We start from the raw sequence: 123,772 nt of genomic DNA, 5'->3' as shown, positions 1-123,772 counted from the left end.
CTATGGTGGTGTTGTGTTTTCTTTTTTAAATCTAATAAAATTTCCATGACTTTTAAGTATTTTTTAAAGGCTTGATTATTGTTATATTCTGAAGTTGATTTATTGCCCACTAGTTATAAACAATAGTCTTTAGCTGGACAATAGTTAATAGAAATCTTAGTGGGAGGTAAATGAATGAAATGAGTGGATCCAAAATACTCTCCTCATGTCTGTTGCTCCACTGCTCATATAAAAACACACACATACTTTTTTTTTTTTTTTTTTTTTTGGACTGGGGATGAACCTAGGGCCTCACACAAGCTAGGCAAGTGTTCTGCCACTAAGCTACACCCCAGCCTGCATATAGTAATAATCTTTTATCTGGAACACAGGCTCACATCCTGAATGACCAGCAAAGCTGTGCATGGAAACTAAGCACTTTATAAACTTGTGAACCCTTCCACAGGAGATATTTGCTAAATTTGGAATTGAATTGTGGGTTTACTAAACACCATTATCTTGTTTCCTTATTCCAAAAGTGTAGCGGATTGTAGATCAGAAGTTGGGGCAGTGGAGAAGTGTGAGGGAGTTGGAGGAAGGACTGCAGCTTTATTGTGGTGCTGACCAGAAATGCTTTTTTTCTGACAAGCAGCAACCTGCTTGGGCTTTGTTACATAGGGCAAAGGGTGTTGGGTTCAGCCTGGCCATTCAGCCAAGCAAAGGGGAGGAAACCAGGATTCGATACTTTTTTTTAAAGTCAGCATTTCAAGCAAAGGTTCATCTAATCCTCAAAAATAATAAATTGATGTACGATTTTAATTCATTTTTACTGAGTTCATCAGTTTGTTGGTGTTGGGAAATAAGTGTACTCTCTTCCTAGTCGTTATCACTATAGTTTTGACAAATGGATGACATGCAAATTAACATGTCTTATTTGAACTATACACATTCTAGCCTGTTCCAAATATTTGTCTATTGTTTTCCCAACTCTTAAAAAATTTTTGAATTAGAATAGTTGGAAGAAAACTAAAATAAAACCAAATACTTTTTACCTAGATTCAAATTGTCAATAATTTGCATATCTTTATGTGTATGTGTTTGTGTTTATACATATGTATCTAATTTTTTCCTTAACTTGTAATCATGACACTATCCCTAAATATTTTAACAAGAATATTTTCTTCTGAACTACAATTATCACATTTAAGACATTTGATAAAATAATATTTTCTAATAGTCTGTCCATATCAAAATTTTCTCAATTGATCAAAAAACATACTTTAGAACTTTTATTGGACCTAGGATCTGATCAAAAATTATACATTATAATCAGTCATTTTATTCTTAAACAGTTCCTTACCCTTTTGGTGGAGAAGGTGGTAAAATACTTCAGCAATTTTGAAAAAGCTTCCACACTTCTTTTGATTAGATTCAGGTTAAACATTTTCAGTAAGAATCCAACTGTATAGGTGATCTTATAACTGTGTCTTAAATACATCATATCAGAGCCCTGTGCATACCTATAGTCCCAGTGGCTCAGGAGGCTGAGGCAGGAAGATCGTGAGTTCAAAGCCAGCCTTAGCAAAAAAAAAAAAAAAAAAAAAAAAAAGATATCAGGAGATTCATAACAGACTCATTAAATCTGATCTCTTGGTCAAGATGGTGTTTAACACACATCTCCATTATACAGGTTATTTCTTTCCCGATGTAATAAGTAATCTGTGGGTGATAACTTTGAAAATTTAACAACCATTGTTTTAATTCGAGTATTTAAAAATTAGGTTCAATCATATAAATAATATAATCAATATAATAAGCATCAAGATACTTAGGCTTATGTCATACACCCAATTTATTACTCATTTTTTTTCCTCAGGTCTTGTTTTGTGAAAAGAAATATGGTAGATATCATTGAAGCCCCTGTGAAATCCCTGATCCCACTGTCCTACTTCCCTCTCAAGAACTCATCGTTGGGACTGGGGATGTGGCTCAAGTGGTAGTGTGCTCACCTGGCATGTGCGCAGTGCTGGGTTCGATCCTCAGCACCACATACAAATAACGATGTTGTGTCGACTGTAAAACTAAAGAATAAATATTGAAAAATTCTCTTTCTCTCTCAAAAAAAAAAAAAAAAAAGAACTCATCGTTAATCCTACCCATATGTTTTATACTTCCACTCCATATGGGTATATTCATAGGCATTAAATAGTATTGTTTTGCAAGTTGGTAATGTTTTTATGTGTGTCAATACCGTGTGGAGTAATTTGCAAATTTTTTTCATTCAACATTGTTTTTGATAATTTCTCATGTTTGTTTATTATGATTATTGAATAGTTACAGTATTCTATTGTACAAGTACACTACTTATGCCTTGTACTAACAGTGGATTTGCAGACATTTAGGTTTCCAAAATTTTGCAAACTACAATGACTATCATCATATGTGTCTCTCTGGATGAGTCAGACTCTTAAGAAGGCTTATATAGGGCTAGGAAGATACTGTGTCCACCTATAACTAAAAAATATATATTTTTTAAAAAGAAGGCTTATACAGAGTATATAATTAGAAGTGAAAATCCTGCATTAAAGGTTAATTGCTTTCCTTTCATCAGACAGTATAATTTTTTCTTGGTGGTTGTCTCATTGTACCCCTATCTGTGTGACTACACCATAGATAATACTTTCAGTTGTACATTTAATTTTAACGAATCTGATGAGTGTAAAACAGTTAAGTATCTCAACTGATTTGCATATTTGTGTATTATTCGCCATTTTTTTCCCTAATATGCTTCTCCCCACCCCCCATTTTCTGTGTAGGGAGTGATTATACATTGAGAATGGCTTTAATTTTTTTCAGTTTTCTGTGCAGATATTTGCTGTCAGTCTGTTGACTTATTTTATAGTGTACATTACTGTTTTCGTTTTATTTTTTCCTCCAATCTGAGGTCATAAAGATTTTTCTTCTGTTGGTTTGTCAGAAGCAATGAATGTATGGAGAAAAACAGAAATGTAGAGAAAATATTTAAATTCCTAATACTGCATTGTTGTCCATCAGATCTGTATAATGCATTCCTGTTTGTTCAAGCTTATATGACTTTGAGGCTTTTATTATTTATAATCAGTTCTACTTAATATAGTAGATTAGGTTGATTTGGAGTACTGAGAGCAGACAGAGAAGGATGGGTTCACTGTTTTTGTGTGTATGTGTTTTTTTTTTTTTTTTTAATATTTATTTTTTAGTTTTTGGCGGACACAACATCTTTGTATGTGGTGCTGAGGATCGAACCCAGGCCGCATGCATGCCAGGCGAGCGCGCTACAGCTTGAGCCACATCCCCAGCCCTTGTGTGCATGTTTTAAGGGGTATTTTTGGTCCATATTGATACCCTTTCTTGATCTCAGTTCTACCAGGTAGCTGATGTGAATTGCATTTATACAGGCGGAAACTGAACTTTAGAAGTGTTAGTTGCCCTTGGCTGCCAGATAGTGCAAAGAAATCAGGACTTGGACTCATTGCTGTGCTAGCACCCATATGTCTCCATCTTAACTACTTAAGCACCTAACCTCGATCATGAGTCCTCAAGTAGGTTGCACTAGTGGAGCTTTTGAAAATTCCTCCCTAATACCTCAGAATCCACGTGGGGTTTTGGTAAATGTTGGGAAGGGCTCCCAGGCCATTGAGCTGCGCATCCAGGGATGGGAGGGATGGGACGCGCTTCTTCATCCGGTCTTGTGAGCCACGGTGCCCTAAACCTGGCTGTGATTAGAATCTTTGGTGTGCTTGGATGAACAAGATACCTGGGCATCTGGGTAAGTTTACAGAAGCGGAAGTTCAAAGTGGTCCTGTTCTGGCGGCGAGCCTGGGATGCTCCGCTAGGGGGCGCCTCGAGACGCTTCCGGGGGCGTGGCGTGGCCCGGAAGTAGACGGTGGGTTCCGCCTTCGCGCCCGGGCAGGCAGGCTCGGACCAGCCCGTGGAGCTGTAGCCGCCCTTCTGTCCCTCCTTGTATTCTCGGCCGACAGCATGCTCCAGTTCCTGGTGAGTGGAGCTGCCGAGGAGCGGGACCCACAGCTCAGGGTCGCCTCGGGATCCGGCTGCGCCAGCGGTGACCCTTGGGCTTTGGGCGCGGGACCGTCCCCGTCGCCCCGTGCCTGTGGTCGCCTCTCGGGGAGGCCTGTGGGGTTTTTTTCCTGCCTCTCCCCAGATCCTTTGCCAGCGTTCATCTGCAGGCATCCCAGGTCTTAAAACTTGGAGGGGAGTTCAGGGTGCTCATTGTGTAATCCTCCCTTGCAAGCTTTGTCATTAGACGTCCTTAGTGACTTTTTTGTAGTCGTCCCCTCTCATGTGCTCCTGTCCCCCGACAAAGGCCCAGGCCCCATCCTGACTTAGAGCCTGATGGTTGGCCACCACCTCACGAGGTCAGTGAGAGCCTTTGGCAGCTTCACCCGATCTTTTTATAAGTTTCTGACTTTGAGGAGTGAGTCAGACACTGTTTTTCCCAGAATCCGTTTTTATTTTAGACGGGGTGGGGGTATGAGTATAACCATGAGTAAGCAGATTATTTCTCATGGCTGCTATTTGAGTTAAAAATGCATTTTCTGGCAAAGGCCCGTGAAGGTCGGTTCCAGGAGGACTTGCCAAAGTTCCAAGTGAAAGTTTTTGATCAAACTGTTGTGCGTCCAGTAATTCTTTTTTTTTTTTAAAGAGAGAGAGAGAGAGAGAATTTTTTAATATTTATTTTTTATTAGTTCTCAGCGGACACAACATCTTTGTTTGTATGTGGTGCTGAGGATCGAATCCGGCTGCACGCATGCCAGGCGAGCGCGCTACCGCTTGAGCCACATCCCCAGCCCCCTGTGCGTCCAAACTTGATGCTTTCAACCTGTTATTTTATTGTTGTTGTTGTTGTTGTTCTTGTTGTTATGTAGTGCTGGAGATTGAACCAAGGGCCTTGTGCATGCGAGGCAAGCCCTATACCAACTGAGCTATATCCCCAGTCCTCACTCTTATTTTATCATCATTAACATCATAATTTTGGTACTGGTGATTAAACTCAAGGGTGACCTACCACTGAGCTACATCCCCAGCCCTTTTTTTTTTTTTTTTTTTTTGAGACAAGATCTTGCTAGGTCGCCTGGCTGAGCTGGAATTTGCCATCTCCCTGCTTCAGCATCCCATGTAGCTGGAATTACAGGTGTGGTTGCCATTATGCCCAACTCAACCTCTACTTCTAATAAGGCAGATATTCTGTATCTTTTAGATGATCAGTGGAAACCCTGCTGCTCTGGGAATGAGTTGATTTCTCAAATGTACTTTGGAAAGATAGCGATTGGTTATTAAGTCCAGTTAATCAAGAGAGAATCCTAGATCTAAACTGCTAAACAGGGCTGCTCCTTTGCCTGTGGGAGTTTCTGTAGTGTCTTAAGTGTTAGCTTAGGAGTTAGGAGTAATTAGCAGCTGCTTGTAGGAAACACTTAGTTAAAAGCAGTATCAACCTCTAAGTGTATGATGACATAATTGATTGTCCCACTACATCAGTTGCTCATTGTTAAACTGAGAGGTCATTGGCCAGTTACAATTAACTTTTTAAGTGCTTTTGCAGCAGAATTGAGTTAATTTCTGCTGTGTATAAACATGGATTCTGATTTGAGAAGTCAAAATTCTCAGCATTGAAGGAGAGATGCTGAAGCCATTGATTGAATTCCTAGCTCTTAAGTAACTAGACTCTGTTGCCTCCTGGCCTCTCTCCTACCTGTTGCTTTTGTTGAAAACAGTAGATAGCATTGCTTTTCACACTGAGTCCTCCTCTTTTACATGATTTACTAACTTTATTAACTTGGGCAAGTCTTTCTCTTTGTTTTCAGTCATTTCAACTGTAACATGGCTGTCATGTCCTAGTGTTTAAAGAGGTTGGACTCCAGAATCAGACTGCTTGGGTTTGAATCCTACCTCTTATCATTCTCAAGCTGTGGGAGTTTGGGTGGGTTATTAAATTTTCTATGCTTCTGTTTCCTCATCATAGTTTTGTTATGAGGATTAAAAATAAGTTAATATAGTAAATACTTAGTGAAGTTCCAGTGCACTTGTGTTGCTTATATATTCCTTTCTCCTTAAAGTATTTGTCCATAATCCCTATTTCTATAAGCTGTTCCTAGTTTAGCTAAATTATTTTAAGGAAGCTGTTCTAAGGGAAAGCCTAATTTGTATCACTGCTGTGGCTCTCTGCATGCCACTGTGGTACTGTTACTGTTGTCATTTGTTTTTCTGCTTTTGGGCAGCAGCACTTTCAACTCAGATCACCTCATCTTTGATCTTCGTTGGCTTGTGGATCCCGTATCTTGGTACTTTCCAATATTCTTTCATGTTATAACATGCAAAAATTATTTTTTTCATGGAAAAACCCACAGAGTGAAGGTGACCATCTCTGGGCGCTGGCTCTTCCCAGGGCTGAGGTATCATATCTGCGTGCACCAGTTTGGGAAACTGCTCTCATTTCTCCTGTTTTTACTGGCTGCTTTTCCCTGCTCTTGGTTACTATGTGTTGTTCAAGGCTTAGTCCTTGACCCTCCTATATCCTCTACAGACTCACTTATAGGGAATGGGTTCCTTTTCATGCCATCACATCTCACCTGTTTGCAGGCAGCTTCCAAAACTACCTTGAGTCCATCCAGTTCCCTGATATCAAATCAGCTGACCTTCTCATGTCTGCCTCTATCTCAGACTCCACCAAATCAGCTGACCTTTTCACTCTGCCTCTATCTCAGACTCCACATGTCCAGACCCATTATCTCTTCCTTCCAATTCCTATCCCACCTAATTTCTTTTTCTATTCTCCTGCTCTCAAATATCTCCCATATTTGAAATGTTGACATAGTCTTTGATTTATTTCTTTTCTTCATTCTTGGGGGTGGTGTTATTGTTTGGTAATGGGTATTGAACCCACGGGCACTTAGATACTGAGCCACATCCCCAGTTCTTTTTATTTTTCATTTTGAGACAGTGTCTCACTAATTTGCTTAGGGACTCACTGAGTTGCTGAGACTAGTTTTGAACTTGTGATCCTCCTGTCTTGGCCTCCCTAGCAGCTGGAATTCCAGGTGTGTACCATGGCACCTGGCTTCTTCATGCTTCATATTATTTTCCTGCTATATAATCTTGGGCAAGTTCTTTAATTGCTCTCTGCCTCAGTGTTCCCAACATGAAACTGGACAATGCTGATATCTGCTTTGTAAGGTTATATCAGTTCTACCTGGTACACCCTTTTCCAGAGTGATACTAGTTTTTCATGAATGTCTCTATTTAATTTACTGGTGCAAATAAAGATGTGAGTTAACTCATGACAAAAAAAAAAGAATTAGAATGTTACCCTGCATGTAATAAGCTGTCAATAAAAAAAATTTTTTTTTTGAGCCATTTAGTCTCATTGCTTATTTACGAAAAGTTCTCTCTGTTCCCCCTGCTACTTTTGCAGAGTGGGTAGTTTTCATTCCACTCTCAGACTAGCTAGCTGATATAGAATTTATTATATTTTGAATTGGAAGGGTTATTTTAGGCTCTACATTTTAGCTAATATGCTGACGGTTAATCTCAGCTACTAAAGGCCCTAGGAAGGGTGTGTACAAGGCACTTGGTCAATACTTCGTGATTGATTTTGTTTAAAATTGACTCTCCAGATTAGTGGGCTGCTTCTGCAGATTCAACTGTGGATCAGAAATATTTGAAAAAAAAATTGCATTTATATTGAACATGTAAATTTTTTCCTTAACATTATTCCTAAATAATACAGCAAAATGACTATCTAAAAATATAGCCTTTTATATTGTGTTAGGACTTCCAAGTAATCTGGAGATGATTTAAAGTATACAGGAGAATATGTATAGGTTACCATACCATTTTATAGAGGGTCTTGGGCATTTGCATATTTGGTAGTTGAGGGGGTCCAGGAACCAGACCCCTGTGGATTGGGACAGCTGTATTTAATTGTAGGTCTTTGTCCTTTGCCTTATTACTACTCTCAGTCATAATACAATTGAATATTTGCCTCAGCTTCTTTGAGAACAGTCAAACCAATTCTACATGGTACACCTTTTTCCAGAGTTTTAATTGGTTTTTCATGAATGTCTCTATTTAATTTACTGGTGCAATTAAAGATTTAACAGTTTTTATCCCCTTATTCTTTCTTTTTTTTATTCTCTTGTAAGCAAAATTATTGAGTATAAAATATAGCTTACTCTTAAAAATGTGCTTCTCTGTGGCAATAATAGAAGGGATATAGATTATATCCTTAGATTTTCATTTTAATGTACAGAATGAGTTTTATTATTACTTGAAGTATTGTTAAACTCATTTGAAAATGTTCTCCACATCAGATTTAAAAACTAAGGCACAAAAAAAATGGTGACTTGTTTTTGAGCCTCTCTAGAATGTAGAAGTCTTTTGACTGCTTCTCTAGCTGAGTCTGAAATTGAGAAATAAAATTACCAACTTTATTAGTAATGTTTAATTTTGTTTTGTTTTTCTTCTTAGTGTAGACTTTCTTACCTTGGGCCATGAATCATTTTTAGGTACCCTTTTGAATGCTAGTTGTAGCTATATTTGCTAAGTAAAATGAGATTATTTTTAGATTTCTTAAATGGTGTGTCACTTTTGAAAATGTAATTGATGAGTCATAGTTCAGACTTGTCAGATACTTTGGGCTATTGTCAACCACTGTAAGTTGTTGCCAGGTGCCTACTCCAAAAACATATTGCTTTATTTGCTAACAACTTTTTGATTGGGGAAGGAATTGAGCAAGAGTCAGTTTACTTTGGATTTGGCTTTGTTCTTTTAAGAGTTTGTGCTTTTTTTACGTTACTAGGTAAAGTATTGTGACTGATCTGCTCCTGTATGTCCAAACAACAACAACAAAAATGGCTGAAAACATTTTTCATGGAGTGTGCATATGGAGCCAATTATCTGACTTTTTCATTCAGTTTATCTCCCTTTTTCATTTCTGACATTTCCATTCTTTTTAAACATTTGTCCATTCTGGAAGCCTCAAAATTGTCTTTGATTTCTTTAGGTTCATCCCAGTGACTTATGTTATTTTACCAAATTTTAATAACTTTTTCAGCTTTGAGATCCAATTCATCCATTTAAGATGCATAGTGTTTTGTTTGTTTGCTTATTTTTGTATCAGGGATTGAATCCAGGGAGCTTTACTACTGAGCCACATTCTCCAATCCCCATTCTGGGTTTGTTTTGTTTTGTTTTGTTTTTTTGAGACAGAGTCTCCCTAAGTTGCTAAGGCTGGCCTAGAAACTTGGGTTCCTCCCGCTTCAGCCTCCCAGTCACTTGGGATTACAGGAGCGTGCCACTGTCTCCATGCCTGGCAAATTCAGTGTTTTTTAATATGTTCACAAATTACACACATCAACACTATCTCATTTTATACCTAATGTCTCATAACCTTAGAAAGAAACCCCGTACATACTAATATTCATTTCTCATTTCCCTCTCCCCCCAACCCTGGGCAACCACCAATTTATTTTCTGTCTCTGTGAAATTGTCTATTCTGGGTATGTCCTTTAAATGGAATCATACAATATGTGGGGTTTTTTTGGATTGCCTTTCACAGTGTTTTCATGATTCATCTATATCATGGCATGAATCAGTGCTCCTTTCCTTTTCATGGCTAAATAATATTACATCCTATGGATATACCATATTTTTTAGTCACTTCACTTGTTTATGCACATTTTAAGTTTTTTTCTACCTTTTGGCTATTAATAATCTTGCTAGGAATACACAAGTTTCTTTGTGTGTGTGTATGTTTCACTTAAGACTCTTAGGTATACACTATTATTTATTTGTTTATTTTAGTTGTAGATGAACACACCACCTTTATTTTATTTATTTATTCTTATATGGTGCTGAGAATTGAACCCAGTGTGAGGTACTCCACCACTGAACCACAGCCCTAACCTCAAGATATATGCTCTTAAATGGAATTGCTGAATATATGTTAACTGTCTGCTGAGCTTTTTGAGGAACTGTTAGCCTGTTTTCCAGTGTCACTGTATCGTTTTACATCCCCAACAGCACTTTTTAAAAGTTCCAGTTTCTCCACATTTTCAGCAACATTTGTTCATTTTTTTTTTTTTTTTTTTTTGACTACAGCCATTCTAGTGAGTGACTTGGTGTCTCACAATAGTTTTGATTTGCATTCCTTCAGTGGTAATTGATGTTGAGTATCCTTTTATATGCTTATTGTCCTTTTTGTGTTTTCTTTGGAGAAGTCCTTTCAAAACTATTGCCTATTTTTAAATTGAGTTATTTGTCATTTTTACCATTTGATTGTAAGGGTTCTTTATTCTTTTTTTAAAATTTATTTATTTATTTTTTATTTGTTTTATATAGTTAAATATGACAGTACAATGATCTTGACATATCAGATGGGGTATAATTTCTCATTTTTATGAGTGTACAGGTTGCAGAATCACATTGGTCATGCAGTCACGTATATACATACAGCAATAATAATGTCTATTTTATTCTGCTGTCTTAATACAAGTATCCCAGATTTATGATTTGCAAATATTTTATCTTATTCTGTGGGTTTTCTCTCTCCTTCCTTCCTTTCTTTCTGATGTTCAAAGCTAATCATTTATCTATTGTATTATTTGTTTATGTATTTTGCAATGCTGGGGATCAAACCCAGGACCTTAAGCATGCTAGGCAAGCCCTTTACCATTGAACCCCAGCCTATCTTTTTTCTTTCTTAATGATATTCTTTGAAACATAAATATTTTTAATTTTGATGAAGCCTAATGTGTCTATTTTTTCTTTTGTCATTCTATGCTTTTAGTATTATAACTAAGAAAACCATTGCCTAGCGCCAAGTTGTGAAAGTTTACTTCATTTTTTTCCCCCGTTTTATAGTTTTAGCTCTTATATTAATTAGGTCTTTGAGTTAATTTTTGTGTATGATGTGAAGTAGGGATCCACTTTTATTCTGTTGTCTCAGCACCATTTCTTGAAAAGACTATTCTTTCCTCATTGATTGCCTTAATACCCTGTTGCAAATTACTTGACAATGAATGTAAATGTTTGTTTCTGGATTCTTCATTCATGCTTGCTTGTTTTCTCATGTTACCACATTAATCTGTACTTAGCTTTTTTGAGGTGAATGCTTCCATGCTGGTGGAGGATAGTCACTGGCTACCATATTATGGGAATGAAATTCCTTTGCTTGTTTTTTAAGGTCTGTCAACTAGCCCTGCTGAGCTCTACATGCATAATGTTCTCCATTCCTTACTCAATTCCTCTTTTCTAATCAGGCCTTTTTCTTTTGTGGGGAGCAGTGAGTGCCAGGGATTGAATTCAAGAGCATGAAACCACTGAGCCACATCCCCAGCCCTATTTTGTATTTTATTTAGAGACAGAGTCTCACTGAGTTGCTTACTGCCTTGCTGTTGCTGAGGCTGGCTTTGAACCTGATCCTCTTGCCTCAGCCTCCTCAGGCGCTGGGATTACAGGCGTGCACCACTGCACCCAGCTAGGCCTTTTTCTTTTATTCTAGTCATATCCTTATTCCCATCTTGTGTCTTGCTTCTCCACTGTCAGTTCGCCTTCCAGTTCTTTGGCCAATTTAAATTTTAACACTTCCTCAGCATATTTAGAGCCTTATTAAAGACACAACTTATAATACATCCTTTCCTTTCAGGTGGTTTCTTAACTATATCATTCATTTTCCCTCTTAATGCAGACCTTGTTCTAGTTGTTGGAGCATCTGTACCATTCAAGATCCTGTGCTGGGTGCTGCCTACTGTTGTTATATATCTGCCATTCAATTATGTAGTATTTCTTCCTGTGTATCATATAAATTCTCTTAGAGACAAAGTAAACCTTTTGCAGGGTTGACTATGATATTAATTTTAGTATATAGGAATCTGCAATCTCTTAAAATTTGGGGGGCCAGATGTATTTGGGAAATTAGGTTACTTTTTCATTATAGAAGAATAATAAGCTACATATAACTTGATACTTCAACAACTTAGAAGGGTCTGGGATAGCAGTTTGTAAGCAAATTCACTAAAAAATTTTGCTGTTAAACATATTTTTCAGTGGGGTTGAGGGCGGATCTTATAAAGATTTCTATTTCTATAGCAAAAAAAATTATTCACACTAAAATGTGATAAAGACTATAAATAGTCATATATCTGTTTAAGTCAGATGTGATTTTGCTGCCAAATAAGATGTAATGAAAATTAGTTTAGATAGGATTGTTTTAGAATTGTGATTGGTGGATTGTGGAGCTTCACTGATTCCAAGAATACTTTTCTAATTGCAGAGCTGGAAAATGCCATTCCTCTATTGTTCACTACTCTGAGCTGGTCTCCACTCCTCTTCCTGGGCTGTTAGCTCCAGCATCTTCTTTCTACCCATTCATCCCCTAAACCATTTCCCTCATCTCACTCCTCCTTCCCTGGGCCTCTAGTGTTCTACTGTTTATGGTTTCTGGTGTGTTTTTGAGAAGCAGATATTTTTTCAAATTTCTAAAATCTCAAAATCCTTGCAGAGAGGGTATGATAGTAACATTTACTGAAGAGCTTGGAAAGGAAGCATTTCACTTCTTTCTGTGATCTCATCTCTCAGGGAATGCTTATGCATAGTAAGGACCCAGGTGTATTCTGTTTCTCTGTATGCACTTCCAGTTTGAAGACAAGGTTTGACCATACCACATATGACTGATAATACATTAAGTGCCACACTTCGGTTTTCTGTTTTATCCTCTCTATTGTGATTGGACAAAAGCAACATCGATTAAAGAAAATGATGAAAAATGGATGCCAGTTTGAATTTATGAAATTAGAAATTAAGCTTTAGATGGAGGTTCTTAATTACTATGAGAAAAAAACAATTATCATTAAAATTTGAAGCTAAGGGACTCAGTTGATAGAGTGCTTGCCTTGCATGCATAAGGCCCTGGATTCATTCCCCAACACCACAAAAAATTTTTTTTTGAAGTTAAGGAACTTTGGCTCTTTTGGCATATAGGGAATACTCTAGATTTTCATGAAACAGCTTTTGTTAAGGAAGATAGTTACCCAAGGGGATAAACGTTTATAGTTCTCCAAAAATTGTGACTGTTTCTCTCGGCACTGAGTTGGACCCCTGTTGCCCACTTAGCCTAAGTGTTCTGCCCATCAGACTTCACCATGGCAGAGTGCTGATAAGCTCAGTGGTGTGTCAAAGTTTCCTAGTCATTACATATTGTACCTTTTGAGTGCTTATGTTTTTTTTTTTTGAGAGAGAGAATTTTTTTAATATTTATTTTTCGGTTTTTGGTGGACACAACATCTTTATTTTATTTTTATGAGGTGCTGAGGATCGAACCCAGCGCCTTGCGCATGCCAGGCAAGCACGTTACCGCTTGAGCCACATCCTCAGCCCGCTTATGTACTTTTGAGTGCTAGTGTCCTGTGCTCCTTATGAATGACCCTGGATAAGTTACTTTACTCTCTGGACCTTAACTTCCTCTTTTGGAATATGAAGAGATTGAAATGTGAGAGTCCCTTCATTCTCTAAGATCCTGTGATTCAACTGAATAATTTTTATTTGATGTAGAGAGGAATAGCAGTATCCACAACTGAAAAATTGCAGCATTCAACAACAAAATCTGCTTGGGCTTCTAGAGTTTATATTCTGGTATTTATGGGATTTGTGAGGGGACAAAGAGAATTTAGAGTGGATTTATTCATTGCTACCATTCTTTCTTTCATATGTTCTTTAACATTTTGAGGGAAGTTACATCTGTGTTTATTTTATAGAAGAAAAATGTGCATCTCATGCTAAACAATCCTAAGCTAGACATCTAGCTTCTTTACCTGTCCTGAGCTCCTGAGGAGGATCTTGTCTGTGTATTGTGGTTTGGTCTCAGTTGGCACAGGACTTGGTATGCAGTGTAACTCTTCCTGTTCTGTTTTTTCAGCTTGGATTTACTTTTGGCAACGTGGTTGGAATGTATCTGGCTCAGAACTATGACGTAAGTGGCTGTCTTCATGTTTCGTAGTGTCTTTTCTTTGTTGAGAAAGTGTGCACTTTTGGGTAAATGAAATCTTAAGTCTGAGGAGAAAGTCCTGAATTTTATAGAAAGCTTTTCTACTGTTTGAAAAAAAAATTCTTCTTTTTTTTTTTTTAATTTACAGAAACATCTGTCCTCCACATTACCACAAGAGGGCAAAATCCCATCAGTTTAGGTGGTCTCGGGATGATCCTAAGTAGTGCTCCCTAGCCCAAGTATTATTAATTTGTTCTTTGGAAAATCATGTGATAGGTGAGATTTTTAAAGATTGGTTGGATAATCTTTTCAGTCCTAACCCAGTAGTAGAGATGACTGAAAATTCTGGAGATGGAACAGGGCAGTGTAACATGTTTAAGGACAGAGTTTGGTGAAGTGGGAAGTCATATTAGCCTTGCTTTATAGATGGGTAAGTTGAAAACCAGAGGCATTTTAAAAAGACAAGCGAAAGAAAGATATTAACTTTTGATTTGTTTTGTAGTAAAGTTTTTCCCTTTGTCAACCTTTATTTGAGTCATCTGGCTTTCTAGACAGGGGCTTTACTGCTTTCTATCACATTTATTATTTACATATACAACTTTTACTTAGCATCAGATTGAGGGGACTAAGTGTGTGTTCAAAAGGAGAATCAGGGTCTGGCTTTCAGAAAGAGAACATTAACTTACAACCTCTGCTATTTTTTGTATGTAGTTATGAGACTAAGAAATACTGCTGTTGAGCAGATCTCCTTCATAGGAAAATAAAAACTTGTAAAACCACCTTTGGAGAAAGAGAAGTAAAAGAATATTGATTAGGTATATACAATAATCCTTACAATAACCATTTTTCTTTTTAAAGATACCAAACTTGGCTAAAAAACTTGAAGAGATTAAAAAGGATTTGGAAGCCAAGAAGAAACCCCCTAGTTCCTGATGCCCACTCCAGCCCTACCTTCTGGATACTCTGATTCTGCCGCCCCTGAGGGGCCTCCTGTACCATCTGATCCCAAAGCTTTTGTTTTCATCTTTTCATCTCCAGCCACAGCAGTTTTCTTCTTTGATAGATCCAGTGTTGCCTCAGAGCAAAAGTGGGGCCATAAGTTAAGAACTACCCTTTATGTGTCCAACAGCCTTGCCTCTTCCCCCGCCCTTCCTTCCAGCTGACTGGAATTATGGTGCTAGTTTAGCAAAGTCGCTTCTCCCCTGTTGTTTGGGATTTCTACTACCTTTTGTTGAAAGAAAAATTAGTGAGTTTTTTGTATAGCTGATCAGATACAAATAATGCTAATTTCATAGTTTTGCAGTTATAATGGGTGCTTGTTAAACATTTGTTATTAAATTTTGTTGTTTCAAAGTAATTAAAATTAATATCTAGAATCCAGTTTCTGTTGAATTATCCATTTATTTTTACTGTTGTCAGGCAGCTCCATAGTTGATAATTCAACTAATAAATCAATTTGTTATTCATGAACTGAGACACTCTATTCCAAGAATCTTATCAGTAACTGGGGAATTAAAAAATATGAAAAGCAATGGTTTTTGTTCTAATGGCATTCACAGTCTACTTAGCATGCATGTTTTTCCTTAATGATGTATTTGATCTGACTCTTTTTCCTCAAAAGAATCATTCTTGGGATTACAGGTACATTTGACATTTTATCATGGGTAAATGTGAAATTGTTGATAAAGGAAATGTTAAGACTTTTTATATTAAAAGATATATTTACCTTATAACTTCATAGTGCTTCTCCTAAGAAAAATGTAGTTCCACATATAATTTTTTTTTTTTTTTTTTAATTGAAGTCTTGTTGCCTAGGCTAGTCTTGAACTCCAGGGCTCAAGCAATCTCCCCACCTCAGCCTCCTGAATGCTGGGATAACAGGTACATCAATATGCCTGGCCAGTCTTTTTTTTTTTTTTTTTTTGTTAATTAATTTGTTTTCTAGTACTAGAGATCAAACACAGGACTTCACACATGCAGGGCCAACACACTACCAGTACATCTCCAGCCCTTTTTTATTCTTTCTTTTCTTCTTCTTCTTCTTCTTCTTCTTCCTTTTTTTTTTTTTTTTTTTTTTTTGGTGATACTGAAGATTGAACCCAGAAGCACTTTCCACTGAGCTATATCCCAGCCCTTTTAATTTAAGACAGATCTTGCTAAATAGCTGAGGCCAACCTTTAACTTATGAGCCTCCTGTTTCAACCTTCCAAATCACTAGGAATACAGATATGCATCACCATGTCCAGCTTTTATTTTGAGACAGGGTCTTGCTAATTTAATTTGCCCAGGCTGGCCTTGAATTTATGATCCTCCTGCCTCAACTTCTCAAGTAGCTGGGATCATAGGTGCCCCATAACTAGTTTGAATTTTTTTTAATTAAAAATATTTTAGTAGGTAACTTTTCCAATGGGTGAAGATACAGAAGTGATTTCATGTAAACACAGGATCTGTCTCATCCCTATCTTTATTTTTAGTTCTTCTTCCTTGGGCAGTCACTGTTACACATTCCCAGTTTACTTTTGAGGAAGAGTCTGTTCCTAAACATGTCTATATGCAAATGGTAACAAACTATACATAATTGTTTTTCTTAATGGAGCTCATTCTGTATCAACATGTAAGGAACAAGAAGCCTTACTTCTTTTTTGGCTGTATACAATTCTATTGAATGGATGAACCATAATTAATATGTTACTAAAGATTGTTTAAATTGTTCTTTTCTATTACAGTGATAACATAAAACCTAATGTTATTATGTATACCTCTGCAGGGTATAGCTGTAAGATATAAGTCCTAAAACTATATTTGCACTTACAGAGGTAAATACCCATTTCATATTCTGTTTCAGAGGGCTTGTTGGGTAGCTTTGTCAGTAATGCCTTTCTGAAGGCATTTTAGCAGAATCAAAACACTGGAAGGATTACTTAGAGACAACTTTTTTTAGTGATGACACCAACCCTATATGTGATTCCAAAATAAAGTGACTCTGATTTTCTTTGAAAACATACATGATGATAAATTTTATCCCTGTAAAGATCATCCTCCAGTGAGACAGATTAGGATCAAATTATGGTTTGGCTTCTCCCTTGCAGTGGAAGTGGACAAATGGCTTATTCTTTCTGAAACTCTGCATTAATCTGTAAGATTTGGATGTAATACCTACCTCATAGGATTTTCATGAGAAATAAATAATGTATATGGTGTGCTTTGCAAATTGTCCAATAAATAGTAGATATTAGTCCAAATATGTTGCTTTTGGTCAGGATATTTTTGTATTTCTGCAATCACTTTTGGAACCAGTGCATGAACATGCAGAATGTGGTGTTATTCTGTGGTGTTAGATATTGATGAAAGTGCACAGTATCCACCTTAATCATACTGCCTCACTCACAATTTGATCTTGAATAATCAGAATTAACTACAGCCTTGAAGAATGAAGGTCCACCATTATGAAATAGAAAACTTCAGGATTGATATTGGAAACTTAATAAGTACATTAAACTTGAAAGATTTAGAATGTAACCCTCCCAAACAAAACATAATCGAAGGCAGCAAAATAAAACCAAATTAATCATTTAAAATTGTCAAAAAAGGGTAGAATTCTATGAGTTGAACATACTACTTGACATCTGTAAGACTTTTCTTATTTGGTATTTTACAGAATTAAGCAGTTATCTGCTCAGTTAAAGGAGCAATTTTATTTTTCTAATTCAGTTTTCATCTGTATAACTACAGAGAAGCTGTGTGGCTTTCCTAGTTGTCTGTACATATTAGTTCATATGTGTATGTGTAATGTTTTCATTTCCAGTGAGCAGTTCACGCCCTAGATACTGTAATGGTGTTTGTTTTTCTGCTGAGGTCTCCCACATTTAAGTGCTTTTTCTGAGCCATTCCTCCTGAAGGAACACTGTATACTATACTGGAGCAAATGAGACTTCTGAAACTTCCAGTCTGCGTTTTGCACGTAGCATTGCCATTCCTTATGCAGATGAATGGATTCTTTTTCTCCACTTTAGGGCCTTGCCTTATGGAAAGAAACGGGGCAGTGAAAGGAAAATATTTTGAGGCTTGCCTATAGAGAGTATGTGACACTTAAAATTTTAAATGTTTGGCTTATACTTTTCCTAAATTTGGTTGCAACATTCAGTTAGGTACTAAAGTCCTAATGGGTGGGTGGCTTGTTCTACAAGGGACTGGATAAGAAAAAAGAACCGAGAAAAGGGAGATTTTGTGGAAAGTGCCCACCCAGGGTGGAGTGTTGCAAAACCTGGGTCCTGGGCCTGCTAGAATCACTGCCTCAGTGATAGAACTGTGTGAAAGTGGAGTCACACTGTCATACATGTACAGTTGTTCAGAACTGGGACAAAAGAAAGGTGCCATGTAAACAGTTGAGATGTGCTCAGCATTCCTTCAGTGAGGGCAGCCCCAGGGTAAGCTACCAGTGTACTCAGGGTCTCAGTTCCCTTTGTCTTCTAATGGTTTAAGCATCTTGGCAATATGGTGGGATGTTCTTAGAAATATTTTTTCAAACAATGTAGTCCCCACATGCAGATGGCCAGCTGTATTCATTTGGTATACACAGGGGATTTGTTCTAGCCCCCCTCCTCACTGCCATGGACACCAAAATCTGCAGATGCTCAAGTTCCTTATTGCAATGGTATAATATCCTCATATAACCCATAACATCCTCCTGTGTACTTGAGATTACTTATAACAATACAATGTAAATGCTGTGTAAATAATGACAGGGAACAAAGTCTATATGCTCAGTACGGATGCAATTTTTAAAAAATATTTTCAGTCCAGTATGATTGAAGCTACTAAGGCAAAACCTGTGGATACAGAGGGCAGCTATACTTCATTTGATGTTCAGCTAAAGAAATAGGGATCTATTCTGACATTGAAGGGAAAAGTAGCAATTTTTAAAAATTGAAACATGGTGGCATATGAGTCTTTGTGACATGTAAATGCCAGTGTAAGACTGTATACCATGTACTTTGGTGACTTAAAGGAATTTCAAAGGCAACCTTGACTGAGCAAATTTAATATGTAATTGACTTGAGAATAAGATGCAACTAAGTGGCTCTCTCAGTTTCATCATCAGGAAAATTACCTGGTATAAGATGATCATCTAAAGCTTTTTCATCCATGTACATTAAAAGATAAAAATCAAATAATATGAAGAGACAAGACTACTGAGAAGGGCTAGAAGTTATCCAAGAATGAGCAGACAAAGGAGTTTTTTTGTTTCTGTTTTTGTTTTGGTACTGGAGATTGAACCCAGGGGTGCTTAACCACTGAGCCACATTCCCAGCCCTTAAAATTTATTTAGAGACAGGGTCTCTATAAGTTGCTTAGGGTCTCAGTTAGTTGCTGAGGCTGACTTTGAACTCAGTCCTTCTGCCTTAGCCTTCTGAGTCACTGGGATTACAGTCATGAATCACTGCACCTTAATAACTCCTAGGTGTTATTAATTATATCTTCCATTTCCTGTCACTGGAATGGGCAATCTCATTTGACTTGGATCTGGATTTAGGAAAAAATGGTACTGCTCTTAAGAGCAGCCAGTAGAACAGATTGAACAAATGAGCTTTCTAAACCAGCGGGATGAATACACCTGCTAATGGAGCATTGGCTGCAGCTGCAGTGGGAAATTGGCACTGCTTCCCCTTTAGCAGTGACTCAGGGTCCCAAGTAGCTGAACAGTGCTGAACAGTGGCCAGTAATCCACTTAAGTTCTAAGTCATCTTATTCTCTTTATACTTTATACTTAATTCTGAGTCAACTTATTCTCTCTTTATACTTACACTCCTGGAATCTTACCGATTTTCTGTGCCTTTGTCTTGTTTTCTGACTTGGCGTAGGGTCTGTGTAGGGTTGAGAAATATGATGATTTGGCTGCCTTGACAATAGTAACAACACCCTGACCTTTGAAGCAGATTGATTGGAGGGATGCTGACTTGATCAAACCAGTTGTAGCATACCTAACAATGGGCATTTCATTTGATCCCTGAGATTTTTACTATTAAAATTGGCCAGATATCGACTAAGCTAATAAGCAGGACAAAAACAGTAACATTCCCAGTTAGACATGGCCAATCACATTTTGTATCCACAGGGGATTTGTTCTAGCCCCTCTGTGGTTAGAGTGTGTTAACTGGCACACACACACAAAAAAAAAAAACTTTATAACTCAGACACTTGATAAACTAAAGGAGTGATTTATAGATAAATTATTGTGGGAAAACTTCACATGATATTGACAGTATCTTAAAATTAGTTACTACAGTGCAAAACTATGGGGGACTATTTTTTCCTTAAGATGTATTAAGTAAGCAACTGATTGTTGAAATTGGAAATACTTAATGACAACAAACTTGGAGGGATAGAGAGCTATATCCAGCCATGCAACAAGGACATCTCATAAAAAAAATTGCTTGATCCACAGGAGGAATAAGGCTTGCCTTGCAGAGTGATTCTTATTGGGAGCATTTATTGAGCAGGTACAGCTTACTACATCATAGAAGTTGCCAGGGGAATTCAAGAGATGCAGGTATCTCCTTCCCCTCAGGGGGCTTACCAACAGGAAAGAAGTGATTGGCATGTTGGACCTTTGGGTTGTACTTATGTACTTTGTCTTCTCAGGAATGAACTACTCATTAAATCCAGAAGCAAGCCAGCATGATACCAATAAAAGTGATGTGGTCTTATTTATAGTTTTGATCTCCCTAACAAGACAGGTATGAATGTTTTCCCTCCCTTCCCACCTGTAGCCAAGGCAATGGTATTTCCAGTTAGTGAGTGGAGAAAGAAGCTAATTCAATGTGTCTTTTTTTCTACTTCCTTCTCCTTTGATAAACTGAATAATACCAGCTTTTCTTCTAAAGAGGAACACTATTTCTTTACAAAATTTGGTGTCAAAGGGGAGCCATTGGAAAGATGGAATCCATTTTTTAAAACTGAATCAAGATAGTAGTAAAAGAGGCTTTTTTTTGTGAAGAGAACGAACTTAGGATAGAAAACTTGAGATGGCTCAAGTTCTGGGTAAGGTTCCCCCAAAATAGAGTCGCTCTTTTCACCATCTGCATAGGATGTGCATATCTCCTTCAACTCCTAAGGAGGCACTACAAATAACAAAACCTAGTGAGCCAGTCAGTTTGAGAGGCTTCGCCCTTCAGGGGCAATTAAGACAGGTTTTCTTTTTTTCCTGTCTTAGGAAGAGTAGATTGGAAAGACTGGACCCAAGGAAGAGAGATCAGTTTTTGGTTTCTTGAGCTGTGATGCTAAGGCAGGTAGGCAGCCAGGGAAGAAGACATCAACCGCCCAGCCCATGCCTGTTGTGATTGCAGGGTCCCTGCACTTCAAGGTTTAGGTGGCAGGATCTTCTGGCACTGCTGCCTTCAGTGTGTTTCTGGGGCATGCTCCTGGTAATTTTCTTTGCCTGTGGTTCAGATTGTGCTCAGTGCAACTCCTTCAACTGAGCCAAGTTGTCCACTTGTGTTAGGCCTGATTGGTGATGTTATTGACCTTCGCCCAGGCTGGAAAAGTGTCCAGGTGGAAGAGGCTAACGCCCCAGGTGTTGATGGCCACCATCACTATCACCAGGCCAATGACATTGACTCCCAGGCCAGCTTTCACCTGCAGGACACAAGCCAGCACAGATCCCTAAGTGAGTGCTTCCTGGGCTCCCAGCTAAGCCTTGTTCCACCCAGGTGGCCCTGATTGTTCACTGACTGCCTGGGATGCTCAAGTGTTGCATTATGGGGTGGCACAGGACGGTGGAAGGACCAGAAAAACAGGAGGGATTAGGGCTGGGTGAGGACAATTAGAATAATCTCCACTTCTTGCCTGTAGTCTTCCCTCTAGGAAGTGGAATCCCAGGAAGTCTGTTAGTTATTTAGTATGTTGAGAGTTATTTTTGCAGTGAAATGTGTTAACAAAATTAAACAGCTCTTTAAAGCAGGAACTTCTCAGAGCTTTATGTGCTCATACACACAAGGAACTTGCAGGGGTTATATTATATGAAGGCTTTGCCACTGTTACCTTTTTCCCTCCAGGGAACAACTTAGGGAAGTAAAGTGTCTTGGGTCACCTGGGGCAGCAAGTCAGCTGCCTCTGCTCAGCCCTTTACTAACAGCATCGGGGCCTTTGCTTCTTCCCTTGGGAATTTTACCTTACTGAGTCCAACCTCTTTCATTTCTGAACTGTCATTGACACTGACAAGCTGAAGGGTGATGTGAGGGATGATGGGCGGCTAAGCCAGGGCCAGCTGGAAAAATGTGTACCGTGAGGACAGCTGGCATCCTTCCAGGGAGTAGCCAGGCACACAGCTTGTAGCTGAAACAGGTCCCCTAGCTGCCAGCAAGTTGGGGAAATTAAAGGGAAAAAACAGATGCTAGGAAATTATACCAAACAAATAAGTAGACATGACCTCTGTCCTGCCCTCTGGCTGGAGCCATGGACCCCTCAATCAGGCTGGCTCCCTGGGTCTTTTGGCATGGAGAACAGCCTGTGCTTCTCAACATGTTCTAAGGAGCTAAATTAAGGTCCTTTAGAGCTGAAAGGGACCACAGGGAGAATCTAGTTGGAACCTCCTTAGTTAGCAGATGAGGAAATTAAAGCCTGGAATTAACCCCGCTGGTACTAGAACCCAGGACTGGCTTGCTTCTTGTCATTCAGTGCCTTTGACAAGGACTGTCTCTGATCACTGGATTCCAGTGTAAATGGCTAGAGGTGAGCGGTGGGGGCACACAGCAGAGGAAGCAGAGGCAGAAGAGCTGGGCAGAGGTATGTGAGAAGACTAGGGAGCAGGAATGAGGGACAGCGGTGACTTCCTGTCCCTGAAATAGCACAGATGATATAGATAAGCAACTTGAATCTGCTTCCAGCCTGAAACACTTTCTTCTTTCTCTTCATTTGATATTTTATAGGTCTGCTGAGAACAAGTTGCAACAGTGAAAAATTTCTTTTTCACCTCAGGGTGACTGGCCTCTCTCTGTATCCGATCGATGGTCAGGCCTCAGTCATTTCTATCAGTTTGTTTATCCTTTCCCCAACCCCCATCAGCTGGATATTAAGAACAGCAGTGAGTATTGTTGATGAGTGGTTGAGTCAGTGGCAAAATAGCTCCTCAAAGTCATTTTTTATGAGCCCAACTGACAATTAGAAATAAAAAGTGATGCCTTATTTTTTTCATTGTTGCTTTAGTGCTTTCTTACTGGGGAAAGAGTCAAGCAGAAGGATCCTGCTCTTACAAAACATGTTCACCTTAGATTCATATTTCTTATACTCTATTTTCTGTGAATAAACCAGTGCCTTTTTCCTTCTTTCTTTTTTTTTTTTTTTTTTTTTTTTTGTGTGTGTGTGTGTGTGTGTGTGTGTGGTGCTGGGGATTTAACCCAGGGCCTTGTGCATGCAAAAGAAGCACTCTACCCCAAACCAGTGGCTTTTTGAATGAATGTCCCCAACAGTCCAATGAAATGGAGAAAGAAGAATGGAGAAATGGAAGCAGAGATTTGTGTAAGCTCATGGCTTCTGGAACTGGGCCACACACAGTGCCTGCACCAGCTTTTTCTATCCATCTGCCCACTTGTCTCCAGAACTGGGGAGAGCACATTATTGCTATTCTTAGAGCTTATGTACCATTCAAGAACCTTTTTACAGGTATCATTCTTTCTACCACAAAGGATAGGATGTTAACAGGTGATAGATACTGCTACAAAAAAAAAAGAAACCTTGGGAGAAGGCCTGCAGCCAGTCTTGCCCACCCTCATGGTGGCTGAACCTGGCGGAAGGAAGCAGGCACCTGCAACTCACCATGTCTTTGATCTGGCAGTGCCCATAGCTGAAGACGATGGCATTGGGGGGATTGCCCACAGGCAGCATCACTGCAAAGGAGATGCACATGGTGACTGGGATCAGGGTGTAGAGTGGGTTAATGTGCAGCGTTTCAGACTAGGAGAAGAGAGAATTCACAAAAATGTTAACTTGGACATTAGGCATGCATTTCCTGTGCATGAATTTGCTTTAAATGATGGCACAGGGCAGTCTAGCCTTCACTGGACAGGGCTAGTTGGTTCCCTCCCCTGCAGGGCATGCGGCTGCCCTTGGCAACCCAAATTGTTAAAGCTTTGAGGAACTTTCTAGAATGAGTATTTGATTTTTTTTTATTTATGCTATTCTAAGGAAGTGGTTCTTAAGCCTTATTATTTAGTTGAAAAATCCTTTCTTCAAACAAACAAAAAAAAATCTCATTAATAAGCTATTTTGATTAAGACAAGTATCCCTCACCCTTGGGGGTACAGAACTGAGGGCCTTTTTTCTGAGGAGGATAATTGTTTTATTTGGGATTCAAACCCATAGTACTGCTGTCACTGTTGTCAAGTTTTAAATGAGTGCCCTCCCAAGCTCACACACTCAAGGTGATAGAAGAAATTGGAGACATCTGACCAATGGGCAGAGAGAATTGACCAATGGGCAGAGGGGAGTTTGGGGTTAGAAGAGCAGGAAGAGGCTATTTTGCTAAGATGGGGAAAAGGCTTCCATTTCCTAGATTTCATCTCCCAATGTGGACATATGCTGCATTGGGTCAAGTTCATTACCTGGCGGTTGCCCTCTATCCCTGTTCCATTCATAACCATTGGTCTGAGGTCATGGAATAAAGGACCTTGCTCCCAATTCTCAGAACCTTCTGGAGGAGTTGGGCAGAGGTAGTAATGATCCTGAGAGCTGTGGGCTTGGTTTTTGCAGCTGTGTGTGCTTTGACTCCATTTTATGTGGTTACCTCTTTGGCCCTACTGCTAGTTTTTTATCTTAGCAGGGAAAGGTTGATGAGGATTGTGGGGAAAAGGAATTCTAAGGTTTTAAGATTGTTTTGTCTATTCTTTTTCTTTTCTTTTTCTCTTTCTTTTTTTTTGGGGGGGGGGCAGTCTGGGTAAAACCCAGAGCTTTGTGCATGCTAGGCAAGATTTCTACCACTGAGCTATGTGCCCAGCCCTTTATATTTTATTTTGAGACAGAGTTTTGCTAAACTTGCAATCCTCCTGCCTCAGCTCCCAAGAGCTGAGATGACAGGTGTGCACCACCACACCTGGCTATTTTGCCCATCCTCTTGTTTTCATTTTGGGCTGCCCCTAAGTTAATCTTTTGAAAAAGGATTTCCACAGCTCTTACTATGATTTATTAGAGTATCTTTTATTTATTAATTGCTATTTGAAAACTTTTTTTCAAATTTTGGTTTGAATACCAATCAGTGAAAGCTGTTGTGGGCAGTGACCAGAGAAGAAGGTATAGCCACAGAAGCTGCTTCCTGGAGCCTGGCTTGCCATTGCAGGACCATGACAACTGTTTATACACCTGGGAGCCCTGCTCTACTTACCAGGCTGCACAGGATGGGCAGGAAGATGGTGATGGTGGCTGGGTTGCTCACAAACTCTGTGACAATGGACACCAGGATACATGCCAGCAGGGTGACAGCCCATGGTGGCAGGCTGCTCAAGGATAACATCTGGTGCCCAATCCACGTGGAAAGACCAGAGCTCTGTAGGAAAAGGTGTTAGAGTAAAAAGGAAGGAGGAAAAGCACATTCCAAAGGGGTTCTTAGACTTCAGAGGGTCAGGAGAGCTGGCTGGAAGGAACCACCAGGAATCATCCAATTCTATTTTTAATCTGACTGGAGACAGATGCAGTCCTGATTTTATGTTTAGATCATTTCTGTAGCTCAGAAATTTATGATTGTACAGCATTCAGTCTCAATGTCCTGATCAGTCGGCTGTCAAGTGGTGTACACAGCCACATCTCATGCTGTGATCCTTCCTGGGACTTTTTCTCAGCAGGGGTTGGAGATCTTTACCCCTCATCTTTAGCCCCTCAACATCAGTCTCATCCTATCTCCAGCCTTTGGCACCTTCACACCTCAGTGATGCCCTTTATACAGAGTTCAGAGGTAATCCTTTCTTATGCCTTTGGTACTGGGGATTGAACCCATGTGTACTTTACCACTGAGCTACATTCCAAATCTTTAAGTTGCTGAGGCCCTAGAAGAGAATGAAATTATGTCACTTGAAGGAAAAATAGATGGAGCCAGAAACCATCTTGTTAAGTAAAATAAGTCAAACTCAGAAGATTAAGGGTCATATATTTTCTTTTATTATGGAAACTAGAGAGGAAAAAAGAAAAATGTATGGGGGTATCTCATGAAAACCAAAGGGAGATCAGTAGAGGAAAGGGACCAAGGGGTGGGAGGCAGGAAGAGCTGGGGGTGATATTGGCCAAATTATATTGTTCTCTTGTGTGCAAGTACAGATGTGTAACAAGAAATCCCATCACTACAACTATAATGCACCAATAAAAAATGTGAGAGAAAAAGTCTATTTAATGGGGAAGGAGCCTCCTCCCTGGCCTATAGCATAGTCATTAAGCCCCAACTGTTGGGTTCAGTTCCCATGATGGTTGACAAGTACTATCTTGTCGGTATTTTGTGCATACCACAAATATGAAGGCATATTGCTCTCTGAACCTTTCCCGTTAGCAATATTTGTACATATCCACTCAAATAAATGAATATTCCCACTGTGAATGATTCATTGGATTAGAAGATATTCATCTGCCAATGGTATGTTTCCTCTTCTAAAAAATGAAAGCCACCATTGAGCTTTTGAACTAAAAGTCCCCAGGTTGCCATATGTATTTGTTTCTCTTCTGCTCCCTCTTCCTCTCCCTTCTGTGATTGACATACTCAGGCTCTTGCTGTGGAACCCCAGACTGCCAAGGCAGGAGGGAAATGGAGAGTAGGGGCAGAAAGCAAGGTGAGTTGTTTTTATGATTCCTCAAGCTAAAGTCCTGCTACTCAAATGTTACTATGCCTTCACTACGCTGTCAGCAAGCCACATTTTCTCCTCTTTCCCAAATTCATCAAAAGCTCATCTAATCTCTATGCTCCCTTACCAGCTCCCTGCAAGCTCACAGACCACTGTGATGAAAGATCTCCAGAATTCTCTCTGTTGTAGCCATCTCACCTTGGAAACTTTTCTTCCTTTTTCTTCCAACTGACTGAGTTACAAACTGAATATGTGAAGACTGCATCAATCAATGGTTGGTACAGCACTTGCAGCTGCAGGAACTCTAATTATTCCCTCTCACAACATTAAACCTCACTCATTGGACAAAGGCAGGGGAGGAAGAGCAGTTAGTTGAGTGGAAATAGTACATTTTGTGAAAAAAAAAAAAATGGAGTTTTATTTACCAAATCATCCAAATAGTACTCATAAGTAAAGTGACATAATTTAATGGCAATTATTTTTCCAGCAGAACTCTTTCATGCTATAATTTGAAAGAAGTTGATAAATTAGTCTGCAAAGTTAGACAAAACAAAATGAAGGAAGTCTTAATTTTTTAAGCCCCTGGGTATGAGAACATTTCACATTGAATTTTCCTCACTAGTGTCAACTCTGAAATTATTTCAAACTCAGTAGGAGTCACATAGATTGTACCTGAATTACTAAAGTTTAGAAATTGGCAGAATCAAACCTATCCAAATAGGTTTTACAGGAACACCACCTATACTATCTGAAATACATATACAATTTTGATTTAAAAAGAAAGGTCTTGCTAGGCTAGACTCTGGCCAAAATTAACAACTGAAATTCAATAAAGATAAATATAATATCTTATACTTGGAATTAGAAATGTTGACAGCACATATGCAGGATGGGTTGAAGGAATTCCAGTTTAATAGTGGCTACCAATGGGAAGGATGAAGGGTTGTAGTTGACTGCTATTTCAATATAAACATTGACTTGAGAGCCCAGGAAGCCCTGTAAAAGCTTCTATAAAATTGTAGGCTGGTGCTTACATCAGAGGTGGGAGATGGGTTTGGTAATATAATAGTCCATTTTGTAGTAGACTGACCACCCCTGGCCATGTCTGAATAAGGCCAGGGTAGGTAACCACAGTGAGTCCTGAGGTGAGAGATCAGGATGGCAGTCTTTTCTGAGAATGGCTAAAAGAGTGAGGGAGTTCTAGTAGGAAAAACAGATTTAAAAACTATCATTTTACTAATTATTACCTAGGATAGGGTTCCAGAGAACAGAGCCAAAACCAACAGTGATGATACATGGAGAGTAAAGAACAAAGTGGGATTTAAATAACTGTTCTTCACATAGGGAGTGCCCTGTCATTAAGGGTGTCCAGGCCCTGGCATCCTGGAAAGGACTGTCACCTTGCATAGGAGATGGGGCTCAGTGTCCTCTGAGGATCCTTCTCAGTGTAGGATTCTGTGCCCTGGCAGTCACTGATAATCAGTATGCACAAGTGCAAGTGAAACATGTTTAGAATGGGCTCATTCATATGGGCAAGGGAGAAAGAGAAACAGTCTGAACCTTAACCCAATTCATTCTTTTTTTTTTTTTTTTTTTTTTTTTTTTTTTTTACATTGCTTTGTTTTGTTTTTGGCACTGGAAATTGAACTCAGGGGTGTTCAACCACTCAGCCACATCCTCAGCCCTTTTTAAAAATATATTTTATTTAGAGACAGGGTCTTGCTGAGTTGCTTAGGGCCTTGCTGAGTTGCTGAGGCTGGCTTTGATCTCTTGATCCTCCTGCTACAGCCTCCCAAGCTGCTGGGATTACAGGTATGTCCGGCTCCTACATTTTTTTATTGTTGCATTACAGTTGTACATAATGGTGTGATACGTTGTTATATATTTATACCTGCAAACAATATAACAATATAATTTGGCCAGTATTACTCCCCAGCATTTCCCCTCACTCTCTCCACCTCTCATCCATTGGTCCCTTTCCTCTATTGATCTTCCTTTAATTTTCATGAGACCCCCCCACCTCTTACCTTTTTATTTTTCTTCTCTAGTTTTTGCATATGAGAGATGACCCTTAACCTTCTGAGTTTAACTTATTTCACTTAACATGATGGTCTCTGGTTCTATTTTCCTACAAGTGACATAATTTCTTTTTTTCTCCATGGCTGAATAAAACTCTGTTGTGTATATATGCCACATTTTCTTTATCCATTCATCTGCTGATGGACACCTAGGCTGGTTCCATAGTTTGGCTATTGTGAATTGTGCTGCTATAGACATATATCACTGTATGAGTTGACTTTCATTCATTAGGATAAATACTGAGGAGTGGAGTATGGGTCATATGATGGTTCCATGTCTAGTCTTTTGAGGAGCCTCCACACTGATTTCCATAGCTAACCCAACTCATTCTTAGGACCATTTTTGTATTTCAGAGAAAGCACTTCAGCTCTTTCCCACCACCTCCATTAGAAGGCTCTTATTCCAGACGCTCCCAACTGGGAAACCAAGAAAACTTTACATCAGCTTCGGCAAAGCTTCTCTGAAACGTTCAGTCTATGCTATTGACCCACAGGGACAATCCACTGTATCACTTGGGCTTTTCTCAGCCCTTACAGACTCATCTCCTATATCACTGTCAGAGCCCGGGGAATGGCTACAAAATCCAACAAACCTTTTGCTTGTGGCAATGTGGGACCTGCAGAGGAGGTGGCAATACTGGTGTGCCGTGACCTGAATCACAGCTGATCTGTAACTGTATTCCCTGATGCACTGAGAAGGTCAAGGATGGACAGGACATCTATCCTGCTCTGTTGCTGTCCATGCCAGTGACTGATACCCACCATCCTCTCCCTCAGCTTCTTTAAGCCTCTTCCCAGGGCTATAATGCTAGATAAAGCTTCTGGACTCATACTTGACCCTGAAGAGCAGATTTGAGGACTTACCTTGCTGCCAGAAGCCAGGGCATAGCCTCCTCCTACCAGGATGACAATCTCCCAGGGCATGGTTTTCTGAAAGTCCTTCCATGTGATGATGGGCTCAGACTGTAGGGAGGACTCCCGGCTTGTACCTAGATCAAAGGTAGGGAGAGATGGACGTGATTTATGGAGATTTATGGACATGATTTATGAAGATTTAGGGATCTCATGGGTGAATTGGAGGATTTGGGAAATAGCTGTATCGCTTTGTGGGGAGTCTGAAGGGCCTTGGTAAGCCTCCTTTGAATCATTCTTACTTGGATGTTCTTTGACTAAAGCCATCCCCAGCTTCTCCCCCCGAACATTCTCTTACCGTCATTGTTTTTCCCAAAGCAGGGCTTCTTTGCTGGAATGAGGAAGAGGAGGAAGCCAAGGAAGACAGAGACTGTTGCATCAGTGCGGTAGCCTTTCCTAGCAAAGACACAAGCATGGCTGGAGGAGGGGTTGGGAATCCTCGGAAGTATTATGAATAAGAAAGTCTGTCTGAACACAGTGCCTCTTTTTAGGACAGTCTAGAGATGACAGCAACCTGACTTCTTGACAGTTGCTGGCAAGCTGTGCCACAGTGGATTGATAGTTCATGGTTACTGTCTGGAGGCAGTGCCTGGCTGGGCGAGATGTGTTAGTGTAAACTCATGGGCCCTTAGTTGGGGTGAGTCCTAGAAGTGATCAGGAGCCGTTGGATAAGGAAGAACAGAAAAGGCTGAGTCTTCTTTCCTGTGGGGCCGCAGCTCCACCATGGTCTACCTGTGACCCTCCCCAAATGAGAAGTTGGTACTTGGAGACCTTGGGGCCTGTGTCTGGTCTTGGCCCTCAGAGGTCCTGGCATGGGATCCTGTGTGATCCTTCCTCCCACAGGCTTCAGCCTCTCTGTAGCGCAGTCTCTTTACAGTTGGCACTTTTTAGACAGTGTCTAACACCTTGTGTGACAGCTGAAGGTCAGAGAGCCCATGTGAGAAGACGAAGGTCATCAGCTGGTGAGTAGTGGCTGCATCCCAAGCCCAGACTGGGATTCGAAATACTGTTTTCTTCCTGACTCCACATTGCTGCTTCCCTAGAGGGAGCAGATTTCTCAGGGAATGAAAAGCTCTCTGGTCTCATATCTCATGTCTGCCCCTAAGAGCTGTGATGGACCCCAGCGGTCACTGCCAGAGGAAACTGGGTGAAGAATTGGTTCTTCAGGAAGAAACATCACTACTTACTTTTCAAAGAAGGAGTCCCACCCAGGGACAAAACCAGGCTCCCGGGTAAACCACAGTACGGTCATCAGGATGAAGAAAAATCCAGTCACCATTTCAGGGTAGCTATAAAATCAAACAGAATGAGCCACTCCAGGAACTGGGGAGTTTGGTTTAGTTGTTGTTGTTGTTGTTTTGCTTTTGGAAACTCCTATTCAGAGTTGCAATACTCAAGGCATAAAACATAGTCACTGCTTGCCACTAGAATGGCTGGCAGTGAAGCAGGAAGAAGACCAATCAAGCAATGCCAAAAAATAAACAGGAAGTTCACCACGTGTCCTGGAGAAATTTAGGTGGGAAGGGAGAGACTTCAGCACTACCCATTTATGAAAATAATTTTACCTACACCCTACAAGGAGAGGGTATTGAAATGGGCATTGTACACTGTGCTAGCAGGAGTAGAAATGGGTACAACATTTTTGAGGTCATTTGACCTCAAAGTATAGACATCAGGAGCCTTAAGTTTCCTTCATCTCAGACAGTAACAAGAAATGCTCACTGAAATATTACCTATTAAAAAAGAGAAACAAGCATTTTGTTTATCCAATGATCTCCTGTGACACTGAATGCATTTTGGTACAACTGTTTGTTAAAATGAGATGCATCCGCTAATCATCATGTTTCCACAACAGAATTCATGATGTGGGGACATAGTCATAGTACAATGAAAAGTGAGATAAGGCAAGATATGCAGGTATGTTCAGTATGAATTTTACCAAAAATACATGTCTGTTGCACAAAAAAGTATGGAAAGAAATTTTTAAAAAAATTTTTTTTAGTTGATAGATCTTTATTTTTTAAATTTATTTATACATGGTGCTGAGAATTGAACCCAGTGCCTCACACATACCAGGCAAGTGTGCTACCACTAAGCCATAGCCCCAGCCCCTGGAAAGAAATATTAACAGTTGTTTATACTTCCTGTGTTTTATAAATGGTCCACTGTGAACATGTATTCCTTTTATAACTTAAAGCTTTAAAAATAGTTCTCCCTGAATTGTTTTCCCCAAAGTTGTACATGCCAATAGTTATAAGAGGAGAAATAGCATTAATTAGAATGCTGGGTCACTGTAGAAATGCTGATAGAAGTGGCTGAGCATTGGTTAGTGATTTCTTGAAACTCTGTCTTTAATGCTGCCTTATTCTCTAAAAGGCACCAAGTCTCCCAGTTCCCTAGGAGTGGTCATTGGCTCACTGCAGTGGCCCAATTGAGCAGTGTGAGGAGTCCCAGTTTGGGAGGGGATTTGGCATGTTCCAAGACTGCCCTGTGCCACAGTTCTGTTGCTCTTTCCCCAGCTGCCTCGTCTGCGACACTCCACTCCCACACCACAGCTATACCTTGGACTCCAAATATAGCCAAAGGGAAGGGTGGCAGTGCAGTCTGGGAAAGCTTGGCCTGGGCATTAAGTAGCATTTCAATGCCTGGATTCATAGATGTGGGAAACTCGCCCAGTGTCAGGGGCTGTCAGGAACAAGGCTGTTTTGTGCTTCACTTTACTCGCTGTGTTTCTGTCCTGGACAAGGAAACAAGGGCAGTGGCTGAGGTTTTACCTGATGTCTCCCAGCTTTTCATATTCCTCTTGGATTCTCTTTTCTGACAACTCTTCCCTTTTGGTCTTCTTCTTCTTGCTCAGAGAACAGGTCTCTTTAAAGCTGAGAGGGGAAAATGAGCAAAAGAGAAAACATACTTCTGAGACCTAGAGGAAATCAGATATCAAACAGATACCAAACCACCAGTTTGCTGGGATGGCCTTTGCTGCTCACGTGCACTGTCCTTCTGTTCATACAGCTTCTGTCTGCCTGGTTCCCCAGCCTTGCACCAGCCTCCCCTAGCCTCTTGGGTATGTCCATTTGGGCACAGCTCTGGTGTGTCTTATGCATCTGCACAGGAGCATTTACATGTGGTTGTTTCTACATACTCATACATAAGGAAAAGAATCAGTGTGATGTGGTATGTATGTCTGCATGTGTGTGTGTCCATGTGTCCTACATGCACAGGTGTGTGTGTATGTGTGTGTGTGTGTGTGCACGTGTGCATTTATTTGTCTAGAGACAAGGCTTGTCTGGGGGAAAAATGGATGTGAATTTTATATGATACTGTTGGAGTTACAGAAGTATACAGCCATCAGTGGTTTGACAACAGTCTCTGAGTAAAAAGAGAAGTCAGCTCTGAGAATATCCCTTGACCAGCGGAGTGTTGGGCTTTGTGGACTCTTAGCAAAACATCATATGTATCTTCCCTTTATGTGTTTGAAATTCATCAAACTTGGAAAAGATAATTATGAAGAAAAGGATTACTAAGCAGATTAATATTAGAAATAATACCATAAGAGACAAATCTAACTTGTTATTTTGAAGGATCTGTGCATGTTCCATATGACTCCTGCCTATAAAATCAAACCAAAGGAAACTTCTACTTGGAGTCATATTTCTTTTTTTAATATCTATTTTTTAGTTGTAGTTGGACACAATACCTTTATTTTTATTTATTTTTATGTGGTGCTGAGGATCGAACTCAGGGCCTCGCACGTGCTAGACGAGCGCTCTACTGCTGAGCCACAACCCCAGCCCTGGAATCATATTTCTAAAGAGTACTTGGAATAAATCTATATTCTTTGAGAGCAATGAAACTACATTAAACACTCTCCAATTCATACTTTTAATAATTAGTTGAAATTAAGGACATTTTACTTTAGAACAGAGAGTCACAGAAGTCTAGAGCTTCTAGAGGAGACAAGATCTGGCTCCCAATGTGGTCTACTGCCTTCTCCTCGGGCATCCTGTTGGTTACTCCCTGCTTTGAGCAGAGCCTTCCAGCAGTGCTTTGCTGGCAGGGCCTTGAGACTCACTTGCAGCCCAGGAACAGCCAATGCATCCAGAACCAGCTGACCACCAGCATGATGAGGGATATGGGAAAGCTGAAGAGGAACCAGGTGCCAAAGTTGACCACCTCTGCGGCTGGGTACTGGCTGGAGGGTAAAGACCATGTCAACAATTAGAAGAGCAAGGGTTTCCAAATGATATTGGGGGTTGACAGCTAAATACTGCCTAAGAACACACACAGCCGGGTAAAGGGAGAGTTAATGATTACAATATGATGACTCTACCTACAAGTCATTAATTTGTTTGTTGCAACTGTACAAGAAGAAAGACAAGAAGAAAGAAGTAAGCCTAAAATAAATAAATAAATACACACACACACACACACACACACACACATATTTAAGAAACTAAAATCAATACCACTGAAGTACATATCTTCTCCTGAGTACACTCAGAATTACTCAGGACCTGTTTGCCCTTAATTTACATAAAGGTTTTGAGAAGTTGAACTCCTCTGGTTTTCAAGACCACAGAATGGAGAGGAAAGGTGGTGCACTTTGTCATAAAGCCACTTGAGAATTGTAAGTGTTGACGGGGGAGCAGTGGGGTGATACACTGCAGCCAATTCTAGATCACTGTGGGCTCTGGGACCTCATAAGGGTTCCAGGTATGGATGGTGCCCATCAAAGAACCAGGACTTGGAACCTCTAAGCACATACATACATCAGCAAAATAAAAGGTGGGTGATCTGCTCACATGCAAGAAAAACGGCCTGGAAGAACTGGGCTTGGTTCCTGCAGGGTCAGGTCTCCCTCCCTCCTTCCACGCTTCCTCCCTCCCTCCTTCTCCCTCCCTCGCCCTCCTCTCCTTCTTTCCTTCCTCCTTCTTCCTGCCAGAAGGAAAGTCGGGCTCCTCCTGTGGTCCATGATCAGCTGCGCTCAGCTCTGGACCCCATCCCTGGTGGCATCACTGTCCACTACCCTTCTCCCCCATACTCCATTTCCCTCTCATCTGGATCGTCCTGACCAGAGTCCAGTGTCTTCCATCTTCAGACCTCTCCTTCTCTCTCCTTCCCTCTCTGCCGTCACCCACACCCCTCTTTCTCAGCCAGCTCTCCATTCCCTCGCTTCCTTCTTACTCCTCAAGGCACCAAGATCTGGCCTCTCTTCCCACCACTCGACCAAACCCCTCCCACGTGGGCTACCGGTAGCCAACAGGAAATATTGTAGCCACCCCTTGAAACACTTTCCTCCCGGGTAGAATGACACAGCTCTTCCTGGATTTCCCCTCTCCTGTCCCCTGCTCTCCCTGTCACAGTGTAAGTCCTATGGTTTCCATCACCAGGGGCAGATGAAAAGGTGGGCCTCTTGCTCAAAGAGTATCAAGATTTTCTAGAGGGACAGCCAGCATTAAACCAAGCATAAGGCCACCCGGAGCACAGTGGCTTGGGTCACCAAACAGGCTGCTCATGCATGGTGCCAGCCTGCAGGCCACAAACTCCAAATCTACTCAGCCAGAAAATTCTCTTGAGATTCAGAGTCATGCCCCCAACATCACACCTCAGGCTCTGCCAGCTTCTCCATTCTCATCTTTTCTCTCCAGTCCCCCCACTGCTGAAACCAGAGGGCTGAGAGTCAGGCGTGGCCCTCCCTCCCAGGCTCCTCCTGACGCTACCAACACCCGTCCAGTCATCTCTCTGTATCTCTAAGATCTGACTTTCTCCTACCTTCTGCCACTGTTATCCAAGGCTCCCAAAGCTATCTCTTGGACAACGGCAGCAGTGTCCTAAACTGTCCTGCTTTCTCCTTTCCAATCTGTTCTCCATTTTTCACACAGCATGAGTTCTCAACTATAAACTATAAACCTGGTCACCTCTCTCTCTGCTTAGCTCTCCTTAAAGGGTTCTCACACCCTTCCGGCTGATGTCCAAGCTCCTTCTTAGCCCTTTGTCTCTGCCCATCTTCCTGCCTGGTCTCCTTTGCTCCGTCATTTACTTTTTTTTTTTTTTTTTTTTACCATTTTAATTTTTTAATTTGCTTTAATTAGTTATGCATGACAGTAGAATTGATTTATGCACTTTGATATATCATACATAGAGGATATATAATTTCTCATTTTTCTTATTGTACATGTAGAATCATACTGGTCAAGTAGTCACGTATATACATACAGTAATAATGCCTGTTTCATTCTGCTATCTTTCCTATCCCCACATCCACTCCCCTCCCCTCCCTTCACTTCCCTCTACCTAATCTAAGGTAATGCTGTTTTCTCTAGTGCCCCCTGCCTTATTGTGAATAACATCCACATATTAGAGAAAACATTCAGCCTTTGGTTTTTATGTGTTCTTTTCTCCTGCCTCGGAGCCTCTTCCATGCTGTATTCTTTGTGGGAAATCGCCCTTCATCTGGAGTGCTACGGCTCAGCCTTCAGGTGGCCATTTGTTGTCACCTCTGTGGGGAGGCACTTCCTCCTTGCAGAGCTGGTGAGCTCTCCTAGCAGAATCCTCATACTCAATTGCAGCAACTTGACGGTCTCTTTCCCTCTTGACGCAGAAACGGTTCTCCTCTTTTCTTCTGCCAGCACCTGGTCCAGTTCCTGACACCCAGTGGGTGGTTAGTAAGTATTGGTTGACTGAGTGAATGACTTACTTGTTGAAGTGTTCCAGGAATATGAGGCTGGTGGAGGTGCCAATGATGGTGGTCAGGCCGCCAATGGTAGCAGCGTAGGAAATGCTCAGAGAGAGGCACTTGCAGATCATTTGGTCATGCTGGGACTTGTACTTTCTGTTCAACTTCTGATTCCTGGGGCTGGGGGTCAGGCCAAGTGGCTTTTCCTACCAAAGGAAAATCAGTGAGTATCTGCACCAGCTTGGGCTGTCTAGCACACAAAGCCTGATAGGCAGGAGGCACCTGGTATAGCAGAAAGGTTTTGAGCTTTGGAATCAGAAAATGAATCCCAGTTTCTATCATTTGCCAGCCTGGACATGCCTCTGGACTGCAGTTTCTTCTCCGGTACAATGGGGAAAATCATATTTTCTCTTCCACATTGTTGTGAGGAGTAAATGAACTAAATGAAAAATATATATAAGTGTGTGTGTGTGTGTGTGTGTGTGTGTGTATCACTTTGGATATATATATATATATCCAAGGAAAGTTAAGCAGGGAGTGAGGTGACCAGGTTTATAGTGATCTAAGTGACCACTTAGATCACTTCCTGATATTTAATGATCGGTAAGCTATTATGATTTTGTGTTTATTAATGTTATGAATACTGACAGCATGCTTGTGGTTTTGTTTTTGTTCGCTTGAACTCCAGTAAAGCTAGTTGCTCTCCACATTGTGTTGGAACCAACAGAAGATGGTTATTCTGTGTGGAGTGGAGTGATAGTCCTGATGAAAACCTAGCTTCCTGGGACGAGGGTTGAAGTGTGGGAATCCTCCCTGTCTGCCTCACTCTTCCCTCTCTACCTTCTCCTCCCCACCTTGCCTATAAGCCTCATCCTTGCCACGGTCCTCTCAGGCTCTGCTTGGTCCAGATAAGGGCTTTTCAGGTCACAGAGGTGAACTCTGATTTCAAGTGCACTAAAGAAGGAAGAGTCTCCTCCCTGCTCAACACTTGGTCACCCTCCCTGATTCTTCATGAGACTCGGAGAAGCCTGGTGAAGATGTCAGCAGGTCAGGTTATAAGAAAATCAGTGGGGAAGAGGCTGCCTTGCCATGTTTCTCATGGCCCTTAACCATTGCCCCCTCCTCCAAGGAGAGCCACAGGGAGGCTGGGCCCTTCCAAACCTCTGAAAGACTCACTGGTTATCAGAGCTGGAAGGCCTGCTTAGATTCTCCAGTTCAGGGAGTTTGCATGATGATATATTACACATAAACCCAATTTATCAAACATAAAAGTAGGATTTAATTGGCATAGATTGATTTGGTAACAGTCAGGGACACCTGGATTTGAATCAAGATGCTGCTCTCTCAAGCTCTCGGGCCTTGGGTTATGATTCCATCATTCTGTCTCATTTGCAAAAACATGGAGTTCAAAATCACTGCTTCACTGAGCCAAGACTGGGGAGAAAATGCTTGGTACATAATCAGTACATCATAAATGGTGGCAGTTATTTATGATGATGATAGATGTTAACTAATCAAGACTGTTTTGATGAACACAAAAATTTGAAATCAAGGTTGTGACAGTAGCCATTTTTTACTAGTTTTTACATTCATTTGGTCTCTACAATTCATTTGTGGTATAGAACCAGGAAAGCCCTCACTTGTGCAGAAAAGCAGTTGCTTTAGTATCTCAGGATACTAAAACAAAGTATTTGCAGTGTCCCTGAAGCACCTTTGAGGCATAGTTTGAGCACCTATGGTCTAGACCAACCATCAGCATTTGCAGTTGGAAAGCCTGGGCCCAGGTAGTGGGAGGCCTTCATGGAGCCATGTGGACCAGGCACTTCACTGTCATGGTGCACAAAGGTCAGACATTGGTGACAGCTCATGAGCCTGAAGCCTTCACAGTCCCAGGACAAGTGCCATTGGGGAGCTCCAGGCATTGTGGGTAGGAAATAGAAGGTGGGATTCTGTTACCTGGGATGGCTGCTTCTTGTCTTGGCGTTGGTTTGCTGTTCTGAGGGGGTTGGTGATTGTGGGCACACCATTCAGGTTCTGTTGGGACAAAAACCATTACACTATTAGGAAGAGGACGTGATGAGGCAAACGCCTGAAGAAGTATTCCTAGCCATCCCAGGGTCCCCCCACACCCCGGCACCATGGGAATTGGGGCCAGATGTCAGGGAGGACCTCACCAGGCCCATCTCCAGACCTGCACCTCACCAGGCCCATCTCCAGCCATCTTCACAGCTTCCCATCCCGCCAGCATCAGGCACCCCATGTGAAGAGGCTTTCACGACCTGGCAGACATGGCTGTGTCCTTCAGGAGAGCCTGCCTTTCTGGGACTTCATTAGCTAATGAAGAACTTCTTAGAATTTTATATATATATATATCTTCATACTTGCATCATTTGTTTTTTATTTTTATTTATTTATTTCTATTTTTAGTATTTTTTTAACAGAAAGAAAAAAATTTAAATCCCACCACAAGAAGTCCACAGTCTTATCAGCCATTTGTGCTCTTCATGAACATCCATAAAACTAGCTTTTGGGGGTGGGGGCTGAGTTTGAGCAGCAATGTGCAAGTAAGCATTGCTCTCCTCTATAAATGTACCCCTTTATGTAATAGGATGTTATAAATGAAAGCCCCTCAGAAAAATCCTAATGTTGAATTATTGGCTCTTGAAATCTGGATGGTTTTCATGGGTTTCCATGAAAATTTTAAACTAGGGCTGGGTTGTGGCTCAGTGGTAGCGTGCTGTCTAGCACTTGTGAGGCACTAGGTTTAATTCTCAGCGCCACATTAAAAAAAGAGGGTATTGTGTCCAAACTAAAAATAAAATTTTTTTAAATGGTTAAACTGTATTTTATGTGGCTAAATCCAGTACTCAGGGCTGGGGCTTGGAACTATCCAGGACATTGCCATAAGCTTGACTGGCTCTTATATCCAACCCGTGTGACAACCTTTTTGCCCTTATGTCCCTGGAGGCTGCTGGGATACAGGATAAGCTGACAGGTGTCTTGATGCCTAAGTTACCTTGAGGGACCTTCAAGTAATCTCAAAGCACAGAAAAAAACACAAGACCGTACCTTGTTTTGCATCAGGGAAGTGAAGCCTGCAGCTGACGTGCTAGAAAGAAGCAAAAGAAACGGAAACCATAGTGGGCCATATTTCATTCTACAGGAGTTCTCTTCCCCATGTCGGGGTTTGACGTGAGGGACTTGACTGTGGACTCCAGTTTTCTAGCTGAATCGTCCTTGCCTTCTGAGATGCTGCAGGGGGTACTGTAAGATTTGTGCAGCCAGAGCCTACTTCCCCTCGAGGGCAGAGGCAGTGTGCTTTCTTTGGAGTAACACTAACACTAGTAAAGTTATGAACATGCAGTGCTTGTCAGGTGCGAAGCACTTCACTGTAGACATTATTCCTTGTGACACCGTTAGTCCTTACAACAGATCCTTGGCACAGGTGTCACTACCTGCATTTGCATCACTACTTAGCAATGGGATGTGAGTGGTGTAAAGACAGCTCCTAATCCCCTGTCACCTAATTTTTCTCTCCTCTTAAGACAGAAGCCTCTCCCTGTCTCACAGGGAGCCTGCGCCCTGACCACGTCCTTACTGGCTGACTTGGGAAAGGCCACTATCTAAAAGGAGAGACTTGTGGTATGTTTATCTGAGGCAACAGGAGCTGGGAGGGCCTGGCTGTATCCAGGGGAAAGCAAGTGAGAATGAGAAGATGGGGGAAGATTTCTGATCACACTGCACATACTGAATCCCCCATGGGGACTGTGGATCGGCCAGCCTTTGCTGGAACACAGAGGAAGATGAGAACCATCAGAATTACTGACTCTCTGAGTCCTCGATGAGTGTTTCCAGTTTGTGAGGATAGCGGGTGCCACCAGCTCACCCACTGTGAAGCCAGATGAGAACACTGGGCACACACATGCAGGACATGATGTCCTGCGCCACCACCCATCTCAGGCTCTCACAGGGAAGGAGAGGAGGTGATGGAAGTTTAGAATGATGCGTTCTTTGAAAAACGTGCCATTGTGTTTCCCTCCCTTCTCCCTAAACTGGCTGATGAGGGCAGGCAAGGACTTCTTTAGACTACAGGAGAGGCGCTGCCATGTGAGAAGACTGCCAAACAGCCTTAGCATTCACAGCACAGAGCATGTTGGGAGAGGTCAAATTGAGCTTTCACTTTAGAATTTAGGGACACAATTGTACATGGAAAAAGCAAACAAGTCGGTGCAAAAGGGCAGAGAGGCCAGACTGAGGAGAAAAGACCCACCTTCACTAGAGCAGTCTGAGCTCTCAGTTCTACAGGGCAGCCTACTGCTGAATCCTTTAGGAGCAGGGACATATGGAAGGAAGCTGGGCAGGTGCCTGCTGGAAAAGGCAGAGGCAGCCCAAGAACCAAGGGGCTGCGGGGGAGTGAGTGAACCAAGGAGGGGAGCAGCAGTCATCCAGCAGCAGTCCAGGCTCAAGGGGATGAACTCCTGAAGGTGGGAGCCCCACAGTGAAAGAAGAAGGTGTGAATCTCAGAGAGGGCATCAACCCCAGGCTGCCCTGGCTCCAGCCCAGACCCTTTGTGTCTACACCCTTCAGCCTCTGCCCCAGCCCAGGAGAAGTCAGAAGCAGGAGAGTGACAGGGAGCAGGGGAGGAGTGGGGAGGAGAAGATCAACTCCCTCCCCAACTGGCTTTCAGCTCTTCTGCAGGCTGGCCCTGGACACAAGGGGCGGGGGGGGGGGGGGGGCTGTGGACCAGAGACTGCAGTTTGATAAGAATCTGACTAGACTGCTGAGCATCTGAAAATGAGATCACTGTATCTAAAAGCCAGAAGAGGGAAATGGTGGAGGAGGGAAAGCCAATGGGCTATGATTGAGGCAGTGGAAGAGAAAAATGAAACCATTTTCTGATGGTATCCTCTGTCATCTATCCCATCTATGTAAAATATGCTAATTTCACACAATGTGAGATTTTGATTTTTTTTATGAAAAGGGCAAATTACAAAGCCCAGCTCCCTTACAAATCCAGATTTTAAATGTGTAATATTTGTCACAGAATACCTTGAAGATGACATTTTCATACAGCATCTCCAAAAGAAATAAGTTGTTAATGGATCTATTTCCCATGAATGTTTGGCTAAACTTTTCCTTTCCCACATTTCCTTTTCTACCATTACAGGGCTGTGTCACCAACTGGCTCCTAATCCCCTGTCACCTAATTTTTTTCTGCCATATCTAAGATCAAATCTAGTAAGACTATATCTAATATTTATAAAATATTCTGTGATTCTCCAAGAACCTCTAGTAACATCTATTGTATGTTTTTCCATTAAAAAATATTCTTCTAAGAGGACATCAATTTAGATGAAATTGTACCTGGTGGCTGGATTGACAGTTCCTATATCCACTCAGATTCGGTATTGGTCTTTCTATTTCTTCTCCATCACTGCAGTATTCTGGGGTTAAGGGAATTGCCCTAAAGATCTTGGCGAGTGACTCTGAGGGATGGAGAGAAGATGGTGAACTTGGCCTAGACATCTAAAAGAGCTATTTATAGTCGCATCTTTCCTGACCTCTCCAATGGGAAACACAAGGCTCCGTCTGGGGAGAGGACAGTCATACTCACTCTTCATTGACAAAGATGAGTTCCAGAGATGGTTGGCTGTTTACATCGAGACCTACAGGGGCAAAGAAATGTGAGAAATGAGATGTGGGTGCTGAGCTGACACGTGGGTGGAAGAGCAGCCAAGGGATCAGGCTGGGCAGGGGGTGTTCTGGGTGACGATCCCCCGTCTCTCTGCTCTGATACAGTGGAGCTCATAGACAGAGACAAGGCCCTCGGCTTTGTAGTAACTCCTGAGCGTCTTGGGGGAAAGAGCAGACGGGGATGCCCATAAGTGAAGGAGGAAGGAAGAGCTGGGGGTGGGGATCAGGGAAGCTCCAGGTTATAAGAGCTGGTGTGGAAGAGAGGGAAAGTGGAAATGAGCGGGTTATGGAGACAGGCACCAAGCTGGGCAATATCACAAGAGAAGACCGGCAGGACACCCAGGGGGGAGGTTGGGGGAGCAGAGAGGAGATGAACTCCAGCAAACTGTACTGATGGGCTCGGCCTCTTCGGCGCTGGAGTTGCCCGCCACGAGCTGCTCCTCCTCGGCACTGACCAGCTCCTGCAGCACGGCCTCCACGATGGGCATCACCATGGCCGTGGTGGAGGTGTTGGAGAGCCACATGGACAGCAGCGTGGTGCAGCACATGAAGCAGAGCAGCAGCCTGGAAGGCAGGGTGGCCAGCAGGGCGTTAGCAGAGTGCCCATCTCCCCGGCCAATGGCAGATCCGGCAGAACCCCCCTGGGGCCTCCTCCCTACCTGACGGCGTTGGTCTAGAATCTGCAGCCGGCTTTTACCCACCGGGCCATTCAGCTTTGTACTACTAGTGCTTAGCACTGAATGAGCCTTAATTTCATTATTTGTCACATGAATGAATCACACTTCATGGGCTAGTGACCTTAGCCAGGAAAAAACCCTTACTTAAGCAAAGCAAGCTCACATAGCTTCGGTAGAAGGTCACAGGGTGTGGACCTACTGTTTGCTCTTCTCTCCGGGTGGATATTATGTGGAGCTTAGCAATGTGTTTCCTGTGTATAAGGGAATTCTTGTTCTGTTTCTGGTGGTGCTGGGGATTGAGCCCAGCGGTGCTTTACCATCGAGCTGCACCCCCAGCTCTTTATATATACAGGGTCTCAATAACTTGCCAAGGTTGTCCTTGAATTTAGAATTCTCCTCCTCAGCCTCCTGAGTTGCTGGGATTACAAGTGTGTACCGGGCAAGGGAAATCTTCTGCCCTTGTAGCCAGCAATTCTGAGTACCATTGTATTTCCTACTTTGCAGCCAAGTCACCATAGTTGTTACCAAATAGAGACTAAGGTTAGGGGCTCACAGTCTGCCCACTACACATCCCACTAACAACATGCTAAATGTGTGGCCCCAAAGTCACAGCAGTGTTCCATACCACTGTGTGAACTCTTTCATCTGGTATCTAAAAGAGTCAACACTTGGAGGAAAACTCTAACAAAGATAACCTTCAAATGCTTTCTCTTTGACTTTGAAACACTGTGCAATGTGCCTGCACAGACATGTTTCCATAAGATAAGCCACCCCCAATATCACCTGTGTTTGCGATTTTAGGTGGAATCATCAACTTCACACAATTTCGGGAAGTACACTTGTCAGGTGATTGTGACAAAGCAGGGGCCTGTCCTGGGGATGCGCTGTTTAGGCTGAAAGCAACGTGAGTTTTTTGGCCTGCACATGCCCTGGCAACTGGGTGGAGACTGAGCAGGGTGGGAATGTGCTAAATGATGAGGTATGAGGGAAGAGTGGAAACACAAGTGGACAAAAATTCTTTAAGACAGTACACAGAGGTTTCCCAAAGCCACAGAGTCCCACCATGATGTGGGGGAACAGTGCCATGGGCCTAGGAGATGGAATGTAGGGACAAGATAGCTGGGGAGGGGCAGTTAGCAGCCCCAGTTGATGATCTAGGAGACAGGAGCATATGCATAGGCAAAGTCTTTGTGTCTAAGGGACTGATTTTGAAAAGTAATGCTATAAATGATCTATTTCTATGCCCGCTCCCAAGAGTCAGTACACCTTCCATGACATGTACTAGTTGTAAACCAGAAGAAGCAAGAAGGGCTGACACAGGAAGGTGCCCAGGGCAGCAGGAGGGAGGCTTCCCCAAATCACCAACCACAACATTCCCATGCCTGCCCGCGGGGGCCAATCTCTCCCACGTGGCCTTCTTGACACAGTGGAAAGAGGAAGCAGCTGAGAGCTTCGTCAACGCAACATGTCTAACGTGTCTGCTCTGAAGCCATAACAAAAACTGGTGGGCAGATGGGAGAAAACACCCACAGTTCCTTCCTCCTCCAGCCTTTTCCCTGACAGACACGAGAAAGGTTGGCCCCTGTGTTACCTAATGAGCCCCTTGTATGTTTTAACCCGTTGCAGTCTGGGTTACCAGGTAAGTTCTCTGGGTTCTGCTGACGGTGACACCAGGGTCACTGATTTAAATCTATATTCCACAGCCACAAGGAGCTCTCATTGGTAGAGGATGGGAGCCCCACAACTCTAGTATTACCACATCCCCATGAAGAGAACGACAGGCTACCGCGAATGTCCCCATGACAGGCTGGATGTACTGGCTGTCCTGAGTGTGACTCACATGCCCGGCTTGGCTCCGGCCATCAAGACCATGCGCAGGGCGATTCTCTTGTGCAGGTTCCACTTCTCCACAGCGGCCGCCACGCAGATGACACCCACCAGCAGCAGAGTGGTGTTCTTGAAATACTCGGCTGCCACCTGCAGGGAGGCCCAGGCAGGTCAGCTACTCTCCCAGACCCAAGGCCTGGCCAGTGGGGAGAACAGGTAGTGCCCCAACTCCTTCATAGGCAGAGACTGGCAAAGAGCCAGCAGGAAGGGGAGTGTCATCAAAAAGCTTTTCTTGTGGTGCTGGGGGTTGAACCCAGGGCCTTGTGCAAGCTGGGCAAGTGCTCTACCACTGAGCTACACCACCAGCTGAGATAGCTGATTACTTTAGAACAATATCTGCCCAGCGCCTACCAGGCAGGCTCTGTGTGAGCACTTTACAAAGATGATTTCATTTAACCCATCCAATAAACCCACGGGTAGATATTGACCTCACGGGCACTTGGCCACAGAGCCACATCCCCAGCCCTATTTTGAATTTTATTTAGAGACAGGGCCTCACTGAGTTGCTTAGTGCCTCACTTTGCTGAGGCCTGCTGCCTCATTCTCCTGAGCCGCTGGGATTACAGGCATGTGCCACCACACCAGCTTCCCAACTTTTTAAAACATAATATTTGTATTTAAATTTGATGTGAATATAATTTTAAAGAATAAACACATGTATAATTTTATATTACTCTTTAAAATCATTAAAATAAACTTAGGTTTATATCCAAATCTCATGTTTAATGTTTTAAAAAATATTCAGAAAATTATTTCCTTATTTATAGGAAAATGAATACATGCTCAGTATGGAAAACCTCAAAATATAGAAAAATTATTCTACTTTTGTTAATAACTCAGTATTTTCTTTTTTTAAAAAACTTAGTATTTTCCCCTCAATTCTTTTTTTCCCCATGGCTATGTAGATATATAAATGGATTTTCACATTATGAGAGTTATATACATTGCCTTTTTTTCCCATTTAATATTATACCCTGATAATTTTCTTTATTTTTTTTCCTGATCATTTTCTTATAATATTTAAATTTATTGGGAAAGTTCATTTTAATGGCAACATAATTTACCACGGAATTTATTTGGTCATTCTCCTTTTGTTGAATATTTAGATTTCTCTTCATTTGTGCTACAATGGAGCAAAGAATGATCTTCTGACATTATTACCCCATGTACAAATATGACTACACAGTCAGTGGGATTTTACATCATGTACAACCAGAAGAATGAGAAATTATACTCCATTTATGTATGATGTGTCATAGTGCACTCTACTGTCATGTATAACTAATTAGAATTTAAAATATTTTAAAAAAAGAATGATCTTCTGCATAAAATATCCTTATGTAAATGTGATCGTTTCTCCTGGATAGACTTCCCCCTGCCCTTCAGTACTGGGGATTTTCCTCAGGGCTTTGGGCATGCTGGGCAAGTGCTCGACCATTGAGCTACATCTCCAGCACCCCCTTTTTTATATATATTTTTACTAGTTTTGATGAATTTTTAAATTTTATTTATTTATTTGTATGTGGTACTGAGAATTGAACCCAGTGCCTCACACATGCAAGGCAAGTGCTCTACTACTGAGCCACAACCCCAGCCCCTCCAGCTCTTTTTATTTCTTATTTTGAGACAGGGTCTTGCTGAGTTGCCAAGGCAGGCTTAGAACTTGTGATCCTCCTCCCTCAGCCTCCCAAGTTGTTGGGATTAGAGGCATGCACCACCACGCCCACTAGGAGTTATTGAAGGTGTTTTTATAAATTTTCTTAATTTTTTGTATATACATTTTAATGAATAAGAGAAAGCATTGCCAAATAAGGAAGAAAATTATAGATGATAAAAAGGGAAGAAAAGAAACATTGGATTATATGTAGTTGCCAGAATCTTGCTTCTAAAAGGGAGCACAAGGACACTCTCTGTCCAGTGTTTTGCTGAGACCTGAGAGATGGAACTAAGCCTGCCTGATGCACCCAGGAAAGGGCACCCTCGGGGAGGGAGAGGCAAGTCTAACAGCTCCCTATGGACACTAGTTCCACACTCTGTAGGGCACTTGGGGCAACATCTGAACTGGTGTTTTGTACTTGTTCTGTTGTTTGGTCACTTTTTTTTTTTTTTTTTTTTTTAATTTCTTACTTTTCAACTCAGTTTTGCACTGCTAATGCCTAAGGACCTTTCTCTCTCTCTCTCTCTCTCTCTCTCTCTCTCTCTCTCTCTCTCTCCCTCTCTCTCTCTCTCTCTCTTTCTCTCTGGTACTGGAGATTAAATCCAGGGGCACTTGACCACTGGGCCACATCCCAGCCCTATTTTGTATTTTATTTAGAGACAGGGTCTCTCTGAGTTGCTGATACCCTTTGCTGAGGCTGGCTTTGTATTCATGATCCTCCTGCCTCAGCCTCTGGAGCCTCTGGGATTATAGGCTTGAGTAACCACTGTGGGGCCTTTTTTTTTTGTCTCTTAACACCTTACATCCCAAAGTAGATACTCAGTAAATATTTCACGTACACGAGAATTGCTCCTAGCTGAAAGGAACATGACAGACATTGAAAGAAAAATATATAGAAAAATTAAACTTCTAATTTAAAATCGTTCTTAAAGGGAGAAAACAAAAAATTAATTGCGGGAAAGATAAAAATGGAACAAAAGAAGGAAACTAAACATAGTAAAATATGTGACCAATATTTGCATAATCATAACAGTATTACATTTTGATGACTGAATTTACAAAAACTGATATAACTATATTGGGGGGTGGAGGAGAGGCAGCAGAGGATGTAAAAGAACAAAATCGTCATCTGTCCTCACAGGAAGTCAACTGAAAATGTCTATAAATGATGATTCAAGAACTAGTGCAACAATATCATACAGGAATATGGAGCTTAATGCCAGAGAAGCAGGTAACAAAGTTGAAAGATCCTTAGTCTGAGGGCAGAGTGGGGCTTGAGGGGGGATCAAGAGGGGGAAGGGCAGAGACTTTATTATTCGGTTTTTACGCTTCGTGCATGTAACACTTTGATAACATCAAAGCCATAATAAAGTCAGGCTGCTCCACTTCTCCCTCTCTCTTTTGCCCCATGGACATTTCTTTTTCTTTTTCTTTTTTTTTATTTTAATTGGTTATTCAAAACATTACAAAGATTGCAGAATCACATCGGTTACACATCCACATTTTTACATAATACCATAATAGTAACTGTTGTATTCTGCTACCTTTCCTATCCTCTACTATCCCCCCTCCCCTCCCCTCCCATCTTCTCTCTCTACCCCATCTACTGTAATTCATTTCTCTCCTTGTTTTTTTCCCATTCCCCTCACAAACTCTTATATGTAATTTTGTATAACAATGAGGGTCTCCTTCCATTTCCAAGCAATTTCCCTTTTCTCTCCCTTTCCCTCCCACTTCATGACTCTGCTTAATGTTAATCTTTTCCTCCTGCTCTTCCTCCCTGCTCTGTTCTTGGTTGCTCTCATTATATCAAAGAAGACATTTGGCATTTGTTTTTTAGGGATTGGCTAGCTTCACTTAGCATAATCTGCTCTAGTGCCATCCATTTCCCTGCAAATTCCATGATTTTGTCATTTCTTAGTGCTGCGTAGTACTCCATTGTGTATAAATGCCACATTTTTTTTTATCCATTCATCTATTGAGGGGCATCGGGGTTGGTTCCACAGTCTAGCTATTGTGAATTGTGCTGCTATGAACATCGATGTGGCAGTATCCCTGTAGTACTCTCTTTTGAGGTCTTCAGGGAATAGTCCGAGAAGGGCAATAGCTGGGTCAAATGGTGGTTCCATTCCCAGCTTTCCCAGGAATCTCCATACTGCTTTCCATATTGGTCTCACCATTTTGCAGTCCCACCAGCAATGTATAAGAGTACCCTTTTCCCCACATCCTCGCCAGCACTTGTTATTGTTCGACTTCATAATGGCTGCCAATCTTACTGGAGTGAGATGGTATCTTAGGGTGGTTTTGATTTGCATTTCTCTGACTGCTAGAGATGGTGAGCATTTTTTCATGTACTTGTTGATTGATTGTATGTCCTCCTCTGAGAAGTGTCTGTTCAGGTCTTTGGCCCATTTGTTGATTGGGTTATTTGTTTTCTTATTGTTTAATTTTTTGAGTTCTTTGTATACTCTGGATATTAGGGCTCTATCTGAAGTGTGAGGAGTAAAAATTTGTTCCCATGATGTAGGCTCCTACAAAGAAACTACTAGAGCTAATAAATGAATTCAGCAAAGTGGCTGGATATAAAATCAACACACATAAATCAAAGGCATTCCTGTATATCAGCGACAAATCTTCTGAACTGGAAATGAGGACATCTACCCCATTCACAATATCCTCAAAAAAAATAAAATACTTGGGAATCAACCTAACAAAAGAGGTGAAAGATTTATACAATGAAAACTACAGAACCCTAAAGAGAGAAATAGAAGAAGATCTCAGAAGATGGAAAAATATACCCTGTTCATGGATAGGCAGAACTAACATCATCAAAATGGCAATATTACCAAAAGTTCTCTATAGGTTCAATGCAATGCCAATCAAAATCCCAACGGCATTTCTTGTAGAAATAGATAAAGCAATCATGAAATTCATATGGAAAAATAAAAGACCCAGAATAGCAAAAACAATTCTAAGCAGGAAGTGTGAATCAGGAGGTGTAGCGATACCAGATTTCAAACTGTACTACAAAGCAATAGTAACAAAAACAGCATGGTACTGGTACCAAAACAGGCGGGTGGACCAATGGTACAGAATAGAGGACACAGAAACCAATCCACAAAATTACAACTATCTTATATTCGATAAAGGGGCTAAAAGCATGCAATGGAGGAAGGATAGCATCTTCAACAAATGGTGCTGGGAAAACTGGAAATCCATATGCAATAAAATGAAACTGAATCCCCTCCTCTCGCCATGCACAAAAGTTAACTCAAAATGGATCAAGGACCTTGATATCAAATCAGAGACTATGCGTCTGATAGATGAAAAGGTTGGCTCCGATCTACATATTGTGGGGTCGGGCTCCAAATTCCTTAATAGGACACCCATAGCACAAGAGTTAAAAACAAGAATCAACAAATGGGACTTACTTAAACTAAAAAGTTTTTTCCCCATGGACATTTCATTGCATTTGGTTGATGAGATCTGTGCAATGGGAACATCTGTCCTGGGAGAGGAGTTCTCTGCGTCTGGCTAACCTAGATCTTGTCTCCAGGCTTACTCCTCAGCTGACTACGGTCGCTGAGGCTCCCCGAGAGCAGAGGGACGCCCTGTGACTCTGGGGTCCAGGGCTCTGGGTGAGGGGCAGTGTCATGAGGGAGATGCCGCCCCCTAGCTGGACGTGGGAGCTGCTGGGATGCCGCGGTGGTGGCTGGGAGCCCAGGACCCTCTCCTTGCCAGGTTTCCCTCTCAGGCTTGCAGGAGGCAGCTCTGCACCAAGAGGGCTTTACTGTCTGTCTGCAGAGGAGGGAACCCACAGCAGGAGCCAGACAACATAGTTCTTGGAGATGGCTCCTCCATCATGATGTGTGTCTGCTGTGAAGCTATTGAAGTCAATAAGACCAGAATTACTTTCTTAGGGGACTGATGACAAAATTTAGTTTCCTCTCTCCTTGGCACATATCATTCATTCCAGGACACCAGTTTGTCTGTGATGGCCTTTTAGGAGGCTCAGTACCTCACAGCAGGTGTGACTATTTCCTGTGGATTCTGCTCAAAGGGAAAGGAAGGCACCCACAGGTGGAGATCTGGGTGCCAGGCACCCTGCAGTTTGCATTCACTCTCTCCTTTGAGATCTACCACAGCCCTTTGAGGCTGGTGTCTGACTTACAGACAAGGAAGCTCAGAGAGGTGAAGGAACATTTCCAAGGTCACAGTGCAGGGGTGGAGGTAGGATATCAATCCAGGTCTGTTTGAATCCAAAGCCACCTAGACAATCTGGAAACTGGTTGGGACCTGAATTTTCTTGGTCAACAGACTGCATTGACACCTATTTCTTATCTTCCATAATTGCTGTCCTGAGGCTGGCCCTAAATGCCCAGGGCAGGGCTGAATAAGGCCCAATTTCAGTGAGATATTGGCTCTGTGCTGTTTTCTCTTTGGGCGTTTGTAGGGTGAGAGTCTATTCATATGCCCTTTTGTTCTCTGGTGTTACCATGTGCTTGGGAGATGCAGCCTGGCACTCAGGCTGCAGTTTGTGATTATAAAGTTAGCATAGTCCAGTGGGAAAAGCAAGGACTGCAGAGCCAGCCAAGTCTTGGCTGTGTAAGCCTAGGCCTGTTATTCAACCTCTCTGGGCTTCAATTTTCTTATTAAAAAAGAAAAAGGTTATGGGAGGCCCTACTTTGTAAGGTTGTCACAAACATTAAGAGACCCAGCTAACATGGCCCTGCCATGTAGACAGCCAGGATTTCTAGAGACTCTTCCTGTTATTAAATGCTCCATACAAAGGCTGATTTGGTCTGAGGCCATTAGCACACAGTGGGCTCAGAGCAAAACCACAGGGCTGCCTTTTCACTTTTATAAATTAAAATCCCGCTCAGTGGTGTTGTTTGTTAGTTTTCTAGCCCATTGATTTTTCTTTCACAATAAAACCTTGCTTATTTAGAACCCCCCAGGAACACCAGAGTCCCAGGATTGCTGAGGATTATCTTAATCATTTTCTGAAATGTTCTGCCTCCTTCCTGCCTTTATTAACAGAGCCCGGGCATTCTCCAGCCTCTTGCCAGCCCTCCGAAGTGGCACCCTCAGCCAGCAACTCCACCCTGCTGCGCTTTCGCTGAGCTACCCGTCCAGGCTGCTGCCGTGCCAAGCCCCACATCTGCATTTTATGCTTTTCTGTGTCCTATACTTAGGCTGCTGCAGCTGTTGCCAGGATCCTTGCCCTGAGCAGCCCTTTCCCCACTTCTAATATCCTATAATCGATATTCTGTGACTCAGAAGCCAGATAACAGAGGATGCTTGAGTTGTTTGTGAAGAGAAGTTGGGTTTTAAAGGGGCGCTCCTCCCGGGAGTCAAGTGCAGGGTTTTGTGACATTAGGGTTTGCACCTTGGTTGCTTTTTCTGCCTTTCTTCTCTGTGGTTTTCTCAATGTGCCACGTCACTGAACTTGGAGAGCACAGGTGTAGCTAGACTGTGTTTTATAAAAGATGGGTTCACGGAGGCCACCTTGGAAAGGTGTGCAGAGTACAGCAATGAGGAGCTCCAGCCCTGGGGCAGGAGGATGGCGACCCACCGGTGAGTTGTGGGCCACTGGACAAGCTAATGAACCTCTGGACCCTGTCACTGCAACCTTGTAAGTGCCAATGGCAATGCTACACAGTTCACTGGATCTGTAAGAAAGTGTCGGCGGGTTCTTAGAACAGTGCTTGGTGCATCTGAAGCGCTCGATAAATGTTACCATTACGGGAGTAAAAAGAGATCAAAGCTGGAGGCTGAGGGTGGGGTTAGGAATCAGCTCCAGCTCGTGAGCAAAGGAAGGGAACGAGAGAAGGACATGATGTCAGAGGGAACAGCAGACCTAAGAGACAAAGATTTCTCCAAATTTTCTTAAGCAAAGAGTGACAGTTTCGAAAGAACTTTCTGACTTAGCCTATAATCACAGGTAAGAAAGGATAGAAAGCTGCCAAACGTGGTCTGCTAACTATCTGGTCCTGTGTTAAGGAACTGCAAATGACATCAGTTAGTGATGAACTACTTTGGGCACAGTATTCTTTATTTCTTTCTAGATACAGAAATCTCCTTTCATCTACAGTTTTGTTTTCTGTGGTTGTAGTTACCCAAGGCCAATTCTGGACAGAAAATATTAAATGAAAAATTCCAGAAATAAATAATTCACAAGTTTTAAATTGAACGTTATTCTCCGTAGCACAATGAAATCTCAATCTTCTGGGGACATAGATGAATCATCCCCTCACCCAGCATATCCACTGTATATACACTACCCTCCCATTATCATTTAGTAGTCATCACAGTTATCAGATTCACTGTCATGGTATCATAGTGCTTGGGTTCATATAACCTTATTTTACTTCATAATGGCTCCAAAGCACAGAGTAGAGATGTGAAGGAGGCATCACGACATAAAATATGGATGTGAAGATACTGCAGAGCACATAAGAAGAAACTATATATAGAGGGTTCTGTACTACCAGTGGTTTCAAGTCTCCATCTTGAAACATCCCTCCCCATCGAAAAGGGGGGACTACAGATATTATGTTTTTTATCTTTCAAAAGAGTTTTGGAAATGGGAGGCAGGTTGGGCATAGTGGCAAATGCCTGTAATCCCAGTAGTTTGGGAGGCTGAGGCAGGAGGATCACCAGTTCGAAGTCAGTCTCCACAACTTAGTGAGGCCCTAAGCAACTCAGTAGACCCTGTTTCAAAAGAAAAAATAAAAAGGCCTGGGGATGTGGCTCACTGGTTCAGCACCTCTGGGTTCAATCCCTGATATCCCCCAAAATGAAAATAAAACAGGAATTTGTGGTTCTATTCCTAAAAGTTTGATAATGGAAATCTGGATGTTTACCTCAGCTCACTGTCTTGTTCACTGATTGTCTGATCATCCTTCTTGGGACTGTCCCACAGAGGTGTGACAGAGACAGACCAGTTCTTCCCAGTTGGCACTTTCGTACTCATAATAGTCTGAAATTGCCATCAATCCCCAGAGGGTAGGAATTTCTATTACTCTCGTTTTTCAGATGAGTAAACAGCAGTCAGTCGAGCTGCAGAACTTGCTCAAGACTGGTCGGGGACAATGCTAGATTTGAACTCAGTTCTATCTTGCTGCAAACTTGGGTCCTGACCCTCCCTGCATTTCCACCATACTTACTCACGGTGGAGGTGGAAATCTCTCCCCCTGCTCGGCGCCAGAGAGCAGCAGGTTGTGTATGTGACTGTATCCACTCTCCTGACACGGGTGTTTGATGGCACTGGGTGGGTCGCCTCAGCAATGCAGTGAATTGCCCACACCTGTAATCACAGTGGCTTGAGAGGCTGAGGCGAGTTCAAGGCCAGCCTCATCAACTCAGTGAGTCCCTAAGCAACTTAGTGAGACCCAAAATAAAAATAAAAAAAACAAAAAGGGCTGGGGATGTGGCTCAGTGATTAAGCACCTCTGGGTTCAATCTCTGGTTAAAACAAAAACAAAATAAAAACAGAAAAGAAAAGAAATCCAGTGAATTGTGGGCACCTTCTTCAAAAGGTGAGTGTCTCGCCCTCAGGAGCCTCGTGGTGAGGTGACACACACAGTTTTGGTTCATCTGAACAATTGTGTGATGGAACCCTCTGGATCTCAGCAGTGAGCAGCAATAATGTAAGCCTGGGCCAGCTCCCTCTTGGCCTTGTGAGGCCAGGGCCCCTACTGCTGCACTCTAGTTAGTGCCCAAGCAATGCCCCGAAGCCAGCCTTCTCTGTCTCTCTGCCTTTCCCTGGGGACAGGCAGGCAGGCCACTTCTGCTGGGGAAGTGCCAGCCTGGGCTCGGACACCCTTTCCATCCCCTCTCTTGCAAGTTCTGCCAAGAGGTTTAAGCCACACTCCCTGCCTCAGGAAACTTCAGGGGCTGCTGTGGAGAAGAAAGAGTAAGAGGGAAAGGTCCAAGTAGCTGGCTCTCTAGGCCCCCATTCCCAAATTGAGTAAAATTCTTATTCCATCTGTTTTATATATTGAGTTTCCTAAGATTTGGTTTAAAGAAAAGGTGTTGCTTTGCAACAAACATTCTTTGCAAACGCTGCTTTGAAGAATCGAAAGCAGAGAGATCCAGATGGGTGCCCACCTGAACCTGAAACCACTTAGCCTCAGCATGGCTGCAGACACTGGTTCACTCCTGCTACTCTGCCCCAGTTTCTGCTTTGGGACTGTGTGAACTGCCCAGATGTGCCCAGATGTGGGTAGGCTGAGGCAGGAGCTGGGCTCTGAGCCCAGGGGTGAAGGTCTGGTCTAGTCTGAGGAAGTTGTTTCTCCCATGGAAACATGAACTTGGTTTCAAAGGTGGCAAGGATGGTAGGTTCCTACTTAAGGCCCCAGGCATGCAGCTCAGCCGGGGGCTGTGTGCAGATGGCAGAGGATGATGGGCAGGCTGGGCTCAGGCAGGTGGTCGGCCTCATGCATAGCCTACATATCCAAGGGCCTGCATGCAAGAGGAGGATTAGCCTTCATGGGGAGCAGAGGCCAGAAAGGCAGGGTCAAGAATGGAGTAGGAAAAGCCTCCAAGTTTAAACAAATCGAGAAAAACCACAGTCTAGGCAATGGGTGGGCAGCTAGTGGGTCAGGAAGATCAGGGGCCAAAGGGAAAGAGATTCATGACACCAGACTCAAATGTCACTTGCTGCAGAGATGGTTTGCTATTCCAGTGGGAGCTGCCTCTGTTCCTCTCTTTCCCTGGCAGGAATTAGAAGCTGTCCCAGAGGCTTGCAGTGCAGGGCCACTGATGTGGCTGGTGGACCGAGGGTGACAGAGAGAGAGAGAGAGGGAGAGAGTGTCTAGAAGGGGCTAGAGAGAGACAGCACAAGGCGTTCCCGACCCTGATTTCCTGGACGGCGGTCCTGAGCCCCTGCCTACTTCTGGCCCCTACCCCCACCCGAGCCCCAGGGTGCCCACCTATGCACTCTTCTCCTATAGACTGTAAATATTAGCTAACTATATGGACATGGGTGTTATGCCCAGGTTTTCAACATTGGGAGCAACACATTTAGAGGACTTTGGAGGCAGATATAACGATAATAATGAGAGTCACAAAGGAGTCAAACAAAAAACCAAACAAACAAACCTAAAATCCAGGACCAAGCTCTGTATAGCAGCAGAGGGAAGTAGTGCCAGATGCCCACAGAATTCTAAAGTCAAAGAAACACAGAGTTCAACCTATCTGCCAGGGCTCAAAGTCCGCCTGTAGTGTGCCTGATGTAGTCATTTGGCTCCAGCTTCCAGGGTCAGGAACATGAGGATCAAACATGGTAACCCATTCCAGCATTTTTCCTTATCCAGAATGGAGAGCACTCTGTATGAGGCACTTTGACTTTGAGCCCAGGGATGAGTCATAGAAGCCACAAATCATGTTCCCCTAAATCTTCTCTTCATTCCTCAGGGACTCAGGTTCCAGATTTTTTACCTCCTGGCCAACCACCTCTAGATGAGCTCTTTGTCCAGAATTTGATGATCTGGTCACATCATTTGTTAATTCAACAGGAGATTTGGGTATTTATTGCCCAGGGGTCAATATTGCAAGTTTGGGAGTCAAACAATCTTGAATTTAGTAGCTGTGTAGCCTCAGTAAGATACTTGACCTCTCAGAACTTCAGTCTCCTCCTCCGTAAAATAAAGATAAAAATAATAACTCCTTCATAGAAGATTAAATGATACTGTGCATGTAAATGACAACCCATAGGGGCTGGCATATGGTAACTGCTCAAAGTTTTTGGCAGTGACATCGTACTGATAGATGACTCACAGTAAACCTGTACTCAGCTAAAAGCCAAGGACCTTTTCACATCGGCTGCTAACATGTATACTTATTAAACCTCATTTTGTCAGTTTCAGCCCATTGTATCATCCAGGCAACATCGACTCTGTCACCATACCTCAGCCACCCCCATCCTGCTTAGCCACCTGTCAATCCTCTAATGTGCCAAGTCAAATTTCCCCTGAGCTCTCTCTGCAGCCGATGCCAACACGTCACTCAAGATTCTCTAGGTCAGCTTCAGCACGCAGGCTCCTCAGCTCTGCTACCTTCTAGCCCACCCTGCCTCCTTTGAGTGAGGATCTGTGGCCACCCCCTCCAAGAAATCTTGAAGGCTCTAAGGAAAAAGGGAATTTATATTCAACTACTTCCTTTTAAAAGAAATTTAAAACCCTTTAAAAAGATTTCACTCAAAAAGTAGTCAATTCAAAGTATGGGCACTTGAGCGTGTAACTACTACAGAGCCTTCTGCATTTCCCACGTTTTCTAGGCTTTTTTCTCTACTCGAATAGAAACTTCTGAAAGTCAGGAGCCTTTTTTTTTTTTTTCTTCTTCATTTCATATCTCCTCTCAGCACCTTCTGTTGAAAGAAGGCACTTTAAGCTTTGCAAATGACTCTTAATTCCTGCTGGCTGACAAGCTAATACCATAAAAGGTAACCATTTTATGAACTGGTGATGGTTAAAGTTATGTGCCAAGTTGGATGGGCTAGGGGGTGCCCAGGTGAAAGGTGGTTTCTGGGTATAGCTGTAGGGGTGCTTCTGGGTGAGACTAGAATGTCTGTCCTCAATGTGGACGGCATCATCCAGTCCACTGAGGTGGGGGAGGAGGATTTGTCCCCTTTTCCCAGCTTCACTGCTTGAGCTGGGACATCTCATCTCATCTGCTCTTGGGCTGGGATTTACACCATCAGCTCCACAGGGTCTCAAGCCTTCAGTCCCACATTGATACCATGGGTTCCCCTGGGTGTCCAGCTTGCAGATGGCAGGTCATGGATCTCTCAACCTCCACAACTGACCAAGCCAATTCCTCCTGATGGATCTATCTTGAGCATTATCTACATCTGTATTTATCCTACTTCCCTGTTGGTTCTGTCTCTCTGAAGAACCCTACAGCCCATGTCTAGCTTCAGAGAGTGGGAACATCAGAAGGGCCAGAAATGAGGTTGGAAAGTGCAGAAATTATGTTTTTTCTTCATTTTTGTCATTCTTGGGTACCATCCCATCCCACTTCACACATGGCAGATACAGAACTCAGGAAGCACTTTTCAGAATGTCGAGTGAATAACACGAGGGACAATAGCCACAGTCCCAGAGCCACACTGATCCTGTTCCCATGGCTTCATGTAGAGATGACACTAGTTACACACAATCAACAAACGCTGTGCTCAAGAACCATGAGCACAAGGCCATGCGGGTTGGCTCTGGGCTGCGGACGGGCTGTCAGACATCATAAATCCTAGGGGTGTGTGGGAGGTGGTGAATCTTGGTGGAGAGAGCCCATGTCTATCAAAAGTTTATGTCTGAGTGTCTGATATGGACCATCTAAAAGTTAAAAACATCAAAAGGCTCAAAAGGAAGAGATCGATACTGAGGTCTTTGGAAAGTCTTTACCGAAGAGAATAATTGAGTAGGATTTTTAAAACTGAAGGAACTGGAGAAAAACTTGCCAAGGTGGATACATGGCCCAAGTCATGGCAGGGGGTGGTCAAGCATGAGCTGGACTCAGGGCATGACACACAGATGATGAGGGGACTCACAGTATTTCCCCAGGAGCCTTGGGGGCAGAGCAGGTATTTTCTGTCTGCTGTTAACTGGCCCACACAATACTCTAGCCCGCGTCCTCTAACTTCCTGGCTTTCCCCATTAATCTGAGCTAAGAAGGTCAGTTAAACAGACTATATTTGGACTAAGCTGGTCCCTGTAGCCCAACTGTTGAATATCATTGCTAGCCAAAGCCATCCGTATCAAATAGATGGATTAGGATTTTTTTAATCTCAAATGATAAAACAGGCCCTCTCACCCCTCCAGCACTCAGCGTAGCAACACCTAATCCCTCAAGACACTCTTTCTTTTCTCTGCAGAGTCCTGTTAACCCTGCCAACTGCTGCCCCCACGGACTCTGTCCTTTGGCCCTCTGACGGTGTAGAGGGGTGACCCTTGGATAGCTGTTGCCTAGCAACATCACTCTGCTGTAGGCTGACGGGGCTGCTGGAGGGGATTCCTACTGTGAGCAGCCCTTAGAGAAACAAAGACATCATCTACTTTAAGGCCAAGGCCAACCCTTGGCTTTGGGGCTGCCTGTAGAGAAAGACAAAGATTAATTCTCTTAATGAACAGTCATTCCATTAGAATGTTACTTAGGATTCCGTTCTTTCTAAACTTCATTTTTACCCCTCTGTCCTCTTCTTTCTCCCCTTACCCCCCTGAGATTTTGGTTTCCGTTTAAAGGGAAACCTGCAGCACAAGTTTGTATGCTTCTCTTAAGAAAAGTCATGGTCAAGGTCATATTTTCCTTTAGGCATGCACAAAAACCCATCTTCCCTATTCTTTATTCTAGATAAGAAAGAAAAATTGGAGTCACTGGTGATGCTGGTCACGGACTAGCTTTAGATGGGTCCCCAGGATGTTGGGGTTGTACACTCCAGAGACAAAGGTACTGCTGAGAGTTTGGGGATCCTATTCTTTTTAGAGAGCCTGATGCTCTGTTTACTCAATGCCACCAAAACAAAAAGGAAAAAAATGAAACCCAAGGTCAAAGCAAACAGAAACTGGTCACTTGAATTCACCTAGTAGAAATACAAAGCATTCATTTGCACTCCCTTAATTCTACCTTTGGGACTTTTGAGAAAGTTCTGTTAGCCAGGGTTCAGATATCCTCCCTCAAACCACAGAGACAGAGAGGCCCACGGTTCTAGGCAGTGATTCCATGGACTGATAACACCACGGAGTCCCCACAGTGCTTTATGGAATGTCTTTCTTACGATACAGTGAACTCTGCAATCTAATAGGTATAGGTTTGAATCCAATTCTGCTACTTCCTACTTTGTGATTTGAGGTAAGTTTCTCAGCTCCCTGAGCCTCATCCCTCACATGTAGATTGGAAATATTAACATCTACCTCGTAGAGGCCCTGGGAGGTCCATAATGAATGCAGCACTTCTAGAATGTCACCTAATTCTCTTAGCAATTCCAACCTTGGCTCCCTCTCCTCTCCCTTGTCTGCTTCTGACTCGCCCCATTCCCACCTCTTCATCAGGAACGCGAAGACGAGACCAGGGGCCCTAATGAGACAGCCCAAGTGGAACCAGATGTTCATGACTGAGGGCCAGCATCTGTTTTGCTCCTCTTCTGGCTGGTTCCCTTCTTCCTTGTTTGTGCTAGGCATAAACATTTGCCCTGACATTTGGCTACAGCCTGAGCTTAATGTTGATCACTTCTGCTTGAACTTCTGAGAATGCCACAGGAAGGGAACAGAGGGGCAGACTCTAGGCAGAGAGTGGGTAAAGAAAATCCACACAGTAATCTGGAGTTGGGGAGGAAGGAACAGAATTTTTTTTTCCTTTTTGGGGGCGGGGTAGATAAGAGCAGAGTTGGGACCCAGGGAATCATGGTAAGCCTCTCTGTCAACAAGCACTGATCAAACACCTACTTTCTATGGGCTCAGCTTTCTGAATGCGATATACAACAGGTGGGGGAGGGGCTGATTCCTGCTTTGTGTGTGGCTACTAAAAATGGACAGCAAGAGGCAGGAAAAGATGAGCCACAGATGATTCACAGGTCCCCATCATATAGTTCCTAGGAGGTTTCAAATTGAAGATGTAATTGGATGTGTCTAATCAAGGTATACTTCCTGAAAGAGGCAAGTTTTGAGCCAGTTTGAAAGACAAGGATGGGCTGGAAGGTGGGGAATTCCAGGTCTGGAGTTGCAGGTGCAAAGGCAGTGTTCAGGGTGGTCCCAGGGGGTGAGAAAGCCCCTCCTCAAGTGCTCTATGAATCTCCTTTTCCCTGGATCCCTCCCACACCAGCCCGGTAGGACCCAAGCCGAGGGCTGGATCACAAGTGGTCTAACCTCGCTGGATCGGAGAACTCCAAAGAATGGGTAGAGGAAGGCAGGCACTAGGGCTGCAGCTCCAAGAGGCACTGCCTCGGACACCCAGTACACAGCGGTCACGATCAAAACATAAGCACACGCAGCCTCCTGGAAGGGGAAGAAGAGGTGGTTAGTCACAGGGACAGTCACTGCCATCAAGCATCTGAATGAGACCAGGGCTAAAGTAGTAGGCACCTGGGCTCCCCCCTGGGCACGAGGATTCAGCTCTGGGAGATGCAGAGGTGGACTTGGCAGTGGGTGTGGTAGATCTGTGATGAGACCCATTCTTTATGGGTGAAGTGAAGGCTGCTTCTCGGGGGGACCCATGCCTCAGATGTGATAAGCACAACAGCCACAGGACTGTCGCGATCTCACCCAGCTCTGCTGGTTCATGAAGCCGTAGAGGGCAGGGGTTGATGTTAGGCTTAACATCCAGACCCAGGGGTCAAGGTAGAGTCTGATATTTTACTTGGACCGGGACCTGACCTCCTGGGGTCAATTAGTCAGATCCTGGAGCTTGTGGGGGGAGTTGAAGATGGGGGCGATATATGTTCCCATGTGAGCTCCGAGGTCAGCATCCTGAGTTCACAGGTGGAAGAGATTGGGGATCGGGGTGGGGGCACTCGGACTGTGCCTGACTGAAGAGAAGCAGACCAGGAAGAGGTGAGATTTATAAGTCTCCCGAGAGCTGACTTCTGTACTATGCTCGTGTAGCGCTGGAAACCTGAGTGTGTCTCAGAAATGTGCCAGGGGACCAGCAAGGACTTGAATCCAGACCCCTTCTCCAGCCTCACCCAACCACAGTGGCCCTGCTTTTATTTGATTTATGTGTTGGCATAACATGTAAAAATTTTAAAAATTACTAAAAAGCTTCATGGCTTTAAAAATGAATAAATGAACTTAAATTCCCCTACTTCGGTCTATTTGCCAAAACAAGTCAATTCAGTAGTAAACTTTTTTTTTTTTTTTTTAATGGATAGGTCTTGGTATGCTGCCCGGGCTGATCTCAAGCTCCTGTCCTCAAGACATCCTTTCACCTCAGCTTCTGAGTAGCGGGGACCACAAGCAGGCACCACCACACCCATCTCAGAGGCAAATTTTAATCCAATAAATTGTTAGGCAAGAGCTGGTTGGCCATTTTCCCTGTTTGATCTCAGGTTCTCTGATGGTGTACTAGTAGGGAGTGGGTGAACTCCTCCCTCAGGGGCTCTTTGAAGAGCTAAGGAGCTGAAGGTTGCAGGCAGGGAGGGCAGGGTGGGCCAAGGAGAATGGAGAACAGATTCTCATTTTGGACCAGGAAGAATGGAGAACTCCTAACTCAACCTTTCTCAACACTGGCTGTAATGACCTTTGGGACTGGATATTCTTTGTGTCCTGTGCAACATAAGATGTTGAACAGCATCTCTGGTTTCTACCCAGTACCCCCTAGTAGCATATTCCTAGCGTGACGACCAAAGATGGTGCTCATTGCTTTCAGAATGACCCCACCTCCCACAGAGGGGCCATCTAGCTGGAAGGGGAGGTGGGGACATTTATCAGCCTTTCCTCCATCTCACTCACTGTGCCACCACGGGGTGCACAGGGTAAATAAGTATCAAATCCCACTCCTCCTTAACCTTGGCCTCTAGTAATGCTGATTGACCCAGAGGCCCTGATGAGTGTGTGGAGGAAGGCTGTGGCTTACTCTGGTGGGAGGTCATGGCCCAAGATCTTAGTAATGATGACATCACCAGGCTGCAGGCCTCAGAGGGCCATTGTAGAGAAAATCCAAGTTGGTAGTACATTTCTCAATTTTCACACTGTCCTAATCCATCAGGAATCAAGTCTGACCTGCCCTGGGTCTGGCTGCTGTTTCAGGAACCTGACAAATCTTGCTCTATTTTAGAGCCCTTGAGTTTAGAGCAAGCTCTTCAAGCTTTTGCACGAAAGTTACAAAAGTTCTCTGTAATCAGTGAGGGGTGGGGGGGGGGGAGGGATTAAGTGGTTTGGCTGGGCAGGTTTGCTCCCTCCTGGGGTTGCCTTGGGAGATGGGAACTGGGCCCAGGGATTGTTGACTGGAGCTCCTACTGAGATTTCCTCTGGGGCCAAAAGATCAGAGAGAAGATAAAACTTTTGGAAGTGCTGATAAGACAACAGAATCCATTGTGGGGGGGAAATGGCTCCATTTGGTAAAGAATGTAAATTAGAGAAATATCCTCTTTACTGTAGACCTAAAACTACCTAAAGGAGCTCAATCCGGCTTATTCTCATCTCTTGTCTGGAAAAGAGACAAAGTGACAGGTCTTAATTCCAGGTGAAGATAGAGGAGCAGAATGTCTGTCCTTTACTGGGAAGTCTTGATCCTTATCCTTATAGGCCCTAAGTTAAGGGAGGGAGGTGAAAGAGAAAGGGAGAGGAAGACAGAGAGAGAGACTGAGGGGGAGAGGGGGGAGAGAGAGAAGAAGAGGAGGAGGAACAGCAGCAGCAGAAGGGCGGAGAGGAAGACTTTCTCAACTATGTGCCTTTTGATTTGAATTAGAGAATTTGGGCAAGCTGAGATAGACTCTCCAGCTTTCTACCCCCCCCCTCTTTATTTTTTGATACCAGAGATTAAACCCAACAGCACTTAACCACATACCCAGTCCTATTTTTACATTTTATCTAGAGACAGGGTCTCGCTGAGTTGCTTAGAGCCCCACTAAGTTGCTGAGGTTGGTTTTGAACTCGTGATCCAGCCCAGTCTAAGCAAATCCAGCCAGGAGTTTTAAGGATAAGATATCAGAATCTGAAAGTTTGATGGGTCTGAAACATAGTATTGCAAATATCATTAGGATTTGGAGCCAGAGGAAGCCACCTTTACCCATCAGGATTAAGAACATTTTTATCTGGATTTTCCTTAGATCAGAAGAATGGATAAAAAATACCTTTAGAGGGTCTTTTCAGATATTGCTCACTTAGGTCACCCACAGCATCTACATCCATGTCCTTTTTACCCCTGTCAGTCTTCTCAACAGGCCCTTGGTAAGCCTGGATTCACACAGCCCAAGACGCTCTGCAAAATTCCATTCTAGAAGTCTGATATCCCTGCACCTGGCCCATGTCTCACAGGTGGCTCAATTAATATTGGCTGGACTGGACTGCTCTATTAGCTTACAAGTCTCTTTTATCTTGCTAGGGAGAACACTCTGGACCCCCAGGCCCATTTTCAGAGCCAGCGGCTGGAAGGAATATGGGAGTTGGTAGGTTTTCAGGGAATGTCTTTAAGAAACAGTGTTGTCAATTCTATTTTGCTCCTTTTTTTTTTTTTTTAAAGAGTTCAAAATTGACATTTCTCCATGTAGAATGTTCCCTAACTTGCTACTTACTAACTCAGCCTTGGATCTGCCCCTTTTCCACCCCTATGGCATCCCACTTGAGGACGAGGCTTGAAACCTGTTCATTTGCTGTCCTAAATGACTGATGGGCCCTTTGTAAAATTTAGCTTGGGAAGTTGGGGTACAAGTTTTACCCTACTGGGGACATGGAAAAATGACTAAGTGATAGATGCCCCCTCTCGCTTCCTCCTCTCTTTTTTTCTGATATTGGGGATTGAACCCTGGGTCTTATGCATGCTGGGGAAGTATTCCACCTTTGAGCTATAACCCCAGCATTGCCCTCTTCTTCTGTAATATGATAAACAGTCTGGACTCCTGTGTTAGAGAGATGGGCAAGAAAAAGGGGAAAGTCATTTTGATTCCTCCTAATGTGTAATGGTGGCTTGTCACTCTGAAGAACCATCAAAACTGTAGGTCAGGTGCTCCTGCCCAGGTCCCAGCCACTTCTCTTAATGGCAGCCCAGTGCAAGCAAATTCATCCAGGAGTTTTAAGCATGAAATATCAGAATCTAAAAGTCTGATGCAACAGCTGAAGGATGGGTACAAGACGTAGTCAGTGCTGGGCCCCTAATTGGTCACTCCTGTGGGCACTGGTTAAGGTCCCCAAAGACAGGGGTTGACTTAAAGGAAAGCAGGCATCCTTAATAAGTGCTAGGGAGAAGAGGGTAATGTGTCTCTTGTTAGCATTCCCTGAAATCAACTTGACATTGAGTAAAAAATACCATGAAAAGAAAAGAAAAAAAAAAAAAAATCAGGTCCATTTGGACAAAGTAGCCCAGGAAAAATGTCAGCAGTAATCACCGGCTGCTAATCCCAGCCCAGTGTTACTCGGCGTCTGCCTGGCATGCTGGGGTATTTATTTTACTAAAGACATAAGCCAGCTTGTTTTTAAGAACCATCCTAATCCCCTCCATTTAACTTTTTAACTTAATCTTGGTTACCAAGTTACTTAAGGAGCCTAGAGGGAGACACCCCACCCCCAACGATCAGAACCAGCCTGACTTAGCTTATTCTTCCTGAAATCTCAAGGCAGGTGACAGCCGGAGGAAGGGATAAAGCCACAGATAGAACAGAGGGGAAGAAGGAAAGGCAGAAAGCAAGAGGCCAGAGGCCAGCCGAATGCAGAGCCGATGCTGCTAAACAATGCTGGTTAAAAATTAAGTCACAGTCTAGGGTTTGGGGGCTCATGTCACTTTATGTCTGTCTTTCAAGAGCACAGAGAGGGAAACACAGAGGCTAAAAATAACACAAGGGCCATATGCACGGACCAGGACAACACGTCAAGCTCTGTTTCTAACTTTCTTCTTGAAAGTTCCCAAGATTTTCAAATTCTGATAATCAGAGCCCCCTGTGATTTGACCACAGACCCGACACAGGCTCCACCATGCCCTCCTTCCCCATCCTTCTCTGGGTCATGACAGGTGGTCTCCCTGTGTAAGATGGTCACAGGTTGACTCCTGATGAGTAACTGCTCACCAGTGTGTCCTTCTTATGGATCCATCGCCTGGTCCCCAGCTTTGTGCAACACACATTAATCATTTCAGCCTCATCCCTCACTCTGTCCCCACTGAGCTTGATATCAGAGGGTTGGGGTTCTGGCACTGAGATGGAGGAGTGAATATGACAGTTTTTAGAAAGAAGTCATTTTGGTCTCCTCTAGAAAATCATGTCCATTCCTTCAGTCCCACAATAACCCACTTGTGGGTACTGCATAAGCACCCCACTGCCTCCCCATCTCCCTTCTTTGCCCTCCCACTGACTCCAGGCCCTGGAGAGGCCCAGGTGGATACTTACGCTGCTGGGGTGGAGGATGGGCAGAGGCAGCAGCAGCAGCGGAACGCAGACGACCAACAGCAGGTTCCTTGCTCCAAGAAGGCCCTGAAGAAGGCCCATGGTGGCCCTATCTCTTCTCCGCGCCCCTGGACCTGCTCTGCCCGGAGCGCCTTTGGTCCTCACTACGCACGGCATCTGTCCAGGAAGACTTCTTAAACCTTTCTTGGCTCCCAAGAGTCCTCTCTGGTCTTGGGGGGCAGAAGAGGAGGGCTGTTCTACCCCCGTTCCCAGGCTGGGCTCCTGGCTTTGGCGTTAGGTGGGATTGATGAGCATGGTCTTATGACCAGCGAGAAGGAACTGGGAAAGGATGATAAACGGGGGCATAGTGGGTTCCCTCTCTGCGTGGTTAGCAAGAGAGCAACCTCATTCTAGCCATCGGGAAAAGCCCTCCTAAGCGATTAAACCCACACTTTGCTGCTGTTTGGCTTTGAAGAATCATTTAAAATCTTTTAAAAATAAAAATGCTAAGAGCATACTGTGCTCTCGTCATTTCCCCTCCCTCTGATGGCCTATTGGGGGAGTACCTCTCTCACCTCCTAGCTGGCTCGCTGTTGGTAAATTCTGGAAGCCCTTTCCCTTTAAAACAAGCACCTGAGTCTGTCAGAGGCCCATGCAGGCCTCAGATGGGGCTGCTGCTCTCTCCCAGGACCTGGCACCCTAACTCGTTTCCAACTTCTTTCCTTCAAATTGGTTTCCTACTTATAATTGGCCCTGAGCCTGGGCCTCCAAAGCAGGGGGGTAAAAAAAATCCCCAAGACATTCCTTTTTTGTCACAGGACAAAAACCCTCTGGAGGCCCACCTTGAACTTCCATCCACCAATGGAAAGCCCGGATGGAGTAGTAGCTCCGCCCACTCTTCAAAGCCAATCAGCAGGTTGAAAAGAATGTGTCAGTATCTCTTCCAAAGGCAGTTTTTGATTGGTCACAGTAGGGGCCTGCTGAGTCTGCGGAACCCAGGCAGCAGGCGACGCTTATTTTTCCGTTTCTCAAACATCCTGGGGGCCGGAGTGGTGACCATCATGGTAAACATAATTCCACTTCCCCAAGCTCTGCTTTGATGTTTCTGGGCATGGGACACAGAGCTTTCCCTGGGAGGGCCACTTGCTGACCTGGTCCTCAGGAAGAGGACAGGGTGGCAAGGAATTTGTCCCAGAGTGGAGGATAGTAAGCCTTTCAGACATCCCTGCTGGCCACAGTCGATTCTTCAGCACCTGGGGCTATATAAGGGTCTGACCCCCCAGAAAAGGCCCTGGAAGAAAGGCTGCTGGAGCATCTGGGAGAAGCAGGAGGGAAACTGCCTCTCTGGAGATGTCCAGATGCCTGTGTTATTTCAGAGTCCCTTTGAGCCTGATGTTGGTGGTCTCTGGCTGGAGTAGGTGCCCAAATGCTCCTTTCTGAGGCTTTGTACCAAAAAGGAAGCAGGGGGCCCCTTTTGGCTGCTATACCAGGGAGAGGTGGGAAGGCAGAGAACTTGACAACTTCAGGGACCAGTGGCAGTTAGACTGGAATTTTTCCTGCTCACACATCGGGAGAAGCAGTAGCCTCATTTCTCAGCGAGGATATGTGGATTTGGAAGGAAGGAAAGGAAAGAGGTTGGGGAGAAATAAAGCAAGCAAGCAAAAGAGAAAGCCCCCAACCTTCTCTAGTGGTGGTCTTTGGCAATATTACCCTGATCTGGGAGATGCTGAGCAGAGCCTGGGCTTATGAAACTCATGTTTTCTCCAAGACACAGTATCTGAGAAATGGCACCTTCTCAGGTTTGCAGTTATATCAGTTGGAAATGATCCCCAGGCTAAAGGTATAATGACTCCAAGAATCCAGTCCTTCTTGACTTCTAAGGCAGGTGCACCTGTGGATAGCCCCGATCTTTGAGGTTATCTTGCCATTGTAGGACAGGGTAGGGTGACTCATCTCTTTACACATATATTAAAACCTGGCTCTTGTATTTACAAGATTCTGGCCTCGTTTTTGTAATGATTTTGAAACTCAGAATGAACAAGACCATATGTGTGATGTTTTGGTTGCAAATATTAGAGAGACCAGAGGATAGTAAACAGTTGTTGAAGTCATATCCACTACTGAACCTAGGAACCACTTCAAATTCTTTTAGTGAGTTAATCCAAGATAACCAAGATTCCAGAGAGTTTAGTAACTTGACTGTGGCATTTTTATTATACCATAGATGAATATTGTTAAATAAAATTAGGTAAGGCGAGTAACACAGTAAGACCAGTAGTTCTCCTTCAGGACTCTATCCATTTTCCAGACAAAGAAAACACTTTTCAGAATCCAATGCTCAAGACATATAAGATAGATTCCACTTGAATGAGGTATCAAAAGTAGCCAACTCTTTAAAAAAGAAAGTAAAATGATGGTTCTAGAGATCTGTTGCACAATATGCAGGACTGTGGATATAGCTGAGTGGTAAAACATTTGTGTAGCATGCCCTGGGGTTGATTTCTAGCACCACAAAAACAAAGTAACAACAACAACAGCAACAACAAAAAAAGCACCTCCGCAAAACAATATGCATAGATGTAACACTAGTGTACCGGAGGCTTAAACACAGTTAAGATTACGATTTTTAGACTAGTTTACCTACACAAATGCCTTTTGACGTACCTTTTATGTAACTTATTTTACCATCAGATTCAAGGTTAGATGACAGAGTGATGAAAGATTCAGCATGTTGATGTTTGTCATTGTCTCTTGAATGACCAGAGAGAGCCACCAGGATGCCATCCATACAGGAAGCTTCGGGAGTTTTTAGACACTAAAACTTCCCAGCAGTATAGAAATGGCAGAAATGCCCCATAAGCCACAGGCAAATTTCCACTGCAAACATCCACCCCCAAATTATTCTGTGAGTAAATGTGACAAAAAACAGCCCAGCTGTGATTGTGATTGTCTAGAGTGTGATGCTCATGAGGCCAAATGGGAGAGTCTGTTTCCCCCTTATTTCTCTGTTGTTCCCTGGACAAGAAATAGGGTTTTTTGGGTGGAGATGGTGAGCATATATGATTTTGTATGTCAATGAAGCCATTGTTTCAAGACATTTTGTGGGTAAGAATCTATCTTAGATTAAAATAGTGTTTAAGAATCTAGTTGTTGAAAATGAAGTCTTCATTTGTTCTTAAAAATGTCCTGTCCCTTTCCCCCTGTTTTTTTTAGTCATTGATTGTCATAATTTATGAATATAAAGTGCCTTTTGATTCTTTGTTGCTGAGTGAATGAGCTGTCATTGCTCCCAGTGGGGAAGGGTCGTCCCGTTCACAGATGTCTTACTCCTGGGAGCAGCCACTTTGTTTAACGTGGTAGGCAGGAACTATACAGATGGGTCTTTCCACCTGGTGATTCTGAGTACAAGAAAGTTCTTAGACCCATTCTGATGGGAGTGGAGTCTCAGAGTGGGATACAAGGCTGACCATCTTGCACAGTATCCAGGCACTGAGCATAAGGGCCAGTCTCCTTCCCACCCCACATCCAGGAAGGTACAGGGAGTGAAGGTAGGCTTGAGGTCCATCCCTGGGCAATCCTAACCCTGTTTGTACATTGACCTTTACTCTGTTCGAACGAAACTGAATGACACTGACTGTGATAATGTGGGAAGGCAGATAAAGAGAGATGGAGCAGAAGCCAACCAGAAGGGATGGAGATGTATAAAAAACACAAAGAAAAATATTCAGAGCTGGGCATGGTGGCTCACACCTATAATCCCCGCAACTTGGGAAGTTGAGGCAGGAGGCTAGTTTTGGGGCTAGCCTGGGAAATTTAGAGAGACTCTATTTCAAAATAAAAATTTAAAAGGGATGGCTCTGTAGCTCATTCAACTGCCTTGCATGTGTGAGGGCTGAGGTTCAACCCCTAGTACAGGAAAAAATAAATAAAAATCAGAATTGGGCCAAAATATAGAGGAACAGAGATAAAAACTAGAATGGAAAGAATGGAAAAGAAAGAGAGATAGAGATAGAGGTAGAGGGAGAGAGAGAGAAAGAGAAGCAGAGCAACTGTATCAAAGAGAACATGTAATGTTAGAAAGAGAAATGTCGAGCAAAAAAAGCACACATCAGAATCTGCCTTTGAGGAAAGAGAGGTATAATCAGGGAGTGAGAAAGACGGAGAGGCTAAGAATTATTAAACTTCTGAGCCTGAGAGTATCAGAATGCAAAGCTGTATTTTTCTCGGACAATAAATACCTTCTCTGGCATCTCGATAGTTCTCCAAAGACCACGCAGTTAGTGCTGACAGGCAGCTCTTTTGTTCAAAGATTTTGAGGAAGCCTGGACCTCACGATCATCAAATGGTGATTAGTAAATACTCTTTAAAGAATCAAGTTTAGCCCAGTGAATTCAACTCATCCAGAGATCAGAGTTTTTACAGTGTGAGCCTCCGGAACCCAGCAGTAAACCCAGGAGGAGAAGCCAGAAAGATCTCTGTGCTGGTGAGGAATCTGTAACAGAACACGGGTACCTTCCTATAGCAGAGGCCTTCATCTGTTAACTCTCATTATCAGAGTTCAGAAGCCGAGCTACCTCAGTTTGCAGGCAATGGAAGCTAAAGAAGAACAAACTGTGAAGGTGGGCTCCAACCGCCTGATGGGCAGCGAAAACCTCAGAACTGGACACAGTGGGCAAAGCCCAGGTCTTGCAAGGGTGGTCTCAACAGCCCAGCAGACCTCTCAGATCCAGACCCCTTCCCTGAAGCATTTCACGGTTGCAAGTGATTGTAGAAATTTAATAGATAGAAGGAAACTTAGAGATTATCTTATCCGCCTCCTTCCTTAGAATGTTCCAAATGATTATCTTAAGATACCAAATAGAAGCTTAAACCATATACATAGGGTTCAAATAGATACCAAGTCAATATTTTTAAAATGAAAATTTTGGCATTTGAACGGGTAAAATTCTGCCAACTGAAAATCACTTTTATTTGCAGCACTTAATTATTGGATGAGGCTTAGCAATTACAGATAGGCCTGGGTGTTGGTGCCATCTCTGACATTCGGAGGACCTCTTTGCATTAGCTTAGTCTCTTTGTTCAAAAGACAGGATATGAATGGAACGGCCCCATTTCTCAGAGCCCCCTTCCTGTGTCTCCTCTGTAGTAGACTGACCTTCAGCAAAGGTGAGTCAAGACACATAGAGGTCTTACAATGACTGATTTTTCTAGCTGATTCTTCTTGATGGCTTTTGGAAAAGTCCAGTACATCCTGGACTGACCACATATTTATTAGGGTATGGATCTACTTCTTTGACATTTACTGTAGAACCTTAGGAAACAGGTCCCTTTCCCCTACCCCCTTCCTCTGGCACCCTGGTTCCTTAGCACCAAAGGAATCTGTTTCCCGTCTTCAAGCCATGCCTAAAACTCTGATGTCTTCTCTACTGTATCCTCACTCAAGGGGTGTGTGTGTGTGTGCGTGTGCGTGTGTGGCAACTTCTCTGGTCAAAGCACATCTTGGACTTCTGTGCATCACCTGGCAAACCATCCTGCATCTGGAGGTATCTTGAATACCCCTTTAGTCCTTTCTTTCTGCCCAGGTCACATTATGACACCAATCAGGGGTGTGTGTCAGGAAGCACCAAGAGCAGAAGAGCATGGAGTTACTCTTATTCTATCTCTGCCACTCTCTGTTGATGGTACATGGAGTAGAGAGCGAACTTTCTGGATTACTGTGTGTGCTGGTCCCTGTTTCGAGGTCCTGATGTGGGCCAGCCTCTCAGGGAGACACTCCAGGGCCTGAGGATCGCATCAAGTCATGCCTCAGGGCCTGGAAGAGGCTAAGGAGGGACTGGGCCCAGATGTCCTTCTGATACCCTTGGGACAGGGCCGTGCGGTAGGCTGTGTAGGCGAGGGTCAGCAGTGTCCTTTCAAAGTCTTCTTTTTTGAGGATGCCAGGGTAGCTGGTCAGGCTGGCACTCAGCCGGCGGATGTCTGGGATGCGTTTGGGGATCACATCATTGCAGATGGTGTGGAAGTTCAAGGCTTTCCTCAAGGAGGCCAGCTCCTCGTCCTTGATGGAGATGTCCAGGTCAGGGCTGATCTCAAGTTCGGCCAGCAGGAACTGGTGAGATACATGGAATGTGGAAAGACATGAAGCCAGGCATGGTTGAGGACACAGCAATTGTCACTATCACACATGGTCACTTAGGGAGGCAGCTGTGGAAAGAGCTTTGGATCTAAGAGACTTGGGCTTCACTTCTGATCTTTAAACTTGCTACGTGACCTTGGACAAATTGCCTCACTTCTCTGGGCCTTACTTTCCCTCTCCTCAAAAGGAGGGATACTGGGATATCGGGATATCATGAGAGGTACCTAAGACAAATATGGACAAGTATGACAGAGTCTGGTCCATGGCCACTATTTAAGTGACCAATTATTGTTTCTAGTGTCCCAGATCAGGCCCTTCTTCCCTCTCACCCACAAAGAATTTTCTAAAGCATAAATTATTTTTGATAATTTTTAAGCAGAACTTGAGATTTAAAGGATGCAGAGAACTGTGCTGGGAATTCAGTGGGATACAGAGGTTTGTCTTCGACTCTTATCAGCTTGTTAGAATAGGGTCTGGGTCTGCCATCCTCGTCCCTGCCCAGCACCAGGCACACAGGAGGAACCTGATAAATACCTGGATAGATGACCCCACATCTCCAGTCTGCTCTCTGTTTCCATCTCCACAACACCGTCTGTTATCATTCTAAAGCTTGGCTCTGTTCTGTGACTCCCAAGTTCAAGTCTTGCCAGTCTGTTCCCCAAGACAGGGTTTGAAAACTCCCTGGCTCAACTGTGTTGTGTGGCTGCTGCAGGCAGTCTCTTTCCTAACCAGACTGTTTTAATACATAGTCACAGGATATAAAAGTTGGAGGGGAATTTTGGGGGCCATAATTGAACTTTTTCATATAACAGTTGAGGAGATTTAGACCCAGAGAGAACTGGTGGCTTATGCAAGGTCACACTGCTGAAGAATTAAAGCTCAGAAATCAATCCTGGGATTGTAACACTGACCCGAACCAAGAGCCCTCAGGAAATCTGCTCTGTAGTTTGGAGGAGTAGGATCTCAGTGGGGCAGGTGTGAGTGGCAGAAGAAGAGACCCTTTCAGGCTTCTGGAAACCTCCGTGGACTAGCAGGGCAGCCAGACAGCAATGCTGTTCCAGCAGACAGGGTCTACGGCCTTAGGGTCTGCACCCAGATCCCAGCATGGCCTTGCCTGGACACTACGGACGAGTCGGCCTCCAAACCTTTGCTCGGGAATCGGCCACACTCTGGTGCCTGAGTGTGGGCAGTAGCACCTATGGGACAAATCTAATCTCGAGTTTGCCTGGGCTGAACTGCTAATTCTGTCATTCCCTGTTCAGGCTCATGGGGAAGGAGAGGAGGTGTGAGCAATTCCTTCCTTTGGGATGGGCAGGATTCTAGGACCTCCAAAATGGGTCTAGGCCATTCCCTACCGCAGCTCAGGCCACTCCCATTCAGGGACTCAGACGGGTCATCTCTTTTCCAAGAAAAAAAAAAAAGATAAAGAAAGGCTGATCTCAAGTTCAGCCAGCAGGAACTGGTGAGATACATGGATTGTGGAAAGGCACGAAGCCAGGCATGGTTGAGGACACAGCTCTTGTCACTATCACACACAGTCACTTGGGAGGCAGCTGTGGAAAGCGCTTGGATTGACCCCTTTTCCTCTCCCTACCTGGTAGAGCAGCTCCACTTCCTCCAGGGAGGTCTGCAGGACTGGGTTCAACGGCATGGATGACGACTTCTTTGGCCGATGAGCAGCAGGGAAGAGCTTTGCTAAAAGAACCAAGAGAGTAAGCTTGTGGGTTGCTGTGCACACAGACCACTGCCCTCCACTTAACCATGAAGGTAGCCTGTGCATCTTGACCTAGCCTGGGGAGAGGTGATGGACTCCCCTGGTGTGTCTCAGAAAGCTCCCGGGCACGTCAGGGCAGCATCTTCAAACCTGGGTGCTCCTCAGAACCACCCAAGAAAGTGTTGAAAAATATATACGCCTAGGGGTACATTTGTGCTAGAGACCTTATATTAAAGCAAAAATAAATCAAAACAGATGGGAGCCAGCAAACAAAACCCCTTAAGTTCAGCAAGTGAGTTCCCCCAAATATTGTTCTCTAATAAACACACAACTGAGCACTTTTTTTTTTTATCAGTATGGAGTACTGGATTATAGTTTTTCACCATTCTGTCAATCAAAGAATTAGACTTCTGCTTACCCTAGCCATCTGCAGAACAGCTGCCAAAAATTTGAACCCAAGTAACAAAATAAAGGAAGAGAGCTGCCACAAGACCCCAGTACCTGGCTCTAGGGGATTTTGTGGTCAGCTCGGGTTTCCACTAAGAGCCATGAGATTTAGCAACGCATTTAGCATGGAGTCAGTGACTTCACCTTGTTCCCCGGTGGTTGCATTTAGAAGTGTAGTGCTTAGAGGAACAAAGGAGAGGGAGAAGTGGGAACAGACTGAGAACAAGGGAAAGAGAAGGCTGTTACAGAGTGCAGGAAGACCGGCACAGGCAGCTGTTCTCCAGGGTCACAGCAGGCTAGGAGCAAACAGCCCCTCAGCCCCTCTTTGCACCTGTCACAGTGGTAAACCCGCTGCCAACAGATAGGAAAAGGTGCAGCTTCTTCAGGGCCCTTGATTGTAATCTACCAGAAAACTGGAGAAAGAACTGTAAAAACCAGATTACAACATGAGCGGCACCCGCTGGAGTTGGGCAAGCTTACTTTGCGTAACCAGCCATAACAGACCTGCTAGTTGATAATGGTGCCCTTGAGCCATGGAGAAGAGGTCAAATTGTGTGAAGCAGTTTAGAAAGATTCCCATCAGAGGTGATAGAAATGGAAACATCTTCAGCTGACAGAGAATTGCCTGAAAAACTCACTTAGGAATCCCTTGCTTCTCTAAAGAAGTACATAGGATGCAAAACTGATGAAATATTATCTTCCCAGTAACTCACTTATGATGGATACTACAAGTTACCCAAGGGCTGGGATAGATGGCTTCACGTCTCCGTGTCCCTATCAGAGCCTGAAGTAATGAGTTTAGGGCAACGTGAGCGAAACTTTGCCTCTGATTTCTCTTGATAGAATATGATACCAGGATACCGGGTCCTGGATCAAGTGAACCCCTTCTTCAGGATAGGACTCCAGAGCAACTTCATGTCTTTAATTCTCTTCCTAGAATTTCTTTCTTATTGCAAAATTAAAGGTACTTTTTCCTTTCCTTTCCTTTCTTTCTTTCTTTTTTTTTTTGTGGTGGGTGGGGGTGGGTACTGGGGATTGAACCCACAACCCCAGCCCTATTTTGTATTTTATTTAGAGACAGGTTCTCACTGAGTTGCTTAGTGCCTTGCTTTTGCTGAGGCTGGCTTTGAACTCATGATCCTTGCCTCAGCCTCCCAAGCCACTGGGATTATAGGCGTGCGCCACCACACCTGACAAAAGTACTTTTTCCTTTAAAAAAAAAAAAAAAAGAATTCATCCCCCAGCAAAAGAAGGGACAGGGAGGGAATGTCATGGACATAGAGCTCTCTCTGCTCCAGAATGTCATGGACATGGAGCTCTCTCTGCTCCAGATGAGAGGCTCTCTGGAAAGTCACCTCTGGGGAGGTTATTGCCATCTTAGACCTGGGCTTTCTTGTTTCCCGGTGAACAGCTCTTTGCACGTGCTCACCGCAGGTGGATCCCTGGTTTTCAGGATTGAGAAGAAAATACTTCCTGATTCAAAACCGAGCTTAATAATGGATACTTGGTCATTTCCGACAGCCCTTGTTCTTATACCTCACAATAATCGTTTGGGGGAAATTGTTGGAATCAGCCTCAGTCCTCTGGGGGAACCAGGACTGCTGGAGGAAGTAGGTGTGGGGAGCACTGGAATCTTAAAACTGGGTCCCTTTCTCCCTTCTGTCTTCCTGCATCTGTCCCATCCCCTGGAAGTACAGACCCCCATATTTCTGTAGTTGCCTTGACTGTGTACTTTGGACAGAGGTGGGGGACATTTATGTCGTCTTTGGCTGCTGGAGGGCTATGAGGCTGAGCAGTGGCCAGAGTCTGACTCTCCAGTCGAGACCTGGAGAGGATATGTTCTCCTGGGCTGGTAGTGCTGGAGGTGGTGGGTGAGAAATAGCTCTCTCCAGGCCATGTCAAAACATAGAGGTACAAGTTAGATGTACACTATTCCTAGACGTTCTTGTCCATAATGATAAAGGCTGGATCCTGACAGAAGTGCCAATGGCCAAAACAGGGGCAGGCCAGCTCCACACACGAATACATACGTGCAGATCTTGAGGCTAGATCTGTTTCTACATCATTAGAAGAAGGACCCCACTTCCCCTGGAAGCCTCTCTCTTGAACTCCAGCCACACACTGGTTTCCTTCTCTGTCTCCTGAGGCTGCTGGTATCATCTATTCTGCACACTTCCCATCCTGCTGGATAACCCCTGGGAAGTGTCATCAGCACTGCCAGGTCCTGGAGGGAGGGAATGTGTTTTATGTTTTCTCCGCATGACCTTGAAACCTGCATAATTGCAGGGCTCAGAGTGCAGGCCCAATATATATTTTGGAATGATTAAAAAAATAAACTAGGTATTAAACAAAATAAAACAACAGCCTTGGGGAGTATTCAGGTTGTGCTGATTTTTCTTCCCTTTTCCTTCTGTCCCATCCCCCAAACTTATGGAGGTCACCGTAAGTTCAGCTCCCTGCTCCCTGCAAGCCATTAGGGTGAATTGCTTGGTGTAATAGTGCAGTCCCAGCAAGCAGGGAGCCCTGAGAACTCTTCACTGGGCGGCCATTAGCGATGGCACTTTCCCTGAGAGAGAAGGGAGAGAAGGGGGAAGCAGAGTGGGGAGACCAGAGCCTGGCAGGAGGGTACCCCGCCATCCCTGGGACCACAGAGCCTCAGACAAGAAGACTTGTCAATCATCGGTTTTGGGTACCTTTTGCTGGGTGTAAAACTGGGACCATTCATTTTCTCTCTTCTTTACTCAACCCCCACACCCAGCCCGTTCTCTAGGTATTTCTTTGGAATGGGAACGTGCCTACGAGGACTGCTCAGTGTCTGTTCTGGGCACACCTGGGCCTCACTAGTCTCCTTGCGTGAAACTCTGCTGCACAGGCTGCCCCTGGGGCAGGGAGCTGAGAGCTCCTCCTCTCCTCCCCAGTCCCCCGGACAACCAGCATCTGCGATCTATCGGACCAACCCACAGGGAACAAGTGATTCAAAGGTCCTGCCACGTGGACTAAGCTACTCCAGGAACCTGATCTGGAGAGTCATGATTCATGTGTTATGGCAGGTCCCACCCATGTCCCCTGTTGAGGGACACTGTTGGGCCTCATTCTAGAGCTGTTGAAATGTGAGGCTCAGAAATAATAACAGTTCGGGGGCAACCACCAGGTGCCCAGCCGTGAGCTCTGTGCCTTCCAGGTACGACTTGAAAGGTAAGCATTAACTCCCCATTTTCTAGATGAAGGAACTGGGTGGTTAAGGAAATTGTCCTGGGCCACCCAATTTGTTTGAGATAAGACTAAAGATCAAGATCTTCCGGACTCTGAAACTTAGTCTCACTGATAGGGTGAACAATGCTCTCTTTTTGTGGATACATTTGTCCAAACACCGGACATTCTTCAGTTCTGAATGACTTCAGGGAGGATCAGGTAGTTAATCATGAAGGAGTGAATGAACGAGTGAATGAATGCATTTGGTATAAAACACGTTCTTTAAGGCACGTACATTAAAAAGTCATATGCCAGGCTAAATCAGCATGGCCCCTGGGCTCACTCCTTTGTTCCCTTCTCGTTCCTTTGCGATCACTTGACACTTGGGCAATCACTCGTTCCTTTGCACAACCCAACCCTACCTGCTCCACACCTGCATCTGCGCACCTGTGTGGGGCTGGAGAAAAGCACGATCGCCTTAAATGGCCTTACTTTAAAGAATTTTTAAAAAATATTTATTTATTTATTTTTAGGTGGACACAACATCTTGGTTTGTATGTGGTGCTGAGGATCGAACCTGGGCCGCGTGCATGCCAGGCGAGCGCGCTACCGCTTGAGCCACATCCCCAGCCCAATGGCCTCATCTCACACGGGCCTGTAAGTGCCATCACGTTTCGATTCCTGTCATCTTGCCTTTCTCCAGTGACTGTTCCATCACTCCCTCCGGAAGCTGGCTGCCTGCCCTCTGTTCATACACCAACCCCTCTTCGGCTCTCCTCTCACGCTCCCTTCTACGGCCCAAATTTCCTTGTCGACAGGAAGCCTCCAGGAGGACATCCCCCCGGCACAGCAGCCTTTTCTTTCCTACATCATGGATTTTCTCCTCTTTACTGGATCTTTCACAATAGCATGAAACACGTTTAAAAAAAAATTAAAAAAAAAAAAATCCCAGCTCACTGGCCGCCCTCTTCTCCCCAGTCTGCCCGTTCCCCGTGCTCTGGGCTCCCTTCCTCTTCTAGCCACACTCACTTCTGTGCTACCTTCCAGCTGTCCTGGTTTCCAGGCCAGACTCCTCTATTTCCTACTGGAATCTCCTTTTTGGATGTGCGGTAGCTGCTTCTCCTTCCCGTCACCCCAACACCCGCACACGTCTGCCCCATCGCCAGCCTCCCCCCACTTCTCTCTGTCAGTCAACCTTCATCTTGGACTTTCTTTGACATCCTGCATCCAGCCAGTCAGCAAATCTTGTTGGCTGTATCTTCAGAAAGTATCGGGAATGTGACGACTTCTTGCCACCTCCTCTGCAGCCGCCTGGTCCTGGCCATGAGCATCTCCCCTTAACGGCAGTGACCCTGCCTCAGTTCTACTCTTAACGCAGCAGCCCAAGTGAGTCTGCAGAAACGCAGGTCTGACGATGTGGCTCCTCCGCCCAGAACCCTCTCTGCCTTCCCATGTCTCTCTGACCCAAAGACCTTCAAAGGCCAGCAGGAGCTGCCTGACATGACCTTGCTCCCCTGGCTCACACCACTCTGCCACATGCCTCCTCACAACCCCTCTGTTCCCGTGTGTTTTTGAGCACACCAGGCAAACTTCTGCCTTTGCATTTATGTTCTTTGTTTCTGGATTATTCTTCCCTGGACTGCAGGACCCCCTCCCTGCCCTCTCCGGTCTTTTGCTCTGTCGGTGAGGTCCTCTGTGACTACCATACCCTCTATTTGCTCCAACCTTAGTCCCTGCCTTGTTCCCACCCAACATATCACAGATGTTACTTATGTGTTCATTTTCTGTGTCCCCTCCCTGGATCGTGGGCTACACGAGGGTATAGGATTTTGTCGGTTCCATTCACTGCTGTATTCCCAGTGCCTAGCACAGTGCTCGGTACCTTTGATGAGTGAATAAACAACCACATAGCAACACATTGCTACCCCTGCCTTGCAACTTGCCTCTTCGATCAGAGTGTTTTACAAAACCTTCCTCTTTCCAACAGGGTGTTTCTTGAGTCCATCTGCAGTTCCAGGACCTGGCTAATGACCAGAAAGTACATGTCGACTTCTGTCTCCCCCACATCCTTCCTTTACCTAGAGGGGCCCTCCTTCTGGCCTGGAAGGAGCTACTTCTACTTTATCTCAGTGGTTGCTCTCTCCCCAGGCCATATCCCTGCAGACTTCCTCGCCTGGACAGGCAGCCACGCGCCCCTGAAGTAGAGCAGCCTGCCTGGCTTTGCAGTCTGACCTTCAGTTCGACCTTTCACGGTCTGGGTTAGACATCTCCTTCTCCCTGCTCCCAGCCCTGCAGTATGGTCACTACGGCGGAAGATGTCGGGGACGCCCCTGTTTCACGTAACCGTGCACTGGCACCAGAGAGCTTGCCGGACAGGATCCAGACTCCAGACCACACCAAGCCAAAATCCCACTGTGGTTTTAATGAATCAGTCAAAGCAACTCTAAGGGTGTGGAAAGGAAAGGCTCTCGTTGTGGAAGATCTTTTGCCAGATTCTACTGATGTCATTCACTTTGTGGCTCTGGGCCAGCCCTTTGGAAACGCAGCACTGCTCAGAGGTAGTGGGGTCTCTCCTCGTGTGCTGGGGTCCCCAGTGGGCTTCAGAGAGTAGCCACCTTGGCTGGGACACTCCAGCACTCAGGGGCGGTGGAGAGATGATGGGGAGGGGGCGAGCCAGGACAGGGAGACCTTGCCAGAGAGACGCGGGTCAGATCCCTCCCTCCCCTGGCAGCAGGGTGACCCGAGCGCCTCCCTTCTTGCCCCCACCTCGGTTTTGTCACCTATAAATGGTCACACTTGCACCGGCCTCCCGAAGATACTGAGGTGGCTTTGCGTGGCACACCCAGGGGCAGGTGCAGCCAGTCTATCACCAACACTCACGGAGCCCCGACCTCAGGCCCCGCCTCCCAGAGACTTCATGACCTGAACCCGCACAACTCTGTGCATCTGAAAAGGACGTCCCAGGCTTCCCCAACTAAACTGATATATATATATTTTTTCTTGGTATCAGGGATTGAACTCGGGGCCACTTGACCACTGAGCCACATCCCCAGCCCTATTTTGTATTTTATTGAGAGATGGGGTCTCACTGAGTTGCTTAGCGCCTCACCTTTGCTGAGGCTGGCTTTGAACTCGTGATCCTCCTGTCTCAGCCTCCCGCTGCGATTCCAGCCGTGCACCACTGCACGTGGCTAAACTGCTTCTTAAACAGTAACGGCGTGTGTTTAACAGCATGGGCGTTCCTATCAATTAATAGGTACATATTTTTTAAAAGCCTGGTGGGTCCGCCCCCTCAGTCTGCTCTGGCGGGACCTGGGGTATGCTAGGACAGGGGCTGTGTGTGTCCTGTGTCCCTGGACTGGTCGTGCTGACCACAGGTGAGTCACTTGGTCTTAATCAAGCTGGAGGACCGGAGCGGGCAATCCTGGGTCCTGGCGTGGAAACACCTTCCAGGGTGGAATCCTAGAGAGCGTTTCTTAGGGAGAGGCTGGGCTCGTGGTGGGAAGGGTGTGGGCCAGCACGGGCTCCCTTTGGGTGTATTCTCCATTTCCACGTGGAGAGCGGGGCCACGGGGTGGGAGGGTGGGGGACTGGGAGATGGAAGGGGGGGCCTTCTAGGGAGAGGGTGCCCTCGCACTCTTTCCAAGGGGAATTCATCTGAGCCGGGGCTGGAGGCCGGGCGGGGGGACAAGGGTGAAGATGAAGGGAACACGCATTCGGAAAAATTGTCATCTACTTGGGTGTGACCCTCATTCATCTTAAAAAGTTGACAAGCATTGTGTATTCCTTGTATAATCAGAAAAAATATTAAACATTTTTAAAAAATCAGCCACGTGGAAGACTTGGGGTGAGACTTGGGGTGGGGTAAATGGGGTGAGAGCTCGCTGGCTCTGAACCCAGAGTGTGAGCCCCGGCTCCAGCCCTCACGTCTGCTGCCTCATGACAACCTCCCTGTCAGTTTTGTTGTCTCCTGTGTTTATATAGACTGTGGCCCTGGTGGGGATGGATCTGTCCTGGTGAGGGGGACCTGGGCCAGAGCAGTTGCTCCCAGGGTGTTATCAGACTCTGTTGAGAGCCTTCAACGTTAATGAAAACATTTCAGTTTTTTTTTTTTAATTGTAGGTACTGACTAGCATTTATATAGTGCTTCATTGTTTACAAAGCATTTTAATTTATATTTCTGAATGTGACCCTCATGAGGGTCATAACCAATCCCCATGAGGGTAAGCTTTGTTATTGTGAGTTTGTTATCTATTAGTGACTACAACTCAGAGAGGTTAAGAGGCTTGCCAGCAACCACACAGCCAATTAATTAGTTACCCTTAATTAGTAATTAATTATCCTTACAGGGTAGCTCCTAAAGTAGCTAGAGGGTTTATAAGTTGTATTACAGGTAAAATCATCTCATTATACTTTTTTGGTTGTTCTTTCTTTCTTCTTTTTCTTTTTTTGCAGTGCTGGGGATTGAGACCACCACCCATGCATACAGGCACTCTGCCCCTCAGCTCTTCCCCCCAACTCACTCTTTTTTTTTTTTTAAATTTCAAGATAGGATCTCCCTAAGTTACTCAGGGCCTCACTAAAGTGCCTGGGCTGGCCTTGAATGTTCCATCCTCTTGCCTCTCCACCTCCCGGGTCCCTGGGATTGCAGGCGTGCACCACTCGCTGTGCCTGGCTCCTTTGACTTTCTAACGGGCTAGGCTTTAGGAAGAGGAGATATTATGATCCCTTTTTAATAGGTAAAGGAAGCTGTGCCCCCAGTGTGACCCAGGGGTAGGTGGCAGAACCCAAGTTCTGGAAGTCTCTGCTCTCTGCTTCCATTGCTGCCTGAAGTCTGTGCATACCTTGAGAAGGGAGGGGTGCGTCTGCATGTGTACGTGTGTGGCATGCGCGTGAGAGAGGTTGTCAGGAAAAGGAGAGGGAAATGGGTGTTCTTTGCCCTGGGCAGCAGTGGTTTGTTCAGCTCAGAGGACTGGGAGTTTCCCAGTGTCAGGCTTCCACGGGAAGAAATAAAATCCAGCGTGAGCGCCTGGCTCGGCTGCCCCCACCCCTCCATTTCACAGCCTTCCCTGCCCTCCACCATGCTGTTCCCACACTCCTTCCTTCCCTGGTCCTGTCCTTGGGAAGCAGGTCTGCATCCCAGGTCACCACCCCAGCCTTCCTCCGACTGGGGTCTCTAGAAGCTGGTACCTTCTGACCTCAGGACACCCCGTTCTTCTTCCAGTTCTTTCTGGGAACATGAACTCAGTTGACTTCAGGCAGTGGAAAGATTTCAGTTCCTATTGGCGCAGGGTGGGTGGCACTCTCGCTCCCTCCTCGCCTGACTGGTAACCCCTGAGTACATCAGCACTGCGAGCCGGAGCCAGTCCCAAGACCCAGAGACGAGAGGCCATCCCGGCTCTGGGGAGTGACATCCTGAGGGAGAGGAATTCAGCCACGAGACAAAAGCCTTTGCAGGGGTCTCTTCTTCCCCTGGTGGCCCTGCCACTCCAGTGGGAGTGGCCCAGCACTCTGGGTGCCCAAGGGGGGTCTTTCCTCACTGCCTCTGGCCAGCTTGACCCGGCCACAAAGATGCATCCACTTCTGGTCGGGGGCAGCATGGAGACCTCCCTCCTGGCCACTCAGGCTGAAAGTCCCCTGTCCAGGCCACCCAGGGAGCAGGCCTCCTGCACCCCAGCGCCTGTGACTCCATTATGTAGGCAGAAGACCTTGCTCCCTGCTCTCCAGAGGCTCTGCCACAGCCGCACAGCTGGCGGGAAACAGAGGGAGTCTGTCGCCCGCCAGGCCCCAGAGCCCAGCTGTCTCTTGGCCCCACAGAGGGATGCCCTCTACGTTCTCTTCCTTGACCAAGTTCCCAAATCAGCAGCTCCCATGATTCCCGGTGCCATTTCCCATCATCTCCTGACACGGGGGCCCACCAAGGTGCACTGGCAGAGAGGAGGCAAAAAGAGGGCAGGGGCTTCTAATTCCCCTCCCTCCGCTCACTGCCCTCCGAGTGCCTGATCACCTTTTTAAAGAAATATTTATTTTTTAGTTGTAGGTGGACACGATATCTTTATTTTATTTGTATGTGGTGCTGAGGGTCGAACCCAGCGCCTCACACCTGCTAGGCGAGCGCTCTACCCCTGAGCCCCAGCCCCAGCCCCTAATCGTTTTTAAGAAAGAAGAATGAGCGTCCAACCAACCAATGAATCAAAAGCAACTCACCCCTGCTCCACCTGTGGCACACCGTGGCCTGAGCGTGGGAATATAGCAGCAGGAGCACCAGCGCCTTCCAATCCATCTTTTCCTCCCAAAAGGTGAAGAGTGGACCCTCAGCCCAGGTGGGATCCCAGTGGCTGCAGGTGGACCTAGAGTTCCTTCCAGGGAGACGTAGGTAGAATTCTTGCCTCCCTTCCCTTTCCAGGAGGGAAGAAATGCCCTCTGCGTGCCTCCGCAGGGTGGAGGCCAGCCACTGCCTCCTGGGTGGGACGGAGTCGGCACCTCTCTTAATCCGACTCTCCCTGGGATTGGGGACTGGGCTTCCACACAGAGTCTCTGTTTTTGAGCACATCTGGAGTGACTCACGGGGCATGTGATCTCCTTGGCAGTGGGGTGGATAAATATAATTTCTGTACTTGAGTTCCATGTGTTGGATGCGCCCACTGGAATTTTTCTTTAACAAACAGACCCGTAGAACTTGTTAGAGAGCCCGGCGAAGACTTGGCTGCCCTCCCTGTCCGTCCACACATACTACATCAGAGCCAGGGGCGCGGGCTGGAGGAAGAGTTGGGCGGCTGCCTGGCAGACACTGGGCCTGGTGGAGCCGGGAATTGCCTTTAGGACAGCAAAATCATTGTAGTACCTGGTCCGATGTCTTCATCTGTCATCCCCGGACCTGGGGGCCTAGAGCCTTCCCGGGTTCTGAGTGGGTGAGGAGTTGGCAGATTGTGAGGGAGCAGAAGAGGAGAGGTGACATACAAAAGTGCTACACGTGTGATCCTGTGCAGGTCAAAATCCAGAAGCCCAGAGTGGACCCTCCCACACAGGTCACATCCATGATGTTTGTATTAGGCTCTTTTCTGTTGTTATAACGAAGTACCAGAGGCTGGATCTTTTGTAAATAAAAGAGGTCTATTTAGCTCATGGTTCTGGAGGTCCAAGGTTGTGGTGCCAGCTTCTCCGCTCTGGTGAGGACCTCATGTCAATTGGCATCACGATGGTAGGAATGCTTGTGAAAGGGATCAGAGCTGAGACAGAAAGCCTAGAAAGTTTGGAAAGGGTGGTCAGACTCACTGTTTAAAAATATCAACCTGCTCCCATGAGAACTGCATTAATCCCTTCTGAGGGCAGTACTTCCCCCGTCCCCAATTATCTTGCAGGAGGACCCAGCTCTGAAAGATCCCATCGCCTCTTAACACCTCCACACCAGGGACCAAGCTTCCAACTCAGGAGCCTGTGGGAGACAAACCACATGCAAACCTCCCTTTCTGTACTTTGCTCAGATCTGTGACCGGCCCCTTGGGAGTCTCCAAGCAAAATGGCAGTATTTTCCTAGGATCATTAAAAAGCACTGCTATGGACATTTAGTCTTCCTCACTTCTGAAATCACCCAGGGGGAATGCTAGAGCTCAAGAGCATCCAAAGATCCCCACCCTGGCGAGTTCCAAGTCTGTGGGGATGGTGACCAGGGGAAGGGGCCACCTGAGAGAACACCTTGAGGTCTGCTCTTCTGCAGTCCCAGCTCTTGCTCTGACATTTGAAAACCGCTGATCTCACTAATATTAATAGTAACCACTGGGTGCTTCGTTTGTTTCAGACAAGGGTCTCGCCTTGCAGTCACTGGTTTAATGCCTACAACCAACTGTGAGGTCAGGGTAGAAAAGCACTTGCCAGAAGACTTGGAATGCAAGTCCCAAGTGTGATTTAAAATTTTCCAGTAGCTATGTTTTAAAAGTAAGAAGAAGCTGGGCGGGGTGGTTCACATCTGTCATTTCAGCAGGATGAGGCAGGAGGATCACAAGTTGGAGGCCCTTAGCAACTTAGCGAGACACTGTCTCAAAATAAAAATAAAGAGCTGGAGATGTGGCTCAGGGATTAAGCACCCCAGGGTTGAATCTTTGATACTTCCCCTGCCAAAAAAAAAAAAAAAAAAAAGTAAGAAGAATCAGGTGCAATGAACTGTAATACTACTTTTTATTTAACTCAAAAATCCTAAATCATATAATTTTTTGGGGGGGGCGGTGGTACTGGGGATTGAACTCAGGGACACTCAGCCAGTGAGACCCATCCCCAGCCCTATGTTGTATTTTATTTAGAGACGGGGTCTCACTGAGTTGCTTAAGGCCTTGCTTTTGCTGAGGTTGGCTTTGAACCAGCGATCCTCCTGCCTCAGCCTCCTAAGTGCTGGGATTACAGGCGTGAGCCACGGCACCTGCCTCTAAGTTATATAATTTCTATGTGTAAGGTGTCTCGCGTTCCTTTTTTGCACAAAGTTTTCACGCTTATAGTGCATCTCAGTTCCAACCAGCCACATTTCAAGTCCTCCACAGCCACAGGTAGCCAGACTTGGGACCACATCAGACAGCATCAAAAGAGGGCAGAGTCTGCGCCAGCTGCCTGTCTTTGTACCCTCTGTCGGCTCCGCCTTTTACTAGCTGTGGGATCTTGGAAGAGTTCCTGATCTCTCTTTGCCTTGCTTTTCCTCTTTTATAGCTTGGGGATGATAATAGTTCCTTCTTTGAGGTTGTTGTGAGGAATTAATGAGTTAATATGTAAAAATGCTGGGGACAATACCTGGCACATACAATACATACATTCAGTGCATCGGTGTCATAATACAATGAGGAAACAGGCTCAGAGGGGTTAAGTAATCTGCCCAAGATCACACAGCTAGCTAGTGAAGCTGGGATTTCAGCCTGGGTCTATGTGATTCCACAGCCTGCATGCAAAACCACTCCCCTAGCCTGCCTCGAAGGCTTATATTTTGGGAACCCCTTAGTGCAGTAAAGGTGAAAAGATTCTGGAGGGGTAGGGAGAAGCCCCGATTTGCGGTGCATGCCAACTTTGCCAGAGAAAATGCTCTCACCATGCCAATTTCAAGTGACTGACGGTTTAACGTGGTTGATAAAATTTCTGAGATACCAACAGTCTGCTCCTGGGAAGCCAGGATGAGCTGGAACTTACCATTCCTTCTTCCGGGGTTTGTTCTGCTGGCTCTGCTACTTCCCGCTGCGGGTGCAGTGTTTTCTCTCTGTACTCACTTTGTCAATCTGCAAGCGAGGCCCAGAGGACCCAGCGTGGGGCTGAGCAGAAAGCCCACTCCTGGCCTCCAGTCCTGGACTTGGTCATCTGCAGCCTCAGATCCTCAAACCGTTACCTACTGATTACTAAACCGGGGATTAGCTTTTGTATCTGGGCAGGGAGGAATGAGTTTGTAACTCATTTCATTTCACGAGATAATAAACCAGGCTTCCTCCCCACTCCAACCCGGCACAGGAGGCACACGTCTCTATTTCTCCGGGGCGAGTCCTGGCCTTGGGTACACAGCCTTTCCTCTCCCCATGTTTTTCTTGTTCTACTGCAATTCTACGTGCACTGGGCGAGATGGATAAGAAAACGGGTAGCTCTGCCTTTTGTTACAGAGCATAGAAAAAGCCGGGGGATGGAGCTTCCCAGAGCTGTGGATTAGGAAGAGAATATATCGGGGGTGTCCTACGTAAGTCTTTTTTTTCCCTCTGACAGCCTCTGCGCCTGCCTGCATCTCTTCATCCATTTCCCAGCTCAGTTACATCAACCAGTCGCACAGTTCTGGCCACACACCTGGCTTTACCTCCTCTGGTTCCACAGCAGTTCTGTTCAGTACATCCGAAGGAGAGTCCCTTTGACACATGGGAACTTGAAGATTGGAAAGGATAAGTAACCGAGTTCCCACAGCCCCCAGAGGGTATCCGGGGCTGAAGCAAAAAACGAGAAAACCAGTAAAGAGCATCTACCCCCTGAGCACAGAGCAGTAGCGGGTCCCGCCTGATGGCGGTAGGTATGGGGGAGATCCTGTCCACTTGGCAGGCCCCAGCACAGAAGTGGCACAATCAGCACCGCCCCCCCCCCCGTTTTTTGTCATTTGCTCATTTGTTCATCTAGTTTTTAAACCTCTCCTCTGTGCCAGTCACATGCCAAATAAGACAGTCTCTGCTGTCGAGAATCTTCATTCTGTGCCTATCCTGGAAATGAACATCTATCTGAGACGCAGGTGGCCAAGATTTTTCTCCCATTCTGTAGGTTCTCTCTTCGTGCTCTTGATTGTTTCTTTTGCTAGGAAGAAGCTTTTTAGTTTGATGCCATCCCATTTAATTTTGTTTCTTAGGCTTTGGGAGTCTTGCCAGGAAGTCAGTTCCTGTGCCGATACGTTGAAGCTTTGGGCCTACCTTTTCCTCTAGTGGACGCAGGGTTTCTGATCTGATGTCTAGGACTTTAATTCACTTAAGAGTTGAGTTTTGTGCAGGATGAGAGATAGGGGTTAACTTTCATTCTATCATGAATGGATTTCCGGTTTTTCTAGCTCCTTTTGTCGAAGAGGCTATCTTCATTCCAGTGCGTATTTTTGGCACCTTTTTCTAGTATGAGGTCACTGTATTTATGTGGGTTTATCTCTGTGCCTTCTCTTCTGTTCCATTGGTTTTCTTGCCTATTTTGGTGCCAATACCATTCTGTTTTTGTTACTGTAGCTCTGTACTACAGTCTAAGGTCTGGTTTTGTGATGCCTCCTGCTTCACTTTTCTCACTAAGGATTGCTTTAGCTATTCTGGGCCTCTTACTTTTCCAATTGAATTTCATGACAGCCTTTTCTATTTCTTTTTTTTTTTATTATTTTTTTTTAATTAATTTTTATTGTAGGTTGTTCAAAACATTACATAGTTCTTGATATATCATATTTCACACTTTGATTCAAGTGGGATATGAGCTCCCATTTATACCCCATATACAGATTGCAGAATCACATCAGTTGCAGAACCATTGATTTACATATTGCCATTCTGGTGTCTGTTGTATTCTGCTGCCTTTCCTATCCTCTACTATCCAGCCTTTTCTATTTCTATGAAGAAAGTCATTGGAATTTTGATGGGAATTGCATTGAATCTGCAGAGCATTTTTGGCTGTATGGCCATTTTGACAACATTGATTGTAACTTAAGAGGGCAATCAGTGCCTCCGTGGATATTTAGAACGCACGATGATGGGGGAATTCCCTGGTAGAAAATGTGAGGGGGAGAGGCCCCAGGGGAGGCTCTTGGAGGAGTTGATGTCTGAACTAAGCTTTTAGAAGTGAGTTGAATTGACCTGGATTGTGAGGAAGGAAGTGGCTCACTTGAAATAGAACACAGAGGGCGAAATCACTTGATCAGCTGAGAAGCTACCAGTGGCTCGGCCTTGTTGGAAGATGAAATGTCAGCCCAAGAGCAGCCAAAGGTGTGTCGGTGGTGGGAAGGCAGTGGCTGGTCAGAGCCCGTGTGCCACCTGTGGGCTGTACCCTACTAGTAAAAGGGAGCCCTGGCGGGTTCCCCAAGGCGGGTGGGTGGCAAGGTGGTCATCTCTGTGGTTGGTCGTGCTGCTGAGGGTAGATTTGGCAGGGCTGAGACCAGTCGAGAGGAATCACAGCTCCAGGGAAAGGTGAGAGGGACCCGAGTCAGGGCAGGAGCCGGTGGTCAGGAGAGAAGGGTGCGGGTTTGAGGAAGATGGAGGACATAGAGCTGGAAACACAGAGGTGACCTGGAGCAGGAGATGAATGTGGGAGGTGCAGACGGGAAGTTTTGGGGTCTCCAGCAGAGACTGAGCCAGAGGAGGAGGATTTCTGTGTTGCAATGCCCAGGACCAGGGCGCGGGGCGTTGCTGGAACTTGGTTTCCCTAGACTCCATCCTCTGACCTGCTGCTGGGGAATGGCTTCTGTCCACCTCGACTGGTCCCGTCTGTGTTGGGGTCTCTGCTGTGTTCTGTAGTTGTGAGGGTGGGAAACAGTGCCAATCCTTTTTGAAGAGAAGAGCCACCCGTGGATTGGAATACGAATGAGGAATATGAACACGGCGACACAACCCTTGGGTCTTAATCGAGAGGGAGCCTCAACACCCCCTCTCGGCCTGGTGGACGTCCTCATCCTCCCCACTTTGGCTCAGGCTCCCGTCTCCCAGGGAAGCTCCTCCTGGCTCCCTGATGAGGGTGGTTCCCACACTGACACCTGTTCATGGCCCTGTGGAGCTCGTCTTTGTAGATTTTATCCCAGTTGCACTTTTACTTTGTGATATTTTGGCTCTGGCCATCAAGCACCATGAAGACAGTGGAGAATGGGCCCCTTGTCACTCACTATTGTGTCCCCAGCTCCTTCTGGCGCTTGGCAGCGTTCTGCAGTGAGCTAATCAGGCTGTCGGGCTTCAAAGTCCTTGTAGGAAAGAGACGACCTTTTGGGAAGGAATCAATGAGTGCCATGTAGGGACAATTTATAGAGGAGTGAAAGGATTAGGGAACCAGTCTACGGACTGGTCACAGGAGGGGCCGATAGCATTATTTTGGATTGCAGTTTCCAGCGACTCCCAAAGCACACTGAAGTCCTGACCCTCAGTATCTGAAAATGTGACCTCATTTGGAAATAGGGTCTTTGCGGATGTAATCAAGTTCAGATGAGCTCTTTAGGGTGGGCCCTAATCCAACAAGACTGGTGTCCTTATAAGAAGGGAATAGGAGACACGGAGACATACAGGAAGAGGACAGTCACGTGACCGTGGAGGCTGGGATTGGGGCGATGCATCTAGGAGTTAAGGAATGCCAGGGACTGCTGGCCATCACTAGAAGTTCGAAGAGGCAAAGAGGGATTCTGACCTACAAGTTTCAGAGGGAGCATGGCCCGGCTGACACCTTGATTTTGGTTGTCTAGCTTCCAGAACTGTGAGCCCATACTTTCCCATTGTTCTCAGTCTTTCAGGTTGTAGCATTTTGTCATAGCAGCTCTGGGAAACTGATACACTGCACTTAGCCCTGAGGAGCGAGGGGGTGGGGGGGAGGTGAGCCTATGTACAGCAAATTGTAACAGAGGGGCCACCTACTAGGAGCGCCCCACTTCTGCCCAGACCAGCAGGGGGGGAGCAAAGGAATAAACCGTGGGACTTTCTTCTTTCTCACTTCCTAACTTCTGTTTCCTGCCTCCCAGCTGCCTGGCCCATTTTGTTGCCAGAAGGCAAAGAGCTTGGTAGAGGGGTCCGTGGAAGTCCACCTCCAGGCACAGAGTGGCCTAGGGGGAGAGTGATCTGAAGGGCAAGGAGAGCAGATCCCATTCAGAAGTAGGAAAAATAGTGAATGAATGAAGGAATGAATGGGAGAGCAACGCAGACGGAACTCCAAGTTAACCCTGTGTTCCAGTTTGGAAACGGACATGATTATGGAACTTCTATTTCTGTTGGGAGGAGAGAGGAGGGGAGTCACAGGTTTTGAACAGTTGGGACTTGTGCGTCCAGCTTCAAGTCCTTGCCTCTGGCTCAGAACCCGGGTTCCGAGTCTTCAGATGGCTCCTTCTTTGTCTGCACAGCCAGCACCTTTAGGCTGGAATCTATTTTAAGGCTGGAAGTGAGGCGATTTGGTATGACAACACAAACACAGCTGTAATTATGAAGTGCCAGCCTCCCAAGCGTAAAAGTCATCCGGCCCTCGAGGGTTGCCAACATCAATGACTCGGTAGTACGTGCACACTAGTGCTGTCCAGGTCAGAACATCCTCCTGCTGTGCTGGGGTCCGTGTGCACACAGGGTTCTCTGCCAGGTGGAAGAAATTTGGGGCAATTCAGCTCCTGAGTCTACGTGAGGCCTGAACACCCAGCTGTTGCTGCCAGCTCTGCCATCCAGAGCCGGAATTGAGGGCAGTAAAGCTTAGGTCCACCCAGGGACAGGCCAGCTGAACAGAGAAGCCCAGAGCTTTCCTCTGGTGGAAATGTCGTCACAGTCTGACTGCATTGGTGGAGCCCCTGGAGCTGGCTATATGTCACTGAAGCATCTGGAATGTAATCACAAAGCGGCTTGGCTTTGTGCAGACCAGTGACTGTGAAATGTCCTTCCAGGTACAGGTGCCTTGTTTAGGGAGGCCAAAGAGGGGGAAATGCATTTTTCTTTGACTTATCCAGCCAGAGATCATTGTAATAACCAGTTATACTGTTAGCTTCTAGTTTTTTGTTTGTTTCCTCTTATTTTTTTTAATTTAAATATTTATTTTTTTAGTTGTAGTTAGACACAATATCTTCATTTTATTTATTTATTTATTTATTGAACCCAGTGCCTCACACATGCCAGGCAAGCGCTCTACCACTGAGCCACAACCCCAGCCCATCCTCTTGTTTCTAATGAGAAGTTTATTAAAACAGGGACATAGCATGGATAGAAACAAATTATCGATGGTTTCATTCACCCCTTAGGCTTTCTAATTTTACTAATGATGCTAAACCTTCCTTTAGAATTATCTCTGTTCTCTTCAGACAGAAAATATCATCCTGTGTCCACCAGGCACAGATTGCTGTGGGGCAAAGGTAGGTAAGTGGTGGCAGGGTCCTCTGAGAGATTACTGTCGTTTCCATCTTTAGCAACAAGAACTGTCAATCAATTTTTGTAGAGACTGAGTTAAAAGGGCAAATGTTGAGACACACTCGTTTACCAAGGGCAGGAGACCTGGAGAAAAGATGTGAAAGGATTTCTTACACAAGACTCTCTGGGTATGAAAAATCCTGGTCTAATTCACACAAGGAATGTCAGGGTCCCCTGAGAACAAAGGGCTGGTTTTCCTCTTTGTTAGTCAGGATCTATCAAGTTGTGCTGCATTAACAACCCCAAAATTTCAAGGGCATACATCAACAACAATAAGTAAAAGTCGATTTCTCATTCATCATGAGTTTGCCATGGCTTTTCCTCTCTGATGTCCTGGGAGAATGGAGCAACTTTTATATGAAGTACTGCTTGGTCATCTTGGAAGAGGGGAAAAGAGTCCTGCAGCCACGCTGGCTCTTGAAATTTCTGCTCTAAAGTGACATGCTCCATGTTTAAAGAGCTAAGACAGGTCACAGGGCAATACTTGAGTTCAGCAGGCCAGGGATGTATAATCCTCCCATAGTGTGGAAAAGCTGATAAACACTAATACAATCTACCACATGCTTTCACACCCTCCCCCTGGGGGTCAGAACTGGGGAGATCTCTTGGGCAGGGGCATTGGGCCAACTCCATGTCCATTTGTAGAGGTAGATAGTTGGATCCTCAAACTAGGAAGTTTGAGAGGGATAGATGGATGGATGGATAGATAGAGACATTTGATGTATCCACCCGACTGAGGAAGGAGAGAAAGAAATTATGGTTTTGGGTCTCTGAGGTACTTGCTGAAGCCCATCTGGTCCAGTGCTCCTGAGAAGTAGCTGAAGGAGTCCTTGAGGCAAGGGACTCAGATTTGGCACAGTTTTCTTGACTAGGCATAGCCCAGCAGGGTCACTGCTGTGGCCTCCAGGGAGAACTTTGCCTATCCCACTCTATACCCAGGGACACAGAATTCTTCTCTAGCTACCAGCCTGCAGCTGGTATAACCAGACCAAATTAAAGAAGATTTGACTCCTTGATTCTCATTGGCTCTGTGTTTTCTTCTCCCATCCTTACTACGTAGTAGTAACTCGGTTATCCTTGAATACATTAAGGCAAAGGACCATGGAAAGTAGAGACTGGATTTCTAGCTCCTGCCAACTTCTGGGGGGTCAAACTGCACTCTGGGACCTGCTTGGGGGTATGCAATTTACACTACAAATTATAAAGATGGATATCACAGTTCTACAAAAATGTGAAGTCCCAGTTCCTCAAAGAATTATGACCTAGAAGGGAAGAAATATAATTTAAAAAAATAGTCACATTAAATGTGAGAGACAAGTAGATCTTCATGGCATTGATTCACTGAGATGTTGGGGGTGCCTGTTACAGCTGCTAGCCTACCCTAATACACTGCGTGTATATGTGCATTGGAATTAGGGATGAGAGAGATGGAAGAGAAGGGTGATTCCAGAGGGAATTTTCCAGAATGGAAAGTTCCCTAGGGTTGATATCTTGGCTGCCCTTTGGCTTGATTCCACAGAAGAAGAACCTTTATGGAGGAAGTGATTAAAGTCTCTGCAAGTTAAATTCACTCTTCTCCCCTGATCCTGAGCCTAGAAGGAATTTGAGGAACCGTTGTGAACATTCGCTGTAATGTACAGTACGCTGGGCGGCCTTGGTGGTCAGAGCCAGTGGGTGGTAGGACTGGGAACCCAGGAGAAATCATCAGGGAGGAGCTGGAGTCTGGGCTCCCAGCAGGCTTGGACGAGAAGCTGGATATGCAGAGAATTTCCTGGCTCTGCGACACCACGCCAACAACCACAGCTTGGCTAACTCACCTCCTGGCCACTTCTGGTGAATTCTCAAAAAATACCTCAGGAGCTCTTTTAGGTTTGTCCTTAAAATTCAAATCCAGTCCGGGACTAGTTCATTACTGAATCTGACTTGGGGGTGAATAAATGATAACTAGTTTATTGTCATTCCCAATCAAAATGGAAGGAAAAAAAAAATATATATATATTTTAATTTTTCTTTCTCTGAATTTAGGAATGCTGAGGAAGAATTTGTTCTTGAAAGAAGAAGAGGTGGGTGGAGAGCAGGGAGAGGTTAGAAAAACACCCTGGGTCTTGGATGGCGTCTTAAGAGCCCTGATAGAGATGGGGCCTGCTGAGGTGGGACAAGGGCTCAGGAGCTGATTGTGCAGTGCTGTCACTTTAAGAAAAGGGTGAGGCCAGCCTGGGGAAAGAACCCGAGTCCAGCCTCCGGTAGGCATCAGCCCTGCCTGTTGTGAGGCCCGGAGAGCCCTGAGCTCAGGGACCCCCCTGCTCGTCAGGACCCCAGAGAACAGTTTCCCTCCACACCTCGCTACGGCAAGTGGGTGAGACACGGAGGTGTGGAACTTGATTAGAAGGAGCTGGGGAAGCAGTGGTGCCTTGAGCTAGCTGGGGTGCAGGAAGGTCTTCCAGGGGACATGTGAGGGCCGGGGTGGGCTTCAGGGGCCAAGAGGGCCTGAATGGGGACACAGGGATCTGAAGAGCTTGAGCAGAGACTCTTTAGTGGCAGCGTCCACGTCTGGTTGTCCTCTGCCCTGTTTTGTGAGCCCACAAAGAGCAGAGATCAGCAGACCATCCAGACTCACTAGGAAAAGGGAGAGGTCAGGAGGGGCATGAAAGAGACTGCACTGGATGTTATGAACCACAACTGTAGTGATTCTGGCCTTTGGGACTTTCGTCCTTATGGCTCAATGAGTATTCATGGGGCAAATCTTAAAGCAAAGTGGTTTTCTGTCTAGTGAATGCAGGTATCATTCAGATGATTGCTCGCTTTCTTCTTTGCACGCCCAGGTAGAGTACTAAAGACTCTTCCTCTGGTTAAATAGATGCTTGCTTTTGTGATGGGGTGAGGTTGCACCCCGCACTTAGACGCCCAGAGTTATGGTTTGAATTTGAGGTTTCCCCCCCAAACTCCTGTGCTGATGCAGGAATACTTCAGAGGTGGAGTGATTAGATCGTGAGAGCTGCAACCTGACCAGTCCATCCTAGTTTGAATGGGTGGTAACTCGAGGCGGATGGGGTGTGACTGGAGGCAGTAGGTCACTGGGGGTGTGTCCTGGAAGGGTCCATTTTCCCTACAGCCTCTTCTACCCCCAGCCCCCTGCTTCCTGGTCATCATAAGGTGAGCAGCTTTTCCCCATGGTGCCCTTCAGCCATGACGCTCTGCCTCACGTTGGGCCCAGAGCGATGGAGTCAGCTGACCATGGACGGCACCTCTGAAAGTGTGAGCCAAAATAAACTCTTCCTCCTCTAAGTTGTTCTTGTCAGGTATTGTTTGGTCACAATGATGTAAACCTGACTAACACAGCCAGGTACGGTGTGGACCCATTGTAGTTAGAATTAGACAAAATACAGATCAGAGTAAGAGTGTGTGGTAGAAATCCACTGAAGGACCTGGAGACCTCTTGATAAAACTGCTTTGGAGGGAGGCCTGTGTGATAGTTTCCACAGTGGGCCTGTCCTTTCCCACATATTTCAAGGAGAAACAACTACTGTTTTCCATGAAGGCCAGAAAGTATCCTAGCCCATTTTCTTCCACTATAACAGAGTACCAGAGACTGGGAAATTTATAAAGAAAAGAGGTTTATTTTGGCTCATAGTTCTGAAAATCCAAAAGCATGGTGCTGGCATCTGCTTGGCTTTTGGTGAGGTCCTCATGGTGGAAAGTGGAAGCATAAGGAGAGACATGGAAAAAAAGGAGAGGAGAGGAGGAGGGAGGGGAGGCGAGGGGAAGAGCTAGAAGAGGTGCCAAGCTTACTTTATAACAATCCACTCTCATGGTCAACCATTCAGTCTGACAAGATGGAGCACCCACTCCCAGGAGAAAGGCATTAATCCCTTTTGATGAGCTAATCCCTTTGAAGCTTCCAGCACCTCTCAACACTGGGGTTTGGAGACCAACCTCAGCTTGAGTTTCATTGAAAGATCTGTTTAAACCACAGCAGAGGGACTAGGGGAAGCTCCTTCTGGTGGGTAGAATGGGAAAGTATCTGTTGTTAGGAGAAGACATCAAATGGTGGGGAACTGGGGGTGTTTCTTGTGCGTGAATGAAAGCTCTAGGCTCTGTTGATGAGGGTTCATTCTCTGTGTTGAGACGGCCATTCTCTGTAGTGCAGCTCAGAGAAAACCCCTGCCCACACCGTGCCCGGGAGGTGAGGGGCAGCTACTCTCAGGCAGAGGAGATTGAGCTGCAGGACCTCGAGGCTGAAGCCTCCTCCCAGGGCATCTATTCCTTTCTATCTCATTTTCTGAGACCGTTGGAGGATGACTTTCATTTGTTTCTTTAGTGGGGGATTAAAACAGGCACATGCTTTGAGACAAATCAACAATAACAAAAATCATCCCTGCCCAATTAATGTCTTTAGAATAAATGCACACAATAACCCCAAACCTGAAATCACCCCAAATATCCATCAATAGAGGATAGTAAATAAAATATGCTATGTTCATGCCATAGAATACTATTCCGCAATAAAAGAGCAAATTGCTGCACAGGTATGAACCCAGAATACCTGAAAATGAACAAAAGAGTATGAGGTTGGAGTATGAGGTTAGTATGTGAAGTTAGAGTGCAGGCAAAATGAACCTACAGCAGACCAAGAAAGAACAGGTGTTTCTTGAAGGCAGGCTGGCTGTTGACTGAAGCAGGTTGGAGGGAATGCTCTAGAATGGTACAAGGCTTTATATCTTGATCAGGATGCAATGCTGCATGGGTGTACACACATAGAGATATCACTGAGCTGTCTGCTTAAGATTTGCACATTTTACTGATTATAAATGATACCAACCCTCTTCCCAAACAAACAGAACGCAAAAATCCCAAATAATGGATGGGAAACATGTGGCTAACTGACTTGGGAACATTTATTGTTGATAAGTTCAGTGCAGCCAACGTGACAGGAAGTGGCATTGGTAGCAGTCCCCCCTTGTCCGGTAGTTTAACCCGTTAAGTCTCAAGTTTTCACTTCTGTGAATATTTTACCAAAATTTACACAGGTATGTTAAAATGGGTTGGAAATCGTAATCCAGAGCTTATACATATTATTATATTAATTAACATTAAACTTGTTCTATAATTCTACATTAGGATATAATCATGTTAACTATATAATTAATATAATGGTTCCATTAATATAATTTATAATGTGCTAAATTATATAATATCACTTACATAATTATATACTCTATCATTTACTATATTTAGGTTTTCACAGGTGTTCCACATGTGGGACCCTGGGACAAAATGGGTTAAGTAACTTGGGCGTGTTCCTGAACGGGTCTGGATTTTCGTTTTTCCTCTATTAGGAAGGGAAAAAGAGGGTTTACTTGTTCGTCGCTTGCAGCCTCTGCAACCTCAGATGGCACTGGACAGAAAGGACACAAAGGTGCTCCAGTGGCAGACCTGGCTGCTGTTCTGCTGGGACAGTGAGTCCAGAGACACTGAAGTCAGGGTCGCTGCCAAAGCCAGCCCCACCCTGGCTCCTTCTCTGGCCTGTCTGGTGACAGCCTGCTCTGCCCGAGCACGGAGCACGAGGAGGACCTGAGCTCAGGCCAGGCAGGAGCCTCTCCCTCCCTGGGCCCAGTTTCCCTGGGCTCCACCACGGCCCCGGGCTCCCAGCCTGCAGGACCCGTCAGGCACTTTCTGTTTGGTGATTGAGTTTAGAGCCACAGGAGAGAGAGGGAGCGAGAGTGAATCCCCCTAATGTGTGTGGCCAAGGGGCCAAGCCTAACTCCTCAGGTGGACGGAGGACAAAGGTCCACCTTGAGATGCTGCCAAGGACACAGGAAGAGGTACTATCCCTCCCTGGCCCAGCCATGCCCTGCACCACAGGGCAGGTCCTGAGCAGGTCCCTCCTACCCACCATTCCCACAGGTCTCCTAAAGGCGGGAAGGTGGTATTTGTGGTTGGCCTGAGCCATAGGAGCTGCATCCAGGTAATTTTCCATCTTGCTTCATAGACTCAAACCTTTCCTCCTGACCCCGGGAGGCAGACCCGTTAAACGGTCTTGTTTGCTGATGGGAAAACTTAGGTTCTGAAGATAGAAGAGTAACTCAGGGTCCTCTGGCAGAGGTCACATGTGTCCTCCCTGATTTACAGGCCACATCAACACAGGTCACTTGATTATCTCCTGGACCTGAGGCAGGGTAAACAGTTTTTGGCCACTACATTCTGTGGGGGGCAGAGTTCAGTGGAAGCACAAACACTGGCCCAATAAAACCATAGATTGTCAGGCCAGAGGGGATTTAGAGATCAGAGGTTCCAGCTCTATTTTGTGGAAGTAACTAGCAGAGGGACACACGCCAATGACAGAGGGACTGAGTGGTCTAAAGTCCTGAGCCAACTGGAAAGAACTGACCACGTCACAGCGTGTCCATGAGACCCGGGTTTCTCGACTTTGACAATGCTGACACTAGGGGCTGGATAATTCCCTGTTGTTGGGGGCTGTTCCTGTGAAATAGAGGGTGTTTAGCAGCACCCCTGGCCTCTACCCACCAGATGCTAGTAACAGCCCCCACCCAAGTTGTGACAACCAAAAATGTCATCCGACATTAACAAATGTTCCCCGAGGGACAAAATGAGCCTGGATGAGACCCGCAACCATAGGAAGCCAGTTCTTTAGTCCCACACATCATGACACCTTGCAATGCACTTATTATTTGCAGATCAATCTAATTCTTTGAGGGGACAGAAAGGATCTTATTGACCTATTGTTACCTGGCCCGTGAGAGATCCACTGAATGGTTTTGAATGAATGAATGAAAAAATTAATGGGGTGACTCTGGAAGATAAAGTTTCCTCTGCTGGTTATCTGTGTTATACCAAACATCAGCCTGGGATAGCCTGGCAGGAGAGCAAGAAGAATGACCTGCATGACCTTCTGCCCGGGGACTGTTCGGGCTCCCCTTCATCCACCTTGTCATCCACTATCACAGCCCAGCAGAAGGCAAGTCTGGAGCTCCTTTCTTCACGTTGCAGGCTTAATTATGTGTCTTCTTTTCATTCTTATAAAACAATAGAAATAGATGATACATGGAAGACCTTTTTTTCTCTCTGCCAATAGAGCCAGCATTCTGGGATGTTAAACCTTGAGATTCTCACAGTTAGAAGAAATAGTTCTCAAATGCAGCCATTAGCAGCCACGAGAGTCATGGGAGAATATTTGTCACCGAGTTATGAAATTTTGGCATTGGAAAAAGTCACAAGCAAAATAGAAAAGGAAACATCTCTACCACAAAATCTGATGGTATTGGTTTTCTTATTCCCAGATTTTTTTTTTTTTAACCAGTGTTGACTTGGGGAAATGACTAGACAATTCTGTTTCTGTTTTCTAAATGATTAAATGTTTGAGAGTAGAGTCCACTTTCAGTAAATAATAATTTTAAAAAAAAGTGCTGGATGCTTTCAGAGGACTTTCTGAGTTAGATTACAAAATATAAGTCCCTGTGAATTTTCAGAGAGTGGATATACCTTGGGAAGAATAAACATGTGAGAGAGAAAAAAATACAAGCTATTTCTAGCTCTTACAGGGGAATTAATTAAAAAAATAAAAAGATAGACTGACTTTTCATGGCCTTTACTGGTCAATTAGTTCAAAGGGACAAATTGAACATAAAGGGTGAAAGAGAACATATTTAAAACAGCAAAAAGTTCAAGAAGGAAATAAAGACTTGCAGTGAGAGGGAAGAATGATTATATTAGAAGAATGAACCCTGGGTGGCATTGGGTTAATGCTACTTTAAAAATAAAATGAATTTTACTAAACTGCCGAAGTATATCAAGGACTCTCACATGAAGACTTTGTATTATGGTCAGAATTGAGATGATTGCTTTTCAGCCTAAATTTGGCAAAGTGACTACTTATCAGGGGTAAGGACTCTTGCTTACTGCTGACTGGCTATTCTTGGGGAAGCTGCAGATGAACCAGGGTAAATGGGAAAGCCATGAGGCTGGGGGGTCTACTCAGTGAGGTGCTCTGGATGGGAGGGTGAGGTTAGAGGCCCGAGATGTGCAGGGCATTCCGGGAATTGCTGGGAAGTAATTTGTTACGGTGACCCCAGTGAGAGAAGGAGCTGGGCAGGAGCATGTCCTCTGGTGTCCTGGGGCTGAGCAGGCACACCAGGAGGAGGTGCTAGGGAGTCTCTTGGGACAGTCTGTGCACAAGGTTAGCGAAGAGGCTTTAGGACCAGTTTGGACATCACTGTTTTCAGATGAGGCCCAGAGAGATTGACGTTTTCCCCCAAACTTCCCTAGAAGCGAGGGGAAGCCCCCCTTCATCTTCTATGGGAAAATAGTTTTCTGTTTACTCTGAGAACACGGAACACAGTTATTGGTTTTTCAGGTGTTCGGTGTGACCTTAAACAAGTAGATCTGAAACAGCCAGACAAAGGTGACTCTGTGGTTTATCTCTGACACTGATCGATGCTGAACTCAGATCCACACCATCCTTGTGTGTTTCTGGTTGTGCCCCCCAAATCCTTATCCTCAGCAGTGGAATTATGCTGTGCTTCAGGTGACCGGTACGGACTCTGTGGTGGCCAGGGAGGAATGGAGATGGCAGGGTTCGGGGACAGTGTGCTAGGCTTGTCAGATTCAGCCCATAAAAATATAGGACAGCTGGTTAAATTTAAATTTCAGATGAACAATGAACAATTTTTTTTTTTTTTTTTTTAGTATCTAAGCAAATCCCATGCGATATTTAAGACATACTAAAAAACTCATCCAGTGTTCATCTACAATTCAAATTTAACGGGTGTCTTGTGTTTATCTGTCAGTTCTTCCTTGAGATCCTTAGCAGCAAAGAAGCCTACAAGCTCGATGGCAGTGAACTTGTGGGCGTGGGTGCTGGCCCTGTCCAAATGGAAGATGGTTATCCAAGTCTTTTCCCGTCCACCTGGGGTTTCTGCAAGAAACAAGAAATCCTGATGCCTTTGAGAAGTCCAGTCAGCAAAGGAAGGAGAGAGAAGCCTTCGTCATTACTGCAACACATTCCTCATTCCAGTCCTCTTTTTTTTTTTTTGCTCCAGCGAGAAAGGAACAACACACTCTTTAAGGATTGAGGACAGAAGGAAACTGGGGTTGATAAAGCCAGCACATACTGTAGCGTGTGTCCTGGGGAGATAATGGCTCTGAACCTGCTAAAATAAATGGTCTGCTTTGTTCTTGAATAATAATCAGTTGGCAGCTTTGTTCTCTCTTCCCAGCAGTTGGAGGAGGAGATTTTGATTTCAGAGGAAAATGAGTGACCTCGGCCTGACCATATGGGACAGAGGAGAAGGGAAATTTACCACCACGGACTCCCCTGTGTGGTGAAAGGACCTCTTGATGCAAAGTATGTCCCCAATGACTTGTCATGATGCCCAAGATTTTGCCATGAAAGTTAACAACTTTCTCCTTAAAAAAAATGGCAAACAACCCTGAGAATATTATATAATATGTTACATATTAACATATTAAGTTAGCATCTCTTTAAAATGAAATTGCTCTTTCGGGTGATTCTCACCCAATTTTTGGCTGAGAGCAGGGCCTGGAGGTTATTGGATTCTAGAACATGTGTACTTCTTATAGGTACAGAGAGGTGGGTCACCTAGAGAGAGGACCTGAAGCCCAGACATAAAATGGTCTGGGAGCAGTCCACGCAATTTTCCATTGAGAATGAACCGATAGTGCTGTCTCCCTCCTCCCAGAAGTCCTGTAAGTTCCGGAGCTTTCCCTCGGCTCAGTCTTGGCCAGCTGACGGAATGTTTCTAATTCAGATAACAGCAGAATTTGGAATGTGACAAAACTAGCTGCAGAATTCTCTCCCTGGATGGATGATAGATCCTGGCAATAATAGGTGGAGGGGTTCAGGGGCTACAACTGTACTCCAACTCCAACCGTCTGTCCTAGAAATGTGTCCTCCAGGTTTCAAAGGGCAAAAGAATTCAGCTTTTTCCTCCATGTGACCAAAGAGCTGGATTTAATGACAATGAGAACTTTGGAGTCAGGAGACCCAGCCCTAGTTTCTTCCCTTGTCCAGTTGGATGGTGTGGAACAAGCACGATTATGTCCTCTGCTGTAAAACAGGGATGAAAACCTAAGCTGCCCCTCTTGTTGGGGGGGGGGGGGATTGCTCGGAATGCACATCGTTGGTTGCAAACAAGTCTAGTTTGCTGATTGTGATCACAACTACGGATGGAGAGTGTCAATTTCATAATCAAAGGGCAACCCATGGGGGACTCTGCCTCTCTTGCCCTTGGCTAGGATAGTGGTTTTAAAGCAGAGCCTTAAATGTGGAGTTGCTAATCAAAGCCACAACTGATGTGAATTGGTCCATGTGAACCAGTGGAGAAGGGCCCCTCATCTCTAGTCCAACTCATGCCAGGACTGGGGAGTCTGTGGTCCAGATGGACTGTTCAAAAGAATTACCCATTTCAGACATCACACATCTCTAACTGTGCCCATAGCATGGGCTGGGGACAAATAACACCAAGTCCTATCATACAAGCTCCTTCTTCTTACAAGGATGTGAGAGCTGATGTTTGCCTCTAGTTCTGATCTTACCCAGAAATTTTTCTTTGTTACTAGGAGTTCCTTTTCATTTTCTGATTAAAAAAAAACACTTACTAATAAAAATATCATTAGCTGTTTCCAAAATGGTCGAATGGAGACAGTTATCCAGATGACTTAGGTATACCCTTGGTAAATCTGGGTACCCTATACATTCATATGGGTATGCAAATGGACACACAATGATGGTTTTAATTTACTGAATAACTATTATCGTGGGCATGAAGTGTTTGCACATAGTATTGCATTTAACTCTTATAATACCCCCTGGGAAGAAAACTATAATTACACCCATTTTAAAGATGAGGAAACTGAGGTTCAGGAAGGTCTTCTCATGCAGTTAGGAAGCAGCAGGGTGCAGCCTACATTCAGAACTGTTTGATTCCAAAGCTCATGTTCTTAACCATCACGCAATTATTTCTTCTTTACTTGACTTTCTTCCCATCTTATAATTTCCCAGACAGCATAACCTTTTGCCTTTCTTCTGTTGGGTGGCCCTGTGTTAACTCTACAGCTAGGCTCTGCCATGCTGAGTGGGGAGTGGCATTTAGGGTTGAGCTGTGGCCCAGGCAGGCTTGGAAGCTATCAGCAGCCTGGGCACCTTCTTTGGCAATGACCGAGGGTGCTAAAGATGCCCCTGGCGGTTCTTAGGGAGCAAGCAGGGATGGGGAACATAAGGGGCCTGGGACAGGATGCCCTGTCATCACAGGACACTCACTGAAGCTGGCAGGGGTCCCCAGCACTGTTGTTAGTGCCAACCCACAGGCCATGCATGCCAGGCTAGAGTCGAAGCCTTCTCACTTTCTCTTCTTTGAAATGGGAATAACGATGTGAGACCAAGGAACAAAATGGGGAGGGAATGTATTTTGCCAATTGTTTTAATGGCCTCGGAATCGACCCCAGGCCTCCCTGCTACCAGCCTCTTGCAGAGGCCCTCCCACAGTTGCGGCTCTTCGTCTCTCTCAATGCCCAGTCCAGGAAGTCTTCCATAGAGGCCCAGGCAGAGGTAAGGTTCCTCCCTCTGAGCGTTGTTGGTGGATGAATGTGACACCTATTACCAGCTCACTGCTCAGTCTCGCCCTGGACTGGAGGCTCCTCAAGGGCAGGGATGACCTCTGTGCCTACAGTGAACAAATTCTTCATGCATTCTGATGGTCTGAACCATTAAACTGAGTTGAAAAAACCCTATCTGTTCCGAACGATTTCTTGCTATTGCTTTTGTTCATTTGTTTTTACTTCCCAACTCCTTCACCTTGGAGGCAGAGCTGTTCCTTGGGACTTTGAAATGTCTTTGGAAGTTTCCTTGCCTCATTCAGATCTCTGGGTCATGACTGAGTGTTCCAGGGAATTCTGGGGGGAAGAAAAATCATTTTTCTTCTGCAAACTCTAATGTCCACTGTTCTGATAAAGGATCCCAGCTGTGACAAGGAGATTATTTACTTGAAACTAATGAGCAAAGCTAATTACGGCAGTAGACTTAGGCAGGGACAGAGTGTACCAGAGCAGGGTGCTGGCAAATGTTCCTCACCCTCCAGCTTGGCTCCTGAGCCAGGGAGCCCCCCAGACATGTCAGGGCCTTCTGGTCTTCAAATCGTCTGCTCAATAGCAAACAGATTTTAAGATTGTGGTTTGGGGCTTGATTGTCTGGCAGGAGCCAAGAATAAATTTCTGTGGCTTGTTCTTGTCCTCTCTGGTTCTAACTTTTATGAAATATATAAAACAATTAAAGTCTGACGTTTTTGAGGGTGTGGGATTTTGGATTCACCCATCACTTCTTCCACCTCATTCCTCACAACTCCTACAGGTTTCCTCTCCTCCAGAGCAGGGAACTTGCTTCTTGTCCCTCCTGCAGAAATGGCTGTTTCCCTGCTAAGGCTTGTCTCTTCCATTCTTTGTCTGGAGTCTGAACTATGTGAAGTCAAGTTTACCTTCCAGGAAACGGTCACCACTGACCCTACCTGATGATGTTTATGACTTTATTCGGCATTCTCAGCTGTGCTTGTACAAGATGCCAAATCCCATTATAATGAATTATGTGCAGTATCCAAATTCTTTCCCTTTGGAGGAATTTTGTTAAAATTGGAACTTAGAGGAGATAATCATAAGTGGTAAAGGGTGAGAAGGAAATGAGTTAACATAAAGTGCTTTGTCTAGTGCCTGGCATAATTTATGTGCATTTTTTAGACATTTAATTTAGGTGACCAACTTTACAGCATATATCCTAAGCCCATCCTGTAATCTACACTGGTAGAAAAAAAAACCCAACATACATAAACCATGGTCTCTATTCTCTAAGGGTTTGCATTTTCATGAATAGGGGACACCTATGTGTAGCAATTTAGAAGCAGTCCTAATGTGCACCCAGGGAGAGAGATGGCATGAAGCGCAGGCAGAAGTGTTGAAATTAAAAGTAAAAACAGGACACCCAGGGGTGAGGTTAATTGGAAAAAGCTTAATGGGGAAGAAGAGTTGAAAAATGTGGTCTCTGGTTTGCTAGAGACTATTGGATTAGGCATTCTGTACATGAAGGGGAAACTTTGAGATGGTTGCCATGGCAACAAAGGATGCTAAAACTGCCAAGGTACAGGGTCTGATGGGCCACTATAGGATCTGTGGAAGATGAGGGTGTGATGGCACCTAGGATTGAATCATTAGGGAAAGCGTCAGGAACAGGAGCAAAATGACTTCAGGAGAGGGGTTAGTAGCTGGTGGCCATTTCAGACTCTGAACAAGGAAAACTGTGGTATCCTTTGAAATTGTGGAGTAAGGAGCATGGCCCAGCTCAAGTTAGAAACAGGCAGAGAAAGAGAGCCTCATGTTGGGAAGAATGGGGTTGAGGCGTGCCCTCGAAAATGGTGGGACTAAACCGATGTGATTCTGCAATCTTTGTAATGTTTTGAATAACCAATAAAAAAATAAAAAAAAAAAAAGAAAGAAAGAAAATGGTGGGACTAGGAAGACAGGGGAGGGAAGAGGTGAAAGTGGCCCAGACAAGTTGGCCCTGGGCATGGAGCTTCTCAATGCCAGCTGCAGGGACTGTCTATTAATAGACACTCTATTATTATTATTATTATCATTATTACACCCTGGGATAGCAAACATGTTCTGGGCTTTGAATCCTAAGGATAAATAGGGACTTGTCATGGATCTAAGTTCTTGAATTAAAAAAAAAAAAAAAAAAAAAAAACTTACAATAAATTCTTATTCCATACAATTAAGTCAAATAATAGGTCAAAGCAAATGGAAAAAATGTTGAGGAATCAGTATAAAAATAAGGCCTAAATATCTTAAATATTTTGTTTTGCTTTAAACTATAAATTGTAACTTTATTCTCTAATATTATAATGACAAGTCAAGACTTGTGCTTTGGTTATGGGTATACTATTTAGACTGGTTTTTCTTTGAATGAACTAATTCATGATGAGTCAGTAATGTCTACAAATTATTTTCTACTTCTCCCATTGGGAGGTGGAGATGGTTTTTCTCTATTTGGAGCTGGGCTGGCTTTTCCCTTGGCAAATAGAATGCAGAGGAAGTGATGTTGTGGGAGTTTCATGGTTGGGTTTGCAACTCTTTGCTGGGTTCCTGGAAACCCCTGAGCTTCCAAGAGAGTTCACTCCCTTGAGTCCTTAGGCCTGAAAGGCTACCTGGAGGCCTATAGAGGAGGGTCCTAGTAGAACTTAGCCCCTAGCCATCCTCATCATGATGCAAGACATAGGAACAAAGCCTGTTCATACCATGTGGAGCAGAAAATCGCTCGGCCGAGTCCTGTCTGAATTCCTCATACATGAACCTGTGAAATGTAATAAAAGTGGTGCTCATCTTCAGCCAAGGTTTAGTTGGTTTGTTGTATAATAGGCACCAAGAGCTTTAATGGAAAGAAGGCCAGGCACATGTTCACAGCGCTGGGAGAGACCTGGAGGCCGGGTAGTCCAGTTCCTTGGTTTGCCCATGAGAATTCTGAACATAGGGGCTGGGAATGTAGCTTAGTGGTACAGCACTTGCCCAGCCTGCGTGAGGCCCTGGGCTCCATCCCTAGCACTGGGGGAAAAATGAGTCAGAGGCTTCCAGCAGGTGACCACAACATGTGCTATTTCACAGAAGGTAACTGATCTTCCTTACTTCAGCTCTCCATTCCCCACTCTTTCCTGGGTAACCTCACTGGAAAAGTGCCTGTATGCAGAGTTAGACGTCCAGATATGTCTTCTCACCCATGAGAAGTTGCAAGAATCTGCTTTTCAGTATCTGTCTGCCTCCCCACAGTTCTCGGAGGCCAGGACCGTGTTTTCTGTCTGTCTGACTTCACTTTTTCCATTCCTTCTAGAGGGTCTACAAGGGAGGGGTCCCTTCCATTCCAGTGGGGGCAGCTGCCTGGCTTAGGAAGAGTTCAGAGGTTCCCACCCAAACCTGAAGGCTCCCACAGACAATCCCACGACTCTGGGACCTCCATACACAGAAAAGTGCTCTGTTTAAGGGTCCACTGTTGCCATCCTGAAACTGTGGATACTTTTGGAACTTAGGGGCCCTGCACTTCATTTTGCATTGGATCCCGAAAATTATGTAGCTAATCCTTCCCGTGGCTCACACTAGGTGAGTTGGCAGAGCTTGTTACTACCTCACAGAGAATCAGATGGAGAGGAAGGGTCAGTGAGGAAGGACAAACCACACGGCAACGTGGTGCTTCTCTTCCCTTTGATTAAAAGACCTCTTCCAAGACCTCCAGAGCAGATCCTCCCATCTGCCATCATTAACAAAATGGCCCATCTCCGGCAGGATTAACTGGGCTTGAGGGATGCCTGGGAACAGGGTTGGAGGCAGACCGCACCCTGTGGCTCAGGCCTAAGACAACAAAACCCAGAATGTGCTGACTCTCAGCCCTTCACTAGGAACCAAGCTGAGCCTTTCCACAGGGGGAGACATGGGGCAGCGGGGAGCAAGGGTGTCAGTCCATTCTGAGCTAGGGAAGCCCAGAGAACAAGGGCCTTGCAAGAGATTTGGGGATGGAGTAGGGGTGCAGGAGGCCCACAGCTCATTAGGCAGCAAAAGTGAATCTTACTCTGCAGACACTGTTTTGGAGTTGGTAATCATTTTAAAAACTCCACCTGCTATGCGTTCACCCTTTCACATACCTTCTCCCATTCAAACACAGCTGTCTCTCCCGTGTCTACCAGCAGGGCCTCAGAAAACATCAACAAGGCTGGGTTCAAGCCCTTGCTCATGTGTCTTTGCCTTTTTTCTATTTCTGTATTATCTTAGAACTGTGATTCTTCAACCATGGTCCCCATAGCCGCAGAGTCTGCATTACCTGGTAAATTGTCAGATATGCTAATTCTTAGACTCCACCCCAACCCTACAGAATCTAAACTCTGGGGCTGAGACTGGTAATCTGCAGCTTAAGAAGCCCCCCAGGTGCCCCTAATGATCTCAGAGGCTTGGAGAATCATTCTCCTTGAGATATGTGGCAGAAATAAGGCCCTCCACCAGCATTCAGAATGTCAGAGTTGACACCTGCGTGATGAATGGGTGTCACTTTTGAAAAGGAAAGAAATAATAACTGTTTTTATGTACATCACCCCTTGTCCGCATGCACACATGCAGAAGAATGGGTACAGGTCAGAGAATGACTTGCTACTCATTCCTCCTGTATTTAACATCTGTTCCCCACGATTTGGGTTGTTTGAACAAGAGAATCAGTATCTGGATAAACTGGTTTGTAGGATGTTGGGAGGCAGGTGCAGCCTGCCCCTTTAATGCAAGCTGAGAACAAACATGGCATACTGAGCCCCAAATCAGCCTTCTGCTGCTAGAGACAGAGGTGGAATTTGTGTTTTGCTGGTCTGAAGCCCCCTGATGGGTGGCCTTACCTTGGGGCCTTAATTAGAAGCAGCAGTGGCCCTCAGGCCTGCTGAGCTTCTATTTGATGTGATTGCACAAAACAGCTGAGATGGAAAACTAGACCTTTTGTTATTTCACATATTCTGAAAGCTCTTTCAGAAAAGCCCCTTTCCAATTTCTTATTTGCTATCACAGTCACCAGGATAATTTAAGAAAGGAGAGAGACAGGCTGAGTGATGGGTAATATCTGGCTTTTCCTGATTTGTCATAGATTTCCCAGTTCCAATTTATGTCCTCTCAGCCCCACTTTGGCTCTCTGACACGGGGTCCGCCCCTAGCCAGATGCCTCCCTATTTTTTCAGAACTGCTCTTCCTTCTTGGTCTCTTTCCCCTTTCCTTGGGGTTTTGTAGAGATTTCTAGTATTTAATATTGGCTTGGAAGCTTGATCATTAAAAAAAAATCCAGTATAAAAGTGAAAATACGGGGCTGGGGATGTGGCTCAAGTGGTAGCGCTCTCTCCTGGCATGCATGCGGCCCGGGTTCGATCCTCAGCACCACATACAAAGATGTTGTGTCCGCTGAAAACTGAAAAATAAATATTAAAATTCTCTCTCTCTCTCTCTCTCTCTCTCTCTCTGTTTTAAAAAAAATACCCACTTGAGATGTGGGTATGTGAATCAATTTCATAATTGTACTAAGGGACTGTGGCGGGTTTTCTTGTGTCTTGCTTTGTTCCAGTACAGGTGACTGAGGGTCTGTGGCAGGCTGTTGGATGTCAGCCCATCCGGATGAAGAATAAGAAGCAGGAAAAAGGAGAGAGGAGAACTTGTTTCTGGATCTGCACATCTATTGTAACGGAGGGCATGAGCTTAGCCCAATGACGTTCTGTCTCATGGCAAGTCTGCACTGTCTAATGTCAGGCACTTTCCTGCTTAGCAGAGTAGCCTTACCCTGGGTTAATAGGAAACACGTACATTCTGATGTTTTCTGACACATCAAAGGGGTCTTACCCAGGAGCTATGGAGCTGTGTTGATTGGATAGGGTCCCATTGTTCTGTCTTGATTATCTGGGCTTTCAAACCATTGGCTACCACCCCCCACCCCTCACTTAACTCTCTTTAAGCACAAAAGGGAATTTACTGGAAAACCACTGGAGTATCTCGCAAACCCAAGGCCAAGAACTATACAACCTGGGCTCTGCAAAGACCCGGATCAGGAAGCAGTGGAAAACCATTGAGAATCTACTTGGTTATTTCACCCTCACATCTCTCTCTCCCACTCTCTGCCTCACCTGGAGAGACACTATAATCCTTGGCTTCTTTCATTGTGCTTGCTGAATGCTCCTTTTTCTCTGTAGACCAGCTTTTACTTATTTGGTGTGAGCATGGCTGCCACAAAATGGCAGACTCCGCTCCCTTGTTCAAGGGGGAAGCCCTGAGGATATCCCCAGACTCAACAGCTGATGGAGAGGCTGAGCAGTCAAGGACTGGGCAGTTGTGACCTAGGCTGTCGTCAAGGATAGGGTCATTGCTGTCAATGGTTTATTTCAGTAGACAGAGATTTAGTCTGTTAAGAAAAAGTATCCCAAATTTGGAAATAAGGCGAAAGGAGGCTTCTGTGTCCTTTCAATTTCTTGATGAAGCATTGTTTTACTGTTATGGGTTCTTTGTTAAGGGAGATGTACCTCTAGCGACTTGCTTTCTACTGATTAAAGATCCAGACTGAAGTTAGATGTTAACTTGCAGAGTTTTATAGTAGAGATGCAAATGATTTCTCTCTGTGGGAAAGATCACCAAAGGCTATGGCTTTGTTTCCCAAGAGTACATTAACCTAGCAATCTCATTTCAACATTTTCTTTCTTTAATGACTATACAACCTCTCGGCCTATACTTCTCCTTTGAACCAGTCCCACTATGCCTCATTGTTGCAGGATCTGTGCACAGGGACAGGGCATTGGGGGAATTCAACAGGAAGCAGTGTCTATTTTGTGTCAGCACAGACTTGGCAGATTATCAAACAATGGCCAAGCCCCCAATGCAGCAGAACTTCACCTTATATAGCCCCTGCTAGCCAGCCCCCCATACATATTAGCCCTTTAGTCTCCCCTAAATGGAAAAATGCATTTTGCATGGGTATTCTATGCTATAATATCATAAGGAAGTCATGACAGAGCTGTGCAGGCTCACTGTGTGTGTATGTGTGTGTGTGTGCGTGTGTGTGTGTGTGTGTGGTTTCCTCAGGGTTGTGCATGCGCCCTGAGTGTCAGAGGAGTGGTGCATGCACAATCAGTGTGCCACGTCGCCTTTCTTATGTCTGGGAAACGTGCACATGGTTACTGAAGGCACCAGGTTGTCTGGCGGAGTTGCGCATGCGCGCACAGATACTGGCCGGGCCACTGTGGCCTGTGAGCGGGCCCACGTGCTAGCAGCGCTGCGCCCTCTGTCTTGTCTTTGTTTGAAGAGGGCTCCTACCATATCATGAGTGAGTTGACCAAATTGTATTTTGTTTGTTCTCAGAACAAGGGAGAGATTGAGGTGACACCTCAAAGTTACCCTCTTTATTTTCTTTCCTGTGAATTTCCTGTTTTTTTGGGGGGTGGGGTGGGGTGGGGGGATGGTTTTACTTCTGCTTTAGTGAAGGCCTGCTGTTAGTCAAATTTCTGTTTTTGTTGGTCTGAAATATATTTATGTCATCTTTGTTCCTGAAAGAATACACTAGATTGATGCTCCAAGTTGACTCCCTCTTAGGCCTTTAAGAATATGGTTAAATGGGCTGGGGCTGGGGCTGGGGCTCAGTGGCAGAGCACTTGCCTGGCAGGCGTGAGGCTCTGGGTTCCATCCTCAGCACCGCATATAAATAAATACATAAAGATATAGTATCCATCTACAACTAAAGAAATATTTTTAAAAAAGAATATTGTTCTAGGGGCTGAGGCTGTAGCTTAGCACTCTACCACTGAGAGCTAGTGAGGCGCTGGGTTCCATCCTTAGTACCACATAAAATAGCAAACAAAGGCATACTGTCCACCTACAGCTACAATCTATATCTATCTATATCTATCTATATATATAAAATATTAAAATCTACTGTATTTTGACTTCATTTATTGTGTTTGAGAAGTCAATTTCTCTTTTCTCTCTGGTTACTTTTTTCTTTTTGGTATCAGGGATGGAACCCCCTGGGGCACTTTACCACTGAGCCATACCCCAGGCCTTTTTATATTTTATTTTGAGACTGGGTCTCACTAAGTTCCTTAGAGCCTCACTAAGTTTCTGAGACTGGCTTTGAACTTGTGATCCTCCTGTGTCAGCCTCTCAAGTCAATGGGATTACAGGTGTGGACCACCACACCTGGCTCTCTCTGATTACTTTTAAGATCTCTTTCTCTTTGGTATTCTGGTACTTTTAATACTCTTAATGTAGATTCATTCTTATTACACTGCTTGGAATTCATGGGGCTTCTTTATTTTGAGAATTTGTGTTTTCTTTAATTCGGGGGAAAAAGTCAAATTAGTATCTGCTCAGATATTACTTGTTTCCATTATTTCTATGATCTTATTTCCAATTTCTAATAATTGTATGTTAAATCTTTGTATTCAATCTTTCATGTTATTTAACTTAAAGTTTAATTATCATCTCCTTACAACCTACCTCCAGGGCTATATTCAGAGTATTTTCTTTAATTTTATTTCTAGTTTACTAATTCCTTCTTGATGTTGCTGAATCACTGTAGTATGCTAATTTTAAGTCCTTTGGGTAGATACCGAGGAATGGGATAACTGGATCAAATGGTGGTTCCATTCCAAGTTTTCTGAGGAATCTCCATACTACTTTCCATAATGGTTGCACCAATTTGTAGTCCCACCAGCAATTTTAGAGCGTACCCTTTTCCCCACATCCTCACCAACATTTGTTGTTGCTTGTATTCTTGATAATTGCCATTCTGACTGGAGCGAGGTGAAATCTCAGTGTAGTTTTAATTTGCATTTCTCTAATTCACAAGCATAATATTGAATGACAGCAATGAGGACCAAAAGAATGTGTTCTTTATGAACCTATTTATAGAAATAAACAAAAATCCAACCAAAAATGTAAAACTATTGTGTTTAGGGCTAAACACTTAGAAGTTGAAACTTAAAAACAAACAATCAAACATGAAAGGCTGACTGTCTTGAGTAAGAATATGTGGTGACTGGGAAGGGACATTCGGGTTTACTGGGGTACAGACATTATTCTGTTTCTTGACCTAGTTGGTGGTTCACTTTACAGTAGATCATAGACCATATATTGTTCCATGAAAAATAAAATATTTTTATTTGCAAAATGATGACAGTACTACATATCTAAATGTACAAGTTGCAGCTCACGTGGTATTTGGAAGGAAATTTATAGATTTAAAACACTTATATAAATCTGATAACAAATAGGTAAAATCTATATAGATAAAGGTGCCCACTTATATTGAAAGGCCCTAAAGAAGACATAAAAACGTGGAGAATTCTATAGTCTTGGAAGTGATGTACATTTTTCCAGATTTGAGCTCTATATTTAAAGCATTCCCAATAAAAATACCAACATGATTTTTCATGGAAGCTGGCAAGCTGATTCTAATATTTATTTGGAAAGGCAAAAGTCCAAGAATAGCCAACACAGTCTAGAAGGAAAAAGGACAGTGGAATGATCTCCCCAACTATCCATTAAGCCTCATTCTAAAGCAACGGTAATTGAGACAGTGGAGTATTTGTGCAAGAATGGCAAAAAGACCACTGGAAGACAACAGAGATCCCAGACACGGATCTAAGCACATTGGGAAACTTGAAAAGAAAAAAAAATTGGTGCAATAGAAAAATGGGGAAGTGGCAGACTATTTAATAATCACTCATAATGGAAAACAAATGAAATTGGAGTCCTGTGTCACACGGTATACGAAAATCAATTCTAGACTGATTAAGGACTGACAGATGAAAGGCATGAACTTAAGCCTTTTGGAAAAAATACATAAAACATCTTTATGACCTCAGGGTAAGGAAGGATTTCTTAAACATGTTCCCAAAGTGCAAGTCACTAAGGAAAAGACTAGTAAATTCTGCTACCTTAATACAGAACTACCATACCCCTTTAAAAAGAGTGAAACTAAGTGCTCCAAACCCGGGGAAGATATCTGTAACCCATATAAACAAACAAAAAAAATTTATTAACCAGATATATAAATAACTTCTAAAAATAACTAAGAGAAAGATAAAGTGCATAGTATACAAATAGAGAAGACAGATGAGAACAGACACATTGCAGAAGAGAAAATGAAAATGGATAAGAACATAGGGAAAAGCGCTCAACTTCATTATTAATCAGGGAATGTGAATTAAAATAAGGAGGAGATACTATTTTAAACCATTAAACTGGCAAAAATTAATAATTCAGACAATACCAAGGACGTGGAGCAAAACACTAGTAGTGGGAGTGTAAATTAGCACCATTACTTTGGGAAAAAAAATTGGCACTATTAGAAAAGCTAAAGTTGCAAAACACCACATGGCCCAGAAATTCCACTCTTGCACCCTAGAGAAACATTCCCAAATGAGCACGAGGATTTTCACAGTAGAATTGCTGTTAATGATGAGAAAACCGGAGACACCACAAATATCACGGAAGAGAAAATGACACAGAATTGTGCTGGGAGCAGTGAGAAGTAAGTGAGGTTTATACCTGGAAAAAAACAACCTCAAAAACAATGTTGAGTGAAACAAGCAATTCTCAAACCATCATATACTCCGTGATGTTTGCAAACATGCAGAACCAAATACATTTCATTCAGAGATACATATAAATGCTGAGACATTTTTTGAGGCAAGCCGGGCTATGGATAAATTCTATAGGCGAAGTTACTTGCCTATCGATTTGGGCAAGAGAACCATCACCTGCTTCTTTGAGGGAAGAAAGGATCATGAATGAGGATGTCAGGCATCCTCAGGCCTCCCCTTATTCCTTGCTATATCAGGGTAGTTAGAAAAAAATAACTCCACAGCCTGGTTGTATGAAGTTTCCCATCTCACCAGATAGATCCAGTTAATAATCTCTGTCAGTCTCCCAGCTCACCAGATGGATCCAGTTAATAATCTCTGTCTTCATTCTCAGTCCATGCTGGGCTCTGAGATTGGGCATATTTTAAGCAGGGAAACATATAGACCTGTAGACCTCAAATTTGGTGACTTGATGCAAATATAGTCTTGTTCAAATGGATCCCCCTAGCTTGAGGGTTTTTGGGTTTTACACCTACATCATGCTGACATGATACCATTTTTTTTTATTGCAAATACTAGGACACAGTCTGAGGTGTAGCAGGGAACATTTGGGGACAGCTGGAGTAGATGTCAGTGAATCTGGCCCCTCCTGCTCCGTAGCCACTGAAGAAGCCAGTTTCTAGCAGTGTCATGTCTGGGCAGGGAACTTGGGTCCTGTGGGCTGCAGCTGCTCCTGCGGAGCGTCAAGGGGAGCCTCATGGAGCTCATGCATCTGCCCCTTCCTTCCTTTCCAAGGCAGTGTTTCCAGTGGGATGCTGGAGGGTAGGAAGGAAGGTGACAAGGGAAGGCGAAGGAGGACAGGCAAGGAGGCGAGTGAGGGATGGAGGGGGATGAGGCAGCCTGCCAATGAAGCTCATAAGTCCCTGAGCCAGGAGTTTGTTAGAAACACGCCAAGACCTTTTCCAGCCAGGCCAGACAGACCCACCATTCATGTGGGTAGCACCTTTTTCCTTGCAGAAAAGAACCATTCATCAGCAGCAGTAGCTCCTGGAATGTGGGCTGGGAGACTCAGTCCGGGAGGCTGGCCCTCCTTCCCCCACTGATGCCAAAGGCCGTCAGGAGACCACATCATAGCCTCAAAATAGCGTCCACCATTCCCCCCACCACTCCTGCACCCCAGCTTTCCAGGGAACTCCCTCTCCATGTTGACTTGGTTTGAGACAGGGAGTATCTCTGGGAGAACATTTCTAGGCTGAGCTGCCTTTTCCTTCCAAGTCAAGCAACGTGAAAACACTGGATTTCAATCAAACGTTCACTAAGATGTGATTTCTACAATATTTGAACACCTGATTCAAAACTGAATTCAACCGAATGCCAGTGGCGTGAAGGGAGATGTATAAATGAATGCACACAGAATGACAGGAAAGCATAAAGTGGGTCCATACGCAGCATGGCGAGCAGGGGCTTCCAGAGAGGACTCCTCCAAGATTGTAAATCAGTGAAGCTAATGAGGCTGAACGGCTTCGAACGAGTTCAAAAAGAGTGAGCATGAAGCTAAAAGAACACCTTTTAACCTTTTCTGAGTTTGTAGTCAATGAACTTCAAAATCACACACATAAAAGTCATTGGGTTAAAATATGAAAAACACACACTGTGGGGTAGTCCAGCATGGCGGACCATAAAGACAGTGACTTTAGGTTCTTTTCTACATATGAAAAACCACATGAGGGAGTTTAGTAGGGGAGATTCTGCAATTGCCGCAGAGTACTTCTCCCCACAATCTCATTAATGTTATTAATTAATCTTGTTAATCATCTTTCCATCCTGAATCCCAGCTCCCTTTCCCAATTACCTGATTCTTCCCAGGGGAATGCCCAGTCCTTCTGGCAAGGTTATGAGAACCTTGGAATCTGCTATGAAAGTTCTTCCCAACACTTCACACCTTATAGCCAACCTGTCCTCAAGAGTAATCATTTTCTGCCTTAGAAATAAAAAAATAATAATTTTTTAAAAATTCTATTTCAACTCCCGCCATTCTGACAGTTCTTTCTGGAGACCCCTGCCCAGGTCTGGCAGCCTTGCATGAGGTCCTGCTCTAACCACTTATGTGTCTTTGTTCAAAATGACTTTATCAAAGCACTGCTCTGGTCACATCCTTACGCAGGAATGCACCATCGCTCACTATTGCAACCTCTACTTGCTTCTCCTTGGGGGTCTCTCACCGTCCCTACTCTACCTTCTGTCTTTGCACTTACTCATTGTGTACTTGCTGTGATTTATTTAAATGGTGTCTTATTGATTATACACCCAAGCTGGTTCCAGTCTTTTGCTATTGTATTCAACACTCCAGTAAATAACTTTGTACACAGGCCATTTTGCCCTTGTAGGATAAATTCCTGCAAGTGGAATTGTTGAACCAAAGGCAATATGCCTTTATAACTTGCTTGATATTGCCAAATTGCTCCAGACAGATTGCATCAATTTACACTCCCACCAGCCACAAGTGAGAGGACCTGTTTCCTCTACGGGCTTCCACATTATTAAAGTCTTGGATTCTTGCCAAAATGGGACATGGGAAAATGGTATCCGATCAGTTTTAATTTGTATCTTTTATTTTATGAGAGAGATAGAGCAGTGGTATTTCCTTTTAGTAGGCTTATTTTTACTTGGACTATCAATCTATTTCTTGTCAGTTTGTAACAGATTTTTGTATTTAAGGGATGTGAGTTGCAAATATTTTTCTATTTTTCATTTCTCTTTGCTTACGGTATTTCACTTGTTTGTTTTTATCCATGCAGGGGTTTTAGTATTTATGGAGTAAAACTCTTCAGTTTTTTCTTTCATGACATCTGGACTTTGAATCATTTTAAAAAGAGTCTTACCCACTCTGAGCTTATAAAAGAATTCTCATACGTTTTATGATAGTTTTTTGTCTTTATTTTTAAATTTCTGTTTCATTTGAAAGTTATCCTGGTATATGGCATAAGGTATGACTTACAAAAGTTTTTGTGATGCCTCCTCAGTTAAAATAACATCAGTTATTGAAGAGTCCATGTTTTCCCCACTAAGTCCCCAAATTTCATCATCCAGCAAATTCTTTTATGTATTTAGAATATTTCTAGACTTTTTATTTTGTGACATTAGCCTGATTATTTCTGTACTAGTCCAGTGCAATTTAAAATTTGGAGGCTTATTAATATATGTCAATACCACATATCAACATATGTTAATTTTGTATATACCACATATGCCAATATGTTAATACTACTCTTGCTTCTCAGAATTTTTCTACTTCATGTTTCTTGGAGGTCTTTGGAATCATCTTGTCTAGCTGCAGGAAAAAAGATTTCTTTGTATTTATATGGATACAATATTAAATATATGAATTCATTTAAAGATTGTTGACATATCTTTATCATTCCTCTTTTGTTTCCTTCAGAGCTGTTTCAAATTTTCTTCCTATAGGCTTTGAGCTTTTTAAATTTACCATTTTTATCTCTGGTTTCTATGAAAAATGGATTTTTCCTTCGTTACCTCTTCCAAACAGTTACTGTTTGCTTATTAGTGCTGTTGCCTGCTACCTTACTAAGTGTTCTTACTGTTGAGGTAATTTTTCTGTCCGTTTTCTGGCGTATTATCACAGAACCTGTAAATAGTATCTTCTACTTCTTCCCCTCCAATTTTCATATCTCTATGATCCCTTGTCTTGTTCTAGGAAAGTTCACAGAATGGCTTTTTAGTGGTATACGTGCCAAGCAAGTTCATGGTAATGATGAGTTTGGGCACATTTGTATAAGAAGCATGGGGTATCCCCAAGGGACTGGACTGAGACCCTAAAATCTTCTCTATAAAATCCACTGTTGTTACCATCTATATGGTATGCTGAGTTGGCTCAAAAGAGGCCAGATGGCAGGAAAGAGTAACAGGAGGCATGGAGGAAAGCTCTTCACAGAGCTCAGAGAGGGCCACAGGATTTGGCTGAATCAGAAACCACGCTTGATCCAACGTTCTTGGAGCTGTGAGTGTGCCTTTGGGGAAATAAATGGCTCTGTGTGAGAGCTGTCTTCCCATCAGTATGCTAAGAACGAGTGGGTACAGAGACCTTGACATTTGAAGCTCAAGGAAGTTCCCAACCTGCCTTCAAGGTTTGTGCCATGGCTGGGCTCAGTGCTGGAGAACAGGAGCCCTTGCAGGGCCCACAGCTACACTGTACTCCGGGCTCCGTATTTCTACAGGATGACTCCCAGGGTAAAGGGATCTGTTCTGGTATTCAAGGTCACATCATTAAGGAGCAGAGCCATCAAAGCTGGAGAACAGGGGAAGACAGAACATCGCACAGAGGCTTCTCCACCTGCAAGCTTCCCACTGCCAAGCCCAGCTTCAGAGCCAAAGCGCACCAACACTGTACACCCAGAAGGTGGTGTTGGTGGACGCCATGCAAGTCCATTCACAGCAGCCATGCAGTCTGTCAGTCCACTGTGTGTTTCCAGATATGTAGTGAATTATGTAGGCAGTATGATTAGAAGGACAAACAGCAGATCAAGTGACATATGAGAAGATGAGGAAAAGTGGTGGTTGAAGCCAACACAATTTACAGGAAGAAGCTTATTGTCAAGAGTTTTGGCTTAATGTCGGGCCAGATGATAGCAAGGAGTTTGCTCAGGACCTTTAAGTCTACATGTGGTAACCTGCTGCTGCAGAGTGGTCACAAGCCATACATGGCTCACAGCTTCAAGGCCTGTTCAGATCTGTCAGCATCAAAGAGTTAATCTGAAGGGGAGATCACAGCTCTGTTAAAAGCTCTGCTTTTCTTCATGATGGGGGTGACAATGGCTTAGTCTCAAGAAGACAATCTCACAGAACACATATCATCCCCAAGTTTTCTCAAGGCTTCACACAGCTGAATCACAAATCCTTGATGACATTAGATCCTTCCCAGGGAGCTGGTTAGCTTTAGACGTTTGGCCCTTTGGAATTTGATCTGCTTTTAAGCAGGATAGCTTGTGTACCTGGCTGCCCAGTGGGTAGGTAGGACTCCCTTCAGGTCTGCGTAAGGAACTCTGGGAGGTTTGGGAGTGTTGTTTTGGAAGGAAGTTCTGGAAGTGGGTCTTGTCTTTGCACTAACTTGGGCAGCTGGGGACTTAGAGAAACGTGAGAAATGTGACTCAGTTTTGCAATGTAATGGTCTCTTCCGGCCCCTTTCCAGTGTTTATCTTTCCACATGCTGTGTTCTCAATTGTGTTGGGAAACAGAGGCAACATGCTAGACCCTGAAATATGCAGTGGTGAGGTCTAAGTTTTCAAAATCTCTGTTTTTAAAGGGGGAAAGAAGCACAGATACTAAACCGCCAGAATTGGCTGGAAACTCTACTGGTAGCAGCCCTCTTAAGCAGTGGACGCACGATCCCTGATTCCTAGCCAAATGTGGTGTCCAGCATGTGAGAATGAAAAGAACCAGAAGACTTAGTCAGAAATCTGCAGTTTTGGCCTCATGTCAGAATTTTAAGAGCTCCTGGAATATTTACAGATCCTAGTTGGTCAGGCCTCTTCCCCTAGAAATCCTGATTCAGTAGGCCTGGGAGGGGTCCCAGGGGTGGTTCAGATGTCCAGCCAGAAACCATTGATTTAGGCAGGTTCCAATGCAGTCATTAGGGAGCCGAATGACCTTTGGCAGATCACTGTTACTTCCCTGGACTGCAGTTTCCTCGTCTCTCAATTTAGAAGTTGGACTGGAGAGATCTAGACCTGGTTGTACATCGGCAACTCCCAGGGAGTTTCAGAAATGCAGATTCTTGAATCTCAATCCAGACTACTGAATTGGAATCTCAGGGCCCAGGGCCCAGGAACCTGTATTTTTAGGAAGCTCTCCAGGAGATTCCGATGCAGTCAGTCTCCTGGTAGGGACACACTGGTCTACGTGGTAACTTGGGCTCTCTTTGGCTCTAACGTGCCCAAACACATGTAAAACAGTAAGCTCAGTGGCTAGACTTGCATCAGTACCAGCAGTGGTCATGATTTGCCAACGTGCTGTGTCTGTCTGGGGTTATTCTCTAGTTGTTCTGGGGGGAGCCGTTTTTCTTCCTCTGTTGACTTCAAGCTGCCTAGCATCAGTGCCTGGTGCATATTAAGTGGCTTGAAAATGTAATGAATGATTGAGTGGACAAATGAAGTCTTAACAGGCCTTCTGTTTTATGTTGGTCTCTCCCTGTGCCAAGAAGTGCTGGTGACACAGTAGATACTAGTAAGTGTTTGTGAAATAATCACATGTGTACCATTTTTGCCAGTCTAGAAGGTGGCAGGCTGAGCAGGCAGAGTGGACTCCAGGTGATAGTATGAGTGTTTTGGGGTGGGGCAAAGTCTGTGTAGGTAGCATCAGAATGCATGGAGTCTGCACAAATCTGTGCATTTCTCTTCTTTGGGCACAAGAGTTCTAGGGCCAGTCAGCTGCTGGCAGGCAAGAGAGGGTGGCACCATGGAGCAGAATCCCTGTTGCCATGGCAAGTTCCAACCAGTCCTGCCCTGAGGGGTGGCTTGTGCAAGCCCTGCTGGCCACTGACCTCAGAAAGCTGGAGCACTTTCCTGCAGCATGGCCAGAGAAACAGGAGGGGCCTTGTGCTTTGTTCTCTGGAAGGTGGAGCAGAGTATCACACCACAGCTCATGATGTCCTGGAGATCACAGCCTTGTGGCTGTGGCTGGGGCTGTATCCTTCTGGTCTGGATGACAGTCAGGGAGAAAGCAGTCATTGATCTCCTCCCAGTCACCACCCTTGCCTCATATGTTCCCTGTAGGGACAGAACCTTCTTCCTTGGAATGGACACCCTTAGGGTTGACAGTGCATATATAGGTTGTCATACTGAATGATTTGCTGTGGTTATTTATTAGTGTGGCAGGGTGGGGAAATAGAAAACCATCTCTCTTCAACAGAATTGACCAGAAGCACAGATGTCATCCACTCCCTCGACTCCCTGATTGCTGGCTCTCTGCTCTACCTTTCACCTTCTACATCCAGCAAAGAATGTTTATGAGAACAGCAGGCTCTTCTGCTCTCTCTGACTTTGAGTTTTGTCTGTAAGCTGGAAATGAGTGAACCAGTGAACTGATTTAAAATCAAGAGGCGGCCAGGAGGAGGTCCTTAGAGAAGGACATACACAGCCACCTTCATTATCTGAGGGGAACTGGTTCCAGGCCCCCTGCAGACACCAGATCTGAAGAGGCTCAAGGCCCTTGTATAACATGGTGTAGTATTTGCACATAACCTATGGACATCCTCCTGCATACTTTAAAACATCTCTGTATTACTCATAACACCTAATGCAATGTAGGCTATCTAGTAGTTATTATATTGTACTGTTTAGGGAATAAAATGTCTGTATATATATTCAGTAGAGATGCAATTTTCTTTCTTTCTTCTTATTTTTACTACTGGGAATTGAACCCAGGGGCGTTTAACCACTGAGCCACGTCCCCAGCCCTTTTGGTTTTGAGACAGGTCTTGCTAAGTTACTGAGACTGGCTTTGAACTTGCAGTCCTCCTGCCTCAGCCTCTCAAGCCACTGGGATTACAGGCTTGTGCTCCCAGCTCTTCCCAAATATTTTTGATCCATGATAGGTTGAATCCATAGATTTAGAACCTGGTGATACTGAGGGCTTAGTATATATTTAGAAACTTAATAGCAACAAATTTTCAGTGACCCAACATCTGTATAATTTCCCTCAAAGTTGGCTGAGCTAAGTTCTTTCAGTTTCATGGGGGCCTTGAGTGGTTGGGCCAATTCCTGGGCAAGCCCTGTTGATCCTTCTTCTCTGACTCATGGCAATATGGCTCCAAAGTGTCATGTTCAAGGTAGGAGGAAGGGCAAGGGTATCACCACTGATGAATTTCCCTTTTGTCAAACAATAAGCCATCTTCAGAGACTCTGATACTCTTCTTTTTAGGTGTCATGGACTATATTATAGCATAAGGTCACATCCCTTTGCAAGGGAGGCTGGGAAGTGGGTATTCAGTTAGGAAGTGAACAAGAAGGAAGGCAGCCAACATCTATGTCAGTCACACTCTCCCCCCCACCCCTCCTCCTCCTCCTCCATGATGCTCTGTTCTCTCATTCAGATGCAAGGACTTCCCCCCCCCCTTGCTCCTAATGTACTCTTGGCATCTCAGTTTCAGCGCTGATACACTCTTGCATATGATAGTTCCCAGCTGTTTCTAAGTTTATCTTATCTTCCTTCCTAGACTAGAAGTTCCTCAAGGACAGAGACCATCTCTGGTTTATCTCTATATCCCGTGTAGCATACACCACTATTCCTTAAATGTGGCCTTTGTATAAATGTTTTAATATTCATGAGTAGACTTGAGTTTAAGAATGATATTTTTGTATTGCTTGGTTTGAACTCCGCACTAGTACATTTCCTTTATGAATGTTTTGGAATGTAGATGGGTATCATACCTGTCACTTGAGTTTTTACCATTTGCAAAGCAGGTGATAGTACATGTAAGAGCACAACACTGTGCAAGGACTAAACAGGAGGTGACTGTGTCTTTAAAGCACAGTGACAACCCCCTGGAGTAGGTGCCATTATTATGCTTGTTATACTAATGTAGTGGCTGAGGATTCAGAGAGGTTAGTTTCCTGAATCCAAACATCCATTAAGTTGCAGAGCTGGGATCTGAATCCTGGTCTGAATCTGAGGTCCATGATTTCAACTATTAGCTCTGCTATTCCTAGACAAGACTAAATTTCCTTCCTTACCTCCTCCAAAAGCTGCTACTTCATGGAGGTTTTGTTCTGGACATCAATTTGGTTTTTCATACACTCTTCATCTACTAGGGCAGAGGCCTGGTGCATTGGCCTGCATGACACCAGAGAAAATAATTTGTCTGTTAGGTGAAACTGGCCTCAAGTGGTCTTGCTGGCTGTAGTGCTGTGACCAAACAAGCCCTGTACAGATCCAGAAGATCCATGCCTTGCAAAATGGTCCTCTCCAAAGCTGAACCTCAGGCCAGCAGGAAGCTAAGTTTGATCAAATCAAGGCTCATCTGTAGCCCATTCGCAGACATGATCTGGGACCTCTTTTCCTCATTCTTTTGATCTTGAATGATTTTTACTCAATTCCTTGCCCCTTTGCTTTTGTTTCTGACAGTAGAATTGGCTTCTCTAGCCTAGTCTGGAAAACTCTGCCCTTTGGTTTTCCTGTTCTCAGTGGTATCTGGTATTATTTGAATTCAGCTCAGCCTGGAAGCTGAGACCTCATCCTGACCATGTGGCTCAGCCTACTTATGAGGAACCTCAGACCAAGAAGAACTTCAGCCCATTGAAAATGTTCACCTGCTCAGGAAGTGGGCACTATTTAGATGTAGCACCATTCTTTTCTACCGCTAGCCAGCCCTATCCATTCTTAGACTTGATTATTAAAACTTAATTAAGTAGAGGAGAGTGTGACTGACACAATGCCAAATATCTGAAGGAAAAATCAATTATGTGGATATTCTCAATGTTTCACAATCCAAATATTTGGCTTTGAGAGAACTTCAGCATCTGTGTGCATGACATGCATAGACACCCAAGCGTTTGGATGAAGAATGAAAAACTCAGTAAATAGAGGAAAAATTGGCATTTGTGGAGAGAAGAGTTGAACGGCTGACTAGCCTACAAGCTATTTGGGATGGTGTAGACAGATACAACATTCCTCATATCAACACAGACTCTGATTAAAGATGGATTCACGTCAAACAATGTAAAAGCGGCAGGAGGAAGAGTCTTAATACCCACCTTTCCGGCTCACCTCTCTGCCCAGGGGCGTGTGTTAACTTGCAGGGCCTCTGTAATCTGCTTTCTGGGCTCTGCCTTGACTTAGAAGGCAAAACAACTCCTTTATCCCAACATACCACAGCTACTTAGATGTGGAAATTTAAACTTCTTAAGATGAAAATCCCATTATTCACCTTGTCCATTACTCTATTGGAAAGAACCTAATAGACGGTAATAAGCAGGCGAGCTAAAAATATTTCATTCATATGGATCTATTCTTAAAAAAAAATGACACTTCTAAGAAGCTGATTACTTCCAGGAGTAAGCACTTTTGGACTCACGAGGAAATCCTG

At 44.4% G+C, this 123,772-nt stretch overlaps 3 protein-coding genes across 4 annotated transcripts; 1 reads left to right on the top strand and 2 right to left on the bottom strand.

Moving 5' to 3' along the window:
* Positions 1 to 3,762: 3,762 nt before the first annotated feature.
* On the top strand, positions 3,763 to 15,397 carry Stmp1 (short transmembrane mitochondrial protein 1). Its single transcript, XM_076853230.2, has 3 exons — positions 3,763 to 4,014; positions 13,949 to 14,002; positions 14,876 to 15,397. The coding sequence occupies exons 1-3, from the start codon at positions 3,763 to 3,765 to the stop codon at positions 14,948 to 14,950; spliced, it is 381 nt and encodes a 126-aa protein (XP_076709345.1). The 3' UTR covers positions 14,951 to 15,397.
* Positions 15,398 to 21,514: 6,117 nt separating this feature from the next.
* On the bottom strand, positions 21,515 to 65,542 carry Slc13a4 (solute carrier family 13 member 4). 2 transcript variants are annotated; one of them, XM_076860233.2, is made up of 17 exons: positions 65,444 to 65,542; positions 60,276 to 60,404; positions 44,710 to 44,846; positions 42,584 to 42,756; positions 42,113 to 42,164; positions 40,002 to 40,006; positions 39,568 to 39,599; positions 38,455 to 38,532; positions 36,520 to 36,704; positions 33,895 to 34,014; positions 32,597 to 32,698; positions 31,010 to 31,111; positions 30,121 to 30,218; positions 29,775 to 29,899; positions 25,392 to 25,553; positions 23,831 to 23,968; positions 21,515 to 21,652 (listed from the first exon to the last, which is right to left on the bottom strand). In XM_076860233.2, the coding sequence occupies exons 1-17, from the start codon at positions 65,540 to 65,542 to the stop codon at positions 21,515 to 21,517; spliced, it is 1,875 nt and encodes a 624-aa protein (XP_076716348.1). The 2 variants fall into 2 exon arrangements, with proteins under 2 accessions (XP_076716348.1, XP_076716347.1); XM_076860232.2 differs by lacking the exon at positions 40,002 to 40,006 and having other exon boundaries at positions 39,568 to 39,607.
* A 5,659-nt stretch (positions 65,543 to 71,201) lies between these two features.
* On the bottom strand, positions 71,202 to 83,208 carry Fam180a (family with sequence similarity 180 member A). Its single transcript, XM_076860231.1, has 3 exons — positions 83,133 to 83,208; positions 73,168 to 73,268; positions 71,202 to 71,546 (listed from the first exon to the last, which is right to left on the bottom strand). Exons 1-3 carry the CDS (start codon positions 83,206 to 83,208, stop codon positions 71,202 to 71,204), a joined length of 522 nt encoding a protein of 173 aa, XP_076716346.1.
* Between the last annotated feature and the right edge of the window lie 40,564 nt (positions 83,209 to 123,772).

The sequence above is a fragment of the Callospermophilus lateralis genome, chromosome 1 (genome assembly GCF_048772815.1).
Source record: "Callospermophilus lateralis isolate mCalLat2 chromosome 1, mCalLat2.hap1, whole genome shotgun sequence".
Classification (NCBI taxonomy): Eukaryota; Metazoa; Chordata; class Mammalia; order Rodentia; family Sciuridae; genus Callospermophilus; species Callospermophilus lateralis.
The sequence above is the reverse complement of the archived record's forward strand: the minus strand, read 5'-3'. Positions and strand labels throughout refer to the sequence as shown.

Excerpts from the sequence above, each read along its gene's own strand:
- Stmp1 (XM_076853230.2), top strand. The coding sequence starts at position 3,763 with ATGAACAAGATACCTGGGCATCTGGGTAAGTTTACAGAAGCGGAAGTT. Across the intron at positions 4,015-13,948 it reads ACAGCATGCTCCAGTTCCTG|CTTGGATTTACTTTTGGCAA; the intron begins GTGAGTGGAGCT and ends CTGTTTTTTCAG. Across the intron at positions 14,003-14,875 it reads ATCTGGCTCAGAACTATGAC|ATACCAAACTTGGCTAAAAA; the intron begins GTAAGTGGCTGT and ends TTCTTTTTAAAG.
- Slc13a4 (XM_076860232.2), bottom strand. The coding sequence starts at position 65,542 with ATGGGCCTTCTTCAGGGCCTTCTTGGAGCAAGGAACCTGCTGTTGGTC. Across the intron at positions 44,847-60,275 it reads GAGTTCTCCGATCCAGCGAG|GTGGCAGCCGAGTATTTCAA; the intron begins GTTAGACCACTT and ends GCCTCCCTGCAG. Across the intron at positions 31,112-32,596 it reads GAAAAGCTGGGAGACATCAG|CTACCCTGAAATGGTGACTG; the intron begins GTAAAACCTCAG and ends TTGATTTTATAG.
- Fam180a (XM_076860231.1), bottom strand. The coding sequence starts at position 83,208 with ATGGATTGGAAGGCGCTGGTGCTCCTGCTGCTATATTCCCACGCTCAG. Across the intron at positions 73,269-83,132 it reads GTGCCACAGGTGGAGCAGGG|CAAAGCTCTTCCCTGCTGCT; the intron begins GTGAGTTGCTTT and ends TGGTTCTTTTAG. Across the intron at positions 71,547-73,167 it reads AAGTGGAGCTGCTCTACCAG|TTCCTGCTGGCCGAACTTGA; the intron begins GTAGGGAGAGGA and ends GTATCTCACCAG.